The sequence below is a fragment of the Mytilus californianus genome, unplaced genomic scaffold, assembly GCF_021869535.1.
Source record: "Mytilus californianus isolate M0D057914Y unplaced genomic scaffold, xbMytCali1.0.p SCAF_2, whole genome shotgun sequence".
Lineage (NCBI taxonomy): Eukaryota > Metazoa > Mollusca > Bivalvia > Mytilida > Mytilidae > Mytilus > Mytilus californianus.
This window is the reverse complement of record NW_026262668.1, coordinates 57,289,941-57,434,119: the sequence shown is the minus strand read 5'-3', so window position 1 is coordinate 57,434,119 and position 144,179 is coordinate 57,289,941. Positions and strand designations below refer to the sequence as shown.

At 33.4% G+C, this 144,179-nt stretch overlaps 2 protein-coding genes across 9 annotated transcripts; both read right to left on the bottom strand.

Annotated features, from left to right (window-relative positions):
* Window positions 1-4,067: 4,067 nt before the first annotated feature.
* Window positions 4,068-22,116, bottom strand: LOC127730098 (uncharacterized). The gene is made up of 8 exons (XM_052238150.1): window positions 22,010-22,116; window positions 14,939-15,112; window positions 14,656-14,724; window positions 13,068-13,244; window positions 12,432-12,551; window positions 11,127-11,225; window positions 8,752-8,827; window positions 4,068-7,226 (listed from the first exon to the last, which is right to left on the bottom strand). The coding sequence occupies exons 1-8, from the start codon at window positions 22,068-22,070 to the stop codon at window positions 6,503-6,505; spliced, it is 1,500 nt and encodes a 499-aa protein (XP_052094110.1). The 5' UTR covers window positions 22,071-22,116; the 3' UTR covers window positions 4,068-6,502.
* Window positions 22,117-62,374: 40,258 nt separating this feature from the next.
* Window positions 62,375-139,793, bottom strand: LOC127730100 (uncharacterized). Of its 8 annotated transcripts, none has more exons than XM_052238186.1 (8): window positions 139,676-139,793; window positions 137,287-137,460; window positions 136,952-137,020; window positions 135,731-135,901; window positions 125,757-125,876; window positions 123,383-123,532; window positions 65,836-65,914; window positions 62,375-62,601 (listed from the first exon to the last, which is right to left on the bottom strand). In XM_052238186.1, the coding sequence occupies exons 1-8, from the start codon at window positions 139,734-139,736 to the stop codon at window positions 62,571-62,573; spliced, it is 855 nt and encodes a 284-aa protein (XP_052094146.1). In that variant the 5' UTR covers window positions 139,737-139,793; the 3' UTR covers window positions 62,375-62,570. The 8 variants fall into 8 exon arrangements, with proteins under 8 accessions (XP_052094146.1, XP_052094147.1, XP_052094145.1 ...); XM_052238187.1 differs by lacking the exon at window positions 123,383-123,532 and adding an exon at window positions 66,436-66,543 and having other exon boundaries at window positions 139,676-139,790; XM_052238185.1 differs by lacking the exon at window positions 65,836-65,914 and adding an exon at window positions 121,888-121,966 and having other exon boundaries at window positions 139,676-139,789.
* Window positions 139,794-144,179: the final 4,386 nt, after the last annotated feature.

Here is a 144,179-nt window from a genome sequence, read left to right as displayed (position 1 = left end):
GTCAAATGACAAAATTTATTCATCTTTCCTGATTGATCTTGCGAAATGGTTCATTCATAATTCCATTTTACCGTATCAAAGCCCCTGTAATGTTTTCCTGTAAAATTATTGCCAAACGATCGGAACGGTATGATCATTTAGTTTGAAGTTAAAACATTTACAACAGTAGCACGAAGTCGTAGATAATGACAATATGAGTCTAACAGACTACAAGTACAAATGTATGAACCTCTTAAAAGAATGCATAATAAAATTGATAAATACTTTAAATGATGTCCTGCAGCTAGTATATGCTAGAATTTTGCATAGATTATTCATGAAAAAAACACAAGTTTGTGAATAAAAAAAAACTATGCGAGAGAATTTTGAAATAAAATATTAGAAGATATAGTTTTTATAGTATGCTTTAAGAAAATAAGAAGAAAAAATGGTGTCGCCGATCTTGTTTTCTTGCTACATGTAAAAAATACAATTTCTTCTACATTCCGTTATAGAATTTTTACTATTAGACATGTTAGAGTTATCTCTCCTTAAATGGCTAAGTAAAAATATTTATTCGAACAAAAAACATTTTTTTGTTCTTGATAAAATATTGTAAATAGTACAATTAATTACTTATCTATTCTTTATTTAAACAAACAGGCTTACAAAGTAATTGTCAATCTGTCTCAAAATTTGCAGATTTAAGCAAAGAACTAAACCGATTGTATACTACCAAGATGACGGTATACAGTGTATCTACCTTAAGAAAATATTGCCAGTCAAGGTCGTTAAAAACTTCCCTTTGTAAATCTCAAAATCAAGTTAAATAAACAAAATCGCATGAACTGATCAGTACGGAACAAGAACAGATGCACTGACAGTGAAGGCGTCTCCTGCTATGCATGCTTTACCCGCTATGGGAATCCACACTCAGTTATGATACCACAATCAGATACAGGACACAATCGGTAAATTTTCAGAGGAGTATTTTTGGTATCTAAAAATCTAAGACGGTTCATATCGGTCAACCAATTTGTTATGTTGACCGTAAAGCTTTTGTAGTGTTGTTTTCGGTTGTTCTTCTTTATATCTCTGATGAAGAAGTTGTTGTGTCACGAGCACATCCACGTTACAGAAGTACGTATAGTGTGCACATGTATATTCGAAATGTATTGATTGAGATAAGATAAGTTAACACCATACAATGTGAATTAACTCATCATAGATAACAGGAATAAAAATGTATTCGCCAGACCCGTTTATGGTATAATACTGCTGAGAAAGTGGAAGCTAACAAATTGAAGTCATAACGTTTTTCATATGTAGCTTGAAGTCGTCCATCTGGGAATAAAAGATAAAAAAAATATGCAGACCCTCTAGTTTAGTTGTATCATCAATCTCAAGTTCAACTGGAATATATGATATACCAGCACTGATTAATATGTGGGTTATTGAGTAACAGGACATCATTAATATACATGCACTAGCTTGTATATGAAAGTAGAATTTAAGAACTTTGCAACATGATTTTTTCTTTTTGTCTTTGTCCTTTTGGTACAAATGCAAGTCGGCAAGAAGGGTGAATTATAAATACCCATTTGAATATTGACTGTTTGTTGAAATAGCAATCCAACAAACTCAACAAATATAATGTCGATCAAAAAGTTCAGCATTTTGATGATGTTGTTGTTGGAATCAGGCCGTTTTTTTGACACAGTAAGATGTGTCATGACCTCAAACAAAGAATTGGTACCTCCTATTTCGTGAAAAATGTTCTCTTTAATGAGACGGTGTAATTACCTTTTCAATTGAGCTTGGGGAACAGTAGTTTAAAGCGTAGAAAATTACACAAAATAATTCGATGGTTTTTCCACCCCAAGGCAAAGATGTAGATATGGATTTTTTTTGTTTTCATTGCCAATATTTAATCGATTCTGCCGTCAAACAGTTTTGATTTGAGCGCCAATAATGAGCGTTGTATAGATAAAAGGTACATCTTGCGTAAAAAATGAATAGGCTGGTATCTTTGAAAATTTCTCAATTGCTGACATATTTCAATAAATATGCTAGTGCGTGTTCACACTATACAGACTTAATTAACAAGGGGGTGCTCCTTACACACAAGATAAACAGAGTTATAAGGAAACACTGAAATCGACACTACATATTTATACATACACCATCACGAATTGGTAGACCGACACTATGTATTTGTGTCTCAACTCACTAGCGATATGCCGTTTTTAGATGATTAGATATTAGAACACTAAGTAGTCGTCTAATCTGTAACTATACAGACTGTGTCATATTCCCGATTTTGACATTTTGACTGCATTCGGATTCGCATGGCGGGTGATGTATGCATAGCATATTACGCTTGCTATGTCTACGTCTCTTTTTGTATCTTCTTACTCAATTTGAGATTTGAACAACTGTAAACTACAACTAGTATTGCGTAAATTGTTCAACAATAAATTTACATAAAACGAAGTTTTATACGTATTATCCACCTGTTTAGAATATGAAATTAAATGTTGGTTGGTTGAGATCTAACAGAGCAGTTAAACTTCGGTACCTCTTTATGTGCATGTCCGGAATTAGAAAAATCATAAGCTGTTGTCTTATATATCATATCTAAATGTTTTTTAATCATTTAGGGAATTTGGCGTTGATAGCAGAACTTTTATATTCTTTCAGATCAGTTTTTCAGGTCTTTCACTTTTTTAGTTGTTTAATCACAAATCAAGAAGTTTGTTTTCTCTACAGTGACCTATAGTTGCTTACATACAGGTTATTTTGTCTCTTGTGGATAGCTGTCTATCACATCATACCACATTTCCTTATTTTTATATTTTGTGGGACAGAATATACATTCTTTCACAGCTTTCAATGCCAGTTTTATTTCAGATCTTACTTTCTTTTCACTCTAGTTGTTATTTTATACCCCCAGTGACTTCGTTAAATGTCGAGCTTATCTCTTACTAGAATCTGGTACAGTAAAACTGTACCGTTCATGCTTTAAATATAATATATTTGAAAATGTAACTCTAATACAATCGGCGAGAAGCTGATAAACTAAAAAAGAATGAGAACCTGAACCCGTTCCGGAAACACCAGTGTCATTTTCTAAAGATATAGTCAAACCTGTGCAAGAAATCAGCGCACTGCGTGAGGGAGATACGTTCCTTAATTTCAAATGATTGCCTACAAAATTGTAAAAGCAAATTTGAATAAAACTAACAATAAAATAATATTCTCATTTGCATGTAAGTACTTAACAGCTGGCTATAGCCAGCTGTTAAGTTGGTGATACTCTCGGGACAAACAATCAACCACCAGAGGTATCGACCGAGTAGTAGTAACACCATTAGAGGTACCAATTTACTAAAGCAGATGTACATTATGACCAGTACTGTCTATTCAATGATGTTCGTGGCCAAAATATTTGAAAATCAAAATTCTGAATTGAATGAAAAGCCGATAAAGCCACAAAAAAACATGTACAGCTTATCCCGGACAAGAAATTAGAGATATGCATGAAAGAATTTAAATGAAAAATTATTTCAAAATTTTATTATAACGTTCATACTAGGCTGATGATGCTCTCGGAGACTCTCGGTCTACCAGTAGAGGACCCAGTGGTAGTTATAACTTTAGTTGTAGCGATTTAACTGCACCTGATTGGCATTTCGACAATCAGTTAATGTCTTTTCGGTGATGCTCGAAGCTAAAATAACACTATAAAACTTTTTCATTTATTTAAAGTAACCCCATAATGACTTTTTTTTTAATTAGTCCTTATGAATTCAAAGATATGTTGGCTAGTCCTTGTGAATTCAAAGATGTTTTGGTTACACATAAATACAACAATTACACAACAACAAAGAAGAACAAAAAAAGACATTTAGCATCCCAATACGACCTTCACCGATAAAAATGAATCCACACCGTATGGTTTTTACGTATGTCATTGATTTTGTTTTTTGTATTCATATATGTCACAAAACAAAAACAAAAAGTGTATTACAATTCTATGTTTGAATTTTACATCATACTTAATCTTGAATGTATTGAATGTTCTGTAATAGAATGAATTATTTTATTTAATTGAATAATACACAAATTTAAAAATATAAATTGTTTGATCAAGCTATAAAATAAAGATGGAATAGTCATGTGTTCAATATGGAGACCTGGAACATTATGGTTACCCCACTAGGTCCAAAACATGTATAACATTTTGAATCTCAAGTAAAAATGCCTGGTAATTGCATACTCAATTTTTGTACTGAAAGACATTACCAAAATTTCCTGTTGAATATAGAATTTAAGGTGTGAGTCTTTGTTTTAAATATATAGATAATGTGCTATTTATTTTCCTTTACGCAAATTACATAATTTTTTACTAACAATGAAAATTGGAACATGGTTACTTTACATTTAAACACAAGGAGGTGAGTAGTATATGTCAGTGAGGCAGCAACCTAACTACAAAAATAATAATCAAGATACACATATATTTACCTAAGATTCTGATATAAATAAAAAAAACATCTGATGTTTAATTTTATTTGTTGATCAAAATTTATTGGAATTTGGGGATAACGTTACACATCATCTAAATGGATCGAAAGCTAGTAGAAATGTTTGGTTTGGTTATATGCCAATATAAAAAATTGAACACAAAGGCCAATTTCACATTATAGTAATAATTGCAAGTGATACATCAGCTGACAGTCATGCTATATTGCAAAAGAGAGGCGAAAGATACCAAAGGGACATTCAAACTCACAAATCGAAAATAAACTGACAACGCCATGGCTAAAAAAGAAAAGGACCAACAGACAAACAATAGTACACAAAACACAACATAGAAAACTAAAGACTGAGCAACACGAACCCCACCAAAAACTTGGGGTGATATCAGGTGCTCCGGAAGGGTAAGCAACTCCTGCTTCACATGTGACACCCGTCGTGTTGCTCATATTAGTACAAACCCGGTAATAAGTGTTATTTGGTAGGTCACATTCGGGAAAAGGGGACCGGATTGTAGTTACGACATTAGGAACATATCCGCTATCATCTATGAAACCGATATTCCGTAGCGGTCAACCAACTCATGATGGCGTCCGTAAAATTTACGAAGGGATGATTTCAACTTCACCACTTGGAACTCTTGGTTTAATAGCTTCCATATGAGCAGCAACCCTCTATCAAGGAAATCATGATAGAAAATACAAGCCCTGGAGTATCGTATCAACTGAGAGATATATACTCCGTATGCAGGCGCTGCTGGAATGTTGCTACATAGAAATGGAAAGCTCACAATTGGGAAACTTTAGTCATAAAGTTTTGTTTTCAACCGACCTTCATTGTCAATTTCTAGATGTAAGTCAAGATATGAGGCAGACTTAACTGTATCTGTTATATCCTTTATCTCAAGTTCGATGGGATAGATGCGTTCAACATAGTCACCAAATTTTGAATTATTTAGTGAGAGAACATCATCTATGTAGCGGAAAGTTAAGTTAAAGGATACTGCTAACTTCTTTTCTTTCTTCCTAAGAAGTTCCTGTATGAAGTCAGCCTCATATGAACAAAGGAACAAGTCGGCAAGAAGAGGGGCTTATTTGGTTCCCATGGGAATGCTGATTGTTTGTGGAAAAACATGTCCTCCAAACGTAACAAATATGTTGTCAATCAAGGAATCAAGCATCTTGATAATGTCAGTTTCAGAGATTTTTTTGTTAGAATAAGTAGGATTTATCCCTCCCTAAGACAAGATACTTGTATCTACGTTGGCCATTCTTTTTTATGAAACAAAGCAAGACCAACTCTTTCAATTTGTCTTTTAGTTTGGAATAGGGAATACTTGTGTAAAGTGTAGAAAAGTCAAATGTTTTAATATTATTGCAAGATGAAAGAGTCTTAGATTGTATATACTCTAAAAGATCTTTGGAATTTTTTATTCTTCTGATTCACGCCACCTCTAGAATAGGTAGTTTCACAATAACATTGAAGCCAGGCTTTAATTGCTGATAAAATTGATGTTAATAATTTAGAAAGAGGTTTGGTGGCAACAGTAATCAGCAAAAATGAAACGAAAAAATTCTAATCCAGACGAAATAACATGCTAAAAACTAATATATTTTATCTTGAAAACTTTTAAAACTCAAAAGTTTGAAAATTTATTGATATTGCCGAATTACGTGGTGCTTGATTCAACATAAAATTGACATTGAATCTATCTATGATGAGTTTTTACGCTAGGATTTGAAAACAAATTTATCTTTTTGATGATGTACAAATACTTTCTTAATGTACGTACGTTTCTTTTTTGGCATACGATATAAACTAAAACTATTTCAGTTTTCCTTCATTTCCAATCGTACATGTAATGGCATTAATTATTTATCAAACAGTTGTTTTTATCAATATTGCCAAAGTACAATGAATATAATATACTTTTGCAAAAATCTAAGAGTAAAATCATAACAATTTAAAATTTGCTTCATTCTTTTTAGATGGACTGTTCATTACTATTCTGCCAGATATTTTCGTAGTCCTGGTCTTCTTCCAAGTAGTCTGTGTTTTCAATGTCATTATTTTGACCTGTATTTAAATAAAAAGCAAATTCTCCACTGATGTCATGTATTTGAATCCCCTCCTTTATCCTGGAAGTATTAGTTTTATACTTCAGTGTTACATCTTTTGTGTGAGGTTTTGGGCTTGGCTTTGGTCGGTGGATTGTCAAAAGTGGGGATGCTTCAACTTTTGATATTTCGTCATTTTTCTTCTGTACATGACCACTGCTAATCAGTTGAGGTTGTGGAGACGTTTCAGGCAATGCTTGTTTTTTGCGAGTTTGTTTAAGGTGTGTATTTAATTGGCGACTGACAGTTTTTCGTCGGATGGCTTTTTCACGGGAAGGTAAACGTTGTGGTAAAGTTAGTCTTAGTGGTATTGCATTCTGTGTCCATGTTTCTATAGCGCTAGTCGGCACTGTTACTGGACGTTGTATTTCTCTTGATGTCATGTAACTTACAGTCATGTTTGCCTCGCGTGATAACTCATTTCCGGTATGAACATTTTCGTACAGAGAATCTCCACCAAGTGACACTGGTGTTTCCGGAACGGTTTCAGGCTCTGGTTCAACTCTTTCAACTTCATACATATGATGTTCATATTTTTGTCGAAGTGTTTCAATCAATTCTTTTTTCATTTTTGAAATCCATTTCCTGATCCTAGAAACAAAAAAGGAGACGTCTAGAGGTTAAATAACATAACAATCAACAACAAAAAAGTATATGTATTACGATGTTGGAATTATGAAAGTTATACGCCTATATTATTTATAAGTTTGATTACATAAGGCTGAATTACAAAGCATTTTCTTTAAAAAGAATATATAAGTATGCCTTCGATTGATTTTTTTATTCTATATTATAACTTTGTGTAAGCTGACGGAGAGACAATATGATACCTTCTTAAACAAGATTTAGTAAAAGTATATGTTTTTAAAAAGACTTGTAGCTTACGAAATATTTGGAAACAAGACTATTTTCATATTTAATACCGACTTTTGACTCCGGAGTTTATAATTTTTCGACAGTTTGCTTACTCTGTGGTAGGAAATTCTGGTACTCAGTCAAGTAAGAGACACTAAAAGAAGTATAATCATGGCAAGCTTACAATCGGTGCAATTTGGGGGAAAATTTAACTTTTCCGATGAATTTGTCGTGTATAGAAAACATAAAATTATTTAGTAGGTAACCAGTCAAAAATTTATATACTGCAGAGTCAAAAGTCGGTTATTTGAAAAAAGTCTTAGGACCAGTATACTTTTATCTCGGTTCTTCTTGATTTCTTTATGCAGGATTGTGTGAGGACAAAATTATTTCAAATCAGTATGCAAGATAAACAGCAAAAATAGTTAAAATGCATATGGCAGAGTCATATGTATGCAGAATAATTGGCATGCTATAACTATAATATTGCATAGATGAATTTCAGAGTATTTTTCTCTCTTACACTAAAAAAAACATGGATTGAAAGTGGTACCCCTAGAAATTGAGTTTTCCACCCCTTTTTGCTCAAAATTACAAAAAATGTGCGTGATTGTCTGAAAACTAAAATATATTCAACGGTAGATAAAAGAATTAAATATAAGTAAAAATAGATTCAATGGATACAGCTATGTCATTTTTATGCACAACAACAATTGGTATCATAATTATCACAATCCCCAATGACTTTGTAAGTTCTGTTCTCGCTTTAGCTCACAAGCAGCATAACAGAGGAGATATGCAATTGGCACCCTCAACCAGTTGGGTAATATTTTTTCTCTAAATATTCAGCACAATATGAAAAAAATGGTAAAATTGGTCAATTAAGGGCAATAACTCCTTTAAGACATCGTTTGACAGTTTTAATGTATAGGGACAATTGGTAGAGCTCAACATTCTGAACATTTGTGCTCCTGTCAGATTTTCTCTGTCAATAACGGTTTTCAAAATAATAAACAAAACTTGCATTTTACCCCTATATTCTATTTTTAGCCATTTCGGCCGTCTTGTTTGGCAGGCGGGGTCATCAGATCTTAGAAAACAAAAAAGAATGGATCCATCTATAAAATAGAACGTCTGTTACAATTTAAAGTTCCTCTCCATGAACATTTGCAAAATTCGATTGCAGGCTAAAACTGTTCAATTTGCAGGAAGCTGATATAGCCTATATGTATCGAAAACGAATTATATATATTTAACTTACAAACATCCGATGATAATCAGTCCAAAAACAATCACAACCATGGAAACAGCCCCACTTATCTGGAAGAATTTTGCTCCTACAATTTATTTCAAAAAATAAATCAAACACTATCTTCATCATTTTTGCATATAAAAAAGTTTTCAATGACAAGGGACTTTATAAGTACAATGTATAATCATTTTCATCTTTGGCAAATCGTATCTTACATGTATCATTTATGTTTTGTACTGCTGACAAAAGACCTTTACATTAACAAACATGCATATAAACCGGGCAATAGGTAAATATACAGATAACTTTAAATGCTAATGAAAGTTTCTCATTTAGTCGCAATATTTTGAATGTCTAAAGCCATTTATGAGGCTTTACAATTCATCTTCAAAGAAATGCACATGAATATATTATGAAATGGCAATCTTGCAAATATGTCTACTATTATGTCAAAGTCCCGTCACACATCTATAAAAAGTCGAATAATGCACATAAATGGTCTTTGTAAGCACGTATTTCTTAAATTTAAATAATTCATAATCATCGTGAAAAAGCAAATAAATATATAAATATGTTAAAGCAGGCAGAGTTCAGAACTCAAACACAAAACAAACAAGATCAAACAGAACAAGTCAAAAAGGTGTTAAATGCAATGAGTTTGCTTTAAGTAACTGTGAGGATTCTTTGATATCTGTTTGATTTTATGATCTTGCACTTAATTTATAAAATGAAATGATTGAACCCGTGTTGTTTATATCAGAATATAAGAATCAAGTGCGATCCTGAACAGATTGTTATATGTACCTTTTGTTATTCCACAGATCAAATCGGAGAGTGGAATACTCAAAAAACGTATTTAACCCTCCCACATATTTATATGATAGTTATATATCAATGACCTGCCAGCCGTTGTTTTTAGTTGCATATTACTTTTTTGTCCTACACGCAATGTGGTTTTGCTACCAGATTTTTATTATTTCCTTTTAATTTCTTCAAATCTTTTCTAGACTCAGGGAAATTTGATATATTGTAAAATAGAAACTTTTTAATCCCATTTTTATTGATTTCTAGATGTCTTTTGGTATATTTGTGTTGTTGGGTTATGCTTAAATAATGTGTAACAGCTTTAATTCATTATAAGTGTGAACTGAAATCAACCAGTGTAAAGCTGGCACTGACAATTGATGCTCTGCGAAATGTTCATTTATTGAAAGAAAACACTTGTATGGTTAGAGGGACAAATAAAACATGTACTTGGATACTCGCGTCATCATCCAAAAAGATAATGAATAAGCAAGGGCTGTTTGTCTAGGGATTATAAAAGGTCAGATATCTATAAACCAAATTTGTTACCAATACTTTCACCAGATTCCCAATATACGTAAAAACTCGAGGCATATATATATTTATAAATATTAGACAATACAGCTCGTTATCATATGCCCAGCAAAAATATTTAAGAAAAATTAATAAACAATGTCATGTTCAATAGATTTCATCTTGAAACAAAAATTTTGAAGATTTTCATACTATGTTCAGCTTTCCTTAGCAACTATGACCATGACTTTGAATAAACTGATATAAGATCGATAGGCTTCCTACTTTGTATACTTTCGACCAATTGTATAAAATTTTATTAAAATCAAACAAGTGTACAAAAAAATGTATCTGGAAACATCACACAGAAACAACAAATTGAAATTAATTTTCTTTATTTTCAGTATATTGTTAGCAGCTATGGCCTTGACCTTTTGTCTTTTGATCTACAAATCAATAGAATTCATCAACTTCTCGATATCTTCCATCTATACAAGTTTCATTATAAACCCCAAAACTAAAGTGACCATTTCGAGATTAAATTTATTCTTAATTACAGTGACCTGGTCTTTGACCTCTTGACCCCAAAATAAATACGCTTTTCCCCTTCCCGATATCTTCCATCTGTACAAGTTTCATTTAAACCATTCGGAAGAAACTCATATTACCATCCGGCAACATTTTTCCCAAGTTTTGTCATTTTAGTAGAGTGACCTTGAACTTTTACCTATTGAACACAAAGTCAAAAAACTTCTTCCCTTTCCCTACATATTTCATCTATATAAATCTCCTTCTTACCAAGCAAAGGATTCTCAAGTTATCATCTTAAAACCATTTGTTTTAGACAAACAGACCGACAAAGACAAAAGAGGCGGAAGATATCAAGATGACATTCAAAACGCATAGGTCGAAGAAAAAATGACAATGCCCAAGCAAAAAAATAAATCCACAAACACGACATACAAAAACAATGCCTATATGCTCCCTATTTTTTTTCTGGTAGCATAATAAATCATAAACCTATTTAAAAAAATGCGATCAAATTATCTTTATTTTTTAAAACTCACCATCGTCGTAATGGCTGAATCTAGATTGATTTATTTTTGGCGTGAAATCATTATGGTTTAAAATATTAAGTTTAGATACAACTGTGCCATAATGATGACCTGAAAAAGTTGTCATTATGATTATCTAGTGACCCACATTTAATTACAGCAATTTTTCAGTAAAAATAACACTATATATGTACACACGTGTTCGCAGAAGAAGAAGAAAATCAATGTAGTTGCTATTCTATTTCTAAAATGAGAAAACGGAATATATCAAATATCGATTTGGTTAAAAAGAAAAATGATGAAAACAGTTCTTATCAGTGTTTTGTTAAGAATGTTACAAACATTTAAAATCTGATAAAACTGTATTTAAAAATTGACAAGAAAACGCTTTAACATTGTTATACAAAAAGAAGAAAAATGCTGTAAGTGCACATTTTAACAGATACAATTTAAATGTAATATGAAACATCGGATAGATTAACGTTCTCCTTTGATATAAAGCCATTTATGTGACGACCACATATATGGCTACTATAAGACATTTTTAAAAGTCAACCAATGTGGTGAATGACGTTTTCATCTTACGGTTTATCTGATTAAAATAACTAAAGCTTAAAATTCTGTGAAGGTATTTCAATTCGTGTAATCTAAACTGCAACAGCGAATGTTATAATAGTTTTCAAATTACTTTTCTGTAAGATGCATTGTACAATAATAAACTTTCTGAATCATAATTGTTTTCTTAAGCTATTGGTATATCGAAACCATTTCAATTTCGTAACTGTAACTTTCTCATTTTCAAAATAGCAAGTAAGGTGATGCATACTCCAGAAAAATCTTTAAATGGAAATTTTGTTAAAAGAGAAAAAAACAGTGTTACTTGTATTCAAAAGTTCCACACATACGTTTTCAATTATCTTTTTTTTTTATCCAACCAATTAATAACTTCTAAAATCTTAATTATTAAAAGCCGCAACTAAGGAACTTGTCGTCCCTTTTTTCTGTATAAAAGACTTTCTGCATCTTTCGCAAATAAACGCTGTGAAATGTTTTACACTTTTTTCTTCAAATTATGCTAATATACATTGTTACATGTAGACAATTGGACAATAGTTGTCAATATATATGGTAATACCGGCACACTTCATACTTGTAAATTTGTGCGCGATTGCATATTCCTATAATGAAATGAGTAAAGTATACTTGATAAGACATTATTCATATGTGGTGTCTCTCTTTGTGAAATATTCATGAATTAAATAAAGCGTAGTCTCTTTACATCTGTTAATGTCGCTTTAGAATAAATAAGACATATACCTTCTGAACATACAAATGCATATTTTTCTTTACACGCAGTAGAGGTCAGCGTTTCATAATTTCCCGTTCTGTTTGGAAATTTGTTGAATAGCATACATAGGACAACAAAACTATCAATATCTAAAAAGTAATGAAGAAAAGATGTCATTAAGTGATAAAAAATTAAGATATGTCATAATGGAATGATAAAAGATGGCATTTTCACAGACCGCTAAAATTTTCCTGGTAAACGAAAGAGGCAAATCTAAATAAAAATTACGCTTTAATGGGGGTCTCATTGGGAGGGGGTCTGATCCTGGATCCCGCTTATTGATTTGTCAGAATCCCGTATCCCGCTTATCATTGTAATTATAGGGCTTGTAATTTCACATGTCCCGCCCGACTTCGTTTCCCGTTTTCACGCAAAATAATTTGACTTTCACTTGTCACGCTTACAAAAAATCGGCCAATCCCGGATCACGCTTACACCCCATGAGACCCACTTTAATTAGCTCTTCGACGTATGTATAAGGATTTAGATCTTCAAATACTTTTGCCTCGAGCATAACTGAATCGCCAAACATTGCATCTGGTACACTAAAATTGGTATCGTTAATGTTATTACGAGAACAGCAAGCATTATAACCTTCAACATACTAAGACTTAAAGAATTGATCCAGTATTTTGTATTCCATTTCATCTCTTCCATTGCAATATGAAGTGTCGCCATGTTGATAATATCAACCAGGTTACCTTTTCTGCAATTTCTCTCATAGTCACTTTTGAAACCAATTTGAAAACTGGTTTTGTTCTGAGAAGCAGTTACTGAAGAATCTGTTAAAAATAAGCAAAATATCAATGAAGGTAAAGTGAGCTTAATTTATTATTTATCATGTCCTAACCGATCACGAAAATTTAATGTATTATTATACCTTACATATATTTCAAACAATTCTATTGGGTAAAACGTTATCACGTGACATGGAATAATTCAGTTAATTTTCATTCAATTGCAAGGAAGAACGAATAACCCTTAAAAATTACACCAGCGTTGAATAACCCTATTATTCACCGGCGAATAACCTTTTTAGTTTGTTGATTTGTACTCATGAAAATGACGTCACAAACGTAAATAAACAAAATGGCAACGTTCAAGTTACAGGAAGCCCATTGATCAAGAGAAGAGGAAATAAGGCTTTTGACGTGCATCTTGTGCCGATGATATCTCTAATAACGGTCCTTTTCAGGGCCATCAATATTTTACAAAAAGAATCTACCTTTGTTGTACATACGAGAATTCTAAGACACAAATTACATGTATTTTTGAACGTCAACTTGTGTTTGTTACTGACTCAAGTAAGGGTAAGTGCTTTTACAATGATTCAAAATGCCCTTCCACTGTTAGTTCGGTATAATAAAACAATTGTGGCCCCTTAGAAGCGATGAATATCCAAAATTGTCAACCCTTATAAGTTATTTCACTTCGGGCTGCGCCCTCAGTGAAATAACCTTCTCGTGTTGACAATTTTGGATATTCACCTTTTCAACGGGCCATAATTGTATATTGTTTGCTTTGTGTCAGTTTCAACGTTAATCGGCGTAAAATGCCCAACATACATATTTGTGTACAAATTGGAATTACTCGTCATAGATATCAGGATTGAGAAAATTTAAGTCTGGCGCGAGACGCGACTTTCGTCAATAAAAGACTGAAAAGTAAAGTTGAAATGATCTCTGGGAAATTTTACGGACCCTGGTCCCAAATACAAATTGGTAGACTGTTTTGGAATATCTGTATCACAGGTGACTATGTTCCAAGTGTCGTCACTACAATTCCGTCTTGCTTTCCTCGATTGTTACATCACCGAATTTATACTTACCATGAACAATATAATGGGTTCCACTAGTAAAACAGGATCTGATTACCTTATCGAAGCACAGGAGTGAACCCCAAGTTTGATGGTGGGGTTCGTGTTGCTCAGTCTTTAGTTTTCTATGTAGTGCTATGTAAAATTGTTTTTCTTTTCGCCGTCTTTCGGTTTTCGCCATGATGGCTTGTCAGTTGTTCCCCGAATTATGAGTTTTTAGTGTCCCCTTGGTGTTTATTTTATACACCTTTTTAGTAATTATATTCTTTCTTAAAACGTCAAAAATTCGTTTATTCTTATTCTTAAATAATATTTTTTTAACAGATAACTATTATTTCAAGTCTGTAAAACTTATAAATTCCTGACTATACACTCACCATGCTGACATAAGCCTAGGTAAGATTCATTCTGTGGAAATTTTTCAATATATAAACCAGGACAAAACCCTGGAAAAAATTACATACCTTTAACACTATAAGACAAAATGATCATCAACATTATAATTGGAATGAGAAAAGAAATTTAAAAAAGATGATAATTAGATTTATGATCATTGCTAGAATGTAATATTTTGTCTTTAAAATTATAAGATTTTATAAATGAAATATGCTTTTAAGTAAAACAAAGCGTGTCGAAACGGGCAAATCTTAATGTTCTTACCGGTACTGCGATTGCATCCTAAATGAAGAACATAATTAGATGTCCATACAGATTTATTAGTTCTGTAGTGGGATTTTAATTCTTGAAGGGCCGACTTCGAAGGTGACAAAATCTTGTTACTTCTATTACATACTCTTCTTGCTTCCTTCCATGATAAAGGCTTCTCAAAACCATCTAAATGATAAATAATCAGAAAAATGTTGGAGTGTACAGTATATATATAGGAATTATACTTTTGATCATTTTAAATAAAAGAAGATATCATTTCAATACCACCACTACTACTGCTATAACTTCTACGACTAAAATATAGAAATAAGAAGATGTGGTATGAGTGCCAATGAGACAACTCTCCATCCAAGTCACACTGTGTATAAAGTAAACAATTATAGGTCAAAGTACGGCCTTCAACACGGAGCCTTGGCTCACACCGAACAGCAAGCTATAACGGGCCCCAAAAAGACTAGTGTAAAAACAATTCAAACAGGAAAACCAACGGTCTAATCTATATAAAAAACGAGAAACGAGAAACACTTAAGAACCACATCAAAAAACGACAACCACTGAAACAGGTTCCTGACAGGTGCAAACAAATGCAGCGAATTTAAACGTTTTAACAGGCGCCAACCTTCACCCTAACCTAAAATAGTAGTGTAACATTACAACATAGAAAGACACACTATAACTTTTACTAAATTGCCAAGCTTGTTTTTCTCATCAGACGGGAATTGTTTTTGCATGGCACAAATAAAAATATTATTTTTTTAGGAAAAGGTGAGTGCCAGATTCTTGTCTTCTTGGTCATTTTTCATGGACAGTTTTCTGTGTATCCATTTAAGTTTTTAAGATGATAATAAAAAATGTAAAATAAAATGGTTTAAATTTTAATTAAGTTCAATAACCACTTCTGTAAGGAGTCTATTAACCATTTCATTCGTTTTACTTATTTGCAGATCTCGTGTTGCTGATAATTTTTGCAGTTCATCTCTCCTGAATTGTATATACTAACGTTTTTAAGATATTCGGGATAAAACACTTAAAATTGGCAAAAAACTTCTTTTAACTCCTATTAAGGATCGACTGACTATTTCGGTTTGTGTACTTAATGGCATATCTTATTTTTCTGATCGCTATCTCTCATAGTTTCCAGCGATAATTTACAAAATGTGCAAAAATCGACATTCAAGGGCAACAACTATAAGAAGTCAACTGGCACTTTCTGTCATTATATTAATTTGTAGATCTTTTTTTGCTTTTCTACAGTATCTATTTTTCTACCTTAGTTTCTATCTACAAAACCTCCAGAATGGCTGTAACTTCTTATGCAAGGACAACAACTCCCATTAGAAATCAACTCACGATTATGACCATGTTGACTTACTTGGTAATCTTAATATTTTGATTATATTTTTTTACACATTCTGTCTATCTTTTAAAGTTACATTTTGTACCAAAACAACAACAAAAAACTTCACAAAGATTGCTAAAAATCATGATTCAAAGCATCAACCCCTAAACGTTGTCAAGTTATGAATTCGGCAAGGTTGACTTATAAGTAGATATTATTATGTTGATTTTTTTGCTGTTTACAGCTTCTCTTTGGTTTTCTTCTTTGGTTTCAGCAGAAAAGTAAAAAAAAAAAGAGTTTAAATCGTCATTAAAGAGCATCATATCTAAAAGGAGTCAACTGACGATTTCGACGATGTTGTAAATCTTATTTTCCTGATCATGTTTGGTTTTCTAAGGATATTTCTAATTTCTTAATTTCCTACAAAACATTATAATGGTCCAACGCCGTTAATAAGGGTAACAACTCATATAAGGCGTCGAATGACATTTTCAGCCATTTAACTTATGTGTAGATCTTATATTGCTGTTCAATTTTTCTGTCTAAGGTTTCTACCTATATATAATAAATTTCAACAAACGAAAAGAGTTCCAATGTCCCCAGCGTTGCACATATTTTATCTGTCCAAGTGCAATAACTAAATAGAAAACTTTTTTTTGTTCTTGAAAACTTTTTATAAACATCAAAGAGAAACGAAGGCTTGAGAGTAATTATGCAATTTTCGATATAACCATCTTTCCAAGGGGCACAACTTGTTAAAAATATTTGATCACCACTTATTTTCGAAATTGTCCGAGACATTGCTGATATAAACCTTTGATATCAATTTGAGAAAAATCTTGTAAAGATTGTACACGTGAGCGCTTAAAATGCAAATGTCCATATAATTAATATTTCCAAGGGGCATAACTATTTTAAAAATAGTTCATCGGCACCGATTTTCGAACTCGTCCGAGACATCGTGATATATTATAAATATATGATACAAGTTTTATAAAAATCTGGCAAGAATTATACATGCGAGAGCGCATACAAGACCGGATGGACGCCCGGTTTGTTTATGTCCCCCACAACGCGTCGCGCGGGGAACAAAAATATACCCAAAACAGCAATAAAAGAGGGACAAAAGATACCAGAAGGACAGTCAAACTCATAGATCGAAAACAAACTGACAACGCAATGGCCAAAAATAAAAAGACAAACAGACAAATAATAGTACAGATGACACAACGTAGAAAACCAAAGACTTCAGCAACACGAACCCCACCAAAAACTGGGGGTGATCTCAGGTGCTCCGGAAGGGTAAGCAGATCCTGCTCCACATGTGGCACCCGTCGTGTTGCTTATGTTATTACAAATCCGGTAAATAGTCTAATTCGGTAAGTCACATTCGTGAAAAGGGAGGGTATTGTAGTTACGACATAAGGAACATATCCGATATCATCTGTGAAACGGTTATTCCATAACGGTCAACCAACTCGTGATGGCGTCCGTATAATTTACGAAGGGATGATTTCAACTTCACCATTTGGAACTCTTGGTTTAATAGCTTCCTTGTGAGCAGCAATCCTCTATCAAGGAAATCGTGATAGGAAACACAAGCCCGGGAATATCGTATCAATTGGGAGATATATACTCCGAATGCAGGCGCTGCTGGAATATTGCTACATAGAAATGGAAAGTTCACAATTGGGAAGCTGAAATCATCTCTTTTGTCGTAAAGTTTTGTTTTCAACCGACCCTCATTGTCAATTTCTAGATGTAAGTCAAGATATGAGACAGACTTAACTGTATCTGTAGTTTCCTTTATCTCTAGTTCGATGGGATAGATTCGTTCAACATAATCACCAAATTTTGTATTATTTAGTGAGAGAACATCATCTATATAGCGGAACGTAGAGTTAAAGGATATTGCTAACTTCTTATCTTTCTTCCTAAGAAGTTCCTGTATGAAGTCATCCTCATAATAATAAAGAAACAAGTCGGCAAGAAGAGGGGCACAATTAGTTCTTATCAGATGACAATGCACTACAATAATCAAATAGTAAAATCTATTCATTCGTTTGGAATGATATACCTTACACGGAATATCGGGATCTTGTATATCAAGAATCCGCGAAAGAAACTTAATAAAATTAAATTAAGAAACCATTGATTTAAAATTGACTTGAGTATTAAGAAGATTATTTAGTCAAACAAATTGTAAGTGGATAAAACTGTTTATATTACGCAAAAAAGAAATTTTACAGAGTTGGCTTTTTCGGCACAATCAAAAAATCAAACAACCAATTTTTAAAGTTTTTTATGCCTAGAAAAATATGTCAAGACTTGGACATCCTTTTCATTTTGAGGAAATCATTGCTGCATCTATATGGAATAATAAGCACATTAAAATTTATGATTTTACCGCTTATTGTAGAAATTGGGCACGCAATAGGGTACATTGTAAGTGCTGTAAATCACCTGTTAGATGAGCAAGGAAATTTATTGTCCTATCAAAATTTTGAAAGAATATACATTTACAAATCCATACTTTTACAGTTTTATGGGATAAAAATAGCATTAAAAAAGTGTTTGCAATCAATAGAAATTTACACTTAAAGGTGAAAAAAAAAAACTCTTTTGCCATTCAATATTTACATTTCTACAAGTAAGAAAAAAGATCAATAGACATGTATATTATTTCATCCAAGTTTCAATACCTGTCTGTCAAGTTCATTTTGCAGCTGAACGAAAATGGGAGAGTATATTGAATAATGTTGTGGGAGTTTGATAAAAAACACTTCTTGTGTTACTAACTTTAAAAAATTGGTCTGATAGCTCCTCACCTTTTCAAGCACTTGTGCATATTTTACTTCAAATTTTGGCCCTGAGCGTTTCTGAAGAAGCGTTTAGAACGCAACTAATAAGTAATTCATAACGTACTGGGTCAATACCACGGCTGTTAGACTGCTGGTTCTGGAGTGTATCATCTGTTATTCAGCTCTGTCGTCAGTGCTTCGGTTTAAACTTGATTTACAAGATATTTTTTCTCTTAATTCTTGTTTAATCAAAAAAGATATTAATAAGAATATACGGTCCAAAACTCCATCGGGCAAATATAACGTTTTATCCTACAATCAGCCAACTTTTGTACAAATAACATGTACACAAATACATTTTTGCCTCATTTGTACTTGACATTGACCTAATTTTGTATATATATTGATTTGAATATTCTTTTTAGCCCTTTTTGGTCATATAGCTTCTCATATTTTAAGTACTTATATATTCTTGGATTTGCGTATTCCTAATAAAGGTAAACTAACAAAATCGCTTTGGAAGCAACTTATTTATGACGATGATAATGGTTGATGGCTTTTTAATATCCAGGGCAAAGTAAATGCATATTCAGGACGAGAACATGTTTTAAATACGATATGCATAAATCCTGCTATGTACTAGACCTTCACGCTGAGAAAGATTTTTAACGCGCTATCGGAGAAGCAGCAAATACCAGCTTTAAAGTCTTTAAAAACCCTATTGAAAACATTAACTGGGTCTGCCATATTGTAGCAGACATTTGGCACCTTCTGAATTCTTTGATTTTTTACAGCGAACATTTTGAAATTCAATTAAATGTGGATATTGTTATTATTCGACTCTATGATAATTTTATTAAAAAAAATATCATTCTAATGACAAAGTACTTAACCTAATTATCTAAGATGCAAGACGAAAACCTAATATTGAAGGACTTAAAAAATACATAAAAGAAATGAGAGTATTGTCTATTATCTTGAAAAAAAAAAATATAACAACATATCTATTCAGTTTTTACGAAATTTCTCAGAAGACTCTTCAATGGAGTTTATGCTCTTAAATGATGATTTTAACTTTTTATTGTAAGTTTTTTTCTGCCTGGATTGTCAGGCCTTCACATATAATTGTCTATAGGGGCTAATAATCAAGTATGTGAAAAATTTGCATAATCAAGCAAGTGAAATAAATAAACATATGATATAATAGTATGTACGACATATGATGAATGGAGAAAAAAGAACACGGACGCAGACTGGAAGCATCGCTGGAAATTCATAAACAGCGATACCACGTAAGTTGACAGGATAAGCGTCTCCAGCTATGCATGCATATCCTTGCGAATCAACAATAAGTCAAAGTGTCAAAATAAGAAATATGACAAAATCGGTAACTTAATTTTTCCTGAAAAAAAGAGCCTGTTGTTATGATTGTCATGTAATGGAAAAAAGAAAGATTTTGATTTTATCATTGATAACATAAATTCACCAAACGCACTATTTAAAAAAAGAAAAAGGAAAGGAACCGTTCCTTTATCGCGGTTCTACATTTGTTGGCTCCTAGCACTTATTTATACATTCCTGAAACAAAATCAACAAACGCACTATTAGAAAGAAAAGCAAATGAACCGCTCCTTTATTACGGTTCTACATTATTTTGTTAACCTTCAACTAGATCAAACCTGACACCTCATTATTTAAACAAAAAGAAGATGTGGTATCATACCAATGTGCTAATGAGGCAACTCTCCACAAGAGACCAAATGACACAGAAATTAACAACTATAGGTCACCGTACGTCCTTCAACAATGAGTAAAACCCATACTGCATCGTCAGCTATTAAAGGCCCCGAAATAACAAATGTAAAACAATTCAAACGAGAAATGTAACGGCCTGATTTATGTACAAAATAATGAACGAAAAACAAATATGATATAAAGCAAAAAACGACAACCACTGAATTACAGGCTCCTGACTTAGGTAGCAATACACAGTTAGAAGTTTAGTTTCGCATTTTGGCCATGAATTTTTAAATATGAAAGTTTTTGTACAATAAAATTGATTTTTAGATTGTTGAAGAAAAATATAGCCTTCCAAGTGGGTTTATATGAACCTCTAGTGTTTTTAGCGTTTTATAGGCAACTTTTTTGTTTGACAATCCGTATTTTCACATCCGTACCGCCCATTGGTCCAGAAATTATTGTAGTGTTTATCAACAAAGATTTGACCCTCGATCTTTTCAATTCAATTTTATGGAAAAACGAGCAGAAATGCATATGATTTTTTTTTGAACCTCTTGATAGATAAATGTCTATGGTTTCAGGAAAGGTATCAATCTAATGGATTGAAATTCTCCTTTGGACCAAATTTTGGAGACTTTAGTGACATATTCACCCCCCTTTTTGCAATATTTTGTATCAAATACATGCAGATTGTTGCCATGATTACACCAAAAAGAGATTATATTTCAAAATTATAACTATTGAAAATCAAATCTATGGAAGATGCTCTTTCCATAAATATACACATGCATAACACAAATATAAACCCTTATTTGTTAGAAGGGAAGGAAAAGATGGTGGTGAAAAATTATGAGTGTCAATCTTAAGTTTTTTTCCTACCTTAGGACAGGCACATACAGAATGTGGCAGGGTTAAACTACTTTGTTGGCGCCAACCCTCCCCTAACCTGGAATAGGGGTGCAACGGCATTGCATGCTGACAACGGCTCCTATCACTCGTTTTAACTAAAGCATTTGCTTGTATCCGATCACGCTACATCTGTGCAATGACGAACAGATACGGGGTAATATCAATACAGTAAATTGGGGCAAAGAAATTTATACATCAGTAGATTTGTAATACATGTATAAATTGATTCTGTAGTTTGTCCACATGCAAGAAAATATAATAAAATGTACTTACCTACAATTGATACAAAATTGTAAAAAACAATAAAAATGAACACAAAATTAAAAGAGGACATGTTTTTATCAATGTATGTGAATATTTAGTGTTTCCTATTAACCGGACGGATATAAACCATAAATTAGATTCAACAAAATCATACAATACAATTGACTATAGCACTTCCTGTGAAAAAAAATGAATTAGAATCAAACGCAAAATAATTTGCTGAAATTTTTTGGTATTGGAATTTCCAATTACAGCTAAAAATAAAATGAATAAACTAACATTATTATTTGTTTCTCGTTAATACAATTTTGGAGGTTGTAATTTCAGAAGGGCACGTGAATTGTGACACGAAACGATCGATGGACGAAAAAAATAGTGTTGATCTAAATTTGTTTGATGTTTGATAACCGCGTCAAATCTGCACTTCATTTGCGCCTATTTTTTTATATGCGCAATTTTTTTCTTCATTTGCACCAATTAACAGGTAAACACAAGTCATGAGACATAGGAGATGTATAGAACTTATTGATAAAATAACAAAAATATCCCTACTGGCCTTCTGCCATCTGCCCCTTGCTAACCCGTGACGAGGAGGAGGAAGTGTAATTTTGAGCAGGATAAATTTATTGCAAAAGTTCTAAAACTGTATACATCACACTTAAAATAGCAATTTATAAAATAAGATAGTAACAGTTTGACATCAAAAGCAAATTTGCATATTTACAAGTCTTTCCTAACTGAGTATTGTCATGCACCACTTCTGTTGAACTGCGACCTTGTGATATCTTCTCTACAATATATCATATGCTTTTTATTATAAAAAAAGTCCTTATTTTCCCTTTTCATGTTATGTTACGGTTGCTGCCACGTTGAGAGATCTGATTATCATGTTTACATATATTAAATTAATGCCTGGATTTTCTTTATGACATCCATAAATTAAAGTAAATGTTCGGGTAACAGAAGTGTTTTATAATTAAATCAATGAGCTCAACATGTATCTATATACATGTATCTCTAACATAGACATGTACTCATCGAACTGCTGCGTTTGGTTAACCTTAGTAAATGTAATTATCTAAAATGTATCAGATCTAACCTGTTCGAATTAATTTGGCGCAAATAAAAAAATTGATAATTGGCGCAAATGAAAAATAAATATGATATTTCGATATTTTCAAAATTGGCGCAAATGATATACGCACATAATTTACCGATCACACTTAATTGGTTAGATTAAAAATAATATGATATTTAGATTTAAAAGCACCTCAGGAAATTGATTGATTGTTGTTTGCCATCAGTTCAGCGGCAAATATTTCAGCCAAGTTCCGGGAGAGACCTAAACAATTAATACAATAGGGATATAATGTTCCTGTAATCGGTCAATCGGAGTGAAGTGAGATAAATACGGAAATTTGGACTGCCACTTGCTAATAGTTTGTTTGGATATCTCTTTGGAATCGTCCCCCTTTTTTGGATTGACAAGAACTTTAGTCTTGCCAGAGGCGGCCTCCGGATACCTCAACGATTTATTGTTAGGGTTCTCTAATTGCGGAGTTCATTGCACTCTCTCTACTCGAAGCTAATGATTAGACGTATCCCTTATTTAACGTGGATACGTATGTATACATCCTGTACAGCAAAAAGGACCCCCCCCCCCCCCTTTTTGGAAACAATTTTACCAGCAAATTTGAAAATGCCGATTATTTTACTTTAATTTGGACACGTATACTTACCGACTTTAGAAACGCAACAATAGATTATTCTTTTTAAATTTTTGAATGAATGTGGCACCGTCAAAAGCAATGACTGCCTGTAACAAACGCCAAAATGATTGTCAGAAAGATCAACCAATTCTGTTCCATATGTTTTGGGTTCTGTTTTACTCCTTCTGAATATGCGTTTGTTCCACCCATTACAATGGGTTTTGGCAATTATGCGTGGAAACTTCAGGGCTTTAAAAGTTTTTCTTCAGTCGATTCTTTGGCAGTTCAGTTTATGGGAAACGTTTATGGCATGAATCTGTGCGCAATGACATTCGGCAATTTGATAAGCAGTTGATGTTGCAGCCGTAAACATACCTCGCAAATGACGTTGCGTAATCAAATTCTATTGACGTTGCATTGTCACTACATGTTGATCTGGTCATTGATGGTCAGTAACAAATCCCGTCTACCTGTATCGTTGTCGGAAGGACAGTAAGACGAGTTTCTGAAATCAAACTGTATGGTTGCAGCACGTTCACGTTTTCCTGTTTGCAGTATTCTTATGGGCTGATTCAGTTTTTTATTCCTCAGTCTTAGCAATACGGAGATGCAACATTTTTAACTGATTTAAGTGTGGCCAAGGATTGAAAGAACTGTTTCACGAAGCAAAACAAACTGGAAAAATCTTTTATGGGTTCCAAATTTCGCTTTAAGAAATTCGTGCGACTTCAAAAATCCGGTATGTTCAATAACAACAGGTAACTCAGATGTTTATTTTTTCTTCAGAGAAAGAAGTATGGTAAGCATTAATAGTAGTTGTATGAGAATCAAACATGATGTGGGGAAAAAAATCAACAAAATGAGTGTTGCGTTTTTAAAGTCAGTCAGTATATGTATACATCCCGTACAGCCAAAAGAATATCCCCTTTGGAAATATTTTTACCAGCAAATTTGAAAAACCCCGAGTATTCTAACTTTAATTTGGACTTTACCGTTTACAGATGGAAACCTGCATTTCAGCGTTAGGTAACAGTAACCTAAAATAAGACATCTCATGGATTTGAATAGAATCAAGAAACTAAAACAAATGAAACTGTTTATGAATATCGTAAAATTATATTTGTAATGTTTATACTTTTCGATGCAAAAGGAATTAGAATAGTTGAGTTTAAAATTATATTATCGGTATCATTTAAGTAGGTGCTTCTACATGAATTAAATGATCGAATATATATAAGCAAGGAGTAGTTATTGCCAGATACTGTTTATAGACTGCATATTGGAGTACTGTATTGTATTGTATCATATCCGACGGTAAGCATAAATTTACAGATACAACCATTTCACTCCCTAAAATTTAGAACGTATGTAAAAGTAGCCCTACTCTGACAAAAAATAGTGCTTTTGGTGTCATTGTTTACTTTAACTAACCAAAAAAATTCCAAAAATGAACTTTTGGTGAAATAAAAATAAATATATATATAGACTATTTTGAGCTAAAAGTTACTTGTCTATGAGTTTGTATCTAAAATTATGGATTAATGCGCTCCTTAGATTCCAGAAAACATAGGGACTTAGCTTCCTAAAGGCAGTTAATAAACGGTATATAGGAGTACTATATGGTATGTTAACCACCGACGGTAGGTATAGAAAAATACTGTTGATAGACTGTGTAATGGAGCACTGTATTGTATGTTAACCACCGACGGTAGGTATAGACAATTACTGTTGATATACGGTATATAGGAGTACTATATTGTATGTTAACCACCGACGGTAGGTATAGACATATACTGTTGATAGACGGTATATAGGAGAACTATATGGTATGTTAACAACCGACGGTAGGTATAGAAAAATACTGTTGATAGTCTGTGTAATGGAGCACTGTATTGTATGTTAACCACCGACGGTAAGTAAAGACAATTACTGTTGATATACGGTATATAGGAGTACTATATTGTATGTTAACCACCGACGGTAGGTATAGACATATACTGTTGATATACGGTATATAGGAGAACTATATGGTATGTTAACCACCGACGGTAGGTATAGAAAAATACTGTTGATAGACTGTAATGGAGCACTGTATTGTATGTTAACCGCCGACGGTAGGTATAGGCAATTACTGTTGATATACGGTATATAGGAGTACTATATTGTATGTTAACCACCGACGGTAGGTATAGACATATACTGTTGATAGACGGTATATAGGAGTACTATATGGTATGTTAACCACCGACGGTAAGTATAGAAAAATACTGTTGATAGACTGTGTAATGGAGCACTGTATTGTATGTTAAGCACCCACGGTAGGTATAGACAATTACTGTTGATATACGGTATATAGGAGTACTATATTGTATGTTAACCACCGACGGTAGGTATAGACATATACTGTTGATAGACGGTATATAGGAGTACTATATGGTATGTTAACCACCGACGGTAGGTATAGAAAAATACTGTTGATAGACTGTGTAATAGAGCACTGTATTGTATGTTAACCACCGACGGTAGGTATAGACAATTACTGTTGATATACGGTATATAGGAGTACTATATTGTATGTTAACCACCGACGGTAGGTATAGATATATACTGTTGATAGACGGTATATAGGAGTACTATATGGTATGTTAACCACCGACGGTAGGTATAGAAAAATACTGTTGACAGACTGTGTAATGGAGCACTGTATTGTATGTTAACCACCGACGGTAGGTATAGACAATTACTGTTGATATACGGTATATAGGAGTACTATATTGTACTATGTTAACCACCGACGGTAGGTATAGACATATACTGTTGATATACGGTATATAGGAGTACTATATGGTATGTTAACCATCGACGGTAGGTATAGAAAAATACTGTTGATAGACTGTGTAATGGAGCACTGTATTGTATGTTAACCACCGACGGTAGGTATAGACAATTACTGTTGATATACGGTATATAGGAGTACTATATTGTATGTTAACCACCGACGGTAGGTATAGACATATACTGTTGATAGACGGTATATAGGAGTACTATATGGTATGTTAACCACCGACGGTAGGTATAGAAAAATACTGTTGATAGACTGTGTAATGGAGCACTGTATTGTATGTTAACCACCCACGGTAGATATAGACAATTACTGTTGATATACGGTATATAGGAGTACTATATTGTATGTTAACCCCGACGGTAGGTATAGACATATACTGTGGATAGACGGTATATAGGAGTACTATATGGTATGTTAACCACCGACGGTAGGTATAGAAAAATACTATTGATAGATAGTGCATATGAGTACTGTATTATATGGTTACCACATAGGGTGTTTGGATATGACGGTATACTCTATAGAGACTGAAGATACAAGTACTTTTATATATGGTAACCACTGAGAGTAGGTATGGTTATAACGGTATACTTTAAATAGACTGTAGATACAAGAACTGTTATATACAGTAACCACCGACTGTAGGTATGGACATAACAGTACACTCTATATAGACTGTAGATACAAGTACCGTAATATATTTGGTAACTACTGAGGGTTGGTATGGACATAACGGTAGACTCTATATAAACTGTAGATACAAGTACTGTGATATATTGTAACCACCGAGGGTAGGTATGGACCAAAACGAGAAATACATATACACCTTACAATCATTCAATACACTAAATATAGTTGACCTATTGCTTGTATTTTCTAAGAAACCGACTAAACCAAGAAAACTAAACATTGACAAATGAACCATCAAAATGAGGTCATGGTCAGATGAACCATGCCAGGCAGACATGTACTGTAACTGCTTACAATTCATCCATACAACAAATATAGTTGACCTATAGTTGACCTATTGCTTATAGTTTAAGTAACCAAAACAGACCAAAACACGAAAACTTAACACTGAGCAATGAACCGTGAAAATGAGGTCAAGGTCAAATAAAACTTGCGAGACTGACATGTAAATCATAAGATATTTCCATACACCAAATATAGTTGACCTATTGCATATAATATTAGAAAAAAAGAAAAAAACTCAAAAACTTAACTTTTATCACTGAACCAAGGAAATGGGGTCAAGGTCAGATGATACCTGTCAGTTGGAAATGTTCACCTTACAATCATTCCATACACCAAATATGTAGACATATTGCATACAGTATAACAATAAAATGCTCCGCCGGGCGCAGCTTGGTGCGACCGCAGAGGTCGAACCCTGAACAGTTGGGGCAAGTATGGACACAACATTCTAGCTTGATACAGCACTGAATTTGGATTGTGATTAAATATTTGACACAGCATAGGTTTCTGACACAGAATGAATGTGGTCTAAGAACTTAAACATTTTTAATTTACCTATTCAAACCATATCATTATTATTTGCTTTTATATATAAATCAGAAATAACCAATTTAAAATGGAAAATTTTACAGAAAAAAAAGAAAAAAAAATCCTCCCCTAATTTTTTGAACCCCCTTATGATTCATCACCCCAAATATCAATCCCAGCCTTCCCTTTGTGGTATGGTACCTTGCAGTACAATTTCAGAGAGATCCATACACTTGAACACAAGTTATTGTCTGGAAACTAGAAAAATGCTTGTTTTTTTGCCCCTTTTTGGCCCCAAATTCCTAAAACGATAAGGGCAATTACCCCCAAACTCAAACCCAGCTTTCCCTTTGTGATATGGAACCTTGTAGTACAATTTCAGAAAGATCCATACACTTACACATAAGTTATTGTCATGAAACTAGAAAAATGCTTGTTTTTTGCCCCTTTTTTGGCCCCTAATTCCTAAAATTTTGAGGCATTTACCCCCAAAATCAATCCCAGCATTCCCTTTGTGATATGGAACCTTGTGGTACAATGTCAGAGAGATCCATACACTAACACACAAGTTATGTCTGGAAGTTACAAAAATGCTAATTTTTGGCCCCTAGTTCCTTAACTGTTGGTACCATAACCCTCAAAATCAATCCCAACCCTCCTTTTGTCGTATTGAACCTTATGGTAAAATTTCTTAGAGATCCATTTACTTAAACTAAAGTTAGAGTGCGAAAACCAATGTGTCTTCGGACGACGACGACGACGTCAACGTCATACCAATATACGACCGCACAATTTTTTTGCGGTCGTATAAAAACAGACAAAAACGCAAAAACTAAACTATAACCACTGAACCATGAAAATGAGGTCAAGCTCAGATGAAACCTGCCAGTTGGACATGTACACCTGACAATCCTTCCATACACCAAAAAAAACTAGACCTACTGCTTATAGTATCTGAAATATAGACTTGACAACCAAAACTTAACCTTTTTCACTGATCCATGAAATGATATCGAGGTCAAGTGAAAACTGTTTGATGGGCATGAGGACCTTGCAAGGTACGCACATACTAAATATAGTTACCCAATTAATCATAAAAAGAGAGAAATTAACATTACAAAAAAATCTTAACTTTTTTCAAGTAGTCACTGAACCATGAAAATGAGGTCAAGGACAATGGACATGTGACAGACGGAAACTTCCTAACCTAAGGCATCTATATACAAAGTATGAAGCATTCAGGTCTTCCACCTTCTAAGATATTAAGCTATTTAGAAGTGAACTAACGCCGCCGCCGCAGCCGGATCACTATCATTATGTCGAGCTTTCTGCGACGAAAGTCGCAGGCTCGACAAAAACAAGAATGTGTCCACAGTACATGTTTCCCCAATCGCACTATCATTTTTTATGTTCAGTTGACCGTGACATTGGGGTAAAAACTCTAATTTGTCATACAAATTAGAAAGAACATATCATAGGAAACATATGTACTTAAGTTTCAAGTTCATTGGTTCAAGTTCATTGGACTTCAACTTCATCAAAAATTACCTTGACCAAATAGTTTAACCTGAAGCGGGACAGACGGACGAACGAGCGGAGGACGCATAGACCGGAAAACGTAATGCCCATCTACTATCGTGGGTGGGGCATAAAAATGTAATCATAATTTTCTGTCGATATGCACATCGACATAGTATGTCCTAACTATCTAAAAAATTTCATGAAACTCTGTTGTGTACTTTTAGAAAGTTGTGATGACAAACTGTTGTAGGAGTATATTTAGGCCAAAATTCTCATAACTAATAGAAAATCAATGAATCGATAATTTTATAATTTCCTGTCGATATTATCTACAAAGATTTATAAAATTCTGTTATGTGGTTGCAGAGGAGATGAGATAACGAGAACAGGACAGACAGACTGATGGGTCAAAAACATTGTACCCTTAGGAACTTTATTTGGTTTGGTATAATAAAGGGTCTGCTAAATAATGTAAGGCTGAGATTAATTAGTCAATTGGTCAAACCAGTTTTTGGTGAAGTTCGTTTTGCTCAGTCTTTAGTGTTCTTTGTTGTGTTTTACATATTGTTGATTGACTTTTAATCTTTCTCTTTTTTGCCGTGGTTTTGTCAGTAGTTATTATTGACTTATGAGTTTGAATGAGTCTTTGTTATCTTTCGCCTCTCTCTTCAATCAATTTGATTGGGAGTTAGGACATACAGATTAAGGCCCAAACTTGTCTCTGATTGTTTAGTGATTATTGTAGATGTAAATCATAATAGCCTTTACAAGGTTCTATATGGTATGTTTTTGCTCATTGTTGAAGGCTGTATGGTTGCATATAACTGCTTACATCCACTTCATTTGAACTTGAGTGGATAGGTGTCTCATTGGCAATCATATCACATCTCCTTATTTTTACAGTATTGTATTAGTACTGCTACTAATATGGCTACTTCCTGTTTATAAGGCCTGTGCCTTAGAAAAGAATTGTAATAATAGATCCAATCTTTCAAAAGCCAAAGACTAACTTTACTAGGAGCAGCAGTTAGTTGACATAGATACTCATGTATAAATAGGCAAAAAAAAAAACATCTGCCACTTTTATAAAAGGGACTACACATAGTTTTTGAAAGGGTTTAATCGGTTTGTGCCGAAAATACCGAAACTCATTTGTGCTAAATGGTAATCTCCACCGACATTTTCGTGTTGCTTAGTCTTTAGTTTTCTATGTTGTGTCTTGTGTACTATTATTTGTCTGTTTGTCTTTTTCTTTGATAGCCATGGCGTTGTCAGTTTATTTTCGATCTATGAGTTTGACTGTTCCTCTGGTATCTTTCGCCCCTCTTTTATGACTGGCAGTTCCCTTTGCAAGAAGGCTGATATTTGTAGTTTTTATCAACAGCTTGCACTTTTCTAAATTATATTTGCTTCTTAAGACTGACCAAAACTGCTTTTTAACAGTGTAATTTGATTAAGGTAGTGTTTATCAAACAATTGTTGGAAATATTTTGGACAACCCTCATATTTACAATATTATTTGATCAACACCTAGTGATCTTTGATGGTATCTTGTATAATATTAATAAAGTCTTTTTTAACAGGCAACTTGAATTTATTGGCCCCTTATTTATGTGAATCTATAGCACATGCATGTGCTATAGATTTTGTTTCCTATTCTGACATCGGACTCGGACTTCTCTTAAACTGAGTTTTACTGTGCGTTCTGTTGTACGTTTGTTTTTTCTACATTGGCTAGAGGTATAGGGGGAGGGTTGAGATCTCAAAAAACATGTTTAACCCCGCCGCATTTTTGCGCCTGTCCCAAGTCAGGAGCCTCTGGCCTCTGTTAGTCTTGTATCATTTTTAATTTTAGTTTCTTGTGTATAATTTGGAGTTTAGTATGACGTCCATTATCACTGAATTAGTATACATATTTGTTTAGGGGCCAGCTGAAGGACGCCTCCGGGTGCGGGAGTTTCTCGCTGCATTGAAGACCCATTGTTGGCCTTCGGCTGTTGTCTGCTCTATGGTCGGGTTGTTGTCTCTTTGACACATTCCCCATTTCCATTCTCAATTTTATGTACTGCTGATCTGCATATATGATAGCAATATATTCTTATGTTTTCAATGACCCCTTATTTCTTCACTCCATTTTATAAGATAAAAATCTTTTTTATTCCATATTTTATTGTTTTTTAAAAAAATATCATTATTTAGACATAAAGACAAAACTAAGCACAGTGAAAAAAGTCTACTCTGACCTGTAAAGTTTTAGATGTTTTTGTCGTTCAATCTTTGACACTTGTATGGAAACGCAAAATCTTGATTACCAACAACAGAAATATTATCACTTTTAATAAATAAGTCCAATTCAGTTGCTGCAATTAACATAGATGTAATAAGGAAAATGACAAAAATTTAACAGACAAGATCAGATCTCCACGTGAAGAATATTCAAAAATATATCAAACATAAAGCCAAGAACAGTAAGTTTTATTTGCCATTTAATGACAAATAGGACCATTCCACCATTTGAAGGAAAAATAAATGTGGATGGTGTCCACATGTGGATAGTGTCCACATGTGGACACAGATGATGCCCCCGCTTGCGTATTATATAGTTGTAAAGGGACATAACTGAAGAACGGTAAAAGTGACGCTACCCAAATTTGAACTTGATCTGAGTTTTGTGGTAATAAGCATTGTGTGTAAGTCTCATAACATTTGGTTCAGGCTAACTTAAGTAGAGAACAGAAACTAAAAGTTCAGCAAGTTTTCTGTTTGTAAACACGCATAACTCTAGAATGGTTGTGTATAAGATTTATAACATTTGGTTGAGACAAACTAAAATTAGAGAACGGAAACGAAAAATTCAGCAGTTTTTATGTTTATAAAGGGACATAACTCAAGAATGGTAAAAGTGTTGCCACCAAATTTCGTACTTAATCTGTATTATGTAGTAATAAGCATTGTGTATAAGTTTCATAACATTTGGTTGAGGCAAACTAAAGACTTTAAGTTACAAAAAGGAAACAACAAAATTGTACTTGATCTTAGTTTTGTGGTAATGAATATTGTGTTTAGGTTTCATAATGTTTGGTTGGGGCAAACTTAAGTTACAGAATGGAAACTAAAAATTTTGCAATCTTTCGATTTATAAAGGGGCATAACACAATAACGGTTAAAGTGACACTACCAAATTCAACTTGATCTGTGTTTTATCAGTTGAAGTCAAAATTAAACATTGCATTGTATAAAGCATTGATTGTATTTGATTCAACTATAATCATGGACAAAGGAAGATAACTCCAATTTTATAAATTACTTGATATTTAGAAGAAAATAAAAATTAAGCAATTTTTCCATTTATAAAGGGGCATAACTCTAGAACGGTTTAAGAAATACCACCAAAATTCAAATTTGATCTGTGTTTTGTGGTAATAAGCATTGTGTACAAGTTTCATAACATTTGGTTGAGGCAAACTAAAATTATAGAACGGAAACGAAAAATTCAGCAATTTTTCCATTTGTAAAGGGGCACAACTCTAGAACGGTAAAATTCACACCACCAAATTCAAAAGTGATCTGTATTTTGTGGTAATAAGCATTGTGTATAAGTTACATAACATTTGGTTGAGGCAAACTAAAGTAAGAGAACGGAAACAGCAATTTTTCCATTTGTAAAGGAGCATAACTCTAGAACGGTAAAAGTGACGCCACCAAAATTCAAACTTGATCTGTAATTTGTGGTAATTAGCATTGTGTATAAGTTTCATAACATTTGGTTGAGGCAAACTAAAGTTAGAGAACGGAAACGAAAAATTCAGCAACTTTTCCATTTGTAAAGGGGCATAACTCTAGAACAGTAAACGTGATGCCACCAAAATTCAAACTTGATCTGTGTTTTGTGGTAATAAGCATTGTGTACAAGTTTCATAAGATTTGGTTAAGGCAAACTAAAGTAAGAGAACGGAAACCAATTTTGGTACGTACGTACGAACAGACGGACAAGGGTAAAACATAATGCCCCTTCCGCTACGGCGGATATGTCTATATACAGTATTTGTCCATACCTACCGACGGTATTTACCATACAATACAGTACTCCTATACAAAGTCTATATACAGTATTTTTCTATATCTACCGTCGGCGATTACCATACAATACAGTACTCCTACACACAGTCTATATACAGTATTTGTCTATACCTACCGTCGGTGGTTACCATACAATACAGTACAGTCCTTTACACAGTCTATATACAGTATTTGTCCATACTTACCGTCGGTGGTTACCATACAATACAGTACTTGTATACACAGTATATATACAGTATTTGTCTATACCTACCGTGGGTGGTACTCCTATACAGTCTATATACGGTATTTGTCCATACGTACCGTCGGTGGTTACCACACAATACAGTTCTCCTTTACAAAGTCTATAAACAGTATTTGTCCATACCTACCGTCGGTGGTTACCATACAATACAGTACTCCTATACACAGTCTACATACAGTATTTGTCCATTGATACCTACCGTCGGTGGTTACCATACAATACAGTACTCCTATACAAAGTCTATATACAGTTTTTTTCTATATCTACCGTCGGTGGTTACCACACAATACAGTACTCCTTTACAAAGTCTATATACAGTATTTGTCCATACCTACCGTCGGTGGTTACCATACAATACAGTACTATACACAGTCTATATACAGTTTTTGTCCATACCTACCGTCGGGGGTTACCATACAATACAGTACTCCTATACACAGTCTATATATACAGTATTTGTCCATACCTACCGTCGGTGGTTACCATACAATACAGTACTCCTATACACAGTCTATATACAGTATTTGTCCATACCTACTGTCTTTGGTTAACATAAAATACAAGACTCCTATACACAGTCTATATACAGTATTTGTCCATACCTACCGTCGGTGGTTAACATAAAATACAGTACTCCTATACACAGTCAACATACAGTATTTGTCCAGACCTACCGTCGGTGGTTACCATACAATACAGTACTCATATACAAAGTCTATATACAGTATTTTTCTATATCTACCGTCGGTGGTTACCATACAAAACAATGCTCCTATACACAGTCTATATACAGTATTTGTCTACACTACCGGCGGTGGTTACCATACAATACAGTACTCCTATACAAAGTCTATATCATTATTTGTCCCTACTTACCGTCGGTGGTTACCATACAATACAATTATCCTATACACAGTCTATATAAAGTATTTGTCTATTATAGCTACCGTGGGTGGTACTTCTATACAGTCTATATACAGTATTTGTCCATACGTACCGTCGGTGATTACAACACAATACAGTTCTCCTTTACAAAGTCTATAAACAGTATTTGTCCATACCTACCGACGGTATTTACCATACAATACAGTACTCCTATACAAAGTCTATATACAGTATTTTTCTATATCTACCGTCGGCGATTACCATACAATACAGTACTCCTACACACAGTCTATATACAGTATTTGTCTATACCTACCGTCGGTGGTTACCATACAATACAGTACTCCTTTACACAGTCTATATACAGTATTTGTTCATACTTACCGTCGGTGGTTACCATACAATACAGTACTTCTATACACAGTATATATACAGTATTTGTCTATACCTACCGTGGGTGGTACTCCTATACAGTCTATATACGGTATTTGTCCATACGTACCGTCGGTGGTTACCACACAATACAGTTCTCCTTTACAAAGTCTATAAACAGTATTTGTCCATACCTACCGTCGGTGGTTACCATACATTACAGTACTCCTATACACAGTCTACATACAGTATTTGTCCATACTTACCGTCGGTGGTTACCATACAATACAGTACTCCTATACAAAGTCTATATACAGTATTTTTCTATATCTACCGTCGGTGGTTACCACACAATACAGTACTCCTTATCAAAGTCTATATACAGTATTTGTCCATACCTACCGTCGGTGGTTACCATACAATACAGTACTATACACAGTCTATATACAGTTTTTGTCCATACCTACCGTCGGGGGTTACCATACAATACAGTACTCCTATACACAGTCTATATATACAGTATTTGTCCATACCTACCGTCGGTGGTTACCATACAATACAGTACTCCTATACACAGTCTATATACAGTATTTGTCCATACCTACTGTCTTTGGTTAACATAAAATACAAGACTCCTATACACAGTCTATATACAGTATTTGTCCATACCTACCGTCGGTGGTTAACATAAAATACAGTACTCCTATACACAGTCAACATACAGTATTTGTCCAGACCTACCGTCGGTGGTTACCATACAATACAGTACTCATATACAAAGTCTATATACAGTATTTTTCTATATCTACCGTCGGTGGTTACCATACAAAACAATGCTCCTATACACAGTCTATATACAGTATTTGTCTACACTACCGTCGGTGGTTACCATACAATACAGTACTCCTATACAAAGTCTATATCATTATTTGTCCATACTTACCGTCGGTGGTTACCATACAATACAATTATCCTATACACAGTCTATATAAAGTATTTGTCTATTATAGCTACCGTGGGTGGTACTTCTATACAGTCTATATACAGTATTTGTCCATACGTACCGTCGGTGATTACAACACAATACAGTTCTCCTTTACAAAGTCTATAAACAGTATTTGTCCATACCTACCGTCGGTGGTTACCTTACAATACAGTACTCCTATACACAGTCTACATACAGTATTTGTCCATACCTACCGTCGGTGGTTACCATACAATACAGTACTCCTATACAAAGTCTATATACAGTATTTTTCTATATCTACCGTCGGTGGTTACCACACAATACAATACTCCTTTACAAAGTCTATATACAGTATTTGTCCATACCTACCGTCGGTGGTTACCATACAATACAGTACTATACACAGTCTATATACAGTATTTGTCCATACCTACCGTCGGTGGTTACCATACAATACAGTACTCCTATACAAAGTCTATATACAGTATTCGTCTATACCTACCTTCGGTGATTACCTTACAATACAGTTCTCATATACAAAGTCTATATACAGTATTTGTCCATATCTACCGTCGGTGCTTACCATACAATACAGTACTCCTATACACAGTCTATATATACAGTATTTGTAGATATCTACCGTCGTTGGTTATCATACAATATAGTACTCCTATACACAGTCTATATACAGTATCTGTCTATATCTACCGTCAATGGTTACCATACAATATAGTACTCCTATACACAGTCTATATACAGTATCTGTCTATATCTACCATCGTCGGTCACAATACAATACAGTACTCCTATACACAGTCTATATACAGTATTTGTCTATACCTACCGTCGGTGGTTACCATACAATACAGTACTCCTATACAAAGTTTATATACAGTATTTTTCTATATCTACCGTCGGTGGTTACCATACAATACCATGCTCCTATGCACAGTCTATATACAGTATTTGTCCATACCTACCGTCGGTGGTTAACATAAAATACAAGACTCCTATACACAGTCTATATACAGTATTTGTCCATACCTACTGTCGGTGGTTAACATAAAATACCAGACTCCTATACACAGTCTATATACAGTATTTGTCCATACCTACCGTCGGTGGTAAACATAAAATACAAGACTCCTATACACAGTCTATATACAGTATTTGTCCATACCTACCGTCGGTGGTTAACATACAATACAGTACTCCTATACACAGTCTAAATACAGTATTTGTCCATACCTACCGTCGGTGGTTACCATACAATACAGTACTCCTATACACAGTCTCTATATACAGTATTTGTCCATACCTACCGTCGTTGGTTACCACACAATACAGTACTCCTATACACAGTCTATATACAGTATTTGTCCATACCTACCGTCGGTGGTTAACATACAATGCAGTACTCCTATACACAGTTTATATACAGTATTAGTCCATACCTACCGTCGGTGGTTACCATACAATACAGTACTCCTATACACAGTCTATATACAGTATTTGTCCATACCTACCGTTAGTGGTTAACATACAATACAGTACTCCTATACACAGTCTATATAAACAGTATTTGTCCATACCTACCGTCGTTGGTTACCACACAATACAGTACTCCTAAAAACAGTCTATATACAGTATTTGTCCATACCTACCGTTGGTGGTTAACATACAATATAGTACTCCTATACGCAGTTTATATACAGTATTTGTCCATACCTACCGTCGGTGGTTACCATACAATACAGTACTCCTATACACAGTCTATATACAGTATTTGTCCATACCTACCGTCGGTGGTTACCATACAATACAATACTCCTATACACAGTCTATATATATACAGTATTTGTCCATACCTACCGTCGGTGGTTACCACACAATACAGTACTCCTTTACAAAGTCTATATAGAGTATTTGTCCATACCTACCGTCGTTGGTTACCATACAATATAGTACTGCTATACACAGTCTATATACAGTATCTGTCTATATCTACCATCGTCGGTCACAATACAATACAGTACTCCTATACACAGTCTATATACAGTATTTGTCTATACCTACCGTCGGTGGTTACCATACAATACAGTACTCCTATACAAAGTCTATATACAGTATTTTTCTATATCTACCGTCGGTGGTTACCATACAATACCATGCTCCTATGCACAGTCTATATACAGTATTTGTCCATACCTACCGTCGGTGGTTAACATAAAATACAAGACTCCTATACACAGTCTATATACAGTATTTGTCCATACCTACTGTCGGTGGTTAACATAAAATACCAGACTCCTATACACAGTCTATATACAGTATTTGTCCATACCTACCGTCGGTGGTAAACATAAAATACAAGACTCCTATACACAGTCTATATACAGTATTTGTCCATACCTACCGTCGGTGGTTAACATACAATACAGTACTCCTATACACAGTCTAAATACAGTATTTGTCCATACCTACCGTCGGTGGTTACCATACAATACAGTACTCCTATACACAGTCTTTATATACAGTATTTGTCCATTATACCTACCGTCGTTGGTTACCACACAATACAGTACTCCTATACACAGTCTATATACAGTATTTGTCCATACCTACCGTCGGTGGTTAACATACAATGCAGTACTCCTATACACAGTTTATATACAGTATTAGTCCATACCTACCGTCGGTGGTTACCATACAATACAGTACTCCTATACACAGTCTATATACAGTATTTGTCCATACCTACCGTTAGTGGTTAACATACAATACAGTACTCCTATACACAGTCTATATAAACAGTATTTGTCCATACCTACCGTCGTTGGTTACCACACAATACAGTACTCCTAAAAACAGTCTATATACAGTATTTGTCCATACCTACCGTACGTGGTTAACATACAATATAGGACTCCTATACGCAGTTTATATACAGTATTTGTCCATACCTACCGTCGGTGGTTACCATACAATACAGTACTCCTATACACAGTCTATATACAGTATTTGTCCATACCTACCGTCGGTGGTTACCATACAATACAATACTCCTATACACAGTCTATATATACAGTATTTGTCCATACCTACCGTCGGTGGTTACCACACAATACAGTACTCCTTTACAAAGTCTATATACAGTATTTGTCCATACCTACCGTCGGTGGTTACCATACAATACAGTACTATACACAGTCTATATACAGTATTTGTCCATACCTACCGTCGGTGGTTACCATACAATACAGTACTCCTATACACAGACTATATATACAGTATTTGTCCATACCTACCGTCGGTGGTTACCATACAATACAATATTCCTATACACAGTCTATATATACAGTATTTGTCCATACCTACCGTCGGTAGTTACCACACAATACAGTACTCCTTTACAAAGTCTATATAGAGTATTTGTCCATACCTACCGTCGTTGGTTACCATACAATATAGTACTGCTATACACAGTCTATATACAGTATCTGTCTATATCTACCATCGTCAGTCACAATACAATACAGTTCTCCTATACACAGTCTATATACAGTATTTGTCTATACCTACCGTCGGTGGTTACCATACAATACAGTTCTCCGATACACCGTCAATTATACAGTATTTGTCCATACCTACCGTCGATGGTTACCATACAATACAGTACTCCTATACACAGTCTATATACAGTATTTGTCTATACCTACCGTCGGTAGTTACCATACAATACATTACTGCTATATACAGTTTATATACAGTATTTGTCCATACCTACCGTCGGTGGTTAACATACAATACAGTACTCCTATACACAGTCTATATACAGTATTTGTCCATACCTACCGTCGGTGGTTACCGTACAATACAGTACTCCTATACTCAGTCTATATATACAGTAATTGTCCATACCTACCGTCGTTTTTTACCACACAATACAGCTCTCCTATACAAAGTCTATATACAGTATTCGTCTATACCTACCTTCGGTGATTACCTTACAATACAGTTCTCATATACACAGTCTATATACAGTATTTGTCCATATCTACCGTCGGTGGTTACCATACAATACAGTACTCCTATACACAGTCTATATATACAGTATTTGTAGATATCTACCGTCGTTGGTTACCATACAATATAGTACTCCTATACACAGTCTATATACAGTATCTGTCTATATCTACCGTCAATGGTTACCATACAATATAGTACTCCTATACACAGTCTATATACAGTATCTGTCTATATCTACCATCGTCGGTCACAATACAATACAGTACTCCTATACACAGTCTATATACAGTATTTGTCTATACCTACCGTCGCAGGTTACCATACAATACAGTTCTCCGATACACCGTCTATATACAGTATTTGTCCATACCTACTGCGGTGGTGACCATACAATACAGTACTCCTATACACAGTCTATATACAGTATTTGTCTATACCTACCGTCGGTAGTTACCATACAATACAGTACTGCTATACACAGTTTATATACAGTATTTGTCCATACCTACTGTCGGTGGTTACCATACAATACAGTACTCCTATACACAGTCTATATACAGTATTTTTCCATACCTACTGTCTTTGGGTAACATAAAATACAAGACTCCTATACACAGTCTATATACAGTATTTGTCCAGACCTACCGTCGGTGGTTACCATACAATACAGTACTCCTATACACAGTCTACATATACAGTATTTGTCCATACCTACCGTCGTTGGTTACCACACAATACAGTTCTCATATACATAGTCTATATACAGTATTTGTCCATACCTACCGTCGGTGGTAAACATACAATACAGTACTCCTATACACAGTCTATATATACAGTATTTGTAGATATCTACCGTCGTTGGTTACCATACAATATAGTACTATACACATGTACAGTCTATATATAGTATCTGTCTATATCTACCATCGTCAATGGTTACCATACAATACAGTACTCCTTTACACAATCTATATACAGTATTTGTCCATACTTACCGACGGTGGTTACCATATGTATACAATACAGTTAGAGTATTAGGAGTTAATCATATATGTATGATAAGTGACACAACTAATTTACGCAACAAATGGTATGAATGAATATTGTATTATTATTTAAAATATTATCATTTTACCCAGTGAATTTTTATTTGGTCTGTTGATTAGTTTTCATTGATAAGTTTATCAGGACTGGGTTGAAACTAACCTTCAGATTTTGAAGGCTGTATCAGGTACCAGGATTGTAGTATAAAGTTTTACTACCTGTTAACCCATGAGTTAATCAATTTCATAAATCAACAACCTATCAGCTTATCAGGCTAGGTAAAATTGTTCAACGATTGTTTCATTGTTCTTTTTAATAAAAAAATTACCTGTTTCAGTAGACTGAAAATAATATTATTTTATAAAGGAGGATGTATTTAGATCAAATTGTGACATGAAAATGTCAAGATTCATTCCAAATTATGGACAAATGATAATGCTATTAATAAAACCAAGTCGTAACCATTGCCTTTCTCTTTTCTATTTACATTATTTGTGACTAGGTAATAATGATTACTTTTTTCAACTATTTTCATACTCTTTTGTTTCCTCTACTTTTCTATCAACTTGACAAGGACATTATTGTTTATTGCAAACTAAACATCTGCATATTTAAACTATTCCTGACTATACTCTACCTCAAATTCTGGAAACTGCAAAATTTTTCTTATCATGCTTATGGCATGCATGGTAGCTGAACTATTTCTTTTTTTTGGTAATCTGGATTAGTCTTTTGCCACTGTTCTGACCATTCTGGGGCTACATAAAAAAAAAACCATGACAGAATTATTAAAATTATTTGTGTATAATGTTTGTGTACAGTCATGTTCTTAAAAGGACAAAACATATTTTTAGTGTACAAATAAATAATTGTGATTTTGATATCTTAATATTATAAAAGAAAAGATTCTATTTATATTTTAATTAAAACATGAATGAGCACATATAAATCAACCTTTTACTCAGATTTAAATATAACATCAGTTATTATAATTACTAGCTATGACTATCATCATCTAATTTTACAAGACAGTATTTATTTTGGTGGCACATCCTGCACAATTAGTATGATATGCCTTAGGTGTCATTTTGATGCAATCACATTGCAGGTGGTTCATGTCTTGGGTTTTTATTAATGAATAAATTACAGTTTAGGCTGAACTGAGGTCAATAGGCATGAACAATGTCATCAAACTATCGGTTTTTACTGTAATATAGTGATATTGTGACATTTATGGGAAAGAGCATAGGAGTTGGTCATATTGGTCAATAAATTTGAAAGTTTATAACTATGTTCATTTCAAGTACATAATAAATAAATTACATAAAAAATCATTTCAAAGATTGCTCTCAAAACTTTTTTAAGATCAGAGCCTGTCTGCAATATATTCAGGGCTGGTCCAAATAATTATGACTTCTTAAAAGGTTATATTATGGTTTTTTTTCTGCAGTAGGAATACTTCAAAGCCAAAAAAACACATAAAATAGGGTTTCAAGACGTCATTAGGATAATAATTTGAACTAATTTGGGATAACAATACATTTAACTTCCTTTGATGTCCGCGGGGGGGGGGGGGGGGGGGGGGGGGGGTACGTTTTGACAATTAATGATTCTTGAAAGTAACAATAATTATTTCTTAGTGACGTGCGACCTTACATCCTATGACGGAAAATTCATATCACTAAGGTCTGAGGAACGAGACACAATCAAAACACTTACTGATAACTATCAACATATTCAACTTTTTAGAAACTATCCAGGTTGTAAACTCACCTTCTTACAACTCCCAACATACTCTATATATGCTTGGAATAAATATAAACAACATCCAGAGCTAAAGCAATTTATAGAACAAGACATCAAACTTCTAAAACAATACACAGAAATCAATGAGCATATTGGCAACCTCAACAGGACACTTGGATCAATTACACCAAATTTCGCCTCAGATATCTATCATAAAGTAAACAAAAAAAAATCAGACAATAAACGTAAAGCATCTGATCAGTATAACTTTAACTTGTACCGTGACGGAATACATCCAGACACGAACCTAGCAAGAGTGTGGCTACATAAGATCACAAAACAGGCAATATTTGACTGTTGGTAAATTGACCTATAAGTACTAGCGATCAGGGTGGGAATCTCCACAGGTATCGCTGGTCTTATAGACAATTTCAATACTAGAAAATTTTATAATTATACAAGATGGCTTTAGTTAAAAAACCGAACTTAAAACATTCAAAAAGTGACAGCAAGCTTTATATTGGAAAAACATATGAGAACAGATATGTGTTAAATATCGAAAAATCTTTAAAGAAAAAATTTGAGACTACACAGAGGTCTGAGATTGAATATTCATATACAGGCGGGGGTATAACTGCTAAACTGGATACAGTATCCTTTGAACTATTCATATATGCATGTGAAACATACTTTGATACATGTAATAAAACAACTGCCAAGGACAAAACCGGCAACAAGGTACAATATGGCCCGAGAACACAGTAATTTTCCCCTATTTGTCTATTAAAACATGATGGCAATTAAAAAAAATTCCACCTGCTCTATTCTAATAAGATTTGGTGTGCATAAAGTTTGACTTTTATCCCAAAACATATCAAAAATTCAGAAAAGTCTACCAGCTCATTCTCTCCTGGTAAAACCCCAAACATAAGGACACCGGTAAGGATGAAGCCAGAGAGCTTCCGAGAAGAGGAAATTCCACCTTTATTTACCTGAACAAATCACTCATTTCTACAGAAAATTTCAAAAAGATTTTTTTCAGACAGTATATTTGAAGTCTTATCTTTCACCTAAATGCAAACAAATAATGAAAAATTCCAAAAAAAGACAAAGAAAAAAAAAAATAAGAAAAAAAACACTGAAATTAATGGGAACTACGTCCTCGGACCTAATAGGACCCTTCCAGTAGTCCAAATGAAATAAAATTTTACATACATTAACTTTAATATATATCTAGACTACATACCAAATTATAGACAATTTCAATACTAGAAAATTTTATAATTATACAAGATGGCTTTAGTTAAAAAACCGAACTTAAAACATTCAAAAAGTGACAGCAAGCTTTATATTGGAAAAACATATGAGAACAGATATGTGTTAAATATCGAAAAATCTTTAAAGAAAAAATTTGAGACTACACAGAGGTCTGAGATTGAATATTCATATACAGGCGGGGGTATAACTGCTAAACTGGATACAGTATCCTTTGAACTATTCATATATGCATGTGAAACATACTTTGATACATGTAATAAAACAACTGCCAAGGACAAAACCGGCAACAAGGTACAATATGGCCCGAGAACACAGTAATTTTCCCCTATTTGTCTATTAAAACATGATGGCAATTAAAAAAAATTCCACCTGCTCTATTCTAATAAGATTTGGTGTGCATAAAGTTTGACTTTTATCCCAAAACATATCAAAAATTCAGAAAAGTCTACCAGCTCATTCTCTCCTGGTAAAACCCCAAACATAAGGACACCGGTAAGGATGAAGCCAGAGAGCTTCCGAGAAGAGGAAATTCCACCTTTATTTACCTGAACAAATCACTCATTTCTACAGAAAATTTCAAAAAGATTTTTTTCAGACAGTATATTTGAAGTCTTATCTTTCACCTAAATGCAAACAAATAATGAAAAATTCCAAAAAAAGACAAAGAAAAAAAAAAATAAGAAAAAAAACACTGAAATTAATGGGAACTACGTCCTCGGACCTAATAGGACCCTTCCAGTAGTCCAAATGAAATAAAATTTTACATACATTAACTTTAATATATATCTAGACTACATACCAAATTTCAGACCAATCAGACAATGCATGCACCAGCAAATGCATTTCTTGCACCCCTACCTTCACACCCAAATTTTATCATTTTTCTGGTATGGAATTTTCAATTTCCTCAAAATACCTTCTTTATTCAAACGTTCATAACTTTTTTATTAGTGCAAGTTTTATGAAAAACTAAAGTGTTTGTTAAAGTAGAAACATTGATAAAATTTAATCAATGATAAAATTTTCAAAAATTAGAGCGCATTATTGTGTAACTAAGGTTATTTTTCTATATTCATTTCAAATCACGAAAATTCCACACCAGAATATTTAAAAAAATCAATGAAAAATTCAAAACCCAACCTACAGTTTTCAAAATTGCATTAAAAAATTCTATACTCATACTACAATACACAAAATTTAACTTTATGGGGGTCTTGAATAAACTTTTGGCTTATTTACCTGTATATTCAACACACCCTTTATACCATCTGCCCAAGGCAAAATCAAGATGTCATAAAAACTTTAAAATGCTCTAAAATCCTTATTTTTTGCAATTTTGTGATGGAATAAAGTGTTTTGGAAAGGTTAAGATGCCAAAAATTCATTTCAATTAAAAAAAGTAACAAATTCAACAGATTTTTAGAATTAATTTTTTTTTCAAAATCAAAAAAAAAAAAAATTAACAATAAATTACAAAATCACTTTTCAATGGCAAAACAACTTTCTAAAATTTGGAAAATTAACGTTTGTAAAATCTGAATAGGAAAATAATTTTTATTTCACAAATAAAGCCCAAAATAAGGAATTTTGTTTGAACTGGACCAAACCCTTTGAAGCCAGAGTTGGTCATTTCTTTAATCTGCAGCTAAAATAGATCAAAAGAATCCACAGAATTGATTGACAGCATCACTTAGCCAATTAAAAATCTGAATCAAAAGTTACATTATGACAAAAAGTATAAAAACTAACACTTCTATGGTCTGTCATCCAAGTTTCTTTCGACGCTTTACACTGCACCACCAAAATATTTGTCTCAACATGTATCCAAAAGGTTACTGGCCATTCAACAAAGGCTTAGCAGGACGGCTGCAGAGAAGGAGAGTTGCACCTGTTGGTAGATTCCAGAATGGCAGAATTCCATGGAATGTTCCTGTTCCTGTCCCTGTACTAGAGTTGTCCACTACAGCAGACCAAGATATCAATAATGCTCCTGTTGTTGAAATGAATGTTGAACAGAAGGACATTAAAGATGAACCTACAATCACTTCTACTTCAGCTGTACACAATGATGGCATAAAGACTCGTTCCCAGCTACTGGTATCATCCTATGACCTGAAAACAGAAGAAGAAGATTGGAGTTCACTTTCTGGTATGAGGTTCGTCGATCATGAAGAGATGATGAAGATGCTGAACATTGTTATAAAGGCTCACACAAAAGAATTCAAGTATACTGCAAAAATCCAGAAATACTGGCACACAGACAAGTTAAATGGGGAGTTTGCTGGAAATATACCCTTAGATGTAAGAACTGCACCTACATGAGCCCAGTTATAAAGTTATACAAAGAAGTTGTCACCAATAAACCTGGTACCAACCCTGGAGCACCCAATTTTGCAGTAGCTGCAGTCCTACATGACTGTCCCATGGGTAGCACAAAGTTCCAGGAGCTGTTTGCTAGAATGAACTGTCCTCCTCCATCCAGAACAAGCATGCAGAGAATGTCACATAATGTTGGAAAGGAGCTAGTAAAACTTAACAGGACAGACATGTCAGAAAAACTGGAGATTGTTAAGTCAGTAAATCGAGAGAGGGGGCTACCAGAAAATGAGATTAATGTTACAGTCGACGGAAGGTACAACAGTCAGACCATTACCAGCCGCAAGAAACCGGGACTGAATGCCACCCAAGCTTTCACACTTGCCATTGAGACAATGACAAAGAGGAAATATATTGTTGCATCACTCTGCAGGCGACAATCAGGTATTATGATGGTGACTGATCCATGTGTAAACAGCACTCAGTGGTATGTGAAGGTGATGAGGGCTACAACTGGTGGACCCGCTCCAAGTATCTTGGCTGCTATAACATTACTATCCTGCAAATGGACGAAAAAGACAAGTTGTTACTGCAAGAGATCTTGAAAATGAAGCTTAGTGAAGATGCGATTAGTAGTATGAAGCTTTACAACACAACAAACAAGAATGAAGCTGTGCACAGATCCTTGAGTGTGAATTTACTCAAGAATGTAATCTTCTCAAGAGGCATGGATGCCAGATTAGCATCTGGAATTCACAGAAACAACAACATGCCAGGAACCTCAGCAAAGCAAAAGTGTGAACATCTGGGGGTTAATTTATCTGATTCCAGTTTAAAGTTCCTCGACAGTATGGACAAACAGTTTACCTACAAGCAAGAGTATGAAAAAAACCTGAAGTTAAACGTAGACGTCTCACACAGAGTGGTGAAAAAATAGTAGAACATAGAGAGGCCAAGGTGAAAAGTAAAGAGCGAGATGTCTACAGAAAAGGGCAGTTGGACCCAGTGCCTGCCTTACTTAGCCATAGTACCTACTGCAAGAGAAAACTGCCACCAGCACCATAGATGAGACAGCAACCCAGCAACACAGTAACTCAACCAAAGGTCCTTTTAAGGACCACCCAAATCTTTCAAAAAGATATCTGAAATTGTTGTTTACATCAATAAAATAAAATAAAGTAAATACTTAATTTATAAATCCTAAAACATGAATAATACCAAGGTTATTGTTTGCCATCTTTAAGTCCAACTTGCAAGGTTGCAATGGAGCTGGGTGACCCAAGCAATGGCCACATGAAATGCAAGTTTTTCTACTGTTGTTGAAGCCGTGTGGCTCCAACACCAGATGATCAACATTAATGCATTTTGTGTTGTGGCACAGATGCGAGACATCAAAATTAGGAAAATGAAAATTTAGATGCCTTATCATGTACGCAAGTCTGTGCACATGCATTTGTCTCCACCCGCCGGCATTGGGATGCTTGAAATTTATCACCCCATATTTGCCATTAGGCGTACAAGCCCTGTCCAAATCAGACAGTGCCCATTTTGGCCAGGGGCAGATTTTTCTTGTAATTTTGCTAAATATTTTTGAATAAATCCCTCCATTTAAACTTTAGAGAACTATTTCTTATCAGAATGAGTAGGAATTTGCTCAAAATAGAAAAATTATGAGCCCTTGTTTTGAGATTTGCCCCAAAAGTTTCAACATATAAATAACAATCCAAAAATATGGCAAAATAGGATTTTTTTGGCATTTAAAAATATTTTCCAATTATTTACTATAAATTAACAATGAAATATCTTTACATTTCAATTTTGAGGCAAATTGTGCAAATCAGGGGACCAAAATGTCCATTTTGGGGTACAGTGGGTTCAGCCTCTTAGGCCCGAGAACACAGTTATTTTCCCCTATTTGTCTATTAAAACATAATGGCAATTAAAAAAAATTCCACCTGCTCTATTCTAATAAGATTTGGTGTGCATAAAGTTTGACTTTTATCCCAAAACATATCAAAAGTTCAGAAAAGTCTACCAGCTCATTCTCTCCTGGTAACCCCAAACATAAGGACACCGGTAAGGATGAAGCCAGAGAGCTTCCGAGAAGAGGAAATTCCACCTTTATTTACCTGAACAAATCACTCATTTCTACAGAAAATTTCGAAAAGATTTTTTTCAGACAGTATATTTGAAGTCTTATCTTTCACCTAAATGCAAACAAATAATGAAAAATTCCAAAAAAAGACAAAGAAAAAAAATAAGAAAAAAAACACTGAAATTAAAGGGAACTACATTTGTGGACAACGAAAATTGAAGGTAGATAACTGTGTCCTCGGACCATATACCTATCAAATCACTGACTCGACAAACTTGAGCTTCACAATCAATGCTTATGTAACAAAATGTACACTACTGATAAATGGAAAAGATGCTCATCAATTCATACATCAACATGCTCAAGAAATTCACAAAAATGAGTAACACACAGATAAATGGAGCAAAAATTAATATAGAAATGTTAAATCAAAATCTGGCAATAAAACTTAAAGAAGCACTAAACTCTTTACAACTGAATAAAGTCATTGATAAAAATCTAGACAAAGAACAAGAGAAGCAACATGAACTCCAGCAAGATGAAACATGCTTTAAATGTAAACGCCATTGTCGAACAAGATCTGTCATGTGTAAAAACAATCACTGGGTCCATTAAAAATGTGACAAACTAGCTGAAAAAGAAATTGAAGAAATAGAACAAAGTGTACATATCTATGTGTGTAAAATTTGCATAAATGAAGAGTTTGATACAAGAAACAACTTTGAACAGTTAGCAATATTACATAATGACTGTACTATTAATAATACAGAATTGTCAATAGCTGACATGATTTTACAAGAAGAAATTCAATGTAATGCCTGCAATAATTTTGAACAAAGTGTTGAAAACAGATGCTTAATATGTGACATGCCATTTCATGACAATTGTCTAGATAATGATACTCAAAAAATGCTACTCATGCATAGGGTTAGCTGAACAGAGAGACCTCAGTGACAAAACCCAACAACAAACACATGAAACAATACCAAAATCTGTAGAAATAGAGACAACTTACATTAATGAATCAGGACCAGTTAACATTTCTCTTGAAACTACTCCAAAATATATTCAACCTGAATTTAGAGCTACTGTCGGTACTGCACAAAGAGATGAAATATGCTAAAAGACACAACCTGAATTTCCGAATACTTCACATCTGATCACTGATGGTTCTACATATACTGTTACAGCTGATAAAAACAAGCTAGATGAAAATCACAAAATTCGTATGAAGGAATTAAAACAATAAGAACAAAAGTTGAAAAAAAGAGAAGAACAATTAAAAATGAAAGAAGCCATGATTAATGAAAATATGAAGGAAAAAACAAACATCTCAGATAGATTACATAAAGCAGAATTTCGAAATTTAGAACTGGAAAATACAGTTAAAACTCTGTACACCAAAATAGAGTCTTTTCAGAACAGGTAAAATCAACATCCTCCTGAACACCAAAATACGACTAGCACTGCAACTGATGACCTTGTGATTGGTATACGAGAAAAAGTGACAAAATATGTACTTAGTAAAGTTGATGATGAAATAAATAAACTTCAAAATGAAAATAAAAATACCAACAATGATACTCTCAATAGACAAAATCAAACATCATATGATTACAAGCAAATGTATCCTTCAAACCAACAACTATACTATAGAGATAGCAGCTATAACCAAAACTATGGTGAACCACCAGCAACTAATCAGTACAGTATGTTTGGAGAGCAGTTCAGTGAACCCAATCAATACTGGTACCGATCAGAAAATGAAGATAGGAAGTATCAGAATCATGATCAAAGAGAAATATCTGGTCAATACTCATATCAAACAGAACTAGTGACCCGAAACATCTGCAAGGATAACTTAATAGAAATTGTTCCAAATTGGACAAACAAAGAAAAGGTCCAAAACCACATATCTGTTCAAAACAATACAACACAACATTTAAGAACTAATAATCAGAATAAATACCACTCGAGGCATATCGATCAGCAAACAATAGATAATCAGTATAGAAAAATAGGACAGCTATTGTACTACCAACCTACAAGTTATACAGATCATTTTTTATACCATCCAAGCCTCAACCAGACACCGCACTAGATGACAATCTACGTACATATGTAAATAGTAACTGTACAAATAACTTTTTAGATTTTAATGATTGTGAGCAGAAGAATATGAAAGTTTTGAGTTTTAACTGTAAAAATATTTTAACTTGTGGTCCATTCTTCAGAGAGATGAAGGAAGATGTAGATATTTATTTACTTCAGGAACATTGGTTGTTTGATTGTCAACTCAACATGTTGAATGAAATTCACTCTAAATATATAGGTCTAGGAAAGTCGGTTGACACTGATGACCCTCTGCCTCCAATACAAATGCCGAGAGGATACGGTGGGGTGACAATATTGTGGCGAAAAGAACTAGACCCCTTAATTTCGACTTTGAAAGCAGGAAATAGTAGAATTCAATGCATTGAAATAGAAGGAGATCCTAACATCATCATTGTTTCCTTATATCTACCATGCAAAGGACCCACTAACAGTACACAAGAGCTACTAGAATGTATAGACCAACTGAATGAGATTGTATGTACATACTCCAATACTCATCAGATAATTATAGGAGGAGACTTTAATGAAGACATAATTAATGGTGCTTCCTCTCAAAGAAAGAAATATATCAATGACTTTATGCAAGACCATGAGCTATCTTCAAAAGAAACTGGACTTACCTTTATACATTCAAATGGAAAAGATGCCACTGCCATTGACTTTATTCTTTATCAAAACAAATATTCAGAGAACATAATAGATATACAGAAACTAAATGTAACTTCAAATGTTTCGGACCACTATCCTCTGTTATTGTCTGTTTTACATCATCAGAAAAAGCTCAATATTACTAAAAACTCTCAAACATCTGCAAAAACATTTAACAAAAGAATAAAATGGGACAAAATTGATACAGGAAAATATGCAAGCCTCATCTCTACAGAAATTAGCTCAACAAAATGTAAAATACAAAATCGTGAAGACCTTGAGAGCGGATTCAACACTTTAAATAACATCATAATTAAAGCTACAAAAGATATTGCTCCTAAATCAAAAAAAGGAAAAAAGAAGCCAAAATTACAAGTGATGAATGAGGAAATCCGTAAAGCTATCAGTAACAAGAAAATTGCGTTCTATAATTGGAAAAGTAACGAAAGCATTAATGATCTGCACAACTACTACCTGAAACAAAAGAAGCTAACAACTTACGAACTGAGGAAGCAATGTCGCTTAGAAATAGCAATTAGAAGAATAAATGAGAGGCAAAAACTAATTGATTCTAAAGTCACAGATACCAAAACGTTTTTTAGAATGATTAGAAATCAAAAAGGAAAAATGTCAAAACATATAGATGAGCTCAATGTTGATAATCAAATTTATAACAGTGACAACCAAATTATTAACAGCTGGCATATACATTTTGGAGAACTAGCTAAAAAGTCTGTCAATACAAAGTTCGATCATAAACATTTGGAAAATGTTGAAAAAGAAGCTAAAGTTATATCTGATATTTGTCAAAATAGATATATTCATATGCAAGTGACTGATGAAGAATTAGAAAAAGCAATATCAAGTTTGAACAAAAACAAAGCAGCAGACATTTGGAATCACAGCAGAAAATATTATATATGGTGGTGAAGATCTGAAAGCTTATATACGTGAACTAATAAATATGTCATTTAAATACTGTTATGTTCCAGACCTACTCAAAATTGGCACATTATTTCCAATATTTAAAAACAAAGGCAATATTAAAGATGCTACTAACTACCGTGGAATTACTGTCACTCGAACCTTATCGAAAATAATAGAAAAGATCTTGAAACTAAGAGAAAATATAAAAATTATCGAATCTCAAAACCCGTTACAAAGTGGATTCACCGAGGATACCACCCCACTTATGTGTGAACTCATCATAGAGGAGTTTGAGAGAGAAAATAAAGACCTAAAAAGACCAACTTACATAGCTATGCTTGATGGGAAATCAGCCTTTGATGTAGTAGTACATGCAAACCTCATTAGAAGACTCTTCCAAATTGGAATATCTGATCAATCTCTACTAATGATACAAAATCTTTACCAAAATGCTGCTACATGTATTAAATGGAATGGTCACCTTTCGGAACCTTTCTTAGTAGAACAAGGAGTACGTCAAGGTGATGCTATATCTGCTGACTTGTATAAAGTATATGTCAACCTCTTGAACCTCTTGTGTGAAACAGGACTCGGCGGAAAAATTGGTAACATAAACTGTTGTGCACCTACCTGCGCTGATGATGTCGCTATTATAGCAACAAATCCACTACAGTCCATGGTTGATATTGCAGTTGACTTCAGTCGAAAAGAAGGATACTTATTACAACCAACTAAAAGTGTAATACTGCCAGTAAGAACAACCATAGAAACTGGAGAAGGATTTTGGAATATGGATGATAAGCCAATGCCAGTAGTTAAAACAGCAACACACATTGGAATACATAAATCTGAAAAAAACTCAGTCCAGTTAACAGTTGAAGAAAACATCAAAAAAGCAAGACGCACTTTATATAGTTTAATGGGATCAGGTCTACATGGAACCAACGGTTTGGACCCAGAAACAATTCTCTCACTAGTTAAAACTTTTGTACTACTGTAAATTCAGAAATTATTGCGTGCATTTATTATTGCGATTTTGTCATTTTAGACTAAAATGCGATTTAAATTTTTGCGATATTGAGAAAAATCCTGTTTAATTCATATAAAAAATTTCAAAATGCGAGTTTAGATTATTGCGATTATAACCCTGTCGCATTTTTCGCAATAATAAAAACATCGCAATAATTTCAGAATTTACAGTACCTATTTTTACTTATGGACTAGAAATTTTGATCCCAAAAGGAAAATCTCTAACAACTCTTAATCTATACCACAAGAAATTATTAAAACAGCTACTATCATTATCTACAAATACAGCAGACCCAGCCATTTATATACTCTCTGGCATGATACCTATTGAAGCTGAGTTACATATCAAAATTTTGACATTATTTGGGACCATCACGAGATCAGAAAAAACTTCAAATGTGTGGAGAATAGCGGAAAGGCAGCTTAAATTAAAATTTTTCAATAGTAACAGTTGGTTCATTGATATTAAAAAACTCTGTTTGTTATATAATATAGAAAATATAGAAAACTTTCTGGACAATCCACTAACAAAAACAAAATGGAAATCCTTTATAAACAATTAAGTGCAAAGCTACTGGACCAATAAAATTCTTGATGACTCAAAGATGTACTCAACTCTTCGGTATATAAATTGTCAATATTCTATTGGGAAAATACACCCATTGATCACTACAAAAACAGCCAACAATAGAGACATTGTAAGGATTCCTACAAGAACCAAAATTGCTACAGGAACATATATATTTCAATCGAATCGAACATCATTCAATAAAAACAAAGTCAGTCCAACCTGTAAACTTTGTAATGAGAGTCCTGAAATCTTGTCACATTTTTTACTAACATGTGAGTCACTTGAAACCGACAGGAAAAGACTGATGGAGATAATAATTGATATGGGAAGTGAACTTTTAGCAAAATCTTGCTTTGTAGAGGAAGTAGACTTAGTTCAGCTAATAGTTAATCCTTTCTACTATACTGTGGATAAACGTAACAATGAAATTGTTCAAAATATGACTGGACAACTAGAGAGTGTGTGTAGACAGCTTATTAACAATCTGCATATGAAGCGGTATGAACTGCTAACCAAACAACAAAAATTTGAAAAGAAAACAATCTTTCATGAGAAGTAAATATAAAGTAAACTATATATAGACAATAATAGTGCATTGACTTGACATATCAACGATATAAGGATGAGGCTTAGAAACGGGGAAATGCGAGGCTCTGCCGAGCTTTTTCCCCGTTTCGGGCCGAATCCTTATATCGTTGATATGTCAAGTCAATGCACTATTATTGTCTTTATACTGCAATCTAGAAAAAAACATTTTCAATTGTTGTTTAATGTGTAAATGTTATTTATTTGATTTAAATATTGGGAAAAATCCCCCTTTGAAAAGGCCTCATACCGGTATGAGGCGGAGAAATAGACAACGCAATGAAATGTACATTACCTGTTGAAACCCGCAATCGATGGTGAACGAATTCAATTCGTTTGAGTATGGACTAAAATATCAACAATAAGCATAAAACATAATGATTTATAGGTTTCAAACAAAAAATATTAACAAGTGAAATATGTTTTTCCAAAAATTGCAAAAGAAATAAGTTTGGGTCGTTCCACGCTTCATTGTATTCATTGGAAACAAGAACAGGTTGAAGAGGTCGTATGAATAATTAGATATAGTTTCGGCAACTTCTATTTAAATATTCATGAGGAAAAGTGATATCGGGTCAGTGACTGTATATGACATAGAAATATACAGTCAACGCATTTTGACTGCTCAAATAGAACGAGTGCAGTATAAATGACATTAAGCTGATGATCAGGGTGGGAATCTCCACAGGTATCATCAGTTGTAATCGAATCAAATAGACGGTTATCAACCAATAATAAATTTGGTTATTATATGGGTGCATACAGATTAAAATTAAAGAAAGATTTTATCTTTTTATTGTCAATTTATATATTAATTGTACATAACGGTGTCGGTACAGAAGTCATTTTTACTAAGTATTCATAATTGGATTAGACATTCATTGCGTATTATTATATTGTGTGGTGAAGGATATTATATATATTCAACTCCATTGGAGGTGTGCCTACATTGGCAGAATTTATCTCGATACAGATACAGATTGGCTATCGTTACTTTGTGCAGCGAGGGCGATGGCCGATGTGTGGTTCTCGAGTTATTTTTTTAAAAAGGGGGAGTGTTTGTTACCTATATCAAATTTATCCAGTTATGATTCAAGAAAGAATTAAAATCTAACCATAAACTCCAAGGTTCAGGACTGCTTTTCTGAGCAGAACAAAACACGAGGCATTCTCGTCTCTAATATAAACAATAGTTAACTCATTTCTTCTTACATGTTACTTTAATCAGCTGTGTATCTGTTTACCATGTTTAAACTGGTCCGCCATTCCATCGTAGTGCAGCGATAAATAAATACAACAGGGGTCCAGTTTATTTACGGGAAACGTCTGTAAACCAAGAACAATGATAAAACATTGTCGACAGTCCCTCAATTCCGTATACTTTTCTTATCTTCATACTAGAGAGCTCCAAAAGTAGGCGTGCATTGTTGCACTGCGCGTGTCTAAAAAACGACCCTCGGTAGTTAACGTCTTTCGCTGGTTAACTTTAAGTGCCGATGGTTCTTTTTGCCCATTATTTTCTTTATATTTTAGCACACCATTATTCTCTAGATCTATTATAAACATGTTTGACCATGTTTTTCTTTTCTGTAAACCCCATCCACACCATCATACATCTCGATATTTCATTTTGTTTGTGGAAGGGTTTGCACCCGATAGTAACAACGAGATATAAGATATAATTTTTAATTAATCTAGGTAACCGCATGGGACATACTTTGATATCTAATGTACTCGTTAAACCATGCAATTTTTAGGTTTTTGGAAATTTACATCTGTGCATGTATCCCACTATAATAATAAGGAGATGTGGTATGATTGCAAATGAATGAATGAATGAATGAATACTTTATTGCAGAAAGCATTAAATATGCTATATGATCGAGTTAAGCTATTTCAATTGATAATTTATTGTGTGTCTTTTTATGTTGTAATGTTACACCACTGTTTCAGGTTAGGGTGAAGGTTGGTGCCTGTTAAAACGTGTAAACATTTTTATGCACCTGTCCTAAGTCAGGAGCCTGTTGTTCAGTGGTTGTCGTTTGTTTGTGTGGTTCGTAAGTGTTTCTCGTTTTTTATATAGATTAGACCGTTGGTTTTCCTGTCTGAATTGTACACTAGTCATTTTTGGGGCCCTTTATAGCTTGCTGTTCGGTGTGATTCAAGGCTCGGTGTTGAAGGCAGTACTTTAGCCTATAATTGTTTTCTTTATTCACATTGTGACTTGGATGGATAGTTGTCTCATTGGCACTCATACCACATCTACATATTTACAACATGACAAATGATAAACAGCAGAGACAACTATCCAGCAGAGTTCAAATAAAGTGGATGTAAGCAATTATAGGCAATCGTAAGGCCTTCAATAATGAGTAAACCCATACCGTGTAGTTGGCTATAAAAGGCCCCGACATGAAAAATATGAACAATACAATTAAGAAAACTTACGGCCTAATTTATAACAAAACAATTGACGAAAAAACAAATATGACATTCACGAACTAACGACAACCACTGCACTACAGGCTCTTGACTTGGGACATGCACATAAAGAATATGGCGGGGTTAAACATGTCCCTAATCTGGGACAGTGGTGTAACAAGGTTATTTTCTTACACTTATTTTCTACCTACATATGTATCACTGGGTCTAACCAACTGCTGGTGGACTGTAAATACCCATGGGAATGATTAGCAAAGTAATCAGTACTTTGGTACTGTCATGATTTTTATAACACATTTTTCTTAAATCCGTTAATATATTAATAAATTTTTTAAAACTAAGGTTCCAACTTTCTCAGGCACAGTTCACATTATATGCTATTCGTTGGAGTTACTTTTCGTTCATATAGCTCTTAACGTTTCTACCTATTTAACCATCCCTGATATTTACATGTTTAGAGATTAGGGCGTTCCTGTTGCTGTTTTAAATCCATGAAGAAAGGTGCTTCGGATGCACGAAATTTATAAATAGTAACAGTGAGTTATTATCATTCTTTATCTTTTAGAGATGCTTTAGCTTCAATTTACGTGTTTTGTTTTTATAACATCGTTCCCTGGTTGTATGTCCTTCTTACTCGTTACCTTTGTAATTAATATAAGTGTCCCCTTGATCGACTTATTCATCCCAATGGCAAGTGTTGCATAGTTAACCTGTGATATAAACATATGCCTAATTTTGCAATAAAAAAAAATTGATAATTAAATGGTATGACCAAATCAGGCTGAGCCCTAATATATACAATGCTGACAACGTTTCCTCGATGATAAACGCTCGTTTTCATGCAGTGCATACGCCATTACATACCAATCAAATACAGGACGCTTAACTTCCGTTTTACGTCTCACCAAATTTTGGAGTTTTTTTTTTATGCAATTCTTAATCATACTTTAAAAATTTCAAAAGACATGCACAAGATTTAATCTGGTCCCGTGTTTTGCAATGGAAAATTCCATAGCATCTCTGTGTGATATTTTCGATAAACATCACTGTTTCATTTCTTTCTACCAAAACTTGTAAGACTGCAGACGTTATTAAAGAATAAGAATGGTTAAGTGTCTATTTAATTCTTCTTAGTACTATCATTTGCTAAATAAAACAGACTTTCGTTTGCATGAATAAAGTTCTTGGACAGGAAATTAGGAATCGCATCAACTGATATGATGCATCAACTGATATGATGCATCAACTGATATGATGCATCAATAGAAACGATAAGATCATTATGAATGTATGTACTTTAGGAGTAATACCACCGTTGTGTTTCCTCTTTATTAGTTATTATTTAAAAAATTGTGCAGAATTTATCTTTGTTCCAAATAAAAAAATACTTGGTATGGATAAAGTACTAAATTGAAAATTTTAATTACAATTTCATTGCATCATAAGATAAAAACCATAATCGGAAGTCAACTAATAAAATTCGCACCCCTTTTTAAAGCGGATGACCTTGAGGGCATTCCGGTGTTATGTTGCCGCAGACATTTCTACCCACATGACTTGCGTTTTTGACTGATAACCGAACGTATTTCGTATAATGACGCGGATATTATCGAGTGCAAAATAATATTCCTTATTGCTTGTTATATATTTATTTCATCAACAAATATTCATGAAAATAATTTTTAAGAACATAGATAAATGATATGAAAATGTTTTGTCGTGAGAAATATATATATCAATAACAAATCAAGAATACCGAAAATTTGTGTTAACGCAGAAGTTAATGCGGAAGAATATCTCAAGAACGTTTTGTAACAAACGCGGTAAAATATGAATGCCTACTCAAATCCAATCTATTAATGAAAAACGAATTATTACAGAAGAGTGTCCACCATGCACTTGCACTGCACTATCATTAGAATAGTAGAATAGAATGATATACAAATGGATGAAAATTATATATAACTGTTATACAAATATTAATATAATATATATAACAACAAACTAGAGTATACTGATAACAAATGATTATATCACTACAATATAATAGTTATAACGGCGAGGTTGAATTCTTTGTCATTTATTCATCATCCACACAGGAACTTGTCTCAGAAAAAAATATATCTATGTTCCTTAACCTAACTTTCAGGTATAGAGATGTGATTTTTTTTCTGAGACAAGTGCTTGTGACCATCCACCAGAATTTGCGGTCATCCGATGTTCAGTACTTCAGTACTTTGATTTACCTGTTGACAAGCTTTAGTAACCACTAACCATGTCACCTTAAATTTCCAAAATAATTTTTAGAAACACCAAATTAAAAAACGAATGAAACACCCAAGATATATATTTACGACTCAGATTTTTTTCTGCAAAGAAATGCAGGGTTAATTTCCTTCCACTATCAAATTCAAAGGAATATTTTTTTTGACCCGGATGTAACATATTAAGTTTTGGTGATATTACACCTTTAATAAAGGTTAGCTTTCACTTAAATTCAGCATTCAATTTGCACCTTGTAAATCGACAATAAGCACAATTTCTATAACAATTTAAAAAGGTTCAATTATTATAAGTAGAATTAAAAGAGAGGTGGAAGATATTCAAACTCATAAAGTCGAAAACGAACTGACAATTTCATGGCAAAAACGACCAACATACAAACAACAGCCAACAAAACACAACATATATTACGAAAAACTGAGCAATACGAACCCCACCAAAAAACTTGGGCGCTCTGGAAGGGTAAACAAAGCCTTGTCCACATGTGGCTCGTGTTTCTCCATTTGGAACTTTTGGTTTGATAGCTTCCTTGCAAGCAGCATCCCTCTATCAAGGAAACAGCGAAAGAAAATGCAAACTATTAAATATTGTACCAGCTATGAGATACATACTTCATATGCAGGTGCTGCTGGAATTTTGCTACATAGAAATGGAAAGTTAACAACTTAGAATCTGAACTCAGCTTGAGATATGAGACAGACTAAACTGTATCTGTTGTATCCTTTATTTGATGGGAAAAATCCTCTCATAGTCACCAAACTTTTGACTATTAAGTGGGAAACATGCGTTCAACATAGTCACCATACTTTTGATTATTTAGTGAGAATACATCATTTAAATAGCGGGACTTGAAACAAGGATAATGAAACTTATTTTCATTCTTCCTCAGAAGCTCCTGTATGAAGTCTGCCTCATATGAATAAAGGTACAGGTTGACAAGTTTAGTCATGATCAGCACCTGATTCACACAGCCCATAGAGTAGGAAGATTCACAATAACTCTGAAGCCCGGCTTTGATTGCTGATAAAATCGCTGTTTATAATTTAGAAAATCAAAACAACACTTAATAGATTAAAAACAATGTTACCAGTAACATAACGATAACAACATTTTCTTAATGTGATCTTTGATACATGTATATCATGATATAAACAAACACATTTAATCAGCACCTAGAAGAGGGACGACAGTGTAGGTGCCGTGTGCAAAACTTTTCATGGTAAATTGTATCTTTGAAGATTATATTCCGTAATGGCGTGAATTTTATTCGATGTCTATAAAAATATGAAGCACAAGTTTTTGTTAATATTACGTTAGTTCGCCAGTAGAAGTTATTGAAATTTATAACAGTTAAAGAATATTGTTCATACATCCTAACACATTGAAGGTCTCCTTAAGTCTCCACCCGTTGCTGCATAGTACGACGCTAAAAAACGACGATTTTCAAATAAAATGTCCAAATATATTTGTCAAATACGCGAGAAAAGATCAGTAAATACTAACCTTATGCATAAAAACTAAAAAATAAATTGTGTATTTTGATTATATTCAAGATATAATGAAATTGTTTCACCCAATAAAAGCCATGTAATAAAACAGCTTATTTAAATTGTGTATAGTTTGTGTATTGGTCGGCTTCAAATAAAATATTCAAATATATTTGTCAAATACGTGAGTAAATATACTAACCTTATGCATAAAAAAATACATTTTTTGTGTATTTTGATTATATTCAAAATATAATGAAAATGTTTCACCTCTTAAAAACCATGTAATAAAACAGCTTTTTAAAATTGTGTATAATTTGTGTATTGGTCGGCTTCGTTCTCTAATTATGTTTTCTCGTTTTTTATTTTTGTACAGATAAATGAAGAATGCATACAATATTAATAGTTTTGTAATTAATCAAATGTGGTTCCAAATAAGACCTTAAAATTAATCAAATGAATTCTATTAATGTCCATGCCGTATGAAATAAGCCCTCGGGGATAAGCAGTTTAATACGGGTATATATGACAAGAATGTATATTCCGGACAAAAAAATGACAATTACAAATTCGTTTATAATGTGTACATGGATGCATATTGTATAACCATTACAACTGTATATAACTGATTATATTTATAATCTCAGTCCACAAATTTCGGATGTCCAGGTGATGTTCACGCCACGGACTGCTTGTAATAAATGACACATTATCACCGCGACCGATTAATAATATGCCGTGTGCAGAGTGTCGTCCATCCTCTGAGCAGCACCTGCATATGTATAAATTATATATTTCTCTACTTCTTTGGCAATTTAACCCTTTCTGGACCCATTGGTAAAAATGGAATACCGATGATCTCACTGGATGATTTGCAAAGTTAAATTAAGGTCACAACCTTTGTCAGCTCTCTGGATGACTCGAAATGTGCTAACAGGTGTTAGAAAAACTGACATCTTTACATTTGTATGACTTAAAAATCCAGAATATGGATTGCACTCGAAGGGAATTTTCGTTTATCAAAATAAAAAAAATTAGATGATTATTAGAGAAACAGATTCTTACAACGTTACTAGCGGATTCTCGGATTTAACCAATCTCGAACTTGTTACAATGTATATAAACACGCTAATGAGTGTGATAAAAATATGTTTTATATTTTAAAGATTCACACAATATTTCGCTAGAAAAATTAAATTCATCAGGAAGGTATAGCCATCCAAGGGAATTCGGATAAATTTTGCAGCTAATCGTACGTTTCGATCATATATTTCGTTCAAACAGATCTAATTGTGTTTTGTAAACTATATGAAGACCATGATTTATTCTTTTGTCTGATGATTAAACTGTTCACATTTTGGTTATCGGGTGATATTTTGAAAGGAATGTTTTGTTTTAAGAGGTTTTTCGTGATTGGGCAGTTTTTTTCCTTTGGAATAAAATAACTCGATGATTTTTATTGTCGTCAACATATTTCAGCTGCAAGTTCTACAAGACAGAATATAAATATTATTTCCGTTTTATTGACTTGTTTGCGTATAATGTTGTATCGCTGCTTTGATAATGTGCTGATGAAAGTGCTTTCAACGTAAGTGACTTTAATTTACGTTGTAATAATTTGGATGCGTTACAGGCTTTGACCACTAAACAATATGAGAACATTAAGACTTTTATTTTGTGCAAAAAACATAAAACTTGAACAAAATCATCTTTTCAGGATAGAAAACCAAACATCATCATCATTCAAAATACAGTGAAACAAGTATTTCTGCGTTTTTCTCATTAATGTTATTATGGTGTGTCGTTGATACCACTTTCCAAGATTCGTTGTTTGTTGCTGCATCTCTGACTAATTACCAAATGACAGTTTGCCCCTATAACTGAAAGAGACAATTTTAGGCTTTTAGAGTTCCCGATGAAGGTAAATTCAAGTATGACATAGCTTCGGACGCAAAAATTTTTAAAATGCTATTTTCATTATGAAATATGTAAATGAAACTGAAAACTTCCTCCAAAATATGTTGAAAATAGCTATATAGTCGGCAGATTAGTATAAAGCAATAATAAAGATATCCAGACTAGAGAAATAATTAAAGTTTCGATTTGTGTTATGCTTACGACAATAATGACATGATTAATGATATGAAGAAACTAGAAGCTCCAAAGAGCCTGTGTCGCTCACCTTGGTCTATGTGCATATTCAACAAAGGAAATCATCCAACATTGTAGACGAGAATAGAATCATGGCAAAACTATCTGTTTTGTTGATCTTGTATTGCTGATCATTTAGTCAGTTTGGTTACTCTCTATCTTCTTTAGTTTTTGCTCAAAACACAAAAAAGGGTAAAAAAATCCTCATTTAAGGGCAATCACTCCTTTGAATAGTGACAGTCTACTTACTATATCAGGAAACTTTGACTTGTTAGTAGATCTTGCTTTGCTGATCATTTTTTTGTGATTTAAAGTGTCTATTTATCTATTACAATTTTTATCATGTTAGGCAAAATGCAAACAAAATGGTAGAAATTGTCATTAAAGGGCAATTACTCAAATAAGGAGTCGTCAAATGATTTCCTCCATAATGTCTTAATTGTAGGTCTTGATTTGCTGATCATTTTTGCTTATTTCAGTTTCTATCTATCTATTATAGTTTTTAAGATGTAAGGCAAATACGCAAAAGATTGGTAAAATTGTCATCAAAGGTCAATAACTCTAATAAGGAGTCGACTTATTTGTAGAACTTGTCTTGTTGATCATTTATGCAGATTTAAGTGTCTTTCTATCTATTATAGTTTTCAAGATAATAGGCAAAATTGAAAAAAAAATGTCTTTTAAGGGCAGTAACTCCTATAAGACGTCGTCTGACAGTTTTTGACGGAAACGAACAATTGGTAGAGCTCAACAATCTGAACATTTTTGCATGTGTCATATTTTCCCTATTTATAACGGTTTTCAAAATAATAGACAAAACTTGCATTTTACCCCTATGTTCTATTTTAAGCCAAGTCGGCCATCTTGGTTGACAGGCAGGGTCATCGGACACATTTTTTAAAACTAGATACCCCAATGATGATTGTAGACAAGTTTAGTTAAATTTGGTCCAGTAGTTTCAGATTAGAAGATTTTTGTAAAAGTTACCGGACGACGACGGACGACGGACGACGTCGACGACGAACGATGGACGCCAAGTGATGAGAAAAGCTCACTTGGCCCTTTGGGCCAGATGAGCTAAAAAGGGTACAACTATTACCTATTCCAGTCAAAATACTCCATGTTCAAAAATTACTTTACCATAATAACAAACAGACGGTTTTGCAAAATGAACCATTATCCCCACGGTTTATCTAAAACCATCTTGTAGACTATTTAGTGAAGTCTCTAAGACTTATAAGTGCTGTTATGGATACATGAGCCAAGGCTCCGTGTTGAAGACCGTACTTTGACCTATAATGGTTTACTTTTTTAAATTTTGACTTGGATGGAGAGTTGTCTCATTGGCACTCATACCACATCTTCTTATATCTATATATCATTTGACGGTAACCATATACAACAACATAACAACATCTAGAACAGGAAAACGTCATACTTAAATAATATTTACAATCTTCTAGTATGAAATAATTTCAAATCTCTTTAAAAGAAAAAGTAATACTAAATTCTCAAAAACAAGAATAAGCATCCAGTAAAATGTTTTAAATCAATTTCAGATACATTTACATATACAGTTAAGTCTGCCTCATATCTTGACTTACATCTAGAAATTGACAATGAGGGTCGGTTGAAAACAAAACTTTACGACAAAAGAGATGATTTCAGCTTCCCAATTGTAAACTTTCCATTTCTATGTAGCAACATTTTAGCAGCGCCTGCATACGGAGTATATATCTCACAATTGATACGATATTCCCGGGCTTGTATTTTTTATCATGATTTCCTTGATAGAGGACTGCTGCTCACAAGGAAGCTATTAAACCAAGAGTTTCAAATGGAGAAGTTGAAATCATCCCTTCGTAAATTTTACGGACGCCATCACGAGTTGGTTGACCGTTATGGAATAACCGTGTCACAGATGATATCGGATATGTTTCTTATGTCGTAACTACAATACCCTTCCCTTTTTCACAAATGTGACTTACCGAATTAGACTATTTACCGGATTTGTAATAACATAAGCAACACGACGGGTGCCACATGTGGAGCAGGATCTGCTTACCCTTCCGGAGCACCTGAGATCACCTCCAGTTTTTGGTGGGGTTCGTGTTGCCTATTCTTTAGTTTTCTATTTTGTCATCTGTACTATTATTTGTCTGTTTGTCTTTTCATTTTTGGCCATGGCTTTGTCAGTTTGTTTTCGATCTATGAGTTTGACTGTTCCTCTGGTATCTTTCGTCCCTCTTTTATACTGTAATTACTCGCAACAATCCGGTTTTTTAGGAATATTATCCTCTTTAATATTCCTGTAAAATTGAAACTAAGGATAATATATAAATCTGATCTGTTTGATCAGTTTTTTTATCGGACTTTTTTTTACGCATCTCAGCTGAGAAGATACATGAAGATACTAGTTTATGTATCCCTAAGCTTAAGCATAAGCTTGTTCACACTACGTTGATTTGTTTACTATTACACTCATGAATTTAACGCTAAAGATTTTCGGTCTTTCATTGGTTTTTAGTTACAGTGTCTCAATTTCTCAACTTTATAATACCATTTGAACAGTGTTATGTACTCCGTGTGTCTATTACTGTCAACCGGACATAATACATATTGATAGCTTCTACATCATTTGGTATTTGGTGGAGAGTTGTCTGATTGACAATCATACCATGGTTGTGTTAATATGTTTTTGGCTCCGGATATTCATTCAATCTGGGTGATTCTTTTAGTTTTAGAATTTTTAATGATGATTGAACATTGGTAAATTACTGTTGACTATATTTAACACTTACATGTACTAATTTGATGAGACTTGAAATATATCAACTCACCATCTATATCTAAATGTGATGATGTGTATTTACAATTATATGTTTTTTCGAATTTTTCAAATAATAGCATACCAATGGTTTATAAATTGTTAGTTGTACTATACAATGTGTAAAATATCTTACATCAGGCAGATCACAACTAGTCCAATCAACAACACTCCCACTGACAAGGTAATAGCAGTAACTTTCCATGCAATTCCTCCTTCAAATACAACATATAACAAATGATACAAGCTTGAAGGTTTGTATAGTATATATATAGTGTCTATCAAAAGTCAAAATATTTGCTTGCTCAATAAAAATTGATTATAAAAGTGTTTTTGAATGTAAAAGTTTCCCAATTTCGATTCGCAAATTATATATAGTCTTTATTTTTTAGTCACTGTATAATAACTTTTACTAAATGCGCTATAAATTCATATAATCAAAATCTTCAAGTTCTAAATTTAAAATGAACTATATTTTCTTGCTTGTTTTTGGTTGAATGCATGACTTAAATATTTTAAAGAGAAGGCTATTTTAGAATCACGTTTTGTACATGCATACGTGATAAAAAAAAATCAATACTGCTGCAATTTGCTGAATCCCCGGGGCTTTAATAGTTTTGGTGTAGGCGGTATATTGTGAATATTTTTCAACAAATACAAAAAAACTTCTACTTACTAGTACTACCATTAAGAAAAAAATCTTTTATCAAAATCAGCTTTGTTATCTGGAACTTACCGTCGGAAGAGTTGACTCCAGACTGATTTGTTTTCAACGGCGCTTGTGTTGTAAGTTCAGCACTATTTAGAAATGTTATTTTAGAAATAACTGTGCCATAACTATAACCTGAAAAGGTCGCATATTTTTTTTTAATTATACACGATTCCTTATGGCGATGTTAAAAATATATCATGCATATGTCTTTATATCGTTAAAATCAGTGCATAAATTTGAGAATGGAAATGGGGAATGTGTCAAAGAGACAACAACCCGACCATAGAACAGACAACAGCAGAAGGTCACCAACAGGTCTTCAATGCAGCGAGAAATTCCCGCACCCGGAGGCGTCCTTCAGCTGGCCCCTAAACAAATATATATACTAGTTCAGTGATAATGAACGCCATACTAAACTCCAAATTGTACACAAGAAACTAAAATTGAAAATAATACAAGACTGACAAAGGCTAGAGGCTCCTGACTTGGGACAGGCGCAAAAATGCGGCGGGGTTAAACATGTTTATGAGATCTCAACCCTCCCCCTATACCTCTAGAATGTAGAGAATTAAACGCATAACAAAACGCACATTAAAATTCAGTTCAAGAGAAGTCCGAGTCTGATGTCAGAAGATGTAACCAAAGGAAATAAATAAAATGACAATAATACATAAATAACAACAGACTACTAGCAGTTAACTGACATGCCAGCTCCAGACTTCAATTAAACTGATTGAAAGATTATGTCTTCATCATATGAATATCAGGCACAATCCTTCCCGTTAGGGGTTTAGTATCATACCATCATAACATATATGAGAAGAACATAACCCGTGTCATGCCAACAACTGGTTTTTAAATAAATGTGTTTAGTGCCGATGCAAAGACCCTATAAGTGAATCAATATTAACGCCAAAATATGTAATCTTTAATGACCTGACAACAGTATCGTAACTATATCCCTTCTTAATAAGTCTATTTAAAGGTTTTGTTAGCTTCAGAGGTGAATACTGACATTTTTGTGCTTTATAAAGAATATTTCCATAAAAAATTGGATGTGAAATACCTGAACGTATAAGAAGTCTGCATGTTGAGCTATATTTACGAATGATGTCCTTATACCGATGATAAAATTTAGTAAGTGTTTTGACTAGTTTGTGATATCGAAAACCCTGGTGTAATAATTTTTCAGTAATACATAAATTTCTCTCGTTAAAATCTAAAACATTGTTACATACACGAGCGAATCGTACAAGTTGAGATATATAAACACCGTAAGATGGTGACAAGGGAACGTCACCATCTAAAAATGGATAATTAACGATAGGAAATGAAAAATCATCTCTTTTATCATATATTTTAGTATTAAGCTTTCCGTTAATGATATAGATATCAAGATCGAGGAAAGGGCAGTGGTCATTGTTAGTATTAGCTTTATTTAAAGTAAGTTCAACAGGATAAATTTCTTTAGTATACATACTGAAGTCGTCATTATTGAGAGCCAAAATATCATCCAAATATCTAAAAGTATTATTAAATTTGTGTATCAGATGTTGTTTCGATGGATCTTTGCTGATTTTTGTCATAAATTGTAACTCATAGCAATACAAAAAAAAGGTCCGCAATAAGTGGTGCACAGTTAGTCCCCATTGGAATTCCGATAACCTGACGATATACGGAATCTTCAAAGCGAACAAAAATGTTATCTAGTAAAAATTCAAGGGCATATATAGTATCAAAGCATGTCCAATTGACATAGTTTTTTTGTTTATTGCTACTAAAAAATGACCTAAAAGAGTTTGAACATATATATTCACATTCTGACTTTTTAAATGCCCATTTAATTAGGTGTGTGAATTTTTTCTTAATGAGAATGTGAGGCAATGTGGTATATAGGGTAGAAAAATCAAAACTTTGAACAGATTCAAAATCACCAATATATGCATGCAATTTATCAAGTACTTCCAACGAGTTCTTGACACTCCAAAAGTAATTAATTCCACTATTTTCGAAGGCCTTATTTGAACAATTTATTATCAGGTTTTTGATTGTACCATGTTTACTTGTTTTTGTTAATATATCTTTTTGATTGAGTTAAGCCATTTCAATTGATATTTTGTAGTGTATCGTTCTATGTTGTAATGCTACACTACTGTTCCAGGTTAGGGTGAAGGTTGGTGCCTGTTAAAACGTTTAAACCCGCTGCATTTGTTTGCACCTGTTCTAAGTGCAGGTGGATAAAAGGTCCACTGATGTAGGACCTCAGGTAAAAGGTTCCCTCAGGTGTTGTTCTGTGGTTGTCGTTTGTTGATGTGGTTCAAAAGTGTTTCTCGTTTCTCGTTTTTTATATGGATTAGACCGTTGGATTTCCTGTTTGAATTGTTTTACAATAAGCTTTTTTGGGCCCTTTGTAGCTTGCTATTCGGTGTGAGCAAAGGTTCGTGTTGAAGGCCGTACTTTGACCTATAATCGTTTACTTTTTACACATTGTGACTTGGATGGAGAGTTGTCTCATGGGCACTCATACCACACCAAATTTCTATTTATTGTATCTAGTACGATATGATACACGCGTTCAACATAGTCACCATACTTTGAATTACGACTCTAAACCTTAATAATTATCGTTGGAAGACGTTTTATCTTTCGAAAAAAGTATTGCTGTGAAAACTTATTTTGGCAATGTATGATATACATATTGTAACGTTCCAGGGTTTTCTACTCAGCTTAAATCTTGGTCTCCGGTGAAGGAAATAATAAAATAACAGAAGAATTTACTGAACTTATACTGTGTTATGTAAGTTTAATGATAGATTCTATTATCTCTTAGTGCAGAAAATCAACGCGTGCACTGCAATCAAATACACGTCATTGTCGGTGCACGGTCAAAGAATTATCAGAGCAAACATCATGCTAGCATTTTGATATGAAGATTTAAATCATTAGATCTCAAATATTATCACCAATCAATTCTACTTGGTGTTGCAAGTTATAGCTTGAAATATACCAATGTGGTGAATGACGTTTTCATCTTACGGTTTATCTGATTAAAATAACTAAAGCTTCAAATTCTGTGAAGGTATTTCAATTCGTGTAATCTAAACTGCAACAGCGAATGTTATAATAGTTTTCAAATTACTTTTCTGTAAGATGCATTGTACAATAATAAACTTTCTGAACAATAATTTTTTTCTTAAGCTATTGGTATATCGAAACCATTTCAATTTCGTAACTGTAACTTTCTCATTTTCAAAATAGCACGTAAGGTGATGCATACTCCAGAAAAATCTTTAAATGGAAATTTAGTTAAAAGAGAAAAACAGTGTTACTAGTATTCAAAAATTCCACAAATTACGTTTTCAGTTATCTTTTTTTTTATCCAACTAATTAATAACTTCTAAAATCTTAATTATTAAAAGCCGCAACTAAGGAATTTGTCGTCCATTTTTTCTGTATAAAAGACTTTCTGCATCTTTCGCAAATAAACGCTGTGAAATGTTTTACACTTTTTTCTTCAAATTATGCTAATATACATTGTTACATGTAGACAATTGGACAATAGTTATCAATATATATGGTAATACCGGTACACTTCATACTTGTAAATTTGTGCGCGATTGCATATTCCTATAATGAAATGAGTAAAGTATACTTGATAAGACATTATTCATATGTGGTGTCTCTCTTTTTGAAAGATTCATGACTTAAATAAAGCGTTGTCTCTTTACATCTGTTTTTAATGTAGCTTTAGAATAAATAAGACATATACCTTCTGAACATACAAATGCATATTTTTCTTTACACGCAGTAGAGGTCAGCGTTTCATAATTTCCCGTTCTGTTTGGAAATTTGTTGAATAGCATACATAGGACAACAAAACTATCAATATCTAAAAAGCAATGAAGAAAAGATGTCATTAATTGATAAGAAATTAAGATATGTCATAATGGAATGATAAAAGATGGCATTTTCACAGACCGCTAAAATTTTCCTGGTAAACGAAAGAGGCAAATCTAAATAAAAATTACGCTTTAATGGGGATCTCATTGGGAGGGGGGTCTGATCCTGGATCCCGCTTATTGATTTGTCAGAATCCCGTATCCCGCTTATCATTGTAATTATAGGGCTTGTAATTTCACATGTCCCGCCCGACTTCGTTTCCCGTTTTCACGCAAAATAATTTGACTTTAACGTGTCACGCTTACAATAAATAGGCCAATCCCGGATCACGCTTACACCCCATGAGACCCACTTCAATTAGCTCTTCGACGTATGTATAAGGATTTAGATCTTCAAATACTTTTGCCTCGAGCATAACTGAATCGCCAAACATTGCATCTGGTACACTAAAATTGGTATCGTTAATGTTATTACGAGAACAGCAAGCATTATAACCTTCAACATACTAAGACTTATAGAATTGATCCAGTATTTTGTATTCCATTTCATCTCTTCCATTGCAATATGAAGTTTCGCCATGTTGATAATATCAACCAGGTTACCTTTTCTGCAATTTCTCTCATAGTCACTTTTGAAACCAATTTGAAAACTGGTTTTGTTCTGAGAAGCAGTTACTGAAGAATCTGTTAAAAATAAGCAAAATATCAATTAAGGTAAAGTGAGCTTAATTTATTATTTATCATGTCCTTACCGACCACGAAAATTTAATGTATTGTTTGCTTTGTGTCAGTGTCGACGTTAATCGGTGTAAAATGCCCAACATACATATTTGTGTACAAATTTGAATTACTCGTCATAGATATCAGGATTGAGAAAATTTAAGTCTGGCGCGAGACGCGACTTTCGTCAATAAAAGACTGAAAAGTAAAGTTGAAATGATCTCTGGGAAATTTTACGGACACTGGTCCCAAATACAAATTGGTAGACTGTTGCGGAATATCTGTATCACAGGTGACTATGTTCCAAGTGTCGTCACTACAATTCCGTCTTGTTTTCCTCGATTGTTACATCACCGAATTTATACTTACCATGAGCAATATAATGGGTTCCACTAGTAAAACAGGATCTGATTACCTTATCGAAGCACGGGAGTGAACCCCAAGTTTGTTGGTGGGGTTTGTGTTGCTCGGTCTTTAGTTTTCTATGTAGTGCTATGTAAAATTGTTTTTCTTTTCGCCGTCTTTCGGTTTTCGCCATGATGGCTTGTCAGTTGTTCCCCGAATTATGAGTTTTTAATGTCGCCTTGGTGTTTATTTTATACACCTATTTAGTAATTATATTCTTTCTTAAAACGTCAAAAAATCGTTTATTCTTATTCTTAAATAATATTTTTTTAAAACTGTAAAACTTAAAAATTCCTGACTATACACTCACCATGCTGACATAAGCCTAGGTAAGATTCATTCTGTGGAACTTTTTCAATATATAAACCAAGACAAGACCCTGGAAAAAATTACATACCTTTAACACTATAAAGACAAAATGATCATCAACATTATAATTGGAATGAGAAAAGAAATTTAAAAAAGATGATAATCAGATTTATGATCATTGCTAGAATGTAATATTTTGTCTTTAAAATTATAAGATTTTATAAATGATATATGCTTTTAAGTAAAACAAAGCGTGTCGAAACGGGCAAATCTTAATGTTCTTACCGGTACCGCGATTGCATCCTAAATGAAGAACATAATTAGATGTCCATAAAGAATTATTAGTTCTGTAGTGGGATTTTAATTCTTGAAGGGCCGACTTCGAAGGTGACAAAATCTTGTTATTTCTATTACATACTCTTCTTGCTTCCTTCCATGATAAAGGCTTCTCAAAACCATCTAAATGATAAATAATCAAAAAAATGTTAGAGTGTACAGTATATATCCAGGAATTATGCTTTTGATCATTTTAAATAAAAGAAGATATCATTTCAATACCACCACTACTGCTATAACTTCTACGACTAAAATATAGGAATAAGAAGATGTGGTATGAGTGCCAATGAGACAACTCTCCATCCAAGTCACAATGTGTATAAAGTAAACAATTATAGGTCAAAGTACGGCCTTCAACACGGAGCCTTGGCTCACACCGAACAGCAAGCTATAAAGGGCCCCAAAATGACTAGTGTAAAACAATTCAAACAGGAAAACCAACGGTCTAATCTATATAAAAAACGAGAAACGAGAAACACTTAAGAACCACATCAACAAACGACAACCACTGAAACAGGTTCCTGACTAAGGACAGGTGCTAACAAATGCAGCGAATTTAAACGTTTTAACAGGCGCCAACCTTCACCCTAACCTAAAATAATAGTGTAACATTACAACATAGAAAGACACGCTATAACTTTTACTAATTTGCCAAAATTGTTTTTCTCATCAGACGGGAATTGTTTTTGCATGGCACAAATAAAAATATTATTTTTTTAGGAAAAGGTGAGTGCCAGATTCTTGTCTTCCTGGTCATTTTTCATGGACCGTTTTCTGTGTATCCATTTAAGTTTTTAAGATGATAATAAAAAATGTAAAATAAAATGGTTTAAATTTTAATTAAGGTCAATAACCACTTCTGTAAGGAGTCTATTAACCATTTCATTCGTTTTACTTATTTGCAGATCTCGTGTTGCTGATAATTTTTGCAGTTCATCTCTCCTGAATTGTATATACTAACGTTTTTAAGATATTCGGGATAAAACACTTAAAATTGGCAAAAACTTCTTTTAACTCCTATTAAGGATCGACTGACGATTTCGGTTTGTGTACTTAATGGAATATCTTATTTTGCTGATCGCTATCTCTCATAGCTTCCAGCTAAAATTTAAAAAATGTGCAAAAATCGACATTCAAGGGCAACAACTATAAGAAGTCAACTGGCACTTTCTGTCATTATACTAATTTGTAGATCTTTTTTTGCTTTTCTACAGTATCTATTTTTCTACCTTAATTTCTATCTACAAAACCTCCAGAATGGCTGTAACTTCTTATGCAAGGATAACAACTCCCATTAGAAATCAACTCACGATTATGACCATGTTGACTTACTTGGTGATCTTAATATTTTGATTATATTTTTTACACATTCTGTCTATCTTTTAAAGTTACATTTTGTACCAAAACAACAACAAAAAACTTGACAAAGATTGCTAAAAATCATGATTCAAAAGCATCAACCCCTAAACGTTGTCAAGTTATGAATTCGGCAAGGTTGACTTATAAGTAGATATTATTATGTTGATTTTTTTGCTGTTTACAGTTTATCTCTGGTTGTCTTCTTTGGTTTCAGCAGAAAAGTAAAAAAAAATGAGTTTAAATCGTCATTAAAGAGCATCATATCTAAAAGGAGTCAACTGACGATGTCGACGATGTTGTAAATCTTATTTTCCTGATCATGTTTGGTTTTCTAAGGATATTTCTAATTTCTAAAGTTCCTACAAAAACATTATAATGGTCCAACGCCGTTAATAAGGGTAACAACTCATATAAGGCGTCGAAAGACATTTTCAGCCATTTGACTTATGTGTAGATCTTATATTGCTGTTCAATTTTTCTGTCTAAGGTTTCTACCTATATATAATAAATTTCAACAAAAGAAAAGAGTTCCAATGTCCCCAGCGTTGCACATGTTTTATCTGTCCAAGTGCAATAACTAAATAGAAAACTTTTTTTTGTTCTTGAAAACTTTTTATAAACATCAAAGAGAAATGAAGGCTTGAGAGCAATTATGCAATTTTCGATATAACCATCTTTCCAAGGGGCACAACTTGTTAAAAATATTTGATCACCACTTATTTTCGAAATTGTCCGAGACATTGCTGATATAAACCTTTGATATAAATTTGAGAAAAATCTTGTACATATTTTACACGTGAGCGCTTAAAATGTAAATGTCCATATAATTAATATTTCCAAGGGGCATAACTATTTTAAAAATAGTTCATCGGCACCGATTTTCGAACTCGTCCGAGACATCGTGATATATTATAAATATATGATACAAGTTTTATAAAAATCTGGCAAGAATTATACATGCGAGAGCGCATACAAGACCGGATGGACGCCCGGTTTGTTTATGTCCCCCACAACGTGTCCATCGGGGAACAGAAATATACCCAAAACAGCAATAAAAGAGGGACAAAAGATACCAGAAGGACAGTCAAACTCATAGATCGAAAACAAACTGACAACGCAATGGCCAAAAATAAAAAGACAAACAGACAAATAATAGTACAGATGACACAACGTAGAAAACCAAAGACTTCAGCAACACGAACCCCACCAAAAACTGGGGGTGATCTCAGGTGCTCCGGAAGGGTAAGCAGATCCTGCTCCACATGTGTCACCCGTCGTGTTGCTTATGTTATTACAAATCCGGTAAATAGTCTAATTCGGTAAGTCACATTCGTGAAAAGGGAGGGTATTGTAGTTACGACATAAGGAACATATCCGATATCATCTGTGAAACGGTTATTCCATAACGGTCAACCAACTCGTGATGGCGTTCTTATAATTTACGAAGGGATGATTTCAACTTCACCATTTGGAACTCTTGGTTTAATAGCTTCCTTGTGAGCAGCAATCACCTATCAAGGAAATCGTGATAGGAAACACAAGCCCGGGAATATCGTATCAATTGGGAGATATATACTCCGAATGCAGGCGCTGCTGGAATGTTGCTACATAGAAATGGAAAGTTTACAATTGGGAAGCTGAAATCATCTCTTTTGTCGTAAAGTTTTGTTTTCAACCGACCCTCATTGTCAATTTCTAGATGTAAGTCAAGATATGAGACAGACTTAACTGTATCTGTAGTTTCCTTTATCTCTAGTTCGATGGGATAGATTCGTTCAACATAGTCACCAAATTTTGTATTATTTAGTGAGAGAACATCATCTATATAGCGGAACGTAGAGTTAAAGGATATTGCTAACTTCTTATCTTTCTTCCTAAGAAGTTCCTGTATGAAGTCATCCTCATAATAATAAAGAAACAAGTCGGCAAGAAGAGGGGCACAATTAGTTCTTATCAGATGACAATGCACTACAATAATCAAATAGTAAAATCTATTCATTCGTTTGGAATGATATACCTTACACGGAATATCGGGATCTTGTATATCAAGAATCCGCGAAAGGAACTTAATAAAATTAAATTAAGAAACCATAGATTTAAAATTGACTTGAGTATTAAGAAGATTATTTAGTCAAACAAATTGTAAGTGGATAAAACTGTTTATATTACGCAAAAAAGAAATTTTACAGAGTTGGCTTTTTCGGCACAATCAAAAAATCAAACAACCAATTTTTAAAGTTTTTTATGCCTAGAAAAATATGTCAAGACTTGGACATCCTTTTCATTTTGAGGAAATCATTGCTGCATCTATATGGAATAATAAGCACATTAAAATTTATGATTTCACCGCTTATTGTAGAAATTGGGCACGCAATAGGGTAAGTGCTGTAAATCACCTGTTAGATGAGCAAGGAAATTTATTGTTCTATCAAAATTTTGAAAGAATATACATTTACAAATCCATACTTTTACAGTTTTATGGGATAAAAATAGCATTAAAAAAGTGTTTGCAATCAATAGAAATTTACACTTAAAGGTGAAAAAAAAAAAACTCTTTTGCCATTCAATATTTACATTTCTACAAGTAAACAAAAAAAAAGATCAACAGACATGTATATTATTTCATCCAAGTTTCAATACATGTCTGTCAAGTTCATTTTGCAGCTGAACGAAAATGGGAGAGTATATTGAATAATGTTGTGGGAGTTTGATAAAAAAAAACACTTCTTGTGTTACTAACTTTAAAAAATTGGTCTGATAGCTCCTCACCTTTTCAAGCACTTGTGCATATTTTACTTCAAATTTTGGCCCTGAGCGTTTCTGAAGAAGCGTTTAGAACGCAACTAATAAGTAATTCATAACGTACTGGGTCAATACCACGGCTGTTAGACTGCTGGTTCTGGAGTGTATCATCTGTTATTCAGCTCTGTCGTCAGTGCTTCGGTTTAAACTTGATTTACAAGATATTTTTTCTCTTAATTCTTGTTTAATCAAAAAAGATATTAATAAGAATATACGGTCCAAAACTCCATCGGGCAAATATAACGTTTTATCCTACAATCAGCCAACTTTTGTACAAATAACATGTACACAAATACATTTTTGCCTCATTTGTACTTGACATTGACCTAATTTTGTATATATATTGATTTGAATATTCTTTTTAGTCCTTTTTGGTCATATAGCTTCTCATCTTTTAAGTACTTATATATTCTTGGATTTGCGTATTCCTAATAAAGGTAAACTAAGAAAATCGCTTTGGAAGCAACTTATTTATGACGATGATAATGGTTGATGGCTTTTTAATATCCAGGGCAAAGTAAATGCATATTCAGGACGAGAACATGTTTTAAATGCGATATGCATAAATCCTGCTATGTACTAGACCTTCACGCTGAGAAAGATTTTTAACGCGCTATCGGAGAAGCAGCAAATACCAGCTTTAAAGTCTTTAAAAACCCTATTGTAAACATTAACTGGGTCTGCCATATTGTAGCAGACATTTGGCACCTTCTGAATTCTTTGATTTTTTACAGCGAACATTTTGAAATTCAAATAAATGTGGATATTGTTATTATTCGACTCTATGATAATTTTATTAAAAAAAATATCATTCTAATGACAAAGTACTTAACCTAATTATCTAAGATGCAAGACGAAAACCTAATATTGAAGGACTTAAAAAATACATAAAAGAAATGAGAGTATTGTCTATTATCTTGAAAAAAAAAATATAACAACATATCTATTCAGTTTTACGAAATTTCTCAGAAGACTCTTCAATGGAGTTTATGCTCTTAAATGATGATTTTAACTTTTTATTGTAAGTTTTTTTTCTGCCTGGATTGTCAGGCCTTCACATATAATTGTCTATAGGGGCTAATAATCAAGTATGTGAAAAATTTGCATAATCAAGCAAGTGAAATAAATAAACATATGATATAATAGTATGTACGACATATGATGAATGGAGAAAAAAGAACACGGACGCAGACTGGAAGCATCGCTGGAAATTCATAAACAGCGATACCACGTAAGTTGACAGGATAAGCGTCTCCAGCTATGCATGCATATCCTTGCGAATCAACAATAAGTCAAAGTGTCAAAATAAGAAATATGACAAAATCGGTAACTTAATTTTTCCTGAAAAAAAGAGCCTGTTGTTATGATTGTCATGTAATGGAAAAAAGAAAGATTTTGATTTTATCATTGATAACATAAATTCACCAAACGCACTATTTAAAAAAAGAAAAAGGAAAGGAACCGTTCCTTTATCGCGGTTCTACATTTGTTGGCTCTTAGCACTTATTTATACATTCCTGAAACAAAATCAACAAACGCACTATTAGAAAGAAAAGCAAATGAACCGCTCCTTTATTACGGTTCTACATTATTTTGTTAACCTTCAACTAGACCAAACCTGACACCTCATTATTTAAACAAAAAGAAGATGTGGTATCATACCAATGTGCTAATGAGGCAACTCTCCACAAGAGACCAAATGACACAGAAATTAACAACTATAGGTCACCGTACGTCCTTCAACAATGAGTAAAACCCATACTGCATCGTCAGCTATTAAAGGCCCCGAAATAACAAATGTAAAACAATTCAAACGAGAAATGTAACTGCCTGATTTATGTACAAAATAACGAACGAAAAACAAATATGATATAAAGCAAAAAACGACAACCACTGAATTACAGGCTCCTGACTTAGGTAGCAATACACAGTTAGAAGTTTAGTTTCGCATTTTGGCCATGAATTTTTTAAATATGAAAGTTTTTGTACAATAAAATTGATTTTTAGATTGTTGAAGAAAAATATAGCCTTCCAAGTGGGTTTATATGAACCTCTAGATTGTTTTTAGCATGTTTTATAGGCAACTTTTCTGTTTGACAATCCGTATTTTCACATCCTTACCGCCCATTGGTCCAGAAATTATTGTAGTGTTTATCAACAAAGATTTGACCCTCGATCTTTTCAATTCAATTTTATGGAAAAACGAGCAGAAATGCATATGATTTTTTTTGGACCTCTTGATAGATAAATGTCTATGGTTTCAGGAAAGGTATCAATCTAATGGATTGAAATTCTCCTTTGGAAAAATTTTGGAGACTTTAGTGACATATTCACCCCCCTTTTTGCAATATTTTGTATCAAATACATGCAGATTGTTGCCATGATTACACCAAAAAGAGATTATATTTCAAAATTATAACTATTGAAAATCAAATCTATGGAAGATGCTCTTTCCATAAATATACACATGCATAACACAAATATAAACCCTTATTTGTTAGAAGGGAAGGAAAAGATGGTGGTGAAAAATTATGAGTGTCAATCTTAAGTTTTTTTCCTACCTTAGGACATGCACATACAGAATGTGGCAGGGTTAAACTACTTTGTTGGCGCCAACCCTCCCCTAACCTGGAATAGGGGTGCAACGGCATTGCATGCTGACAACGGCTCCTATCACTCGTTTTAACTAAAGCATTTGCTTGTATCCGATCACGCTACATCTGTGCAATGACGAACAGATACGGGGTAATATCAATACAGTAAATTGGGGCAAAGAAATCTCACAAATACTCTCAATCTCATTGCAAATACATAAATGATACACACATTTAATCAACCACGGTATACATCAGTAGATTTGTAATACATGTATAAATTGATTCTGTAGTTTGTCCACATGCAAGAAAATATAATAAAATGTACTTACCTACAATTGATACAAAATTGTAAAAAACAATAAAAATGAATACAAAATTAAAAGAGGACATGTTTTTATCAATGTATGTGAGTATTTAGTGTTTCCTATTAACCGGACGGATATAAACCATAAATTAGATTCAACAAAATCATACAATACAATTGACTATAGCACTTCCTGTGAACAAAATGAATTAGAATAAAACGCAAAATAATTTGCTGAAATTTTTTGGTATTGGAATTTCCAATTACAGCTAAAAATAAAATGAATAAACTAACATTATTATTTGTTTCTCGTTAATACAATTTTGGAGGTTGTAATTTCAGAAGGGCACGTGTATTATGACACGAAACGATCGATGGACGAAAAAAATAGTGTTGACCTTATGTTTCAAAGTTTATTTGCTTTTGAAATTTTCATTTGCCATATTAAATAATAAATAAGGAAGTCCATAGATCTAATAAAAAAATATTTGAAAAATTGATAGCATTATATACATACCAGAACCTTAGGAGAAAAAAGAATGACTGCATACAAAATGTCGAATTATGGAAAATGTAACAGATAAGTCACTTTATCCAATAATATTTAAGTATCCAAATAATAATACATTCCAATTTGAATTAAATTTGAATTAAATTTGTTTTCCAGTTTACATAAAACTACAAGATTACGAGTCATAGTTACATCGTATTTTGTTTTTAGTTTGAAGGAACATTTTATTTTTCTCAAACGACGATCTCTTTGGTCAAAACAAAAAACGTTTTCAATTTTCAAAAAGTCCAAATGATTAAACAAAAAAGGCTTAAATTCTCTCGCCAAAAGCTTTTTACAAAAGCGATATTTGCCATAAGAAGTATAAAGACGTGTTTTAATGTCATACTTCTTTTGCCACTGAATACGAATACGAATAAATCTACATGCTATAGCAGGGACCAAATAAAATTGCTCATTACTTCTTTATTAATAATTAACCTGTTTCTTTGATATTGCATAAATGTATCTAAAACTAAATATTCCGCCATTCATACGAGAGTTCCGTCTTTTTTGAAAAGGATTCGAATAAATACAAAATGTATCTAGACATTTTAAATACGGAAAGTTTTCAATTTTCAACGAATGTCGAGTTCAACAAAATTCCTCATTTTTCTCCTTGTCTGGTTGATGATTTACATCTGGGGCTAATACATTGACTATTTTTCGGCCATATATAATTATCGTCTCAGTTCAATATACTATTGGTCACCATTTCTGTCATTTTCTAGTAAAGAAACATTTACATTGGCCATTCTGGTTGTCTGCTGAGTGACGCATAACAATCTGAAAGAGAAATTAACTTATAAAGTACCATTCCAGTAAGAAAAAAATGGAAAAAAAACAACTGAATAAATTTTGTACGGCCGCAGCGTTGTTCTAAATTGGTTCGAATAGGGTCCGTGTATATTTGCGTCCATTCGTTTTTCATTTTGAAATATCAAAAACAAAAAACAAAGAACGAGAGTGTTTTCATTTTTCATTTTTGATTTCCCAAAAACCAAAATGAAAAAACAAATGTGTTTTCGTTTTCCGTTTTTGATTTCTCTAAAACCAAAACGGAAAACGAAACTGTTTTCAATTTTTGTTTTTGATTTCTCTAAAACCAAAATGAAAACCAAAAGTGTTTCCGTTTTCCGTTTTTGATTTCACTAATGATGAATTTTGTATGTAATTTTAATTATTTCTCGTTTTATTATGTACAATGTTTTCCTTTCTTGTTTCACAATCATTGATAGTAAATAAGGCCAATGTAAAAACCCCGATGTTCTTTCAACATAATGTAGACAAAATAGACCGCCTGACTTACGAATTGAACTACGGTGATAAATGAATCAAAGCCTTTCAAATTACCTTGTTTATATCTTTACTAAAAAAAATTATTATATTTAAATATTAAACGAATCATAAATTTAAATTGTACAATATAATATTATATAAAGATGGTACAAATAGATAGATAGATTACAACATCACATTAACAAGGGAGGTTACTACTTTTAAAACTGATAAGAAAACTAGCCCAGTCGTTAAGTATACATGCACAGCGGTTATCAGATCTATCGTATTCAAATTGAAGTTAATGTCGACGGATGCAAAAGTCTTTATCAATCTGAACAATAAGGGTGCGTGATCTTTAATTACTTTTAAGTTTAGAAAGGTTGATCTAAGATGATTAGAATTGATGACGAAGGTCCATCTGCCAGTATTATACGAACATTCAGGACGATAATGTGTTTTGCTTGATCAATTGATTGAAAAACAAATTTGCGCAATTTCACAATTCAAACCGGGATTAGCATTCAATCCTTTTGCCATTCGGAGCATATTCGGTATTAGTTTTGCTTATTTGTGAAAGTTATATGGTGACCTTAACTGGAGGGTGTGGATGGGGGTTTACGGAATAGAGAATAGTGGGAAAAAAATATAAATAAAAGAGACAATGAACCAAGACATTAAAAAATAGAATAATGAGGTGTTTAAATATGAATAGAACAAAATAATTGGCAAAAAGTAAAAAGAAATAAAGAATACAGATAAATGGCCTAAAACACTAATTAAAGAATAGAGAAAAATGGTATAACATATCAAAGAATACAGAATGAAGAACCCCGCATCCAGACCATCGTACTAGTTGCCTAAACCAACGTTATTTTGTCTCCGGTAGATTGTTATTGGTTATCATACGTTTTCTTTTTATTTCTATGCCTATCAATTAAGACGTGAGCTTTCATAATTTGCCAGCTTATTACATTATAAAAAAAGACTAAGCCGAACATCACCCTGGATTTTTTCTCAAGTAGACCTCAGCTACCCACCCTACCACACCATTACCGAAAAGTTAATAAAAAAATGTCTACGGTAATACTTTTGTCCGCACTAGATGCAAAGGGAAGCTGTGTAGCTGAGTTTTACAGTAGAAAAAATTCCAGGGTGTTGTTCGGCTTAGTTTTTTTTCTAAAGTAGGTCCAAAGTTGAGGTCGGATACCCTACCCAACCCTTCCCGAAAAGATAATAGAAAAAATTCTACGGCAATACTTTTGTCCGCACTAGCGCCTACTTGATCAAAATTCCTAGTTTAGATATAGCACGGATTCTTTTTTTTAAAGCTAATAAATAATTTCCTTGTCCACCATACTTTGAGTACAAAAAATAAACCTTTCGTCCAATCATAAGTAAGCGAAATCCACTGGTTCAGAAGTAGAATGTTTTGTCAAAACAGTTTTTGGTGTCAAAAAAAAAGTTAAAGCACGAGTGAAACTTTCTTTTCTTCTAATGCAGAACAATAGTTACTTTTCATGAACAATTTGACAGGATGCCGAGAATATAGAAAGCTATTTCACACAATAGTGCAATTTTGCCAACATTTAAAATAATTTCATAATTATTTACGATTGTATAGATACACTCAAAAGTGTTGACTATTTAAAATGTAAAGCGTGCAGCACGCTGTGTTATATATTGAAAGCGATTTCTATTGTATTTATTTAATTAATGAACAAGAAATGAAATTTTAGAATTCATTGAATAATGTCTTTGACTGCTTAATTATATATTAAAAATTGATAATATAGTGGTTATTTATTAATAAAAACATCTGAAGAACGTTTGAATCTGATGCAACATTTGGGTTTATATAAATATCTGAAAACTGGCTGCTAGCGAAGTGGCTGCTAGCGAGTGGCTGCTTGCTTGAGCCTGGTCTTACAAACTCCGCATTTTCATTCACGTCTTCACATTACAGGTTGCAACACCTTACCAAATTATTGGGTTCCAATAAACGTTTAGCAAAAAATGCCAATGTGCTTTCCCATGGGGTTTTATGCAGAACAATTACCGGAAATCTATGGTAGTTTGCAAAATAATTGTCAAAATCGAAATCTTACTGAACAAAGTAGATACCCACATTAAAAAAGGTTGAGGCATTGAAGGCCAAATAAGTTTTCATATTTCACATTCTTGCGTGTCTAATTGTAATCAGACGGTCATTGTAGAGTTCCAAGAAGTTTACAAATTAATTAAATACGAAGGCAAAAAATAATGTAGAGTTTCATTGGTGAAATTAAGACTGAGAATGGAAAAGAAGAAATGTGTCAAAGAGACAACAACCCAACCAAAGAGCAGAAAACAGCCGGAGGCCACCAATGGGTCTTCAACACAACGGGAACATCCCGCAACCAGAGGCGGGCTTCAGCTGGCCCCTAAATAAAAATGTATATTAGTTCAGTAAAAATAGACGTCACACTAAAATAAAAATTAAAAAAAAGGCTCCTGACTTGGGACAGGCGCAAAAATGCGGCAGGGTTAAACATGTTTTGTGAGATCTCAACCCTCCTCCTATACCACTATAGCTAGCCAATGTAGAGTAAACAAACACACAGCAATACGCACAGTAAAACTCAGTTTAAAAGAAGTCCGAGCCCGAATTCAGAATAGGTAACAAAAGAAACTAAGCAAAATGACAATGATTCATAACTTAACAAAGGATTACTAGCAGTAACTGACATGCCAGCTCCAGACCTCAATTAAACCGATTGAAAGATTATGTCTCACATGAAAATCAAGCACAATCCCTCCTGTGAGGGGTTTAGTATCATCCCGTCATAAAATATATGAGAAGAAAATGACTCGTATTATGCCAACAACTGGTTTTAGAATTAATGTGGTTATTACCGATGCAAAAACCCTATAAGTGAATCAATTTAATACCAAAATATGTCATCTTTAATGAGCCTCCTCATGGAGTTTTTGATTATGTGATTACTTGGCTGTTTTTGTGTGTTTGATTATTTGATTACTAGACCAAATATTTCATGATTATTTGATTATCTAGGACTGTATTTTAGATTAATTAATTACCAAGGTTAAAAAATAAATTTGTGTGTATAGCAAACATATAAAATTTGGCTTGAAAGACGTCAATGTTTTTCGCCTCGCTCCGCTCGGAAAAATTGTTAAGAATTAAATCCGAAGATTGAACGCGTTTGTCAAGTAATCTTATTAAAATTCATACATATATCAACGTGCTCATACATATAAGAATAACGCAATCAGAGATATATCTTGTAATTTAATTGGTTCGTCTAATTGCGTATTTTTATCTGAAGTAAATTTACTAACTTCTTTAATAAAGGATTTGAATAAGAACGTGTCCATAGTACATGAATGCCCCACTCGCACTATCATTTTCTAGGTCCAGTGGACCGTGAATTTGCGGTCAGAACTTTAACTTGGCATTAATATTAGAAAGATCATATCATATGGAACATGTGTACTGAGTTTCAAGTTGATTGGACTTCAACTTCATCAAAAATTACCTTGACCAAAAACATTAACCTGAAGCGGAACAGACGGATGAACGGAAGAACGAACGGACGCACAAACCGAAAACCATAATGTCCATAAATGGGAAATAAAAAAAGTACTGAAATTGAATGGAGTTCTGGTAAATCTCAATGAGACCATAACAGGCATATCCAAATAAAGTTCCCTGAAGTCAAAAACAACTTCCCCCACCTGAGATCTATTTCCACTACTTCTGCAATATTGTATTTATCAATAATAATATAAATAGAAATTGTATACATGTAAACGATCAGGGTAAACTTATCCATCCTTTAAATAAACTTATTTTAAAAGGTTACCAATTGAACACTGTAAATAGATCTTTGAATATTGTTTCAATTGGTATAAATATTAATTTTGTTATCAGTAACTTAAAACCATACTACATATTATTGTTATACACACCAAGGTACTACAATCTGTTGATACCTATGATTTGGCATTGCGCAAGGTCATGACTTTGATTGTTAATAACGTCTTTACACTAAGTCCATTGGATGTTGGATGTGTACTGATTGATATTTTAGTCTTAGATACATGATTTTTGAATTAGTTGTTATTGGCTTTAAACTAGCTGTCAGTACTGCGATTACTCTCAGATCTGTACTTTGTGTCCTTTTTTTGTTTGTTAAGGATGTATAAATACCCTGCCACGTCCGGTCTGTGCTTTTGTTAGATGTTTTTTTTCTGTTTTTATCGATCTGATACGTTAAGCCCTTTTCAACTGATTGTTATTATTTGTTCTTATGTTGTGCTGTAACAAAACTGACCCAGGTAAAGGGGAGGGTTGAGCGCTCACAAACATATTTAACCCCGCCACATACTGTATATGCCTGTCCCAAGTTAGGAGCCTGTAGTTCAGTCGTTGTCGTTTGTTGATGTCTGTCATATTTGTTTTTTTGTTTTATTGTGTTATAAATTAGGCCGTTATTTTTCTCAATTGAACTCTTTCATATTTTTCATGCGAGGGCCTAATATACCTGACTATACTGTATGGTTTTTTTCTCATTGTTGAAGGTGGTACGGTTGCCTACATTGTATATATAACTGCTTACATCCACTTCATTTGAACTTTGGGGATAGTTGTCACATTGGCAATCATACCACATCTCCTTATTAAAAAATGTTGAGGGGGTTGAAATTTGTATTTCTTAGGAAAGTTCCAATGTTTTCCTCCCAGGTCACCCAGTTTAAATAGGATATTTTCACATTTTGTTGTACCCTTGGATTTGTGTTTAGAGCCAACCAGAGCTTACTGCCTGTTGATGGGTAGTTGAAGACCATATTGGGAGCTCTAGGTGTCTTTTTGTGTATTGCATATGGTGATTTGGTGATGTCGTCATGCCATTGTCCCATTACTTTGTATAGACAGCTTATAAGTCAACCTTATCTATCAAAGACGACAAATAATGGCCAAAGCTCTCCTGGGCTTTTGTATAGTCAGGCGAGAAACAAGATATAAACTGACTTGGCTTGGTATAAACATGTATATTTAGTAAACTCGTATAAATTCAAGTCAAATTAATATTTTAAGACAACAAAAAATATAAAAGTGTTAAAAAAAAATGTTGAAAATATTATTAGGGACCCGCCGAATGGCGGCGCCCTATAGTGATCAGTCTGTCCGTCCGTCCGTCCGTCCGTCTGTCTGTTCGTCCGTCCGTAACAAGTTGTGTCCACTCTATATCTAGAGAACCGTTACGATTTTAAAGTTTATACTTGACATGTATATTAACCAACACCAGAGGGTGTGTCATAATGTATGTACAAATTCCTAGGTCAAAGGTCAAGGTCAAAAACTTTGGTTTCAGTTGAGAACCCCATGTCCTATGGTAAAGATACAAATTTTTTAATGCACATTATTCACAGCGGGGCCCACAGAGATTGCTCCCATCTCAATGAAATCTAGTTGTGTTTGTGAGTGGCCGTGGTTAAAGGCATGTTTTATGGTCTGAATTAAAAAAAAAGTATTAACTTCGGGTACAAATCCCTGCCCCACCCCAGAGAATCAAATGGTTGCTTCCTTGTGAACAATAGAGATTGAAGATGTTGAGAATGAATATCAGATAATATTGTTTTGTTCTGCGGCGACGTTAAAGGAACACAAATCAGTCAATCGATCTTTATGACTATTGCTTCAGTTGTGTAATATTCCTTGTTGTAAAAAGATATAAGAAGATGTGGTATGAGTGCCAATGAGACAACTCTCCATCCAAGTCCAAATTTATAAAAGTAAACCATTATAGGTCACAGTACGGTCTTCAACACTGAGCCTTGGCTCACACCGAACAGTAAGCTATAAAGGGCCCCAAAAAATTACTAGTGTAAAACCATTCAAACGGGGAAACCAACGGTTCATTTCCGCTTTGTGTAGACTTATTAAGACTTGGAATAGATCTACGAAGACTAATGTGTGGTTTTGCAATTTTATATGCCTACCGATGTCTAGATATGATACGATGCTACCGGACATAGAAAAAACTGTTCCTTTTTCATGGAAAATTAAACTGTTACAGTATATTAAAGAATACAAAACTGGCTCTCTTTTCTGAAAATACAAATAAAAAGCTGTCATGGGTTAAACTAAAGCTAGAAATCCCAATCTCCCGACATCAATTCATTTAAAAAGACCATATATAATAGATATAGGAAGATGTGGTATGAGTGCCAACGAGACAACTTTCCATCCAAGTCACAATTTGTAAAAGAAAAACCATTAAAGGTCAAAGTAGGGTCTTCAACACGGAGTTTTGGCTCACACCGAACAGCAAACTACAAAGGGCCCCAAAATGACCAGTACAAAACCATTCAAACGGGAAAACCAACGGTCTAATCCATATACTAAACGAGAAACGAGAACACTTATGAACCACATCAACAAACGACAACTTCTGAACATCAGGTTCCTGACTTACAATGTAGGACAGGTGCAAACAAATGCAGCGGGTTTAAACGTTTTAATAGGTACCAAATTCACCCTTACCCGAAACAATAGTGTAACATATGACCTTAAAATTTAACAAAAAAGGGCTAAACTTGCATTGAGTCTTTAGGCCCTAAAATAGAAAATAAAGAGATGTTGAGTAAATGTGCATGGGACAACATCGCACACAATACATAAAAAAAATGAAAATTATCAATGAACAGGGCTTTTATTCCTGTTCTTCATCTTGAAAGCAGCCGGAGGGTCTTGAACGAGGCAACGAACCATTCATACCCTAAAACAACAGCCACACACCTGAATATGTGGATTACAATGTTTTGCTTTATCCTACATATGTCTTTTTTTTTTGTTGTCCCTAAATACTAAAAGTCTTACACTTAATCTATATATTTTGATATATTGTCGAAAAAATTAATAAAACAAAACTTGTGTGTTAGATTAAGAAAGGGTCCGAAAGAAACGTTCAGAATGTACGATTTTGCGTCATATTTTCCAGATCTTTTGGGAGCCTTGAGCCCTAGACCCCTCGCCCAAAATATATTTTGCTTCATTTGTAATAGAGGCTAGTTACGGCCCTGTCTTATCATCTTAGATCAACCTTTCTAAACTTAAAAGTAAAGACCACAAACCTTATTGTTCAGATTGATAAAGACTTTTGCATCCGTCGACATTAACTTCAATTTAAATACTATAGATCTGATAACCGCTGTGCATGTATGCTTTAACGACTGGGCTAGTTTTATTATCTGTTTTAAAAGTAGTAACCTCCCTTGTTAATGTGATGTTGTAATCAATCTATCTATTTGTACCATACTTACATAATATTATATTGTACAATTTAAATTTATGATTCGTTTAATATTTAAATATAATATTTTTTTTTAGTAAAGATATAAACAAGGTAATTTGAAAGGCTTTGATTCATTTATCACCGTAGTTCAATTCGTAAGTCAGGCGGTCTATTTTGTCTACACTATGTTGAAAGAACACCGGGGTGTTTACATTGGCATTATTTACTATCAATGACTGTGAAACAAGAAAGGAAAACATTGTACATTATAAAACGAGAATAATTAAAATTACATTCAAAATTCATCTTTAGTGAAATCAAAAACGAAAAACGGAAACACTTTTTTTTTCATTTTGGTTTTAGAGAAATCAAAAACAAAAAATGAAAACACTTTCGTTTTCCGTTTTGGTTTTAGAGAAATCAAAAACGAAAAACGAAAACACTTTTGTTTTTCGTTTTGGTTTTTGAGAAATCAAAAACGAAAAATGAAAACACTCTCGTTTTTTGTTTTTTGTTTTTGATATTTCAAAATGAAAAACGAATGGACGCAAATATACACGGACCGTTTCCGTTTTTCGTTTTTGATTTCACTTAACAAGAATTTTGTATTTAATTTTAATTATTTCTCGTTTTATAATGTACAATGTTTTCCTTTCTTGTTTCACAGTCATTGATAGTAAATAATGCCAATGTAAACACCCCGGTGTTCTTTCAACATAATGTAGACAAAATAGACCGCCTAAATTATGAATTGAACTACGGTGATAAATGAATCAAAGCCTTTCAAATTACCTTGTTTATATCTTTAATAAAAAATAAATTACTATATTCAAATATTAAACAAATCATAAATCTAAATTGTACAATACAATATTATATAAAGATGGTACAAATAAATAGATTGATTACAGCATCACATTAACAAGGGAGGTTACTACTTTTTAAAACTTATGAGAAAACTACCCCGGTCGTTAAAGTATACATGCACAGTCACTGTGGTTATCAGATCTTTAATCGAAGATGCAAAAGACTTTATCAATCTGAACAATAAGGGTTCATGATCTTTACTATTAAATTTAGAAAGGTTGATCTCAGATGATTAGAATCAGTCATGACCAATTAAGGTCCATTATCCGAACATTCAGGACGATAATGTGTTTTGCTTGATCAATTGATTGAAAAACAAATTTCCGCAATTTCACAATTCAAACCGGGATTAGTATTCAATCATTTTGCTATTCGGAGCCTACTCGGTATTAGTTTTGCTTATTTTTGAAAGCTATATGGTGACCTTAACTAGAGCCTGGGTGTGGATGGGGGTTTACGGAATAGAGAATAGTGGGCAAAAAATATGAATAATAGAGACAATGGACCTAGAAATGAATAAAAAAAATAAAAATAGAATAATGGGGTGTTAAAATATAAAGAGAACAGAATAATTGGCAAAAAGTATAAAGAAATAAAGAATAGAGAAAAATGGCCTGAAACACTGATTAAAGAATAGAGAAAGTCGGCATAGAATATAAAAGAATACAGAAATGAAGAACCCCGTATCCAGACCATCATCCTAGTTGCCTAAACCAACGTTATGTTGTCTCCGGTAGATTGATATTGGTTATCATGCGTTTTCTTTTTATTTCTATGCCTATCAATTAAGACGTGAGCTTTCATAATTTGTCAGCTTATTACATTATAAAAAAAGACTAAGCCGAACATCACTCTGGATTTTTTCTCAAGTGGACCTCAGCTACCTACCCTACCACACCATTACCGAAAAGTTAATAAAAAAAAATCTACGGCAATACTAGGTGCAAAGGGAAGTTGGGTAGCTGAGGTCTACTGGAGAAAAATATCCAGGGTGTTATTCGTCTTAGTTTTTTTTTAAGAAGGTCCAAAGTTGGGGTCCGAGGACACCCAACCCTTCCCTTACCGAAAATTTAATCAAAAAAATTCTAAGGCAATACTTTTGTCCGCACTAAGACAAAGGGAAGCTTAGTAGCTGAGGTCTACAGTAGAAAAAACACAGGGTATTTTTCGGCTGAGTTTTTTTTTCTAAAGTAGGTCCAAAGTTGAGGTCAGATACCCTACCCAACCCTTACCGAAAAGTTAACAAACAAAAATTCTATGGCAATACTTTTTTCCGCACTAGGTGCAAACGTAAGCTAGAGACCTAGCGCCTACTTGATCAAAATTCCCTGTTTGGGTATAGCACGGATTATTTTTTAAAGCTAATAAATAATTTCCTTGCCCACCATACTTTGAGTACAAAAAATAAACCTTTCGTCCAATCATAAGTAAGCGAAATCCACTGTTCCAGAAGTAGAATGTTTTGTCAAAACAGTTTTGTGTGGCAAAAAAAAAGAGTTAAAGCACGAGTGCAACTTGTTTTTCTTCTAATGCAGAACAATTGTTACTTTTCATGAACTATTTGACAGGATGCCGAGAATATGGAAAGCTATTTCACACAATGGTGCAATTTTGACAATATTTAAATAATTTCATAATTATTTACGATTCTATATACACTCAAAAGTGTTGACCATTTGAAATGTAAAGCATGCAGCACGCTGTGTGATGTATTGAAAGCGATTTCTATTGTATTTATATAATTAATGAACAAGAAATGAAATTTTGAAATTCATTGAAAAGTGTCTTTGACTGCTTAATTATATATTAAAAACTGATAATATAGTGGTTATATATTAATAAAAACATTTGAAGTACGTTTGAATCTTATGCAACATTTGGGTTTATATAAACATCTGAAAACTGGCTGCTAGCGAAGTGGCTGCTAGCGAAGTTGCTGCTAGCGAGTGGCTGCTTGCTTGAAACTGGTCTCACAAACTACGCATTTTCATTCACGTCTTCACATTACAGGTTTCAATAAACGTTTAGTAAATTATGTCAATGTGAAGAAAATGACCCGTATTATGCCAACAACTGGTTTTAGAATTCCGCTGCAAAGACCTTATAAGTGAATCAATTTTAATACAAAAATATGTCATCTTTAATAATTCCTCATGGGGCTTTTGATTATGTGATTACTTGGCCGTTTTTTTTTAGTGATTATTTGATTACTAGACCAAATATTTCATGATTATTTGATTATCTAGGACTGTATTTTAGATTAATTGATTACCAAGTTTAAACAATAAATTTGTGTGTATAGCATACATATAAAATTTGGCTTGAAAGACGTTATTTTTTTTCGCCTCGCTCCGCTCGGTAAAATTGTTAAGAATTAAGTCCGAAGATTGAACGCGTTTGTCCAGTAGTCTTATTAAAATTCATACAAAAAAGTTATATAAGTATAACAAAATCAGAGATATATCTTCTAATTAGATTGGTTCGTCTAATTAAGTATTTTTATCTGAAGTAAATTTACTAACTTCTTTAATAAAGGATTTGAACAAGAATGTGTCCATAGTACATGTCCATTGTCTCTTTTATTTATATTTTTTGCCCACTATTCTCTATTCCGTAAACCCCCATCCACACCCAGGCTCTAGTTAAGGTCACCATATAGCTATCAAAAACTACTTTGACCAAAAACATTAACCTGAAGCGGAACAGACGGATGAACGGAAGAACAAACGGACGCACAGACCGAAAAACATAATGCCTATAAATGGGACATACATTCACAAAATGTGCTGAAATTGAATGAAGGTCTTGTAAATCTCAATTAGACCATAACAGGCATATCCAAATAAAGTTCCCTGAAGTCACAAACAACCTCCCTCACTTGTAGATCTATTTCCACTACTTCTGCAATATTGTATTTATAAATAATAATATAAATAGAAATTGTATGCATGTAAATTAAAAACGATCAGGGTAAACTTATCAATCCTTTTAATAAACTTATTTTAATAGGTTACCAATTGAACACTGTAAATAGATCTTTGAATATTGTTTCAATTGGTATAAATATTAATTTTGTTATCAGTAACTTGAAATTATACTACATATTATTGTATACACATCAATGTACTACAATCTGTTGATACCTATGATTTGGCATTGCACAAGGTCATGTCTTTCTCTGACTGTTAATGACGTCTTTACACTAAATACATTGTATGTTGGATGTGTACTGATTGATATTTTAGTATTAGATACATGATTTTTGTATTAGTTGTTATTGGCTTAAACTAGCTGTCAGTACTGCGATTACTCTCAGATCTGTACTTTGTGTCCTAGTTTGTTTGTTAAGGATGTATAAATACTCTGCCACGTCCGGTCTGTGCTTTTGTTAGATGTTTTTTTCTGTTTTGTATCGATCTGATATGTTAAGCCCTTTTCAACTGATTTTTATAGTTTGTTCTTATGTTGTTCAGTAACGAAACTCGTCCCAGGTTAACGGGAGGGTTGAGCGCTCACTTGCATGTTTAACCCCGCAATATACTGTATGTGCATGTCCCAAGTTAGGAGCCTGTAGTTCAATGGTTGTCGTTTGTTGATGTCTGTCATATTTGTTCTTCGTTTTATTGTGTTATAAATTAGGCCGTTTTTTCTCAACTGAACTGTTTCATATTTTTCATGTCAGAGCCTTTCATAGCCGACTATACCCTACTGGTTTTTTCTCATTGTTGAAGGTGGTACGGTTGCCTATATATAATTGCTTACATCCACTTCATTTGAAGTTTGGGGATAGCTGTCACATTGGCAATCATACCACATCTCCTTATTAAAATGTTGAGGGGGGAAGGGGGGGGGGGGGTGAAATTTGTATTTCTGAGGAAAGTTCCAATGTTTTCTTCTCAGGTCACCCAGTTTTAATTGGATATTTTCTCATTTTGCTGTGCCCTTGGATTTGTGTTTTAAGGCCAACCAGAGCTTACTGCCTGTTGGTGGGTAGTTGAAGACCATATGGTAAGCTCTAGGTGTCTTTTTGTGTGTTGTATATGGTGATTTGGTGATGTCTTCATGCCTTTGTCCCATTACTTTATATAGACAGCTTATCAATCAACCATATCTATCAAAGACGACAAATGATGGCCAAAGCTCTCCTGGGCTTTTGTATAGTCAGGCGAGAAACAAGATATAAACGGACTTGGCTTGGTATAAACATGTGTATTTAGTAAATTCGTATAAATTCAAGTCAAATTATTATTTCAAAACAACATAGAAATATAAAAGTGTAAAAAAAAAATTCTTTTAATAAATCTTGAAAATATTATTGTGTTTGTGTGTGGCCATGGATAAAGGCATGTTTTTCAGTCTGGGTTAAAAAAAATTATTGACTTCGGGTACAAATCCCTGCCCCACCCCAGAGAATCAAATGGTTGCTTCCTTGGGAACAATAGAGATTGAAGATGTTGAGAATGAAGATCAGGTAATAATTTTATGTTCTGCGGCGACGTTAAAGGAACACCAATCAGTCAATCGATCTTTATGACTATGGCTTCAGTTGTGTAATATTCCTTGTTGTAAAAGTTTCTTTTCTGCTTTGTGTAGACTTATTAAGACTTGGAATAGATCTATAATGACTAACGAACGGTCGTGTATGGTTTGGCAATTTTACATGCCTACCGATAATAAAATTGACAATGGAAATGGGGAATATGTCAAAGAGATAACAACCCGACCAAAGAGCAGACAACAGCCGATGTCCAGATATGATACGATGCTACCGGACATAGAAAAAACTGTCCTTTTTTCATGGAAAATTAAACTGTTACATTATATTAAAGAATACAAAACTAGCTCTCTTTTCTGTAAATACAAATAAAAAGCTGACATGGGTGAGATTAAAGCTAGAAATCCCAATCTCCTAATTCACTTAAAAAGACCATATATAGATATAAGAAGATGTGGTATGAGTGCCAATGAGACATTTCTCCATCCAAGTCACAATTTGTAAAAGAAAAACCATTATAGGTCAAAGTACGATCTCCAACATGGAGCCTTGGCTCACACCGAACAGCAAGCTACAAAGGGCCCCAAAATGACCAGTGCAAAACCATTCAAACGGGAAAACTATGCAACGGTATAACCTATATAATAAACAAGAAACTAGAACACTTATGAACCACACCAACAAACGGCAACTACTGAACATCAGGTTCCTGACTTAGAACAGGTGCAAACAAATGCAGCAGGTTCAAACGTTTTAATAGGTACCACATTCACTCTTATCCGAAACAATAATGTAACATATGACCTTTAATATTGAAGGGCTAAACTTGCATTGAGTCGTGTTTAGGCCCTAAAATAGAAAATAAAGAGATGTGCACGGGACAAAATCGCACACAATACATAGAAAAAATACAAATTATCAATGAACAGGGCTTTTATTCCTGTTCCTCATCTTGAAAGTAGCTGGAGGGTCTTCAACGAGGAAAAGAACCATTCATACCCTGAAAACAACAGCCACACACTTGGCTATGTGGATTACAATGTTTTGCTTTATCCTACACCCTGGATTTTTTCTCCAGAAGACCTCAGGTACCCAGCTTCCCTTTGCACTTAGTGCGGACAAAAGTATTGCCGTAGATTTTTTTTATTAACTTTTCGGTAATGGTGTGTTAGGGTGGGTAGCTGAGGTCTACTTGTAAAAAAATCTCGAGTGATGTTCGGCTTAGTTTTTTTTATGATGTAATAAGCTGGCAAATTATGAAAGCTCACGTCTTAATTGATAGGCACAGAAATAAAAAGAAAACGTATGATAACCAATAACAATCTAGCGGAGACAAAATAACGTTGGTTTAGGCAACTAGGATGATGGTCTGGATACGGGGTTCTTCATTTCTGTATTCTTTGATATTCTATTTCATTTTTCTCTATTCTTTAATCAGTGTTTCAGGCCATTTTTCTCTATTCTTTATCATGTTTATTTCTTTATACTTTTTGCCTATTATTCTATTCTTTTTATATTTTAACACCTCATTATTCTATTTTTTTTATATTTTAACACCTCATTATTCTATTTTTTTTTTATTTCTTGGTCCATTGTCTCTATTATTTATATTTTTTGCCCACTATTCTCTATTCCGTAAACCCCCATCCACACCCAGGCTCTAGTTAAGGTCACCATATAGCTATCAAAAACTACTTTGACCAAAAACATTAACCTGAAGCGGAACAGACGGATGAACGGAAGAACAAACGGACGCACAGACCGAAAAACATAATGCCTATAAATGGGACATGCATTCACAAAATGTGCTGAAATTGAATGAAGGTCTTGTAAATCTCAATTAGACCATAACAGGCATATCCAAATAAAGTTCCCTGAAGTCACAAACAACTTCCATCACTTGTAGATCTATTTCCACTACTTCTGCAATATTGTATTTATAAATAATAATATAAATAGAAATTGTATGCATGTAAATTAAAAACGATCAGGGTAAACTTATCAATCCTTTTAATAAACTTATTTTAAAAGGTTACCAATTGAACACTGTAAATAGATCTTTGAATATTGTTTCAATTGGTATAAATATTAATTTTGTTATCAGTAACTTGAAATTATACTACATATTATTGTATACACATCAAGGTACTACAATCTGTTGATACCTATGATTTGGCATTGCACAAGGTCATGTCTTTCTCTGACTGTTAATGACGTCTTTACACTAAATCCATTGGATGTTGGATGTGTACTGATTGATATTTTAGTATTAGATACATGATTTTTGTATTAGTTGTTATTGGCTTAAACTAGCTGTCAGTACTGCGATTACTCTCAGATCTGTACTTTGTGTCCTAGTTTGTTTTTTAAGGATGTATAAATACTCTGCCACGTCCGGTCTGTGCTTTTGTTAGATATTTTTTTCTGTTTTGTATCGATCTGATATGTTAAGCCCTTTTCAACTGATTTTTATAGTTTGTTCTTATGTTGTTCAGTAACAAAACTCGTCCCAGGTTAACGGGAGGGTTGAGCGCTCACTTGCATGTTTAACCCCGCAATATACTGTATGTGCATGTCCCAAGTTAGGAGCCTGTAGTTCAATGGTTGCCGTTTGTTGATGTCTGTCATATTTGTTCTTCGTTTTATTGTGTTATAAATTAGGCCGTTTTTTCTCAACTGAACTGTTTCATATTTTTCATGTCAGAGCCTTTCATAGCCGACCATACCCTACTGGTTTTTTCTCATTGTTGAAGGTGGTACGGTTGCCTATATATAATTGCTTACATCCACTTCATTTGAAGTTTGGGGATAGCTGTCACATTGGCAATCATACCACATCTCCTTATTAAAATGTTGAGGGGGGAAGGGAGGGTGAAATTTGTATTTCTGAGGAAAGTTCCAATGTTTTCTTCTCAGGTCACCCAGTTTTAATTGGATATTTTCTCATTTTGCTGTGCCCTTGGATTTGTGTTTTAAGGCCAACCAGAGCTTACTGCCTGTTGGTGGGTAGTTGAAGACCATATGGTAAGCTCTAGGTGTCTTTTTGTGTGTTGTATATGGTGATTTGGTGATGTCTTCATGCCTTTGTCCCATTACTTTATATAGACAGCTTATCAATCAACCATATCTATCAAAGACGACAAATGATGGCCAAAGCTCTCCTGGGCTTTTGTATAGTCAGGCGAGAAACAAGATATAAACGGACTTGGCTTGGTATAAACATGTGTATTTAGTAAATTCGTATAAATTCAAGTCAAATTATTATTTCAAAACAACATAAAAATATAAAAGTGTAAAAAAAAAATTCTTTAAATAAATCTTGAAAATATTATTGTGTTTGTGTGTGGCCATGGATAAAGGCATGTTTTTCAGTCTGGGTTAAAAAAAATTATTGACTTCGGGTACAAATCCCTGCCCCACCCCAGAGAATCAAATGGTTGCTTCCTTGGGAACAATAGAGATTGAAGATGTTGAGAATGAGGATCAGGTAATAATTTTATGTTCTGCGGCGACGTTAAAGGAACACCAATCAGTCAATCGATCTTTATGACTATGGCTTCAGTTGTGTAATATTCCTTGTTGTAAAAGTTCCTTTTCTGCTTTGTGTAGACTTATTAAGACTTGGAATAGATCTATGATGACTAACGAACGGTCGTGTATGGTTTGGCAATTTTACATGCCTACCGATGATAAAATTGACAATGGAAATGGGGAATATGTCAAAGAGACAACAACCCGACCAAAGAGCAGACAACAGCCGATGTCCAGATATGATACGATGCTACCGGACATAGAAAAAACTGTCCTTTTTTCATGGAAAATTAAACTGTTACATTATATTAAAGTATACAAAACTAGCTCTCTTTTCTGTAAATACAAATAAAAAGCTGACATGGGTGAGATTAAAGCTAGAAATCCCAATCTCCTAATTCACTTAAAAAGACCATATATAGATATAAGAAGATGTGGTATGAGTGCCAATGAGACATTTCTCCATCCAAGTCACAATTTGTAAAAGAAAAACCATTATAGGTCAAAGTACGATCTTCAACATGGAGCCTTGGCTCACACCGAACAGCAAGCTACAAAGGGCCCCAAAATGACCAGTGCAAAACCATTCAAACGGAAAAACTATGCAACGGTATAACCTATATAATAAACAAGAAACTAGAACACTTATGAACCACATCAACAAACGGCAACTACTGAACATCAGGTTCCTGACTTAGAACAGGTGCAAACAAATGCAGCGGGTTCAAACGTTTTAATAGGTACCACATTCACTCTTATCCGAAACAATAATGTAACATATGACCTTTAATATTGAAGGGCTAAACTTGCATTGAGTCGTGTTTAGGCCCTAAAATAGAAAATAAAGAGATGTGCACGGGACAAAATCGCACACAATACATAGAAAAAATACAAATTATCAATGAACAGGGCTTTTATTCCTGTTCCTCATCTTGAAAGTAGCTGGAGGGTCTTCAACGAGGAAAAGAACCATTCATACCCTGAATACAACAGCCACACACTTGGCTATGTGGATTACAATGTTTTGCTTTATCCTACACCCTGGATTTTTTCTCCAGAAGACCTCAGGTACCCAGCTTCCCTTTGCACTTAGTGCGGACAAAAGTATTGTCGTAGATTTTTTTTATTAACTTTTCGGTAATGGTGTGTTAGGGTGGGTAGCTGAGGTCTACTTGTAAAAAAATCTCGAGTGATGTTCGGCTTAGTTTTTTTTATGATGTAATAAGCTGGCAAATTATGAAAGCTCACGTCTTAATTGATAGGCACAGAAATAAAAAGAAAACGTATGATAACCAATAACAATCTAGCGGAGACAAAATAACGTTGGTTTAGGCAACTAGGATGATGGTCTGGATACGGGGTTCTTCATTTCTGTATTCTTTGATATTCTATTCCATTTTTCTCTATTCTTTAATCAGTGTTTCAGGCCATTTTTCTCTATTCTTTATCATGTTTATTTCTTTATACTTTTTGCCTATTATTCTATTCTTTTTATATTTTAACACCTCATTATTCTATTTTTTTTATATTTTAACACCTCATTATTCTATTTTTTTTTTATTTCTTGGTCCATTGTCTCTATTATTTATATTTTTTGCCCACTATTCTCTATTCCGTAAACCCCCATCCACACCCAGGCTCTAGTTAAGGTCACCATATAGCTATCAAAAACTACTTTGACCAAAAACATTAACCTGAAGCGGAACAGACGGATGAACGGAAGAACAAACGGACGCACAGACCGAAAAACATAATGCCTATAAATGGGACATACATTCACAAAATGTGCTGAAATTGAATGAAGGTCTTGTAAATCTCAATTAGACCATAACAGGCATATCCAAATAAAGTTCCCTGAAGTCACAAACAACCTCCCTCACTTGTAGATCTATTTCCACTACTTCTGCAATATTGTATTTATAAATAATAATATAAATAGAAATTGTATGCATGTAAATTAAAAACGATCAGGGTAAACTTATTAATCCTTTTAATAAACTTATTTTAATAGGTTACCAATTGAACACTGTAAATAGATCTTTGAATATTGTTTCAATTGGTATAAATATTAATTTTGTTATCAGTAACTTGAAATTATACTACATATTATTGTATACACATCAATGTACTACAATCTGTTGATACCTATGATTTGGCATTGCACAAGGTCATGTCTTTCTCTGACTGTTAATGACGTCTTTACACTAAATCCATTGGATGTTGGATGTGTACTGATTGATATTTTAGTATTAGATACATGATTTTTGTATTAGTTGTTATTGGCTTAAACTAGCTGTCAGTACTGCGATTACTCTCAGATCTGTACTTTGTGTCCTAGTTTGTTTGTTAAGGATGTATAAATACTCTGCCACGTCCGGTCTGTGCTTTTGTTAGATGTTTTTTTCTGTTTTGTATCGATCTGATATGTTAAGCCCTTTTCAACTGATTTTTATAGTTTGTTCTTATGTTGTTCAGTAACGAAACTCGTCCCAGGTTAACGGGAGGGTTGAGCGCTCACTTGCATGTTTAACCCCGCAATATACTGTATGTGCATGTCCCAAGTTAGGAGCCTGTAGTTCAATGGTTGTCGTTTGTTGATGTCTGTCATATTTGTTCTTCGTTTTATTGTGTTATAAATTAGGCCGTTTTTTCTCAACTGAACTGTTTCATATTTTTCATGTCAGAGCCTTTCATAGCCGACTATACCCTACTGGTTTTTTCTCATTGTTGAAGGTGGTACGGTTGCCTATATATAATTGCTTACATCCACTTCATTTGAAGTTTGGGGATAGCTGTCACATTGGCAATCATACCACATCTCCTTATTAAAATGTTGAGGGGGGAAGGGGGGGGGGTGAAATTTGTATTTCTGAGGAAAGTTCCAATGTTTTCTTCTCAGGTCACCCAGTTTTAATTGGATATTTTCTCATTTTGCTGTGCCCTTGGATTTGTGTTTTAAGGCCAACCAGAGCTTACTGCCTGTTGGTGGGTAGTTGAAGACCATATGGTAAGCTCTAGGTGTCTTTTTGTGTGTTGTATATGGTGATTTGGTGATGTCTTCATGCCTTTGTCCCATTACTTTATATAGACAGCTTATCAATCAACCATATCTATCAAAGACGACAAATGATGGCCAAAGCTCTCCTGGGCTTTTGTATAGTCAGGCGAGAAACAAGATATAAACGGACTTGGCTTGGTATAAACATGTGTATTTAGTAAATTCGTATAAATTCAAGTCAAATTATTATTTCAAAACAACATAGAAATATAAAAGTGTAAAAAAAAAATTCTTTTAATAAATCTTGAAAATATTATTGTGTTTGTGTGTGGCCATGGATAAAGGCATGTTTTTCAGTCTGGGTTAAAAAAATTTATTGACTTCGGGTACAAATCCCTGCCCCACCCCAGAGAATCAAATGGTTGCTTCCTTGGGAACAATAGAGATTGAAGATGTTGAGAATGAAGATCAGGTAATAATTTTATGTTCTGCGGCGACGTTAAAGGAACACCAATCAGTCAATCGATCTTTATGACTATGGCTTCAGTTGTGTAATATTCCTTGTTGTAAAAGTTCCTTTTCTGCTTTGTGTAGACTTATTAAGACTTGGAATAGATCTATGATGACTAACGAACGGTCGTGTATGGTTTGGCAATTTTACATGCCTACCGATGATAAAATTGACAATGGAAATGGGGAATATGTCAAAGAGACAACAACCCGACCAAAGAGCAGACAACAGCCGATGTCCAGATATGATACGATGCTACCGGACATAGAAAAAACTGTCCTTTTTTCATGGAAAATTAAACTGTTACATTATATTAAAGTATACAAAACTAGCTCTCTTTTCTGTAAATACAAATAAAAAGCTGACATGGGTGAGATTAAAGCTAGAAATCCCAATCTCCTAATTCACTTAAAAAGACCATATATAGATATAAGAAGATGTGGTATGAGTGCCAATGAGACATTTCTCCATCCAAGTCACAATTTGTAAAAGAAAAACCATTATAGGTCAAAGTACGATCTTCAACATGGAGCCTTGGCTCACACCGAACAGCAAGCTACAAAGGGCCCCAAAATGACCAGTGCAAAACCATTCAAACGGAAAAACTATGCAACGGTATAACCTATATAATAAACAAGAAACTAGAACACTTATGAACCACATCAACAAACGGCAACTACTGAACATCAGGTTCCTGACTTAGAACAGGTGCAAACAAATGCAGCGGGTTCAAACGTTTTAATAGGTACCACATTCACTCTTATCCGAAACAATAATGTAACATATGACCTTTAATATTGAAGGGCTAAACTTGCATTGAGTCGTGTTTAGGCCCTAAAATAGAAAATAAAGAGATGTGCACGGGACAAAATCGCACACAATACATAGAAAAAATACAAATTATCAATGAACAGGGCTTTTATTCCTGTTCCTCATCTTGAAAGTAGCTGGAGGGTCTTCAACGAGGAAAAGAACCATTCATACCCTGAATACAACAGCCACACACTTGGCTATGTGGATTACAATGTTTTGCTTTATCCTACACCCTGGATTTTTTCTCCAGAAGACCTCAGGTACCCAGCTTCCCTTTGCACTTAGTGCGGACAAAAGTATTGTCGTAGATTTTTTTTATTAACTTTTCGGTAATGGTGTGTTAGGGTGGGTAGCTGAGGTCTACTTGTAAAAAAATCTCGAGTGATGTTCGGCTTAGTTTTTTTTATGATGTAATAAGCTGGCAAATTATGAAAGCTCACGTCTTAATTGATAGGCACAGAAATAAAAAGAAAACGTATGATAACCAATAACAATCTAGCGGAGACAAAATAACGTTGGTTTAGGCAACTAGGATGATGGTCTGGATACGGGGTTCTTCATTTCTGTATTCTTTGATATTCTATTCCATTTTTCTCTATTCTTTAATCAGTGTTTCAGGCCATTTTTCTCTATTCTTTATCATGTTTATTTCTTTATACTTTTTGCCTATTATTCTATTCTTTTTATATTTTAACACCTCATTATTCTATTTTTTTTATATTTTAACACCTCATTATTCTATTTTTTTTTTATTTCTTGGTCCATTGTCTCTATTATTTATATTTTTTGCCCACTATTCTCTATTCCGTAAACCCCCATCCACACCCAGGCTCTAGTTAAGGTCACCATATAGCTATCAAAAACTACTTTGACCAAAAACATTAACCTGAAGCGGAACAGACGGATGAACGGAAGAACAAACGGACGCACAGACCGAAAAACATAATGCCTATAAATGGGACATACATTCACAAAATGTGCTGAAATTGAATGAAGGTCTTGTAAATCTCAATTAGACCATAACAGGCATATCCAAATAAAGTTCCCTGAAGTCACAAACAACTTCCCTCACTTGTAGATCTATTTCCACTACTTCTGCAATATTGTATTTATAAATAATAATATAAATAGAAATTGTATGCATGTAAATTAAAAACGATCAGGGTAAACTTATCAATCCTTTTAATAAACTTATTTTAAAAGGTTACCAATTGAACACTGTAAATAGATCTTTGAATATTGTTTCAATTGGTATAAATATTAATTTTGTTATCAGTAACTTGAAATTATACTACATATTATTGTATACACATCAAGGTACTACAATCTGTTGATACCTATGATTTGGCATTGCACAAGGTCATGTCTTTCTCTGACTGTTAATGACGTCTTTACACTAAATCCATTGGATGTTGGATGTGTACTGATTGATATTTTAGTATTAGATACATGATTTTTGTATTAGTTGTTATTGGCTTAAACTAGCTGTCAGTACTGCGATTACTCTCAGATCTGTACTTTGTGTCCTAGTTTGTTTGTTAAGGATGTATAAATACTCTGCCACGTCCGGTCTGTGCTTTTGTTAGATGTTTTTTTCTGTTTTGTATCGATCTGATATGTTAAGCCATTTTCAACTGATTTTTATAGTTTGTTCTTATGTTGTTCAGTAACAAAACTCGTCCCAGGTTAACGGGAGGGTTGAGCGCTCACTTGCATGTTTAACCCCGCAATATACTGTATGTGCATGTCCCAAGTTAGGAGCCTGTAGTTCAATGGTTGCCGTTTGTTGATGTCTGTCATATTTGTTCTTCGTTTTATTGTGTTATAAATTAGGCCGTTTTTTCTCAACTGAACTGTTTCATATTTTTCATGTCAGAGCCTTTCATAGCCGACCATACCCTACTGGTTTTTTCTCATTGTTGAAGGTGGTACGGTTGCCTATATATAATTGCTTACATCCACTTCATTTGAAGTTTGGGGATAGCTGTCACATTGGCAATCATACCACATCTCCTTATTAAAATGTTGAGGGGGGAAGGGGGGTGAAATTTGTATTTCTGAGGAAAGTTCCAATGTTTTCTTCTCAGGTCACCCAGTTTTAATTGGATATTTTCTCATTTTGCTGTGCCCTTGGATTTGTGTTTTAAGGCCAACCAGAGCTTACTGCCTGTTGGTGGGTAGTTGAAGACCATATGGTAAGCTCTAGGTGTCTTTTTGTGTGTTGTATATGGTGATTTGGTGATGTCTTCATGCCTTTGTCCCATTACTTTATATAGACAGCTTATCAATCAACCATATCTATCAAAGACGACAAATGATGGCCAAAGCTCTCCTGGGCTTTTGTATAGTCAGGCGAGAAACAAGATATAAACGGACTTGGCTTGGTATAAACATGTGTATTTAGTAAATTCGTATAAATTCAAGTCAAATTATTATTTCAAAACAACATAAAAATATAAAAGTGTAAAAAAAAAATTCTTTTAATAAATCTTGAAAATATTATTGTGTTTGTGTGTGGCCATGGATAAAGGCATGTTTTTCAGTCTGGGTTAAAAAAAATTATTGACTTCGGGTACAAATCCCTGCCCCACCCCAGAGAATCAAATGGTTGCTTCCTTGGGAACAATAGAGATTGAAGATGTTGAGAATGAAGATCAGGTAATAATTTTATGTTCTGCGGCGACGTTAAAGGAACACCAATCAGTCAATCGATCTTTATGACTATGGCTTCAGTTGTGTAATATTCCTTGTTGTAAAAGTTCCTTTTCTGCTTTGTGTAGACTTATTAAGACTTGGAATAGATCTATGATGACTAACGAACGGTCGTGTATGGTTAGGCAATTTTACATGCCTACCGATAATAAAATTGACAATGGAAATGGAGAATATGTCAAAGAGACAACAACCCGACCAAAGAGCAGACAACAGCCGATGTCCAGATATGATACGATGCTACCGGACATAGAAAAAACTGTCCTTTTTTCATGGAAAATTAAACTGTTACATTATATTAAAGAATACAAAACTAGCTCTCTTTTCTGTAAATACAAATAAAAAGCTGACATGGGTGAGATTAAAGCTAGAAATCCCAATCTCCTAATTCACTTAAAAAGACCATATATAGATATAAGAAGATGTGGTATGAGTGCCAATGAGACATTTCTCCATCCAAGTCACAATTTGTAAAAGAAAAACCATTATAGGTCAAAGTACGATCTTCAACATGGAGCCTTGGCTCACACCGAACAGCAAGCTACAAAGGGCCCCAAAATGACCAGTGCAAAACCATTCAAACGGGAAAACTATGCAACGGTATAACCTATATAATAAACAAGAAACTAGAACACTTATGAACCACATCAACAAACGGCAACTACTGAACATCAGGTTCCTGACTTAGAACAGGTGCAAACAAATGCAGCGGGTTCAAACGTTTTAATAGGTACCACATTCACTCTTATCCGAAACAATAATGTAACATATGACCTTTAATATTGAAGGGCTAAACTTGCATTGAGTCGTGTTTAGGCCCTAAAATAGAAAATAAAGAGATGTGCACGGGACAAAATCGCACACAATACATAGAAAAAATACAAATTATCAATGAACAGGGCTTTTATTCCTGTTCCTCATCTTGAAAGTAGCTGGAGGGTCTTCAACGAGGAAAAGAACCATTCATACCCTGAAAACAACAGCCACACACTTGGCTATGTGGATTACAATGTTTTGCTTTATCCTACACCCTGGATTTTTTCTCCAGAAGACCTCAGGTACCCAGCTTCCCTTTGCACTTAGTGCGGACAAAAGTATTGCCGTAGATTTTTTTTATTAACTTTTCGGTAATGGTGTGTTAGGGTGGGTAGCTGAGGTCTACTTGTAAAAAAATCTCGAGTGATGTTCGGCTTAGTTTTTTTTTATGATGTAATAAGCTTGCAAATTATGAAAGCTCACGTCTTAATTGATAGGCACAGAAATAAAAAGAAAACGTATGATAACCAATAACAATCTAGCGGAGACAAAATAACGTTGGTTTAGGCAACTAGGATGATGGTCTGGATACGGGGTTCTTCATTTCTGTATTCTTTGATATTCTATTCCATTTTTCTCTATTCTTTAATCAGTGTTTCAGGCCATTTTTCTCTATTCTTTATCATGTTTATTTCTTTATACTTTTTGCCAATTATTCTATTCTTTTTATATTTTAACACCTCATTATTCTATTTTTTTTTTATTTCTTGGTCCATTGTCTCTATTATTTATATTTTTTGCCCACTATTCTCTATTCCGTAAACCCCCATCCACACCCAGGCTCTAGTTAAGGTCACCATATAGCTTTCAAAAATAAGCAAAACTAATACCGAGTAGGCTCCGAATGGCAAAATGATTGAATGCTAATCCCGGTTTGAATTGTGAAATTGCGGAAATTTGTTTTTCAATCAATTGATCAAGCAAAACACATTATCGTCCTGAATGTTCGTATAATGGACCTTGGTTATGAATCCTAATCATCTGAAATCAACCTTTATAAATTTAAAAGTAAAGATCACGCACTGTGGCACCGTTAAAGTCCACAATTCATCTAAAGTCCACAACACCGCTATAGTCCACAACAAATTTCCGCTAAAGTCCATAACGCCGCTAAAGTCCACAAACTTTCCGCTAAAGTCCACAAAATGACCTCCGCTAAAGTCCACAAGAAAACGCCGTTAAAGTCCACAATAACAAGTTCCGCTAAAGTCCACAAAAAAAGCACCGTTAAAGTCCACACATTTTTTTTTTATTATCAAAAAATCAATTCGCTTTTTTATACTCCCGATAGTATAGATCTAATAAAAAGCATGGACCTTTGTTCTTGGAAAGTATTTCTTATCAGCTTGATATATATTTTTAATAAATGAAGAGATTATAGTATCTGATTTTGATCCCCATAAATTTGATCTGTGTATTGCGATTTTCTATCAATCAAACAGACAACATTTCTGAAAAGTTATCTAGCTATGGTGCTCTTTTTGTATTTTTTAGTAAACATTTGTACATACACAAGAAACTCCAACATAGCGTTCTCTTTAATAATAAGTATATGCTGGAGACACAGCCAATCTTGAAACCTATATTGGACATTGAAATTTCCTTTGCAAATATCTATAAAACATAAGAAAGAAATCCATTCAGTGTGTAGGCTCCGCAGCAGCCAAAAACGGTCCATTAATCTCAAAAATAGACTTTAAACCATAATGTTCTTTTTGAAATCAAAATAATGATAAAGAATTCCACACAAGCATTTTGTGGTGCTAAGCAGATTTCCATGACTCATTTGTTTGCATTTTTGTTTGGTTTTCAAAAAGGAAAATGTATTTGTTTCAGAATGCGTTGAAGATGAATTGAATAAACTATACTCGGATGCGATTCTGTATTGTGTCTTACCCATGATGAGTACAAGTATATTTATCGAAAACAAATATATAGTTTACATTACACAGTACGGAATAAGTAAATTGTCAATACCAATTAAGGAGATGTGGTATGATCGCCAATGGGACAACTCTCCACCAAAGTTCAAATAAAGTGAGTGTAAGGAATAAGACAACAATTTGTTGTTTTAAATAAGAGAGTGCGGAACAATAAAGAAGTAGTTAATAAGGATTGGAGTCGAACGCCCTTGCTTCGAGCGGGGTTCGTCGAATTTACAACCTTGGTGTTGACATCCTAGTGATTATTTTAGATACACTTCCTAGATCGCTCGCAAACCAGGCCTAGGAAATTATATAACTAATAGAAAAAAATATGTGGTATGATTGCCGATGAGAAAATTCTCTACCAGAGAATTTAACAACTATTATAGATCACCGTACGGCCCTCAACAATGAGCAAAATCGATACCGAACAGTAAGCTATAAAAGAACCCGAAATAAAAAAAAAAGGGTTAAACAATTCAAACGAGAAAAGTAACGGCCTGATATAATTACATAACAATAAACGGGAAAATAATATTTTATACAGAAACTACGACATCTAACGAGTTACAGGCTCCTGACTTGTGACAGGCACATACAGAATGTGGCGAAGTTAAACACTTAGCTGGCGCCAAACCCTTCCCTAACCTGGAACAGTGTTGAAATAGTACAGCACATACACTGTTTTATGTATTCTCTTAGTAGAATAGATACGTTTCAAAAACACCATAACGCAAACATACGTTGCCTGTAGTACATATTAAGTGAACGTCAAATTAGCGATGCTGTGACATTTTGGTAGACCACCATGCGACCGCTTTATTTTGATGATTTTTTCATTAATCTTTACTTTATAGTTTATATTATATATCAAATGTTCCTTTTGCAAAGGAATTTGACATTATGGTGATGTTTTTCGAAAAAAATGATCTTGTTTTTACTCGTTTTGAAGATGTGTAACAACTTGTCCTTATTAATTCAAAGAAAAAATGAAGACGCTTTCATTGTGACATTTTGGTAGACACCCTTTCAACACATCGATATTCGATACTAATCGATAAAAATATAATTTAAAGCATAGAATATTTTCTTTTTTATTTGGAATTTATCCGTTTTGAAATGCATAACACATTATTTTTCGTTGTTTTCTATATATATAACTTTATTTCCTCTATCATAGAGATTTGGTGTACATGAAATATATAAATCAGAAAATTTAAAACAAAGAATTTAGGTTACTGTTTCAAGTTAATATAAGAAAACATGATCACTGTCAATAATAGCGGGGGCCTCGGTGGCCGAGTGGTCTAAGTAGTTACTACTATAATCACTAGCCAGTCAACACTGAGGTTGTGAGTTCGAACCCCGCTCGTGCGGGTGCACTCGACTCCAATCTTAATTGACTAGGATTGTCAGTTTTCCTATCGAAGGTCGGTGGTTTTCTCCGGGCACTCCGGCTTCCTCCACCAATAAAAACTGGCCGCCACGAAAAAGCCCAAAAGCGGTGTTTAAAAGTGGCGTTAAAAACACAAAAAATCAAATCAAATCAAATCAATAATAGCGATAACGGACACATCTTCTATCGATTGTGGAAACCTCTGCAGATTTGTTCCACATGACGAACACAAATCTTAGAGAAAAATGTTTCGTCACTTTCTAATTCATATGACGTATTGCATGAGAGGATTGTTGTTGTGAATTCATGTGCTGAAAAACACTGAATTGAATGGGAGTAACGTTAACTATGTCCTGCCATAGATCATCTCGTTTGTCTTGTATAAAATCGCAGGATACCAGTAAGTGTTCAACGATATTCAAGAAGAACTTGCCACATTTGTCACAAAGTAAATGTTCATCTACATAACGTACTACAGAACATAAGTCAATAACATACTTCGCGGAGACACGAATTTCAGGAAACTGTTTAGCAATTGTCCATGCTTTATGCGGTTTAATTGCAGAATGAATATGTCTAAACATATAAAAGTCATTATCGCCTGAAATTCGGTATAACCACCATGTTTCTTCAGTTGCTTTTATATTCCGATTTACAATATTTGACCAGTTTTTTTGATGGGAAAGAACCAGTATTTGCAAAATTCACAATATAATCTGTCATGTTATATTTTTCGGCTGCTTTATAGATGTCAGGTATAAAACCAAGTTGTTCTGGAATGCATTTATGTTTGAATTCCATTAGTCTGCTTATCATTATTCGTTTTGGTAACGCAGAAGACTTCAATCTACATAGTCTACTAAACAATAAAAGTTTTACATCTGTTGATAATGCTTTCAACTGAAAACCAACCAAGAAGACTTGTACATTTATCAGAACGGGTTCATTTCGGAAGTCCTTGTATAATTTTACACACAAATCTGTGAGATCTTTCTAACATCGTAAGTTCTGTTTGAGTCAAAATTGTTCCATAACTCACAACCATTTAGAGCGTTGCTGTAACATATTTGAAGTATAATCTTAGAACACGTCAAAGGGTTTAAAATTGATGGATGAATTCTAGAATTTAGAACTGAAAGAGCAGTAGCTCTCAACACTGCACGCATTCAATGTCTGGTCCATTGATCTAAATTTACAGTTCAGAAGAATACCGACATGTTTGGCAGACGTCACGAGTGGTATGATGTCATCATACAAAGTAAGATTGCTTGAAACACTCTTGTTCTTCTTTGAATAATGTAAGACGTTGCTTTTAGTCGGAGAAAACTTGAATGCCCAACTCTCACTATAAGTCTGACAAATGTTAAGGTGCTGCATTCCTTTTTCTGTTATTGAGAGTAACGCAATGTCGTCGGCTTGAACAGAGCTGCTTACATTGATATCTAGAAGAACGCATCCCCATTTAGAGTCTATAATGTCGCATAAAAGATCGTATATATACACTAAATATTACTATATAAGACGCCACCTTGGCGAACGCCGCGTTTTAGTTCAAACCAACGAGACAGTCTACCATTGAATCGTACAGAACTGCGCATATCACTGTATATTTCATCTATAAGCAGCCATAAATCACCGGTAACTGCATATTTATGCAGTTTATATAACACAGCATCATGCCATACGCTGTCGAAAGCTTTCGTGCTATCTAACAGCACAACAATTACGTCACTGTTACGTTCAATATAATGATGAATCGGTTTCTGTAAGTTAAATGAAGCGTGAATACTAGATAATTCCTTTCAATATTAGCTTCAGATGAAAAATTCTCTGTTAGAAGAAATTGTTGAAACTAAGGATTCTGATTTTAACAATTGAGGCGAGCGGAACGAGGCGTAACAATTGATGCCTACGGACGACGAAGACATCGCCATAACATTATCCCGCGGCAAATCTATAACTATATAAAAGTGAATGCCACCTTTCCATTCCAAAAATGAAAAAAATTAAAATGCCCCTTTATTTCTTCCTATCCCCCTTATGGGGTTACAAATGACCGGTCCCTTATATGAGCCATTACCCTATCAAAGTGCGATTTTTGTCCATTCTTTTGTGTCTATCTTGAGAATATATGAAGAGAAACTCGAACAGCTAAAATGATCAGCAAAGCAAAATTTACATAAATGAACATACTAGAAATTTGTGTATTAACTTCTTATAGAAAAAATGCTAACGTTAGTTATACATAAACTGACAAATATAATGCCTTCCCTTGTTAAAATGAGTAAGAGCATGACATAAAAGAGTTATTTCTTAAATTTTATAACTTTAATCGTATGTTTTTTTATTGTAGACCCGTCGATTAAAACAAAATTTTGCAATTCATATATATTTTGACAATTTTCCAATAATATCAGATGTGATTTTTTACATCTTAAAACGAGGTACTAACATGCCAAGGTTTATCTTTTTTTTTTTAAATCTCAACCATTTTCCAAACGATAGCTACAGATTTGAGCCGGAATCAGTTATGACGTAGACATGTAATCATTCTAATCGTAATCATGTTCATTGACCATAACGACGATGACAGCACATCATATAATGACGTTTCGACATCATATAGTGAAGTAAACCAAACCACATCATATAGATTACAAGCACATAATATAATGACACAACCACATCATATAAAGATGTTTGCACATAATATAAGGGAAACTACACATCATATAATGAGATGTACACATCATATAAGTATATTTGCACATCATATAAGTACATTTGCACATCATATAAGAATGTTTGCACATCATATAAGAATGTTTGCACATTATATAAGTACATTTGCACATCATATAAGTATATTTGCACACCATATAAGTATATATGCACACCATATAAGTATATTTTCACTTCATATAAGGATATTTGCACATCATATAAAGGTGTTTGCACATTATATGATTACAAGTGCACATCATATAAAGGTAAATGCACATCCTATAATGAACATGGACATAACAAGACAGTATTGGCGTTCCATAGGATTCAATAAATATCTTTATTCTTATTCTTGTCCCGATACGTTTGCTATATGTACATTAGTTACGTCAAAAAGTGATTATTATATACAAAGTATAAGAAGAATTTAAAGGAAAAAAAAACAGTACTTGAAGAATGCAGTAAATATGCAATAACTAACCAATTTACTATGACTAGACAACTTTTTAGAAATGATGTCCAAATTGGCCTCTTTTATTCACTGATAGGATCATAACAATACAAAGATCAAATTAATGAAACAAAATCTTCTACAGATACTGTACGTTTTTCATGTATTTAACTTATAAAAAAAAAATAACTTCCCCTCTTTGTATTGTACTAAAAACAAAGAGAATTGATTTTTTTGATAATAAAAAAAAAGTGTGGACTTTAACGGTGTTTTTTTGTGGACTTTAGCGGAACTTGTTATTGTGGACTTTAATGGCGTTTTCTTGTAGACTTTAGCGGAGGTCATTTTGTGGACTTTAGCGGAAAGTTTGTGGACTTTAGCGGCGTTATGGACTTTAGCGGAAATTTGTTGTGGACTATAGCGGTGTTGTGGACTTTAGATGAATTGTGGACTTTAACGGTGCCACAACGCACCCTTATTGTTCAGATTGATAAAGTCTTTTGCATCCGTCGACATTATCTTCGATTAAAGATCTGATAACCACAGTGACTGTGCATGTATACTTTAACGACCGGGGTAGTTTTCTTATACGTTTTTAAAAGTAGTAACCTCACTTGTTAATGTGATGTTGTAATCAATATATTTATTTGTACCATCTTTATATAATATTATATTGTACAATTTAAATTTATGATTCGTTTAATATTTAAATATAATAATTTATTTTTTATTAAAGATATAAACAAGGTAATTTGAAAGGCTTTGATTCATTTATCACCGTAGTTCAATTCATAAGTCAGGCGGTCTATTTTGTCTACATTATGTTGAAAGAACACCGGGGTGTTTACATTGGCATTATTTACTATCAATGACTGTGAAACAAGAAAGGAAAACATTGTACATTATAAAACGAGAAATAATTAAAATTAAATACAAAATTCTTGTTTAGTGAAATCAAAAACGAAAAACGGAAACACTTTAGATTTTCATTTTGGTTTTAGAGAAATCAAAAACAAAAAATGAAAACACTTTCGTTTTCCGTTTTGGTTTTAGAGAAATCAAAAACGAAAAATGAAAACACTCTCGTTTTTTGTTTTTTGTTTTTGATATTTCAAAATAAAAAACGAATGGACGCAAATATACACGGACCGAATAGCCTAATTGTTGGATTTATTCCCTATCATGTGAGACACATTGTGATGTACTTTTTAATTAAGAATGGAATGAAACTTCGCAGCATACAATGTGTAATTTCAACTACACGCGTTTGTTGTTATTGTTTTCATTATCAAATTTGGTTTCCATAGCAACACATGGACTTTGATGTTGCTGCACATGGGTGAATTAACAGTTTAACATGGGGATTGAATGCAATCCAATAACAATATATGTTACATGAGGGTCTTGATTGGGGAAGGGGCTTCATTTCAGCATTCTTAATTATTCTAAACTATTAGTCCCTATCCCTTTTTGCCCATTATTTTCTTTATATTTTAGCACACCATTATTCTCTAGATCTATTATGAACATGTTTGACCATGTTTTTCTTTTCTGTAAACCCCATCCACACCATCATACATCTCGCTATTTCATTTTGTTTGTGGAGGGGTTTGCACCCGATAGTAACAACGAGATACAAGATATAATTTTTAATTAATCTAAAGTAACCGCATGGGACATACTTTGATATCTAATGTACTCGTTAAACCATGCAATTTTTAGGTTTTTGGAAATTTACACCTGTGCATGTATCCCAATATAAAAATAAGGAGATGTGGTATGATTGCAAATGAATGAATGAATGAATGAATACTTTATTGCAGAAAGCATTAAATATGCTATATGATCGAGTTAAGCTATTTCAATTGATAATTTATTGTGTGTCTTTTTATGTTGTAATGTTACACCACTGTTTCAGTTAGGGTGAAGGTTGGCGTCTATTAAAACGTGTAAACCCGCTGCATTTTTATGCACCTGTCCTAAGTCAGGAGCCTGTTGTTCAGTGGTTGTCGTTTGTTTGTGTGGTTCATAAGTGTTTCTCGTTTTTTATATAGATTAGACCGTTGGTTTTCCTGTTTGAATTGTTTTACACTAGTCATTTTTGGGGCCCTTTATAGCTTGCTGTTCGGTGTGATTCAAGGCTCGGTGTTGAAGGCCGTACTTTAACCTATAATTGTTTTCTTTATACACATTGTGACTTGGATGGATAGTTGTCTCATTGGCACTCATACCACATCTTCTTATTTATATATAGCAACAAAAACATATTTACAACATGACAAATGATAAACAACAGAGACAACTATCCTGCAAAGTTCAAGTGAAGTGGATGTAAGCAATTATAGGCAACCGTGAGGCCTTCAACAATGAGAAAACCCATACCGTGTAGTCGGCTATAAAAGGCCCCGACATGAAAAATATGAACAATACAATTAAGAAAACTTACGGCCTAATTTATAACAAAACAATTTACGAAAAACAAATATGACATACATGAACTAACGACAACCACTGCACTACAGGCTCCTGACTTTGGACATGCACATACAGAATGTGGCGGGGTTAAACATGTTTGTGAGGGCTCAACTCTCCCCCTAACCTGGGACAGTGGTGTAACAAGGTTATTTTCTTACACTTATTTTCTAACTACATATGTAGCACTGGGTCGAACCCACTGCTGGTGGACGGTAAATACCCATGGGAATGATTAGCAAAGTAATTAGTACTTTGGTACTGACATGATTTTTATAACACATTTTTCTTAAATCCATTGATATTTTAATAAATTTTTAAAAACTAAGGTTCCAACTTTCTCAGGCACAGTTCACCTTATATGCTATTCTTTGGGGTTACTTTTCGTTCATATAGCTCTTAACGTTTCTACCTATTTAACCATCCCTGATATTTACATGTTTAGAGATTAGGGCGTTCCTGTTGCTGTTTAAAATCCATGCAGAAAGGTGCTTCGGATGCACGAAATTTATAAATAGTAACAGTGAGTTATTATCATTCTTTATCTTTTAGAGATGATTTAGCTTCAATTTACGTGTTTTGTTTTTATAACATCGTTCCCTGGTTGTATGTCCTTCTTACTCGTTACCTTTGTAATTAGTATAAGTGTCCCCTTGATCGACTTATTCATCCCAATGGCAAGTGTTGCATAGTTAACCTGTGATATGATCATATGCCTTATTTTGCAATAAAAAAAAATTGATAATTAAATGGTATGACCAAATCAGGCTGAGCCCTAATATATACAATGCTGACAACGTTTCCTCGATGATAAACGCTTGTTTTCATGCAATGCATAGTTTACGCCATTACATACCAATCAAATACAGGACGCTTAACTTCCGTTTTACGTCTCACCAAATTTTGGAGTTGTTTTTTAATGCAATTCTTAATCATACTTTAAAAATTTCAAAAGACATGCACAAGATTTAATCTGGTCCCGTGTTTTGCAATGGAAAAATTCCATAGCATCTCTGTGTGATATTTTCGATAAACATCACTGTTTCATTTCTTTCTACCAAAACTTGTAAGACTGCAGATGTTATTAAAGAATAAGAATGGTTAAGTGTCTATTTAATTCTTCTTAGTACTATCATTTGCTAAATAAAACAGACTTTCGTTTGCATGAATAAAGTTCTTGTACAGGAAATTAGGAATCGCATCAACTGATATGATGCATCAATAGAAACGATAAGATCATTATGAATGTATTTACTTTAGGAGTAATACCACCGTTGTGTTCCCCTATTAGTTATTATTAAAAAAAATGTGCAGAATTAATCTTTGTTTCAAATAAAAAAATATTTGGTATGGATAAAGTACTAAATTGAAAATTTCAATTGAAATGTCATTGCATTATAAGATAAAAACCATAATCGGAAGTAAACTAATAAAATTCGCACCCCTTTTTACAGCGGATGACCTTGAGGGCATTCCGGTGTTATGTTGCCGCAGACATTTCTACCCACGTGACTTGCGTTTTTGACTGATAATCGAACGTATTTCGTATAATGACGAGGATATTACGTGCAAAATAACATTCCTTATCGCTTGTTATATATTAATTTCATCAACAAATATTCATGAAAATAATTTTTAAGAACATAGATAAATGATATGAAAATGTTTTGTCGTGAGAAATATATATATCAATAACAAATCAAGAATACCGAAAATTTGTGTTAACGCATGCGGAAGAATATCTCATGAACGTTTTGTAACAAATGCGGTAAAATATGAATGCCTACTCAAATCCAATCTATTAGAAAAACGAATTATTACAGAAGAGTGTCCACCATGCACTTGCACTGCACTATCATTAGAATAGTAGAATAGAATGATATACAAATGGATGAAAATTATATATAACTGTTATACAAATATTAATATAATATATCACAACAAACTAGAGTATACTGATAACAAATGATTATATCACTACAATATAATAGTTATAACGGTGAGGTTGAATTCCTTGTCCTTTATTCATCATCCACACAGGAACTTGTCTCAGAAAAAAATATATCTATGTTCCTTAACCTAACTTTCAGGTATAGAGATTTGATTTTTTTTCTGAGACAAGTGCTTGTGACCATCCACCAGAACTTGCGGTCATCCGATGTTCAGTACTTCAGTACTTTGATTTACCTGTTGACAAGCTTTAGTAACCACTAACCATGTCACCTCAAATTTCCAAAATAATTTTTAGAAACACCAAATTAAAAAACGAATGAAACACCCAAGATATATATTTACGACTCTGATTTTTTTCTGCAAAGAAATGCAGGGTTAATTTCCTACCACTATCAAATTCAAAGGAATATTTTTTTTTGACCCTGATGTAACATATTAAGTTTTGGTGATATTACACCTTTGATAAAGGTTAGCTTTCACTTAAATTCAGCATTCAATTTGCACCTTGTAAATCGACAATAAGCACAGTTTCTATAACAATTTAAAAAGGTTCAATTATTATAAGTAGAATTAAAAGAGAGGTGGCAGATATTCAAACTCATAAAGTCGAAAACGAACTGACAATTTCATGGCAAAAACGACCAACATACAAACAACAGCCAACAAAACACAGCATAGAATACGAAAGACTGAGCAATACGAACCCCACCAAAAAACGTGGGCGCTCTGGAAGGGTAAGCAAAGCATTGTCCACATGTGGCTCGTGTTTCTCCATTTGGAACTTTTGGTTTGATAGCTCCCTTGCAAGCAGCATCCCTCTATCAAGGAAACCGTGAAAGAAAATGCAAACAATTAAATATTGTACCAGCTATGAGATACATACTTCATATGCAGGTGCTGCTGGAATTTTGCTACATAGAAATGGAAAGTTAACAACTTGGAATCTGAACTCAGCTTGTGATATGAGACAGACTAAACTGTATCTGTTGTATCCTTTATTTGATGGGAAACATCCTTTCAACATAGTCACCAAACTTTTGACTATTTAGTAGGAAACATGCGTTCAACATAGTCACCAAACTTTCGATTATTTAGTGAGAATACATCATTTAAATAGCGGGACGTGAAAAAAGGATAATGAAACTTATTTTTATTCTTCCTCAGAAGCTCATGTATGAAGTCTGACTCACATGAATAAAGATACAGGTTGACAAGTTTAGTCACGATCAGCACCTGATGCACACAGCCCATAGAGTAGGAAGTTTCACAATAACTCTGAAGCCCGGATTTGATTGCTGATAAAATCGCTGTTTATAATTTAGAAAATCAAAACACTTAATAGATTAAAAACAATGTTACCAGTAACATAATGATAACAACATTTTCTTATTGTGATCTTTGATACATGTATATATATCATGATATAAACAAACATTTAAGCAGCACCTACATATGTATAAATTATATATTTTTCTACTTCTTTGGCAATTTAACCCTTTCTGAACCCATTGTTAAAAATGAAATTCCGATGATCTCACTGGATGATTTGCAAAGTTAAATTAAGGTCACAACCTTTGTCGGCTCTCTGGATGACTCGAAATATGCTAACAGGTGTTAGATAAACTGACATCTTTACATTTGTATGACTTAAAAATCCGGAATGTGGATTGCACTCGAAGGGGATTTTCGTTTATCAAAAATTAAAAAAAAGTTAGATGATTATTAGAGAAACAGATTCTTACAACGTTACTAATGGATTCTCGGATTTATCCAATCTCGAACTTGTAACAATGTATATTAACACGCTAATGAGTGTGATAAAAATATGTTTTATATTTTATAGATTCACACAATATTTCGCTAGAAAAATTAAATTCATCAGGAACGTATAACCATCCAAGGGAATTCGGATAAATTTGCAGCTAATTGTACGTTTCGATCATATATTTTCTTTCAAACAGATCTAATTGTGTTGTGTAAACTATATGAAGACCATGGTTTATTCTTTTGTCTTATCATTAAACTGTTCATATTTTGGTTATCTGGTGATATTTTGAAAGGAATGTTTTGTTTTTAAGAGGTTTTTCGTGATTAGGCAGTTTTTTCCTTTGGAATAAAATAACTCGATGATTTTTATTGTCGCCAACATATTTCAGCTGCAAGTTCTACAAGTCAGAACATAAATATTATTTCCGTTTTATTGTCTTGTTTGCATATAATGTCGTATCGCTGCTTTGATAATGTGCTGATGAAAGTGCTTTCAACGTGACTTTAATTTACGTTGTAATAATCTTGACCCGTTACATGCTTTGACCACTAATCAATATGAGAAGATTAAGACTTTTATTTTGTGCAAAAAACATAAAACTTGAACAAAATCAACTTGTTTTTCAGGATAGAAAATCGAACATCATCATCATTCAAAATACAGTGAAACAAGTCTTTCTACGTTTTTCTCATTAATGTTAATATGGTGTGTCGTTGATACCACTTTCCAAGATTCGTTGTTTGTTGATGCATCTCTTACTAATTACCAAATGACAGTTTGTTCTTATAACTGAAAAAGACAATTTTAGGCTTTTAGAGTTCCCGATGAAAGTAAATTCAAGTATGACCTAGCTTCGGACGCACACATTTTAAAAATGCTATTTTCATTATGAAATATGTAAATAAAATTGAAACCTTCATCCGAAATATGTTGAAAATAGCTATATGGTCGGTAGATTAGCATAAAGCAACAATAAAGGTATCCAGACTAGAGAAATAATTCAAGTTTCGATTTTTGTTATGCTTATGACAATAATGACATGATTAATGATATGAAGAAACTAGAGGCTCCAAAGAGCCGGAGCCGCTCACCTGGGTTTATGTGCTTATTCAACAAAGGACACCCTCCAACATTGTAGACGAGAATAGAATTCATGACAAAATCTCTGTTTTGTTGATCTTGTATTGCTGACCATTTAGTCAGTTTAGTTTCTCTCTATCTTCTTTAGTTTTTGCTCAAAACACAAAAGAGGGTAAACAAAATCGTCATTTAAGGGCAATCATTTCTATAAAGAGTGACAGTCTACTTACTATATCAGCAAAATTTGACTTGTTAGTAGATCTTGCCTTGCTGATCATTTGTGTGAATTAAAGTGTCTATTTATCTATCACAATTTTTATCATATTAGGCAAAATGCAAACAAAATGGTAAAAATCGTCATTAAAGGGCAATAACTCAAATAAGGAGTCGTCACATGATTTCCTCCTTATTTCTTAATTGTAGGTCTTGTATTGCTGATCAATTTTGCTTATTTCAGTTTCTATCTATCTATTATAGTTTTTAAGATATAAGGCAAATACGCAAAAGATTGGTAAAATTGTCATCAATTTGAAAGGTCAATGACTCTAATAAGGAGTCGACTGACGATTTCGACCATGCCGACTTATTTGTAGAACTTGTCTTGTTGGTCATTTATGAAAATTAAAGTTTCTTTCTATCTATTATAGTTTTCAAGATAATAGGCAAAATTGGAAAAAAAAGTATTTTAAGGGCAATAACTCCTACAAGAAGTCGTCTGACAGTTTTGACGTAAACGGACAATTGGTAGAGCTCAACATTCTGAACATTTTTGCATTGTCATATTTTTCCTATTTATAACGGTTTTCAAAATAATAGACAAAACTTGCATTTTACCCTATGTTCTATGGCCAAGTCGGCCACCTTTGTTGACAGGCGGGGTCATCGGACACATTTTTAAAACTAGATACCCCAATGATGATTATGGACATGTTTGGTTAAAGGAGTAGGTCCGGTAAGGGCCGATTTTGGCCTCAAATTTCAAGTTCATCTTACGAAAGATTTTAGACACTTTTTAAATACTTAAGTGTCTATTTCAATTGATTCGATTAGTTTATGTGAAAGATTTTAACTGATTTAGTCATTAAAAAACGCGCCGATTCAAGCTTAAATATGAAAAATCTATCAAATATGCCAAAAAACGTCACTTTTCAGATGGTTTTTGTCAAAAATGAAAGTGGCCGCATCCGTGTTCATCCTCAACCTTTATATATATTATGTATTATCATCAAATGCAACTTACATTTCAATATTATGAATGAACACGAATGCGGCCACTTTCATTTCAGACGAAAACCGTCTAAAATTTAACTAAAATGCTAAAATTTTGAAGATTTCAGTAATTTAGCATGACTTAATGATGTTAGTACCCTATATATATGCATTGTATTGTCAAAAACAGCCCATATTTATGTAGCAGAAGCATTCTTCTTTACAATAAATAGCTTAAAGATTACATTTTCACAATTTTGTAAAACTGCTATATTTTGGGGCCAAAAAGGGGTCTTACTGAACCTACTCCTTTGGTCCAGTAGTTTCAGATGAGAAGATTTTTGTAAAAGTTAACGGACGACGACGAACGATGGACGCCAAGTGATGACTAAAGCTCACTAGGCCCTCTGGGCAAGATGAGCTAAAAGGGGTACAACTATTACCTATTCCAGTCAAAATACTCCATGTTCAAAAATTCCTTTACCATAATAACAAACAGACGGTTTTGCAAAATGAACCATTATCCCCACGGTTTATTTAAAACCATCTTATATATAGTGAAGTCTCTAAGACTTATAAGTGCTGTTATTTATACATATCATTTGACAGTAACCATATACAACAACATAACAAAATCTAGAAACGGAAAACGTCATACTTAAATAATATTTCCAATCTTCTAGTATGAAATAATTTCAAATCTTTTTAAAAGAAAAAGTATTACCAAATTCTCAAAGACAAGAATAAGCATCCAGTAAAATGTTTTAATTCAATTTCAGATACATTTATATTGTAATTACTCACATAATTACACCTTATGTAAGAATCCTGGGTTTTGATTGGTTGATAGCCAGTGTATTTTTCACCAATTTACTTTTATCAAATGAATATCGTTCATTTTTAAACAGCGCCGGGGTATATGCAAAAAGGATATGCCTTTTTTACCCTCTCTGCCGTGGTATTTGCCAAAAAATACTCTATCCGACTGGACGCTTGTAATGTCACGATCATCATTGCGTTTTATGTCACGATCATCAATGCGTTTTGTATGTTAACATTCGGTGTAATTAAACAGATATAGCATGTTCTTGAGGGGTATTTGCGAAAAATACCAGTCTTGAGATTGAATTTCCCTCGCCTTACGGCTCGCGAAATTTAACATTCTCTCGACTTAACATGATATATCTGTTCAACAATCCGTTTTTTTTAAGGAATATTATCCTCTGTAATATTCCTGTGAAATTGAAACTAAGGATAATATATAAATCTGATCTGTTTGATCAGTTTTTTTTATCTGACTTTTTTTTCACGCATTTCAGCTGATAAGACACATAAGATACTAGTTTATGTATCCCTAAGCTTAAGCACAAGCTTGTTCACACTACGTTGATTGGTTTACTATTACACTCATTAATTTAACGCTAAAGATTGTCGGTCTTTCATTGGTTTTTAGTTACAGTGTCTCAATTTCTCAACTTTATAATACCATTTGAACAGTGTTATAGACTCCGTGTGTCCATTACTGTCAATCGGACATAATAAATATTGATAGCTTCTACATCATTTGGTCTTTGGTGGAGAGTAGTCTGATTGACAATCATACCATGGTTGTGTTAATATGTTTTTGGCTCCGGATATTCATGCAATCTGGGTGATTCTTTTAGTTTTAGTTTTTTTTTAATGATGATTGAACATTGATAAATTACTGTTGACTAAATTTAACACTTACATGTACTAATTTGATGAGACTTGGGATATATCAACTCACCATCTATATCTAAATGTGATGATGTGTATTTACAATTATAAGTTTTTTTTTTCGAATTTTTGAACTAATAGCATACCAATGATATATAAATTGTTAGTTGTACTATACAATGTGTAAAATATCTTACATCAGGCAGATCACAACTAGTCCAATCAACAACATTCCTACTGACAAGGTTATAGCAGTAACATTCCATGCAATTCCTCCTTCAAATACAGCGTATAACAAATGATACAAGGTTTGTATAAAATAGTGTCTATCAATAGTCAAAGTATTTGCTCAATAAAAATTTATTAGAAACGTGTTTTTGAATATAAAAGTTTTCCAATTTCGATTCGCAAATTATTATATATAATGTTTATTTTTTAGTTACTATATAATAACTTTTATTAAATGCGCTATAAATTCAAATAATCAAAATTTTCATAAGTTCTAAATTTAAAATGAACTATATTTTCTTGCTTGTTCTTTGATTGAATGCATAAATTAAATATTTTAAAGAGAAGTTAAATAATCAAACAAATGATACGGAGCGTACTTTATGAATAGATATAAGAAGATGTGGTATGAGTGCCAATGAGACAACTCTCCATCCAAGTCACAATTTGTAAAAGTAAACCATTATAGGTCAAAGTACGGCCTTCAACACGTAGCCTTAGCTCACACCGAACAGCAAGCTATTTTAGAAACACGTTTTGTACAGGCATACGTGATAAAAAAAATGATTCAATACTGCTGCAATTTGCTGAACCACCCTTTAATAGTTTTGGTGTAGGCGGCATATTGTGAATAGGTACTGCTTAATTCATTTATCACTTTCCTAAAACCCGGTGTATTATGGAGCTTTACATATACACAAATATAAAAATGTTGAGATGTGGTAATATGATTGCCAATGAGAGACAACTATCCACAAGAGTTAAAATAAAGTGCATGGTAGTAAGCAATTATAGGTCACCGTACGACCTTCTATAATGAGAAAAACCTATACCAATTCAAACGAGAAGATTAACAGCCTAATTTATTACGTAACAATTTACGAAAAACAAATATCACAGACATGAACCACCGACAACTACTGTAATGAAGGCTCCTGACTTGGGACAAGCACACACAGAATGTGACATGATTAAACATGTTTGTGAGCGCTCAGTCCTCCCATTTCTTTGGACAGTGGTGTAACAGCACAACCTAAGAACAAACCGTTGCTGCAATTGGCTTGACTCAAAAGATCGGTACGAGGAATAAAAAACAATAGACACAAAGCACCGAAATAAGAGTACAGTTACTGAAAGCTAGTTCAACGCTAATTACAGATAATAAACAAGTCATGTTCTCCCAGATTAAAGTATCCATCAGTACATAACCAGTAAGTGTCTATTTTTGTTTCTATTGTTTTTGGGTTTTTTTTTCAAATGTCTTTTGAGTTTATGTATCGTTGGGCTTATTGAGGTTTTTACATGTACAACATCTCATTTGATGCACAATAATTGTGTAATGAGTTCAGTGCATTATCTAACAAAAGCTGACATGATTTGACTTTTCAACAAATAAAAAAAAACTTTCACTTCTAGTAAGAAGAAAATCTTAGATCAAAATTAGCTTTGTTATCTAGAACTTACCGTCGAAAGAGTTGACTCCAGACTGATTTGTTTTCAACGGTGCTTGTGTTGTAACGTCAGTACTATTTTGAAATGTTATCGGTGCTTTTGTTGTATGGTCATCACTATTTCGAAATGTTATTTTAGAAATAACTGTGCCATAACTTTCACCTAAAAAGGTCGCACATTTTTTTTAATTATACGATATTCCTTACAGCGATGTTAACAAAATATCATGCACATGTCTTTATATCATTAAAATCATTGTTTGATTTGCTTAAATGAGCTAACGGATAATTGAGCATATTTTTTATTTTAGAAAAAGGTGATAAACGCATTCTTTTTTATTTTTTTAGTTTTGTTTTGAATTTTGCAACCGATTCAAATTTTTCAAAAGCTAATAACTGTGTGCACATTATTTTTCTTAGAAAGGAAAACGTTGGCTACTGTAAGATATCAAAAAGGTCCAACAATAGGATGAATGCCTTTGAAAAAAAACCCGTCTAAGATATACCAATGGGATTATATAATAATAAAAATTCGAAGACAACATAATGACCAAAAAGATAAAAAAAAAAAAAAAGACAAACAACAGTTTTCAAAACACTACATATAAAAGTAAAGATTGAGCAACACGAATCCCGCCAAAACAGGGAGTGATTCAAGGTATATCGGAAAGGTACGCTAGTGATGGTAATATTGATGCTCCCAATGGAAAGCTGAAATCTCTCTTTATGTCATAAAATTTAATTCGCAACCGACTGTCGATGCAAAAATAAGGAAATTACAAATCTGATATCACAGGACGTGGGTGTGAGCACCTTTAGGTCACCGTACAGCCTTCAAAAATGGAGAAAAAAAAACCATACCGTAAATTAAAATATAAAAAGACCCTACTTGACAAAATATGAAACAATTCAAAAGAGAAAACCAACGACCTAATTTATGATATAACAACAGATCAAATCAAATAAGATAGAGAGCAACCAAAGTCAACCACTGAAATACAGGCTTGTTAATCTTCGATGTAAGTCAAAATATAACGCAGACCTTATTGTATCTAGTTCGATATGGTACACGCGTTCAACATAGTGACCATACTTTAAATTATGACTTTAAATGTAATTCATGATCGTTGAAGGACTTTTTATCTTTCAAAAAAGTATTGCTGTGAAAACTTATTTTGGCAATGTATGATATACATATTGTAACGTTGAAGGGTTTTCTACTCAGCTTACATCTTGGTCTCCGGTGAAGGAAATAATAAAATAACAGAAGAATTTACTGTACTTATACTGTGTAATGTAAGTTTAATGATAGTTTCTACTATCACTTAGTGCAGGAAAATCTACGCGTGCACTGCACTCAAATACACGTCATTGTCGGTGCACGGTCAAAGAAATATCCGAGCAAACATCATGCTAGCATTTTGATATGAATACTTCAATCATCAGATCTTAAATATTATCACCATGCACTTCTACTTGGTGTTGCAACTGATAGCTTGACATATACTTCTATGGTGCTGTTTGGTGCATTTGTTCCGCTTTTTATACTTTTGTATCTCTTAATTGAGACATAATAAAAAAATATTCATAAACAAGAGCAGGATCAGGTAACGTAATATTTGGCGCGTTACAATGTTAATAAATGAATATCAATCAATACACAAAAATAAGCAGCAATTACACTCATAACTAATGTAGAAACATAGATTTATCGAAGTTATTTAATTTTAATGTTATCATGTCTAAGAAACAAAGGACATATACTTGAATCAAGTGTGGAACGAAGGCCACGATGAACAATATAAATACAACCATTTAATTTACAAAAGTTAAAACCACAGTAATTATGTAAACTGCCAAATCACTGGGCCGTATAAGTATATTGCTCCACGTACACTTCCTTTTTCACATTTTGTATGAGAGAAAGGAAACACTAGTTACAAATTGCATTTGTGCACAATTGTATTTTCCGAGAATATTTTAGAGTAGCCTCCATACGGTAGAGGTTTGTCTAATCATTTAAAGCCGTCCAGTCGCATGTTGATGTTCACATTTTCGTCGTTTGTCTTATGGTAGAAAATTCTAGTATTGCCACTCTTAACATTTCTTTTTCTTTTAAAGCATATCGAATGTTTTTAATGCAAACGTATAGTAACAGGACATACCTTTTAAAATAATGTTGGCGTTAAACTTTTACATAGGATACTTCTAGACTAAGTGTCTGTGATATTGATTTCCTATTCCACTCCCTTAAATTGCTTCATGAACATTTTTTTAAGATTAATGTATTTTGTGAATGATAAACATTAATACAAGGAAAGCTAAGTCTTTCTTGATATGGTGTTCAATGTATTCGAATGTCCTTTTTCGGATTATAAGACAAATACCTTCTGAACATATAAATGGATATTTTTGTCCACAATCAGTTTTGGTCAGCTGTTCATAATTTTCCGTTCTATTTGGATATTTGGTATACAGCATACAGTGCAATACAAAACTGTCAGTAGCTAAGAAGTAAATGCATAAAGTGTTACTATAATATACTATATAAAAATAAGGAGATGTGGTATGATTGCCAATGAGACAACTATCCACCGAAGTTCAAATAAAGTGGATGTAAGCAATTATAGGAAACCGTACGGCCTTCAACAATGAGAAAAACCCATACCGTATAGTCGGCTATAAAATGCCCCGTCATGAAACCATACATTTAACAAGACCAAAATATGTTCCTATGTTTGAAACATGCAAAAGTTTATCTTCTGGAATCGTTATAAGTATCAACATTTCGTGTTTATTTACCGACATGACTCACGAAAAGTGTCGATTAACATGTGATCCCCATTATAGTTATAAATGTTACCAGATAGGCAAACCGTATAAGATCGATTTTCTTAGCTCTGTCAGATCTCATTTCGTCGATAAAACATATATATTAAATGTAAACACAGTAGCAATGATGGGGTCAATTGTGACTAAATGTCACTTTTCATATAAATGAATGTTCACACTAAACTCGTAAACTACTTTTAAATATTATTAAAAGGGAGTTAGAATATCTATGTCAGTTCATATATCGTACATTCTTGTATAAACATATTAACAAGGCAGTTACATTTGTTAGAATCACATAAATGCAATAGGGTTGAAACCAAGTAAGGCGATTTACCAGCATATCCTTTTATGCATTGTTTAACTTATATGATAATGAAAATAACACTTACTGCTGGAGGTTTAGTTAGCTATATAAATATGTGTAACCCAACATTTCCCAAGTTAGGAATATGACAGTTGTGTTCCGTTCGTTCCGTTGGCTAATATAGTCGAGCGTTTTACGGACTTCCCCCTTTTTTTAATTTACCTTGGAGTTAGATATTTTTGTCAATACTTTTTTACTAAATTGTATGCGTCCGGAGCGTTTTTCTGGATTTTTCTTCATATTGTATGTAATTGCGATGTCATTTCTCAACACAGTAGACAGTAACAAATCGAGAATACTGACAAAGCCAGTGTTTGTGCCAAATGGAAAAAAGTAGACACACATGTCAGCTATGGAAGAACAAACATTGTTCTTGTAATTTAAGATTACACTGGGATTTACATCTAATTCGCTTTGGTGATCGCAATATTTTTGAAATGACGATTTAAGTCTTTCTTCCTCATAAAACTGCAAGAGTTCACCTTTATAACCATCACGAACACATATGGTAAAATATTTTATCAACTGAAATTGGTGACGATTGACGACCATTATAATGATAATCGTTTATCAAATTTAACACCACGGATAATATTTGTAAGTCAACAGAAAAAGAATAGATCTGATACTCTTAATACTAACTACGCCAACAATTAAAATTTTAACTTTAAACGTACCAATATTCGTAGAATTTATCCAGTACTTTGTATTGACTTCCATTTCTTTGATTGCACGACTAAGTGTCAACATATTGATTACGTCAACGGGAATACCTGTTCTGCATGTTCCTTCAAAGGTATTGTTAGATCCAATTTGAAAATGTGTTTGAATTCCGGTGGCTGAGTAATCTGTTAAAAAAAACATACGTCCATGAATAAATCTGTGCATTCTCAATTCTGATGTGTATTTCTGTTAGCATAGTTGTATGTTTGCTATGAGCATGTGACAATGAATACAATTAGTGTGTATTTAAGGTTCTTTCTCGTAGATGTGTGAAATTGTAATGGACGTCAAGTAATGTTCGCAGAATAATAAAAAAATTGAATGTAATAATATTTTCGCACAGGTTTTTAAATAATTATTGTTATTTTCCATATTCACTCGATTTGCCCGGTCTCCATGCTTTATGTTTTGTACAGATAGACAAACGGTCATCGGTATACAGTACGTCCGCCTTTTGCGGGAGTATAAAAAGAGAATATATGTCTAGGCTGTGGACAACCTTGCCATGAAGTCATATATCGGGAATTTTTATTGATGATTATAATGAGTACCTTATGTTTGTGTCTTCTTTTGAAAACTTCTCAGAGATACCGGGCTTAATATTTGAAAGGCCAGACGCGTGTTTCGTCTACATAAGAGTCATCAGTGGCGCTTGAATTAAAACAGTATGAAGGCCAAATCAAATACGAAGTTGAATAACATTGAAAACAAAAATTCCGAACAGTTGTACCAAATACGTCTATGCATAGGGGTAAACCTGATTGTTTCAAATAATTCATCATTTTATAACCAGTCAATTTACAGACAATTATCGTATAAATGATGTTTCATGTCAACACAGAAGTTCTAACTACTAGGATGGTGATATTCTCGGGAACGAAATGTTCGACAGCAGTGGCATCGACCCAAGCGTTGTAAAAATTCATCAAATAACTCAAGAAAGATATTCCAGATCATCAGGCAAAATTTAATCATTTGTGCATTGCAAATGTGAAGGCAGCGTACGTAGCAAAAAATTGAGAATTGCATAAAAACTAATTTGAAGTGTAAGAATTAAGAAGAAAATAAAATCTTCAAGTTTGTAGACTTGCAAAAGTCACCTAAAACATATTTTGGGTTACACACTTTATTTTTATTCTACATCAACTGCATGTCCTATTTGACAATATACCAACCATTCTGACACAATCCTTCATAATGTTCGCTCTTCGGAATTTGTTCAATGTATAAACTTTCACAAGAACCTGAAATAGAGAATTTAAATGCCATTAGCAATTAAAACAGAAATTGTTCATATATTTTATATTAACAAATAACTTATAAGAAGAAAAGATTTTTGCAATGATTACAACAACAAAAAAAGAGAATGGAAACTTAAAGCATGGTCTTTATTGCACGTAATATTTTGTAGTTACAATGTTACGTTTTCGCCAAAGGTAAATATTTATCAGTTTATGAGAAATGCCAAACGCAATATGTATCTTCACAACCTTAATCTTAATGTGCTTACCTGTACTACTATTGCATCCTAAATTAAGACCATAATTTGATGTCCATACAGATCGACTAGACCTGAAGTGACTTTCCAAATTTCGTTGGACTGACTTCAAAGGGGACAAAATTTTGTTCTTTGTCTTGCATTCGCTTCTTGCTTCCTTCCATGATAAAGGTTTCTCAAAACCACCTAAATGATAAATTATAATTAATAACAATTACAGTTAGGATCAATTTTGTTAATTCTACAAGTTTTGAGTTATTCTTAAACCAAACTATTTTTTATTTGTATGTAATTTCATATCGAATACTGGTAAACTATTTAGATAACCCTATGAGCATATAATTGTCGACGCGGGACATTTGTGTTTTTTTAGATATACAACATAATATTTTAGTGTTGGTGCCGTATGATTTGTCCTCCTCACTTACCCGGGCTGGAATAAATTTATATAACCATTTTCCTACTTCATAATTTTCCTAAGAGAGCATAATGACTGAATCTTTCGCCAACATGCTTGTGTCAGATGAAAGGACAACGCTTCATCGAACAAAAATAAATTCCTAATAACAACCATGACTCTTTCTTCAAAGTCAACATGAACTGTAAACGAAAAAAAAAAAAAACACTTTATGAATTTCGTGTGTCTGAGGCGATTTTCTGGATTAGCTATTATTCGTGTGTTTCTTTGTTCTATATGTTCTCCCATTTATTTGTATTGTAATCCTGTCATGTAATGTTGTCATTTTAATGTTATATTTATCATTGCCATAAAAGCGGGAGGTTTGGCATGCCACAAAACCAGGTTCAACCCACCATTTTTTTCTTAAAATGTCCTGTACCAAGTCAGGAAAATGGCCATTGTTATATTATAGTTCGTTTCTGTGTGTGTTACATTTTAATGTTGTGTTTTTGTTGTGTCGTTGTTCTCCTCTTATATTTGATGCGTTTCCCTCAGTTTTAGTTTGTAACCCGGATTTGTTTTTATCTCTATCGATTTATGAGTTTCGAACAGCGGTATACTACTGTTGCCTTTATTTAACCTTCATCGGGAATGCCCAAACCCAAACATTTGAAAGTCAGGGATGTACACATATGTGGAAATAGCCGTTGGTTTTAAAATTTTATCTCCACAAATTGAAGTATGATAAGATTCACAATGATGTTAGATTTCCTCGTTTCCAGGCAAGAGAATTAAGACAAGTATACGTTATCAGTAACATGTCATCAAACTAATAAATACAAACATATAAACAAAAAATCATTACGAAAATAAAAATGATTCAAATAAAAGTAAACAAAACTATTAATTCAATATTGATAGAACTTTGGTAGGTGTTTCTATATGAATTGGATTTTGAATAAAACAGCATATTCACCTGCGGAAAAAGTATATTCACCGCGCAAAACGTTGCGTGCTTTTACGTGTATAATTATAGTAAAATTGTTTGATGTACAATTGGTTTTGGTAAATAATTGTCTCTACATACATGTTCTCTTTTGGAATACGGAATAAAATCATTACAGTTTTTTGTTTCAATAAATACATGGTTTAATTGACTTTAAACTGAACCAGTTTGTCAAAAGTCAATAAAACCACATATTTACCTCATCAAAAGACAGTAATTGTATAATATTCATAAAAAGTAAACGATATCGTAGTGGATTTTGTTGGAATGATAGAGATGAAATTTGAATAATGGAATACATAATTATAGATAGATGTGCAATTAAACAAATGATTTTGGAAATTTAAAATTCACGCTTTAATTTTGCATGTGTGAAAAATAATTGGTGCCTGAAAATCAATGACCGGAGGAAAAATATCTACCATCGATTGTCTCAATTTTCAAAATTTATCATACCTGTTTTGAATTGTTTTTTTTTTTTGTTATCAAAATTAATTCTTAACAAACAAATTCTCCAAATATATCACGCGAGATGCATGCAATAACATTAAAGGTATCTGTTTTACTGCACCAGATGAAGCTTCACACAGACTAGCTAAAAATAGCATTCTTGTTATCTTATATACTATGCATCCTAAAATTGATATACAGGTTTATTGAACTAGAAATTTTGGCTCAAATTGATAAAAATATATATTTTATAAAGGAAACGAAATCATTAATGTAATGTATTCGATAGTCTTAGTCTCCGTAAACACTCCGTGTGCCAGATAAGGAGTCAGATATTCTTACCCTCCCGTGGCACCTAAAATAGAACCCACTTCTGTCAGACACTGTGAATCTAAGGTGTTGTGTTATGTTTATAACTAGGTATACCTGAAGCATATTTCGTCTTTTTAAGACTCAGCAGTAGCACTCAAATCAAGATAGCAAGAAGGCTATTAAGTAAATAACAAAGTCAAATGTATTTAAGAAATGAATAGTAAGCACTTACCTGCGATTGCTTGGAAATAGTAAAGAATTATTAGAATAAACATAAACCTAACCGAGGACATTTTTTTTTTAAATTTTTATTGATATTTAGTATTTCCAATAAACAGGACGGATACAAATTATAAAATTTATTTAATACAATAATACAATGCAATTGAGTATATCACTTCCTGGGGGAAACAATGATTCAATAAAAAAGAGAATTCCAAAAAAATAAATAGGAAAATAACACTTGATCAATTTATTGCGTCCTAATCGCTTTTCTGGATTTGCCATCATCAGGAATGGTCATACCCCAAATATTGAAAAACAATGAGGTACAAGTATCTAAACATGTGAAGAGATATTTTACCAAAAGGGGCCTTAAAGAAAAACGAAAGGTATCTAAGGTTGACTTTGCCTGAAGGAGTTGGAACCTTAGTGTTTTAAACAATTTATTTATTAAGTTATCAACAGAGAATTTAATTTAAAAAGTATTTTAATAAATTGATAAATACTTACTTTTTCTATTGGAATTTCCAGTACAACTGAAATTAATAGAACTTATAGTTTCAATATGGTTCTTCTATTCATTATATAAACGATACATAAAACAGTTCACAGATTTAAATCAAATATTATTTGGACTATTAATTACATAATTAATGAGTTGATTATTAATGTTGGCAATTATACTTATTTGTAGAAATTGTCCTGCTGATTATTTTTGTTAACTACATTTTCTCTCTACTTACTCAAGTTTTCACACACAAAAAACACAACTAGTGATATAATTGTCATTCAAGGTCAATAACTCTTATAAAGAGTCATTGACTGACGATTTCGACCATGTTGACTTATTTGTTTATCTTGTGCTGCCGATCGTTTTTGCTTATGCAGTTTATTTCTATATAATATATTTCTGCACACACACACACACACACACACACACACACAAATATGGAAAAACATCTTAATTCAATGGCAATCACTACAATTGGTATTCGATTAACGACTTCAACAATGTCATCTTTTTGTAGATCATTTAAACTTTTATCTGTTTCTCTCTACTACAACTTATACAAAAAAAACCACGCACACGCAAAAGGTAAAAATCGTTTTAAAGGGTAAAATCAAATAGAAGTCAACTAACGATTTCAACAAACTCGACTTCATTTGGACTTCATTGGATAGTTGAGATTGTCTAATTGGCAATTGCCACATCACCTTATTTTGTATTCTTTGTAGATCTTGATCTGCTGGTCATGTTGTTATTTCTCGTTTGATATCATAGTTTTCAAGATAATATCCAAAATGGTAATAATCGTAAAAATCGACATTAAAGGCAATCCTTAAAGGGTTGGCTGACAGGTTGGTCGTATTAAACGGTACGTGAATATGACAAAATTAATATTTTTGCCCTGTATATTTATAATGTTTCACAAAATAATAGACAGTTCTTGCATTTTACCCCTATATTATATTTTCCGCCTTGACGGCCATATTGGTTACCAAGAGGAATTACAACACATATATTTTTAAACTAGATACCCAAAGGATGATTGTGGCTAAGTTTGATTATTTTAATATTGGTTTCAATTGGTCTAGTAGTTTCATAAGACAAAATGTTTGTAAAAGTTAACGTACAACGGATGCCAATACCGTTCAACTATTCAAAGACATTAGCATGTCTGGTTTCACATATATGCTTTTATTCTCGCATCAAAAGGAATGTGCAAAAAGATGCAATAAATCTAATTTCACAATAAAAAAAACTTTTATATAAATGGGTAAAATTATGTCCGACAGTTCAATCAAAGCAAGTTTGTGACAGAGATGATATTTCTGTACCATCAAGTGAAAAGACTATTTCATCTTATCAATCTCTCAAATAAATTAACACAATATTAAAAGAATTAAAATATTTTACAACTTTACCAATTTCAAGGACCAGATAATGCTTTTATAAGAAGTGTTGCTTCCACCAGACTCAAAATTGCGACCAATTTAGATGCTTTTAATTATATCATATTTGACCAATTATGGCAAATATGACATATCTACAAATATTCAGACACCTTAATCTACAAGTTAATTATAACCTTTCTAAATAGGTATGAGTTCTTAGCAGTATCATAAATAAACGTCAGCTTGTGTTGTTGTGTCAGCGTGAGATTATTTTCGGGTTTCAGCTTTATTAGTAAAATGACGCAAAGTACGACCTAAGAGGGAACAGGCTCGTGAAGAAAAACTAGCGCCATTCGTTATGAGGCGTATGGATGAGAAACTGTGAAAGGAAAATATAGCATAAGATAGTTTGGAACGAAAAAAAATATTCATTTGAAAACAAAATGCTTCTATTCGGATATCCTTGATTAGACTGACACGATACTGTTAATTTTGAAATATGTTTACTCTCTCTAATGAATTAAATTGTTTCATGTTGAAGTCCATTGATATCAGGCCGTCCGGGATGGATGTCGGGGAAATTTTGACTGTCACTGAAAAATGATCTAACCTTTAATGTCAGTGTGTATATGCCTGATAAATACTCCAGCTGGGCGAAGATGCTTCTTGTTTAGTATTTTGTTTTTCGACAGTGTTGAACCAACTTTCTACTTAGTAGTTAGAGTTTCTTGTTATCATCCGACTGGCACTTTCTATAACTAACAAAAGCCCACTCCACAAAGGAAACAAGTTCAAATAGGAATCAAGCAGGTCCAGTACTTCGCGACAATAATACTCATTTGGTCTATTGGAATCTGTGTTTGCGACTTTTGTTCTCACCCTAATGTTCTCATCCTAACGTTATCAAAATGTCTATGAAAAGGTGACGATGTCTTTATAGTTCGCTGTACTGACATTATCTCAGGTTCCTCTTCATCCTTAAGGCTTGTCTTTACATCATCTATTTCTTTGGGAATAAAAAGATTTCTTATTTTTTTATTAAAGTTGTCCAATAAAGGCAACAGTAGTATACCGCTCTTCAAAAGTCATAAATCGATTTTCATCTTTGCTTTCATTTTCACTTTGACCTATCAAACACATTTCCTTATAAAAGTGTAGAAGCTGTCTCTAAAGTTTTGGCATTTTGGAACAGTCCGAATATGTATTTGTAGAATTATTCTAACCCTCTATCTGCTGTCATTTTTCCGACTTTGTCTCTGATTCTTTTTTAGTAGACGAGAAGAGCAGATATGTAAGGTACTGAAACTTTCCTTTGGGCTTTTGTTGTTTGTAAGAATTCAAGCTCTATTTAAGTAGGAAGAAACATTTTCTTAATTGAAGATTAGTGAGGTAGCATTTATCAGCGGCCAAGAAAAATCAACCTCTACTCGCATGGGTTGGCATGGTCTCCATCGATGAAACAACCTAATGGACTTTTAGGATTTAAAAAGACCAAGTATTATTGCAGTTGATGACTGATCATTACTTAACATTTCCTAAGTTGGAATTGATGGATCTTTGAGATTTGTGCCTTTAACAACAGCTGCATAATAAAATACTGGATTCTCCTTGTTATTGGAACTTCTTTCTACTGCCACTGTGGCATCTAAGTACAGAACGGCCTCACCAAATTTCAATTTTCTCAAAACATTTTCAATTGATCTTCTTTGAAGCATACAGCAACAAATGAAGCATAGGACTGGAGTTGATTGTATCCTGGAATGTTAGGAGATTCATCGTTGTCTTTGATTACTTCTTGTGTTAATACAAGATCTCTCCAATCATCATCATTCAATTGTTTAGCTAAATTGCTTTTCATATACTGGGTTACGAAGAACTGCATTAGAGAATGCCTGCTTCCAGCAGCATATGACGCTTTCACTCATTTCTTCCTAGATTTTCATTTAACCACTTTTGCTAGTTTCTGCTCTCTTCTCCTCTCTTCTAGCTCCAGATAGATGTCGTTTACGGAGGTTTAGTTAGCTATATAAATATGTGTAACCCAACATTTCCCAAGTTAGGAATATGACAGTTGTGTTCCGTTCGTTCCGTTGGCTAATATAGTCGAGCGTTTTACGGACTTCCCCCTTTTTTTAATTTACCTTGGAGTTAGATATTTTTGTCAATACTTTTTTACTAAATTGTATGCGTCCGGAGCGTTTTCTGGATTTTTCTTCATATTGTATGTAATTGCGATGTCATTTCTCAACACAGTAGACAGTAACAAATCGAGAATACTGACAAAGCCAGTGTTTGTGCCAAATGGAAAAAAGTAGACACACATGTCAGCTATGGAAGAACAAACATTGTTCTTGTAATTTAAGATTACACTGGGATTTACATCTAATTCGCTTTGGTGATCGCAATATTTTTGAAATGACGATTTTAGTCTTTCTTCCTCATAAAACTGCAAGAGTTCACCTTTATAACCATCACGAACACATATGGTAAAATATTTTATCAACTGAAATTGGTGACGATTGACGACCATTATAATGATAATCGTTTATCAAATTTAACACCACGGATAATATTTGTAAGTCAACAGAAAAAGAATAGATCTGATACTCTTAATACTAACTACGCCAACAATTAAAATTTTAACTTTAAACGTACCAATATTCGTAGAATTTATCCAGTACTTTGTATTGACTTCCATTTCTTTGATTGCACGACTAAGTGTCAACATATTGATTACGTCAACGGGAATACCTGTTCTGCATGTTCCTTCAAAGGTATTGTTAGATCCAATTTGAAAATGTGTTTGAATTCCGGTGGCTGAGTAATCTGTTAAAAAAAACATACGTCCATGAATAAATCTGTGCATTCTCAATTCTGATGTGTATTTCTGTTAGCATAGTTGTATGTTTGCTATGAGCATGTGACAATGAATACAATTAGTGTGTATTTAAGGTTCTTTCTCGTAGATGTGTGAAATTGTAATGGACGTCAAGTAATGTTCGCAGAATAATAAAAAAATTGAATGTAATAATATTTTCGCACAGGTTTTTAAATAATTATTGTTATTTTCCATATTCACTCGATTTGCCCGGTCTCCATGCTTTATGTTTTGTACAGATAGACAAACGGTCATCGGTATACAGTACGTCCGCCTTTTGCGGGAGTATAAAAAGAGAATATATGTCTAGGCTGTGGACAACCTTGCCATGAAGTCATATATCGGGAATTTTTATTGATGATTATAATGAGTACCTTATGTTTGTGTCTTCTTTTGAAAACTTCTCAGAGATACCGGGCTTAATATTTGAAAGGCCAGACGCGTGTTTCGTCTACATAAGAGTCATCAGTGGCGCTTGAATTAAAACAGTATGAAGGCCAAATCAAATACGAAGTTGAATAACATTGAAAACAAAAATTCCGAACAGTTGTACCAAATACGTCTATGCATAGGGGTAAACCTGATTGTTTCAAATAATTCATCATTTTATAACCAGTCAATTTACAGACAATTATCGTATAAATGATGTTTCATGTCAACACAGAAGTTCTAACTACTAGGATGGTGATATTCTCGGGAACGAAATGTTCGACAGCAGTGGCATCGACCCAAGCGTTGTAAAAATTCATCAAATAACTCAAGAAAGATATTCCAGATCATCAGGCAAAATTTAATCATTTGTGCATTGCAAATGTGAAGGCAGCGTACGTAGCAAAAAATTGAGAATTGCATAAAAACTAATTTGAAGTGTAAGAATTAAGAAGAAAATAAAATCTTCAAGTTTGTAGACTTGCAAAAGTCACCTAAAACATATTTTGGGTTACACACTTTATTTTTATTCTACATCAACTGCATGTCCCATTTGACAATATACCAACCATTCTGACACAATCCTTCATAATGTTCGCTCTTCGGAATTTGTTCAATGTATAAACTTTCACAAGAACCTGAAATAGAGAATTTAAATGCCATTAGCAATTAAAACAGAAATTGTTCATATATTTTATATTAACAAATAACTTATAAGAAGAAAAGATTTTTGCAATGATTACAACAACAAAAAAAGAGAATGGAAACTTAAAGCATGGTCTTTATTGCACGTAATATTTTGTAGTTACAATGTTACGTTTTCGCCAAAGGTAAATATTTATCAGTTTATGAGAAATGCCAAACGCAATATGTATCTTCACAACCTTAATCTTAATGTGCTTACCTGTACTACTATTGCATCCTAAATTAAGACCATAATTTGATGTCCATACAGATCGACTAGACCTGAAGTGACTTTCCAAATTTCGTTGGACTGACTTCAAAGGGGACAAAATTTTGTTCTTTGTCTTGCATTCGCTTCTTGCTTCCTTCCATGATAAAGGTTTCTCAAAACCACCTAAATGATAAATTATAATTAATAACAATTACAGTTAGGATCAATTTTGTTAATTCTACAAGTTTTGAGTTATTCTTAAACCAAACTATTTTTTATTTGTATGGTATTTCATATCGAATACTGGTAAACTATTTAGATAACCCTATGAGCATATAATTGTCGACGCGGGACATTTGTGTTTTTTTAGATATACAACATAATATTTTAGTGTTGGTGCCTTATGATTTGTCCTCCTCACTTACCCGGGCTGGAATAAATTTATATAACCATTTTCCTACTTCATAATTTTCCTAAGAGAGCATAATGACTGAATCTTTCGCCAACATGCTTGTGTCAGATGAAAGGACAACGCTTCATCGAACAAAAATAAATTCCTAATAACAACCATGACTCTTTCTTCAAAGTCAACATGAACTGTAAACGAAAAAAAAAAAAAACACTTTATGAATTTCGTGTGTCTGAGGCGATTTTCTGGATTAGCTATTATTCGTGTGTTTCTTTGTTCTATATGTTCTCCCATTTATTTGTATTGTAATCCTGTCATGTAATGTTGTCATTTTAATGTTATATTTATCATTGCCATAAAAGCGGGAGGTTTGGCATGCCACAAAACCAGGTTCAACCCACCATTTTTTTCTTAAAATGTCCTGTACCAAGTCAGGAAAATGGCCATTGTTATATTATAGTTCGTTTCTGTGTGTGTTACATTTTAATGTTGTGTTTTTGTTGTGTCGTTGTTCTCCTCTTATATTTGATGCGTTTCCCTCAGTTTTAGTTTGTAACCCGGATTTGTTTTTATCTCTATCGATTTATGAGTTTCGAACAGCGGTATACTACTGTTGCCTTTATTTAACCTTCATCGGGAATGCCCAAACCCAAACATTTGAAAGTCAGGGATGTACACATATGTGGAAATAGCCGTTGGTTTTAAAATTTTATCTCCACAAATTGAAGTATGATAAGATTCACAATGATGTTAGATTTCCTCGTTTCCAGGCAAGAGAATTAAGACAAGTATACGTTATCAGTAACATGTCATCAAACTAATAAATACAAACATATAAACAAAAAATCATTACGAAAATAAAAATGATTCAAATAAAAGTAAACAAAACTATTAATTCAATATTGATAGAACTTTGGTAGGTGTTTCTATATGAATTGGATTTTGAATAAAACAGCATATTCACCTGCGGAAAAAGTATATTCACCGCGCAAAACGTTGCGTGCTTTTACGTGTATAATTATAGTAAAATTGTTTGATGTACAATTGGTTTTGGTAAATAATTGTCTCTACATACATGTTCTCTTTTGGAATACGGAATAAAATCATTACAGTTTTTTGTTTCAATAAATACATGGTTTAATTGACTTTAAACTGAACCAGTTTGTCAAAAGTCAATAAAACCACATATTTACCTCATCAAAAGACAGTAATTGTATAATATTCATAAAAAGTAAACGATATCGTAGTGGATTTTGTTGGAATGATAGAGATGAAATTTGAATAATGGAATACATAATTATAGATAGATGTGCAATTAAACAAATGATTTTGGAAATTTAAAATTCACGCTTTAATTTTGCATGTGTGAAAAATAATTGGTGCCTGAAAATCAATGACCGGAGGAAAAATATCTACCATCGATTGTCTCAATTTTCAAAATTTATCATACCTGTTTTGAATTGTTTTTTTTTTTTTGTTATCAAAATTAATTCTTAACAAACAAATTCTCCAAATATATCACGCGAGATGCATGCAATAACATTAAAGGTATCTGTTTTACTGCACCAGATGAAGCTTCACACAGACTAGCTAAAAATAGCATTCTTGTTATCTTATATACTATGCATCCTAAAATTGATATACAGGTTTATTGAACTAGAAATTTTGGCTCAAATTGATAAAAATATATATTTTATAAAGGAAACGAAATCATTAATGTAATGTATTCGATAGTCTTAGTCTCCGTAAACACTCCGTGTGCCAGATAAGGAGTCAGATATTCTTACCCTCCCGTGGCACCTAAAATAGAACCCACTTCTGTCAGACACTGTGAATCTAAGGTGTTGTGTTATGTTTATAACTAGGTATACCTGAAGCATATTTCGTCTTTTTAAGACTCAGCAGTAGCACTCAAATCAAGATAGCAAGAAGGCTATTAAGTAAATAACAAAGTCAAATGTATTTAAGAAATGAATAGTAAGCACTTACCTGCGATTGCTTGGAAATAGTAAAGAATTATTAGAATAAACATAAACCTAACCGAGGACATTTTTTTTTTTAATTTTTATTGATATTTAGTATTTCCAATAAACAGGACGGATACAAATTATAAAATTTATTTAATACAATAATACAATGCAATTGAGTATATCACTTCCTGGGGGAAACAATGATTCAATAAAAAAGAGAATTCCAAAAAAATAAATAGGAAAATAACACTTGATCAATTTATTGCGTCCTAATCGCTTTTCTGGATTTGCCATCATCAGGAATGGTCATACCCCAAATATTGAAAAACAATGAGGTACAAGTATCTAAACATGTGAAGAGATATTTTACCAAAAGGGGCCTTAAAGAAAAACGAAAGGTATCTAAGGTTGACTTTGCCTGAAGGAGTTGGAACCTTAGTGTTTTAAACAATTTATTTATTAAGTTATCAACAGAGAATTTAATTTAAAAAGTATTTTAATAAATTGATAAATACTTACTTTTTCTATTGGAATTTCCAGTACAACTGAAATTAATAGAACTTATAGTTTCAATATGGTTCTTCTATTCATTATATAAACGATACATAAAACAGTTCACAGATTTAAATCAAATATTATTTGGACTATTAATTACATAATTAATGAGTTGATTATTAATGTTGGCAATTATACTTATTTGTAGAAATTGTCCTGCTGATTATTTTTGTTAACTACATTTTCTCTCTACTTACTCAAGTTTTCACACACAAAAAACACAACTAGTGATATAATTGTCATTCAAGGTCAATAACTCTTATAAAGAGTCATTGACTGACGATTTCGACCATGTTGACTTATTTGTTTATCTTGTGCTGCCGATCGTTTTTGCTTATGCAGTTTATTTCTATATAATATATGTTCTGCACACACACACACACACACACACACAAATATGGAAAAACATCTTAATTCAATGGCAATCACTACAATTGGTATTCGATTAACGACTTCAACAATGTCATCTTTTTGTAGATCATTTAAACTTTTATCTGTTTCTCTCTACTACAACTTATACAAAAAAACCCACGCACACGCAAAAGGTAAAAATCGTTTTAAAGGGTAAAATCAAATAGAAGTCAACTAACGATTTCAACAAACTCGACTTCATTTGGACTTCATTGGATAGTTGAGATTGTCTAATTGGCAATTGCCACATCACCTTATTTTGTATTCTTTGTAGATCTTGATCTGCTGGTCATGTTGTTATTTCTCGTTTGATATCATAGTTTTCAAGATAATATCCAAAATGGTAATAATCGTAAAAATCGACATTAAAGGCAATCCTTAAAGGGTTGGCTGACAGGTTGGTCGTATTAAACGGTACGTGAATATGACAAAATTAATATTTTTGCCCTGTATATTTATAATGTTTCACAAAATAATAGACAGTTCTTGCATTTTACCCCTATATTATATTTTCCGCCTTGACGGCCATATTGGTTACCAAGAGGAATTACAACACATATATTTTTAAACTAGATACCCAAAGGATGATTGTGGCTAAGTTTGATTATTTTAATATTGGTTTCAATTGGTCTAGTAGTTTCATAAGACAAAATGTTTGTAAAAGTTAACGTACAACGGATGCCAATACCGTTCAACTATTCAAAGACATTAGCATGTCTGGTTTCACATATATGCTTTTATTCTCGCATCAAAAGGAATGTGCAAAAAGATGCAATAAATCTAATTTCACAATAAAAAAAACTTTTATATAAATGGGTAAAATTATGTCCGACAGTTCAATCAAAGCAAGTTTGTGACAGAGATGATATTTCTGTACCATCAAGTGAAAAGACTATTTCATCTTATCAATCTCTCAAATAAATTAACACAATATTAAAAGAATTAAAATATTTTACAACTTTACCAATTTCAAGGACCAGATAATGCTTTTATAAGAAGTGTTGCTTCCACCAGACTCAAAATTGCGACCAATTTAGATGCTTTTAATTATATCATATTTGACCAATTATGGCAAATATGACATATCTACAAATATTCAGACACCTTAATCTACAAGTTAATTATAACCTTTCTAAATAGGTATGAGTTCTTAGCAGTATCATAAATAAACGTCAGCTTGTGTTGTTGTGTCAGCGTGAGATTATTTTCGGGTTTCAGCTTTATTAGTAAAATGACGCAAAGTACGACCTAAGAGGGAACAGGCTCGTGAAGAAAAACTAGCGCCATTCGTTATGAGGCGTATGGATGAGAAACTGTGAAAGGAAAATATAGCATAAGATAGTTTGGAACGAAAAAAAATATTCATTTGAAAACAAAATGCTTCTATTCGGATATCCTTGATTAGACTGACACGATACTGTTAATTTTGAAATATGTTTACTCTCTCTAATGAATTAAATTGTTTCATGTTGAAGTCCATTGATATCAGGCCGTCCGGGATGGATGTCGGGGAAATTTTGACTGTCACTGAAAAATGATCTAACCGTTAATGTCAGTGTGTATATGCCTGATAAATACTCCAGCTGGGCGAAGATGCTTCTTGTTTAGTATTTTGTTTTTCGACAGTGTTGAACCAACTTTCTACTTAGTAGTTAGAGTTTCTTGTTATCATCCGACTGGCACTTTCTATAACTAACAAAAGCCCACTCCACAAAGGAAACAAGTTCAAATAGGAATCAAGCAGGTCCAGTACTTCGCGACAATAATACTCATTTGGTCTATTGGAATCTGTGTTTGCGACTTTTGTTCTCACCCTAATGTTCTCATCCTAACGTTATCAAAATGTCTATGAAAAGGTGACGATGTCTTTATAGTTCGCTGTACTGACATTATCTCAGGTTCCTCTTCATCCTTAAGGCTTGTCTTTACATCATCTATTTCTTTGGGAATAAAAAGATTTCTAATTTTTTTATTAAAGTTGTCCAATAAAGGCAACAGTAGTATACCGCTCTTCAAAAGTCATAAATCGATTTTCATCTTTGCTTTCATTTTCACTTTGACCTATCAAACACATTTCCTTATAAAAGTGTAGAAGCTGTCTCTAAAGTTTTGGCATTTTGGAACAGTCCGAATATGTATTTGTAGAATTATTCTAACCCTCTATCTGCTGTCATTTTTCCGACTTTGTCTCTGATTCTTTTTTAGTAGACGAGAAGAGCAGATATGTAAGGTACTGAAACTTTCCTTTGGGCTTTTGTTGTTTGTAAGAATTCAAGCTCTATTTAAGTAGGAAGAAACATTTTCTTAATTGAAGATTAGTGAGGTAGCATTTATCAGCGGCCAAGAAAAATCAACCTCTACTCGCATGGGTTGGCATGGTCTCCATCGATGAAACAACCTAATGGACTTTTAGGATTTAAAAAGACCAAGTATTATTGCAGTTGATGACTGATCATTACTTAACATTTCCTAAGTTGGAATTGATGGATCTTTGAGATTTGTGCCTTTAACAACAGCTGCATAATAAAATACTGGATTCTCCTTGTTATTGGAACTTCTTTCTACTGCCACTGTGGCATCTAAGTACAGAACGGCCTCACCAAATTTCAATTTTCTCAAAACATTTTCAATTGATCTTCTTTGAAGCATACAGCAACAAATGAAGCATAGGACTGGAGTTGATTGTATCCTGGAATGTTAGGAGATTCATCGTTGTCTTTGATTACTTCTTGTGTTAATACAAGATCTCTCCAATCATCATCATTCAATTGTTTAGCTAAATTGCTTTTCATATACTGGGTTACGAAGAACTGCATTAGAGAATGCCTGCTTCCAGCAGCATATGACGCTTTCACTCATTTCTTCCTAGATTTTCATTTAACCACTTTTGCTAGTTTCTGCTCTCTTCTCCTCTCTTCTAGCTCCAGATAGATGTCGTTTACGGAGCTCATTTCTTGGATGGCAAATATTGCCTATTATATCTACATTTACAGCCACAGTTTGGTGTGTGTTCAATGGTTCTTTCTGTTTGGTTAACACAAGTGACAGGCAGTTGTCAAAGGTGCACTATGTTTTACCAAATAACAAAATTGCATTATTTTTACTTGTATTTCTTAACTATCTATTGTAGGTAAAGCAAAATACGCAAGATGGAATAAATCTCTTAATTCTTTCAGAGAAAAATGTTGTCAAGTTTTTTGGCAAGATGTCTTCCTATAGGGTAATATCACCTCACCGAACCCAAAACTAACACCAGAGACAAGAAAAGTAAAGACAAGGTATTAAAATGGTGCAACGTATAAAAAGCGAAAAGGTAACAAATAAGTAGAGAATAAGTATCAGGGTATCAGTCGAGCGCGGAAACGGGTACATACGCGCTAACATGGTAATTTGACTTCCACGAACCAATAAACACCAGAGACAAGAAAATAAAAGAATAGACATCATTAAAAAGGAGCAACGTATAAAAAACAAACAAGGAACGAATAAATAATAGGGTATCAGTCTAGCAAGGAGACGAGTAGATACACGCTTAGTCCTATAATATAAGACTTCGG

Coding starts and splice junctions, on each gene's coding strand:
- LOC127730098 (XM_052238150.1), bottom strand. CDS start 22,070: ATGTCCTCTTTTAATTTTGTGTTCATTTTTATTGTTTTTTACAATTTT. Junction 12,552..13,067: donor GATCAATTCTTTAAGTCTTA/GTATGTTGAAGG, acceptor ATTACTTTTTAG/ATATTGATAGTTTTGTTGTC. Junction 11,226..12,431: donor TGCATTTGTATGTTCAGAAG/GTATATGTCTTA, acceptor CAACTTTTTCAG/GTCATCATTATGGCACAGTT.
- LOC127730100 (XM_052238186.1), bottom strand. CDS start 139,736: ATGTCCTCGGTTAGGTTTATGTTTATTCTAATAATTCTTTACTATTTC. Junction 137,461..139,675: donor CTATTTCCAAGCAATCGCAG/GTAAGTGCTTAC, acceptor TTTATCATTTAG/GTGGTTTTGAGAAACCTTTA. Junction 123,533..125,756: donor TCCATTTATATGTTCAGAAG/GTATTTGTCTTA, acceptor CGACCTTTTTAG/GTGAAAGTTATGGCACAGTT.